This window comes from Malus domestica, chromosome 10 (genome assembly GCF_042453785.1).
Source record: "Malus domestica chromosome 10, GDT2T_hap1".
Lineage (NCBI taxonomy): Eukaryota > Viridiplantae > Streptophyta > Magnoliopsida > Rosales > Rosaceae > Malus > Malus domestica.
In genome coordinates this window covers 12,315,410-12,459,588 of record NC_091670.1, presented here as the reverse complement: position 1 = coordinate 12,459,588, position 144,179 = coordinate 12,315,410, and the positions used below count along the sequence as shown (strand labels likewise).

Here is a 144,179-nt window from a genome sequence, read left to right as displayed (position 1 = left end):
CACTTATTTCACATGCGACAGGTCTGGGTAAATTATGAGAAACCGTTTGATATTTTGATTCCGTTAAGTAGTCCAGAATCCTTGCTCTTGCTCATTTCATAAGGTTATCTTAGAATCCTAGATTCGTGTCAATGGGAATTACCCACGATGGATCTTGTGAATACAAATTAGAATTACCATGTTATTATCCATAACCCAAGTAGGAAATTATGTAGAGTTCTTTAATTAAATTCGTGAAATGATATGCTATCTCACCGATTGATTAATGTGATTAAATATTAATATTGTGCTTCATGATTCCTTGATATGTTACAAGCTATGGATTGAGATATAATGTTGGAAGCATAGTGATTGGTATGATGTAGTGAAATGTGATTTGACTTGTGTATTGGAAATGGTTGTGACATGTGATTGAAATGCATATTGAATTGCTTGGGAGATATGAGGTATAGTAATGGACCGATAACGCATTGTGATGGGGATTTGTTGCTTGATATTGTTTCGTTTCATTGAGTCTTTGTGAATTGAGTAACTTGAATCATGTCTTATTCTTTCGAGCCGTTGTTATGCTTCCTGGACTTTTGTTCATTTCTGTTAAGTAGTCCAGAACTAAGTTCTGATTGGATTCTGTTGAGTGATGGTCCGAAATCCCTTCTACTTCGCGATTCCGTTGAGTGATGGTCCGGAATCGTATCCTGATTGGATTTAGTTGAGTGATGGTCCGGAATCATATCCTGATTGGATTCCGTTGAGTGATGATTTGGAATTCCCTTTGGTGCCTTGGTTTCGTTGGGTGGTCCAAAATTCCCTTTTTCATAGATGTAGTCTTCGGCCGAGCTGTGGCGCTCTAGGCCGCATTTTGACGTGTTGTATGTGTTATTGATGATGTGATGGTTGGCATTATTGATGGATGTGATTATGGAATGATATTGGTTATGGTAATAATGATTAGACTCGTTGAACTTTATGATTAGTGAATATGATTGTGCTCCATCGTTTGTCCCTTGTAATGTTGCATGTTATGCATTGTGATTTATTTTTGAGACATAACGATTTAATTGATGAATATTCGAGTGTAGTGAAATGACGAACTGCGAATGGCTTGATCCCTAATTAGGGTACGTAGGCAGTCTAACAAGGAGGTTAGATGCATCCATAAAGTATATGAAAAACTACTATGTGATTCGATTCTCGAGTTGTGCTTTGTACATATCCTGGAGGCGGGGTATGTTAGATATACGGGTATTGGTGTCGTCGCGTGTCGATCCTAGACATATGTTGGGATCAGGATGTGACAGAAGATGTATGGGGTGGATTTGGAAAGAGGTTGGTATCGAATAATTTATAAATTTTGATGTGGTAGGAGGTGTAAGTTTGAATTAGGAATGAAGTTCCAAGTTGGGGAGTGGGTTTGGGGCAATGAGTTGGGAATGGGTTTGGGGTCTAGAATTGGGTGTAAGAGAGGTAAATTCCACGAAAGAGACTTTTCAGGAGATTGTCTTCTGCTCTAGGTGTCTAATTGCTTACCTCTGACCACAAAGCATCCAAATGAAGAAGCATGTGTCGTTGTGAAGCAATGAAATGGGACGCGACCAGAGCAAGGAATAGAATGAGGGCAGGATCGGCAATTACAAAAATTAGTTAAACATTATTGTTCACCCGTGTTTTTAGATGAAAAGCCGATTTTTGAAAGTAGCAAATAGATGCTTTTGCTTTTAAATTATTTCTTGTCGTGATTTGAAAATAAGCGATATTTGGCTCAATTACAAACACAATTTTGAGCCAAACCATTTTTCATCCCTACTTATAAAAAAATTTAAGCACTACCAAATTGGTACTTAACTAGTTTTTCTCTAAGATCACTAATTCCTTTCAGCCTCAAAAACACATTAGTCAACCACAGATCAAATATGTAAGTTTCAAGTTCATCTTCAAGTGCTAAGAGATCTTCAAACTACTAAGAGACAGTGTTTAAAATATCGGTATCGGTTGAAATATCGATAGGCAAATTTGTAGAAATATCGATGGGTATATCATATATCGATATCGATTGCTTTCGATGGAAATGATGGAAATTTGCTCACAAAAATGAAAATTAAAAAAAAAAAAAAAGGGAATGTCATATGAAGCCATAACACACGTATGAATCAAGAATTAATGATTAGATACTATGTAAACAATAAGTATGTGATATGTGAGAAGAAAAACTTCCTTATAATGACATTAATAAAATAAAGCTTTCACTAGAAAGAATAAATTATACATAACTTAATTGAAATTTTTGTCATAAAAACAACACAAGTTTTATTGAAAATAAATTAATACCATAAAGAAAGAAATTAAAAAAAATTAAAGAATGCATAGGCTCATGGATATTTCCTTCAAACGTTTTGCAAATTGTTTGCAAACACTGGATATTTCTTGAAAATATAAAAAATATCGAGGAAATTGACTGATATTCAGAAATATCATGGATATGAGGTGCCCCTCTTTCCATATCATTTCCTGAATTTTTGGATATTTCAATGGAAATATCGAGCATATCCAGAATATGTCAAAATTGCTAATAGATCACCTTCATAAAAACCCCTTGGATAAAATTGAGCTGGATGAATCAATTTTTGTTTGTTGAAAGTAGAAAATGAATCAAGTGAACTCAAACATACTAGACAAAGAAGCAATAAAATGATTATTCAGCTCTTCAATTGCAAATCTATTCAGCTCTTCAAGTTGCATATCTATAAATGCAACAAATAAATCAACTCGATAATAATGCAAATTTGTCATTTTCGGAGCTTTTCATTGCGATCGGCCTAATGGGAAATTTATCCGCCATGTTAGGAATGTCAATGCATATTTCTCATAAATAACTGGACTAAGTAAAGAATTTCATCCACCGACGCTCATATGTTGTAGTTGTTCTTAGAGTAACTAAGTTCATCGCATTCACAATATCTTGATCTCTTCTCTACAATGCATGTGATAATTGATTTGTGATTTCTAACAAAGTTTTCATCAATGCAGACCGAGTGCAAAATTAAATGATTCCATATAGTCTAATAGTTTGGTTGCTTCATGCTTCTAATCTATGGATGTCCCATCATCTCTAATCATTTCAAGCAATTCAACTATAGATAAAAACAAATAGATGATGCTTATTAATGTACCATAAAGTGATCCTCATCTTGTGTCACCTGGTCGTTTATGCGTGGTTTCTTGATTCAAACCCCTCCCACTTAAAATCTCTCCAGCATTAAGAGCCTCAATAATCTTGGATGCTTGTTTTTTTTTAAAGAAAATCATGATGTTTACATGAGCGACCAACAATAGTCACTAAATTTGAAACAAATATACAGAGTCAGCTTTGGGGTGTGTCACCTATTCCACGACATAGGTCCCCAAAATTTAAGGGCCCTAAAGTATTTTTCCTATATATATATATATATACATACACACTAGTCAGAGCAAAAAATATATATACAAATGCTATAAAAAAAAAAAAATATATATATATATATATAGATACACACTAGTCAGAGCAAAAAATATATAACAAATGCTAGTAGACCCACAAGCCACAAGGTTGCATGCTTACAAGTACAAGTTGGTTCTCAATTCTCACGCCAGAGTCAAACTCCAACGATTGTTTCTCTCTCATGTCAGACGCCTCTCTCTTTTATTTTCCTTTTTCCCTTTTCATGTATCTCACATACTGTTCTTCATGCCAATTGGAAAAATATTTCAAACCATTGAAACAATTCAAGTGGTTAGAGTTTGATTAAAGTAAGATATATATTAGTTCAAGTATATTAAGTTGGAATTTGAAGATTTAGGTATCCCTCATCTATAATGATTTCTTTTGTACTTTTCTGTGCAAAATTCATAGAAATTAATCAATTAATCATCATGGCAAGAGAGGAGTGGTCACAAAAAACCACTAGACGCACACATATTGAGGATTATCAGGTTTCACTATTTATACCAACTATAATTTAATTGTGATCTTGTTTGAGATATAAAAGATGGCACCAACTAGAAAATATCAATTTTTTACTCAGTCTAAAAAATGAGTTATTGATAGGTTCTTTGTTAAACAAAAAGAACCACAAAGTTCAATAGATGATTTCGTTAATGTAAATATAATGACAATGAGGAATTAGTTGATGATTTGGGCCATGATGAAGTTGATGACCTTGATGAGAATGAATCATGAGAATGCTCTAGTTCACTGAACAATTGAGTGAGTTAATTCCCTCAAAATTTATGATCCTCAAATTTGGGATAGTCTTGATCTCAAATAAATGAATTTGTTAGCAGAAAAAGGTCCTGCAAAAGAATTATTAATTAGAGAGTTCTTAAAGATCAGTTTAATAGGTGTTATAATGCAGCGTTGTACACTCGATATTTATCAAATGGATAGAAATGTGATCGCGATTACTAGTGTATTTAAAGGATGCTGATAAATTGTTCTGTTTTACTAATTGTTCAAGAAAGGGCCTCTCAAAGGTTAATTAGCAAATGAGGGCCATAAATATCAGACACATCTCAGTGTGAGGCTTAAAGAGCATGAAAACAATTCAAATCGCATCTCAAACATAACCACTCGGATAGATTTGCGTCTTAGATTTCAAACAAATAAAATGGAACAATTAACAAAGTTGTGCAAGACCAAAAAAAAAAAAAGAGCATTGGAGGGAGTTACTACGATGGTTGATTTGCATTGTGAAATCATGGATGAATCTTATACATTGATGAATCATCATCAACGTCTTCAAAACACTTAGATTCATTATTATTATTTTAGCCGTACCATCTAAAATGAGTTGATATTATTGATATCTTGTGAAATCAAAGGTGCAATCATTTAAAAAACAAAATAAGCTAAATATTTTATTGTGATACTTGATTATATTGTTGATTTTAGCCACCAAGAACATATGATTTTGATCTTAAGATGTGTGAATGTGAATAGTACTCCAGTAAAAATAGAAGAATATTTTTTGAAATATCTAAATGTGAATAGCACTTTAGGATAATAAATATTTGAAAAGTTGCAGAATGTGTTAAAAGCTCTTGATCTTGATACTAATGATGTGAGAGGGCAAATATATGATAATGGATCAAATAAAAGAGGGAGACACCAAGGTATACAAAAGAGACTTTTGAATATAAATCTTAGGGCAATGTACACTCCATGTGGTTGCCATATTCTTAACATAACACTTTTTGATATGATAAACTCTTGTGGCAAAGTCAAAGACTTTTTTGGAACAGTACAATGTATGTACAACCTGTTCACTAATTCTACAATCCAATGGCTTTCTAAAAGAAAACATAAAAGAATTGACACTCAAATCATTGTCAGCCACACTATGGAAAAGCCGTATTGTAAGTGTTAAAACAATTCAATCACAACCTTTGCAAATAAAAAAGGCTTTACTCCAATTAGTAGAAAGTGACAATTGACTTAGTAACAAGAAGTGTAGCTAAATCGTTGGCAATATATGAGATAGGGAATGTTGATTTTTTTACTTGGCATGACTATTTGTACGGAATCTTGGTTGTTAATGAGGTTAGCAATGATTTGCAATATAAAGACATGCATATTAATGTTGTTGTAGAACAAGTACAAGATTGATCGCTTATGATTTTTAGGTTAGCAATGACCGTTTTGTAAGTAGGCTCTATGCACCTGATCTTGAACATTAGAATTATAATTTGAAAATTGAATTCGTAACCTAGGGATTGTGGAAAGATCTTACAAATTAATTTATTGACAATTACGTTTTGGAGCACTATCATTTGATCCGCCTCTTGGTATTAAAGATGACAATTGGTGTATGGTCATTCTTTTAACTACCTCTCCAGCTCTATAGGTTACAATATTTTTAATTAGAGAAAATAATAATTCTCACTAATGAACAACATAATCACAAAGAAAATTGTAATTTAAGAGTCAATAATGACCTAATTGATTTGTTTATTCAAAAAAGAATTCGAAAGATGAAGCAGGGCTATACCTATCCCAAATATGCCTATCATGCATAGAAAGACCAATACTAGCAATAGCATCATCGATGAAATTAGTTTTCCAGTAGGTATGCTTCCACTTAAACCATATAGAAGAACGAAGTCATCCATTGAATATTACCAATGATTGGTTTTAAACTCTTAAAAATACCGCATTTGTTTGGGATCGCCTTTAACCAGCTTAGAATCTCTCTCTAAGTAAATATTTTGAAAGCTAATGCTTCACCATTAGGATAGTGACATCACCCAGGTTTCTAGCTCCCAAAATCCTAGGCTATCCATTTCTGTCTCTAATTTCAAAGCGAGCAATTCCAATGTTATCTACCACGACTTCATCAAAGTTGATCTTAATAAAAGGGGGCTTCAATACTGCCATTTAATGACACCATGCAATGAATCCTGACTTCTTCTTAGCATCCTTAGCATTATAATTAAATCCAAACCAATAATGACATACAAGGAGATTGTTTTAGACAGATATGGTTCACCTGTCTGAAAATAAGCATATTCCGATCATTCTAAATCTGCCATTGTGGGACTCTACGGGTCAACTAACAAGTAAGGCTTAGGTTGTTTAGTGGGAGACAAGTAGGCATAAGATAAATAATAATAATAATTATTATTATTATATAATATTATATTTTTAATGAGAAGCATGAAAACTTTACAAGGGTCAAAAGACCACTGTAAGCTTATGGTGGCTTCGCCCATGAACACTTGTATTAAAATTATGATATTTATTTTATACATGTTAATATATTATAGGTCATTTGGATATTTACCATTCACATATCATAAGTGTTCTCACGTACAAAGTTGTAAGGACTATAAACAATTAGAATATTTGTTTGTATTTTATGTTTATGTGAGATTATAACTAATAAATCGTCTGCTAGCATGTGTTTAATTGTAATTAGTCCTAGCTCTTGATGAAATTTTTATGTTCCAAAAAACTTTATCATTTGAACGTATTCAAACGTGTGAGATGCATGGATGCTTAGACAAATTAAAACTCTTGAGTCTTAAAATGTTGGACATTTGTTATTGGTATACTAAAATAGGTTTAAATGACTAAACCAAATCAATTAACAATGGTTTGGTTTCGAAGGTGGTATTAGTCAAAACTGAACCATTGAATGCTAGTTGGTTTAATATTTTATTTGTTTAACCGAATCATTGGATGAGAAATAAATAAAATGGGGCATTTTTTAAATGGGGAGATTTTTTTTCAAATGAGAAATGATAAACTCACACCATTTTGCTTCACCTATTATAGGTTAATACGTCACTAATCATTCGATTGGACTAACTCCACTACTTCGTTTTATTATTTGAACAGTTCATTTTTCTAATCATCTTTTGAATATTACTCTTGCAAATATTGGCTTAATTTTCTTCTTAACCAAAAAAATGGTGTTCATCTATTTGTTTGGTTATGGTTAGATAATTCAATGTTATCAGATTTGGCTATTTTTTTTGTAAGACTGATCTTTGAATAATGATCTAATATACTTAGAAAAATGGGGCCCCGAATTGACCTGTTTCTAATTATAATGAACGGTCGAGATTGAATGATAACCTATCATCCAATCTCAACCATTAGTTTCTACCCTAGTCATCCCAAGTCCAGGTTACCATAATCAGTCACTCCACCTCTCCACCATCTGTCCCTCCCTCGACTCCCTCGACTACAGCTCTCAATCATCTTCTTCTCCTTGACGATAGTGCTCACCAGCCTCACTTCACATAAATCACCTAGCCCATCACCGTCGTCGTGACCAACACAATGACACCACCCATCCAGCCATCCTCCTCGATGACATCCTAGAGAACCCAAGTTCCAGAACCACGACGGCTCGATTCTTTCCTCTTCGACAACACCACCACCGTCGCAACCACCATCACCCCATCACCGCCGTCGAGGACACTGCTACCAGCCATCATCCTTCTAAAATTTAGATAATTTTGAATGAGGGTTTTGTTATTAATGTGAATTTCTGGTGTAGGGATTTTAGGGTTTTTAAATTAAAATTTTTACATTGATGATTAATCTATTGCCACCATTTAGGGTTTTCTTAAAATTTGAATTGCATTTTTGACTTATTGCAGTATTGTTGGATATGTATATGTTGATGCACAAAATCAGTGAGGACTTTGGTACAACAGAAAGTGTCAGGTTTTGTGACATTCGCTTGGTTGCTTCGGTCACTAGTGAGGATAAGTATGTAAATGAATAGAGACAGAGAAGCAAACACAAGATATACGTGGTTCACCCAGATTGGCTACGTCCACGGAGTAAGGGAGTTCTCATTAATTGTGAAAGGTTTACACAAATACATAGGTTCAAGCTCTCCTTTTGTGAGTTCTAGTGAATAGTTTAGTACAAAATGACATTAGAGATTATTGTGGGAGAATGATCCCTATTTATAGAAGAGAGTTTCTAGTTTTGTTCTGACATTGACACGTGTCGTGTTGTGATTGGCTTCTGATGTTGACATGTGTCGCGCTATAATTGGCTTTTGATATCGACACGTGTCGCATTGTGATTGGCCTCCTGGTTGAAGGGAAGCTCTTCTGGGTCCTTGACGGTATAACGTTGACCGGTGCTCAGTAGTTTCGGGATTGGTCAAGTATGGTACAAACAGTGCTCCCCTAAGTTCCCAAGTGAGGGAAGCTCCTCGGTTGGGGACTTGCAAGATCCAAGCCGCTGAGTAATCATGAAACTTCTGAGTACCGAGGTGTGGTATCGTCTTCACTTGCCTTATCTTTCTCATAGGTAGATGTGGCATCTTCTCTGGAAGTACGCTTCCTCCATTCAGGGGTGGTGTCTTTAACCGGTGGAGATGCACAAGGTAATGTATCATTTTCACTTGAAGCTTACTTGTAGTTTTAGGCTTGGTCAAACGCGATACAAACCATGTAGTAGGAGTCCCCCAAGTCGCCGAGCTAGGAGATCTGCCGAAAGAGGTGACAGATAAGGTAAACAATTAGAGCTCCAAGCAATCAGTCCCAGATCAGATATGTGATTTCGAGTTCTGGCTGATTGTTCTCATTCTCCCTATCTTGCAGGCAGCATGAAGGATAAAGGGAAGAACAATGAGAAGAGATGATATGAGATACTTTTGCTTTTGAAGAAGTAACTTTCCACAGGTTTATTCTTGAATTGGATTTGATTCAGGGTGGTGAACACTTGATCTTGAATCGGGCTTGTGATATCTTCAAGGACCGTTGGTGGCTTGATCTTTAAGGATTTGATTCAAGAGTGGTGAATCGGCACGTGCAGTTCACGACGCCTTAGTGAGTCGACTCAAGAATTTGAGGGTCAAAACAAGTCCATCAAATCTAGAGTATGATCAACCCTGATGATATGGGATACTCTTGCTGTTGACAGAATAGTGAATGTGGTATGGAAAGGTGTCGGAGTCTGGAAGTCTTAGTGATGAGGGCTCATCTAGCTCTAGCTCTAGGTTTGAGCCTGCAATGTCAGGGTCTTCATGGCATTTGTTAGAGTCTTGTACGAAAGAAACGTTAGATAATCCTCACAATTGTCAAACCTTAGCCAATATTGGTTCTTACTCCATGCTAGTGGGTGAGGGGGTTGTTTATGACGCCATACCCATATTTCGCTCTGAGTTCACAGTGGACCATTTAGAAAATAACTTGTTAGATAGCGAAAAGCAGCTTGAGGCCCTAAGGCGATCATGTAGTATCCCCCGTAGTGTAGGAATACGTTTGGTGCGTTATGAAGAATTGCCTTCTGAGCCGCCCAAGGGTCATGTTATGTTCTATAACCAGACATTAGGGACCTTGGGGGTAAATTTACGTTTGCATCCGTGGTTGCAATGGATGCTGTCTTTTATTGGTTATGCACCTGGGCAACTCAACCCTGGTTTCTAGGATACCTTGATCGGGTTTTATATTATTTGGATGAAGTGTGGATTAGGTGAGCCTTCCTTCCATCAATGGCGCTACTGTTATAAGATGCGCCCGGTGAAAGCATGTACTGGTTATGCCGAATGTGCATGTCGGAGCGAGAGAGAGCGTGTTGTCTTTGATAAGAGAAAGGCGTACTGCACATGGAAGAAATATTGGTGCTTTCTTTATAATGATTGGGAGCATGCTAAGGGTGTCACACCTGAGCGACGTGTTCCTACTCACTTCCAAACTGTAGGTTGTAATGTATCCATTTTCTTATTATTTGCTATTGTTGTGATTTTCTCTTGCTTCTAAGATTTTTCTTCATGCAGTGACACGAGGCACCATCAAACTCTCCGGACAGAAGCTAGCTGATGTAGAGAAAGTGCTGAGGGTGCCCAAAGAAGATAGACACTTGGGTAAGCTACGACCCTTGTTTCGAAAGTAGGGTTTCCAGCCCTTAGTTTCCGAGTGCCAGAGACGAGCGAGTAAGTTGTATCCTTCACTTGATCCTTGTTCTTCCCTCCTTTTTTTTTTATATATATATAGATATATAATGTGGTATTCCTTACTTTGAGTTTCCTTGTTCAGTGGAGAAGGTGGGCAAGAAAGTGGAGACTAGCACCAAGAAAAGGAGAATGCCCATGTTAGTTCCTTCAGAAGACATCCTGTTTCACAAGGAAGCTTGCAAGCACCGAGTGAGACCAATCATTAAAACTAAGTCTCGAGAAGAAGTCCTCAAGGTTGCTGCCTTGAAGAAAGCTGAAGTTGAGGCCATTGGATGTGCTGCTGCCATAGTTGCCAGGGAAGATAGGTGATTGCTGCCTCCTCTTCCTACTATCAATCCTATCTTTCCTCCAGTTAGGGAGCACATTGGGCAAAAAGGTGATCCTAGTTCTAGCAGCGAGGGTAAAGATAAGGAATAGGTTGGCAGTGTCCCTTGGAAGGATTTGAAGGTTGCCATGCAGCCAAAGGACTTTGGGTATATCAACAATTGCCTGGCAAGGCGTCGATTCACTTTTGATGAGCTCGGAAAGCCCTTAGCTAAAGATGAATCGGATTGTGACCGGATGTTGAAGCTGTCTTCATATGTGAGTGTTACTTTGTCATTTCCTTGTTTTCTCTTCTTTATTAGCATTATTTTGGTAGAGATGATCGTCTTGTCATGCAGGTCATGGCTGAGTATCACGACAGACTACGAGAGGCTGAGCGGTGCAAGGTGAAATTGAAAGAGAATAAGCAGCTTGTGAATGATGCCAGGAAGACGAGCAAAGCTTTGGCTGAGGCCATCCAAGTCAAGGATCAACATTTTGAGAGTTTGAAGATGCGAAATGGTGAGAACTTGAGACTCAAGGTACAGTTGGAGGCAACTAAGAAAGAGTTGGAGACAACTATGCTCGAGGTTTCCAAGGTTAAAGGGGAGTTGGATAGTGCCTTGGTTGAGGTTTCTGAGCTGAAGAGTAGTATCCCGACTGAGAAGGAAGCTGCTGTGAAGGAGTTCTTGGGTTCCCAGGCCTTTCTCCATGTCCTTAGACCTCGATGTACCCGGGAAGTTCACTTTGAAAAAAGGAAGTGGATGGATGTCCTTGATCGTTATGATGATGGAAGTGTTCTTCGAAAATACCGTGAAGAAATAGATGAGCATCATCGAAAAGGTGAAACCTTCGACCTTGTAGTTTATTCTAGCAGTGTAGATGAGTCTGGCGATGAGGCTAGTGCTGATGAGCAGAGTCATCAGGGTGATGATGAGTTTGGAGATGCAGAAAATGGCGGTAGGACTCAGAGTGATATGATTAGGGGTTCAACCTCAGATGAGTTTGGAAATTTTAAATGAAGAGCGTATTCTATCGCCACTTTGTCAGGGGTAGTGAGGACTAATCCTGCTCCGTAGCCTTCTTGGTTGGATGAGCCATCAACATACAGACTCCATGCTGGGGTTGTTGATTCTATCTTCTGAGCTTCCGATGGTAATGAAGCTACTGCTTCAGGTGTAGAACCAATGTCAACAGGATATGTGAAGTCGGCGATGAAATCTGCTACTACTTGACCCTTTTCGGCTGGTTTTGGTTGGTAGGCAATGTCAAACTCACCCAATGCTATCGACCATTTGATCATTCACCCAGACGTGTCAGGACTCTAGAGTATCTGTCGAAGAGGGTGATTGGTAAGCACGATGATGGCGTGTGCTTGGAATTAAGGGCAAAGTTTTCGAGCATACATGACCAATGCTATAGCTAATTTCTCAATGTTGGAGTATCGTGTCTCGACATCTTGTAGGGCTTTGCTAGATTAGTAGACGGGCCGTTCGACACCACTGTCCTTTCGAATAAGAACAGAACTGACTGCTGAAGCCGAAATCGATAGATAGATAATGAGAGTGTCACCAACTTCTGGTTTGGAGAGCAGATGGGCTTTACTCATGTACTCTTTGAGGTTCCTGAATGCCTTGGCACATTCCTCCGTCCATGTAATGTACTTCTTATTTCCCTTGAGTGTTTTGAAGAAAGGAGCACATCTGTCTGTGGCCTTAGAGATGAATCTGGTTAAGGCTGCCACCTTGCCAGTAAGGCTTTGGATGTCTTTTGAAGTTACTGGCTCTTTCATGTCGAGGATTGCTTTGATCTTTTCGGGGTTAGCTTAAATGCCTCATTGGCTAATCATGAAGCCTAAGAATTTGCCAGAGCCCACGCCGAAGGCACATTTGTTGGGGTTCAACCTCATTCAATACCTCTTCAGAATGGTGAAGGTTTCATATAGGTTGGTGATATGCTGGTCGGCATGTTTGCTCTTGACTAACATATCGTCAACATAAACTTTCATGCTCTTCCCGATTTGTTCGGTAAACATTGAACTAACTAGCCTTTGATAAGTTGCCCCTGCATTCTTTAGACCGAAGGGCATGACTTTGTAGCAATATAGTCCCCTGTCAGTAGTGGAGGCTAAGTGTTCTTGGTCTGAGGGGTTCATGAGGATTTGGTTGTATCCTGAATAAGCGTCCATGAAGCTCAAGAGCTCACACCCTACCGTAGAGTTTATAAGTCTATCAATGAGAGGAAGGGGGAAACTATCCTTCGGGCATCCTTTGTTTAGGTCGGTGTAGTTGACACACATTCTCCACAAGACCTTTTGAAGCAGGAGACTTTCCTTGGTCGGATTTTTCTTAACAAGGACAACATTTGCTACCCATGTTGGGTAATTGACTTCACGGACGAAGCCTATGTCCTTAAGTTTTTCAATTTCTACTTTCATCGCCTCATATCGTTCAACATCATAAGATCTTCGCTTCTGTTTTACTGGTTTGGTCTTGGGATCAATACTTAAGTGGTGACAAATGATATCGGGAGAGATGCCCGACATATCTTTATATGACCAAGCGAAGACCTCGGCGTTCTCTTGCAAAAAGGAGATCATCGACAACCGAAGGGGTGGTGACAAAGTGGTACCAATCTTCACCATGTGATCTGGATGGTCTTTGGAGATAGAGACATTTTCTAACTCTTCAGCGGGTTGTGCTTGCTGGGTGAATGAGTCATCTCGAGGGTCGTCGGGTTGACTGTTGCCATCATGAAGATCCGAGTTGGCTTCATCTGGACTAGTCTTTACTACCTGGTTATGTATAGAGAGGGTCTCCTTGGGGACATGTAGGTGTTGTTGCTTAACTAAAGTGTTGTAACATGATCGAGCACTAAGTTGATCTCTCCTGATGTATCCATTGCTGAAAGGGGTTGGAAACTTCATCAATAACATATGTGTAGATACCATGGCCTTGAGATCATTGATGCCTGTGCGCCTAAAGATGACATTGTATGCCGTCGGGCAATTGACCACTAGGAAGGTAATAGTAGCTGTGTAGGGGCCTGTACCAATGGTGAGGGGTAAATGTATACTCCCTAAAGGTTGTACGATATCGCCAGAGAAGCTTATCAGAGGAGAAATCGAGCGATCGAGCAAGTGTTCAGCTATATTAAATGCCTTGAAAGCTTCAGCAAACATGATATTGACTGAAGCACCTGTGTCTATCAGGATTCGTTTCACATCAAAATTTGCTATGTGAGCCTCCACGATCAGCGGGTCGTTGTGAGGGTAGATGATACCTCTTTCTTCCTCAGGGTAGAAACATATTGGATCCCAGTTAGGCTTTTGATACTTGCCTCCCCTGATGTCTTCCACATGAAACACTTGATGGCCAGGTCTCAAAGTTCATTCACTGTTTTTCATGGCCCTATTGGAAGATTCAGACATGGGTGTGCCGCCGCTTATGGAATATATCACATTCACCTGGCATTAGTTACGGTTATCTTTTAGAGGGTGAAGGAGGAACTGATCAATTTTTCCTTCATGTGCTAAAGCTTTAATATGATCACGGAGGATGATGCATTTCTCGCCATCATGGCCATTATACTCGTGGTAGCAACAAAACATGCCCGTGTTCTTCGTGGACTTGTAATCTGGTTGTCTTGGCTTTGGCTTTGGTATCAGGTGAGCTATACTGGGGTAGATGGCCGCGCATGTAGCGTTCAAAGGTGTGTATGTCTCATACCTCGGGGTAGGGCCTGTCTTGACACGTGATTAGCCCACTGCGTTGACTGCCTGGGGACGGGCGTTATTGTGACGATATCCTGAGTTATCGCGATAATGCCCCTTATTCTTTTTATTAAAATAAGATTGGTGAGGATGGAAATCTTTCCTTTTGCCCTGGGATTGATATGTCTGTTGACTTGGCGAAGCATTAAATGAGGCAGGGGGTGTGCTGCTACCGTTTGGAAGGTTGAGGTCTTCTCATTCGGTTAGATCTGGCCTCCACTCCCTACTTGCTGATAAGGGGTGACTGTAGGGGGTTTCCCTTGATATGTCTTTGCTTCGGCAGATGCATGGTTGTAAGCTTATGTCATCACCTCAGAGTAAGTCTTCCAAGTGTTGGCATTGATCATGTACTTGAAGAAACAGTCACGTAAGCCTGCCGTTAAGGCCTTGAGGGCGGTCTTGTCATCTGCCTCAGCGCAGCGAGAATACTTATGGCTGAAGCGGCCAGCATACTTTCGTAATGACTCGTCCGGCTTCTGGTGAATAGTGTACAAGTCATCTGCAGAATACAAGCGATCGGTCTGGAAGATGTGTTGAGAGACAAACAGCTTCCTCAACTCTTCAAATGAGTCTACTGTCTTAGGTGGAAGACAGCAATATCAGTTTAAAGCTTCGCCAGAGAGGATGGAGGGGAAGAGAATGCACCGTTCTTCATCGGTGTGTCTCCGGTATACCATGGTGGACTTAAAGAGGTTAAGGTGTTCAATCGGGTCTTCCCTTCCAGTATAGAGTTGTAAGTCAAGCTTATGCTTTGTCTTTGCTTGGAGGGGGTCTTGAGGATCCTTCTTGTGAGGGTGCCAGGCCTGGGTTGGTTCCAGTCAGGTATCTCAGCTTGACGTTCAGCCTTCAACTTGTTTACTTCCTCCAGGAGCTGTAGGAGAAGGGGGTCCTGAGTGGAGTCGTGCACCATTGAAGTTTTCTTCCGTAAGTCCCCATCGCCTCTTGGAAGTAGGAAAGTTTGATCAAGATAGCGTGATTTTTCCTTGGACTCGCCACACTGACTCCTAGAGTGAGTATGTCGAAATATTTTCGAGTCCCCTGTACCTTCATGTTCTTCTGGGACCTGTTGCCCATTCCCTAGATTGGCTGCTGGCCTAGGTCGTGGAAGAGGACCCAGTCTTTCAGAAACTCTTGGGTCATTGATCTTCGAGCTTATGTGGATGAGATTCTATCGACGTTGCTTTAGGAAGTCTCGACAATCGCGATAGACGACTTTTGATCCTTTCACTCCCTCTGTGAGGAGGTGTTTTCCTCTACTTCTTCTGCTTCGGGTTGAAGCAGCTGGGTTGAGAGAAGTCTCATGTTGATTATCACATTGATGTGTAGCTCGATCCCTATCAGGGATGTCCATGTTGGATATCAGTGACCCTCCGTGTTGGGGGGCATTCAGATGATTGTTGACCTCAACAGGGGCGACGAGCTTGTGTGTTTGAGCACGCCTAGCCTCATGAAGCATCTCGAAAAGTTTTTCATATTGTTCCTGGAGGACCTCATTCTTCATTGTTATCTTGTTGTTCTGAACCTCTAGCTCATCGACTTTAGCTTGAAGAGTAACTCTATTTCCTTCCTGCTTTCGTTGCTTCATACTAGGTCCAAGGGGGGTGTCATTATGTGTGCTATGGCTTCTTTCGCTCCCCATGTCGGAGAGAGATGCTTGGCCAAAAGAGAGTGTACGAGCGGTGGAAACCAGCTTGACAAAGCTGAAGAGAGTGAGAATAAGTGTCATTCCCACAGATGGCCCCAAATGTTGATACACAAAATCAGTAAGGACTTTGGTACAACATAAAGTGTCAGGTTTTGTGACCTTCGCTTGGTTGCTTCGGTCACTAGTGAGGATAAGTATGTAAATGAATAGAGACAGAGAAGCAAACACAAGATATACGTGGTTCACCCAGATTGGCTACGTCCACGGAGTAGGGGAGTTCTCATTAATTGTGAAGGGTTTACACAAATACATAGGTTCAAGCTCTCATTTTGTGAGTTCTAGTGAATAGTTTAGTACAAAATGACATTAGAGATTATTGTGGGAGAATGATCCCTATTTATAGAAGAGAGTTTCTAGTTTTGTTCTAACATTGACACGTGTCGTGTTGTGATTGGCTTCTGATGTTGACACGTGTCGCGCTGTGATTGGCTTCTGATGTCGACACGTGTCGCATTATGATTAGCCTCCTGGTTGAAGGGAAGCTCTTCTGGGTCCTTGACGGTATAACGTTGACCGGTGCTCAGTTGTTTCGGGATTGGTCAAGTATGGTACAAATAGTAAATATAGGTGTTATTGCAGTGTTGCTATATTGGAACGTCAAAAGGTTGGATTGAAGGTTTGAGATTGGGGAAGAATTCCTAATCTTTGTGTAGGGATTGAAAGGGTTAAATGGGAACGAGATACTTGAAGAAGAATAAGAGAATTAGAAGGCTTGCATTCTTGTTGCCATGATCCGACATCTCCTCGAACGATCGAGATTCAAGAGAGCTAAAGAAGAAGAGAATAAAAACAAAAAAAATTACCCTTGGACCCGGCCCGAACCAGCATATTTCAAACAGGTCGGGTTAGGTTCGGTTCATGTATTAGAATTTATTGTACGCGCCCCAAACCGGCTCGTTTCTTTTAAACCCGAGTTTAGTCTGGTCCTTTCAAAATTGGGCCCAGCCCAGCCCTAGATCAAAACCCTTGATCCTCGAAATTATGTTTGCCTCATTAGTATTGATGACGCTGGTTACATATCAAACTTGCACAAGGTGCTCCCAAATGGTTATGTCTTTACTATTAGGAAGTATCGCAATCTATTGTAGGTCCACATAATTGACCTTAGTTGCGACATTTTCAAATCTTGTCAAGCTCACATCAACTCGCTATGCCACACGTTAGTAGACATGCGTGGGAGCTCTCGTTGGGCAATTCGAAGCACTATGCGACTTTAATAGATCAAACGATCCAAGAAGTTACCACCAAGAATATTGTGCCCCCGATTTTTTCTTAACTCATCAACAAAACATTAGACGATTGAAGTCAAGCTGATTCGATCCCAAGACATCCTCGTCGATCTATGCACGAAGTCGATGTCGATGTCTATTGGAATCAAATTCGTGCACCTCCGTGAGTGGTGGAGTCATAAATCCGGGTAACCTGTAAAATAGAAAACAATTGTGAACAAGCCTAAGACCGGGATGGGGTGTGTGACGGCCAAAGGCTCTCCGATAGTCAAGTTAGTATGCAAATATAAGACTCAAGTAGTAGGCAAGAGAATTAGTGGGTGAGGGTTGCGTTACTAGAGATGAACCCTTGAAATGTGTATTTATACCAACCGGGAGAGGGACAAACTTTTTTAGGGTAGAACCCTCGTACTAAGTCTGGACAATCCTAAGGGATATCTAGAAGTAGATGTCACGTCTTCTTTGGAGTGTGATTACTTGCAGCGCATGCTAATTTCTAGATTGTAGGAACCCTAAGATATGTAGAGGATCTAGCTAACTCCATGTTGGATCATATCATTTTATCTTGCGGAACAAGTATGGTCATTCTTGACGAAGTCGTTCTGACTTTGCCTATTGCCACGTAACAGAATGATGGTGGCACCATTACTCCGTTTGATCCAGCTCTGTGGATGCAAATTTCTTCCTCCTCGATCTTGGACGATTTTGCACCTACAAAACAATTAACACCTTAGGTTAAGGCCAAGAGCCTCATGCGCCCACGATGAATGGGGGGGGGGGCTTTGGCCGAAGAACCTCCGATGCCAAAGTTAGAATTTAGAGAGAAAGAGTGTTTAGAGAATTTTGGGATTTTTGCCAAAGTGTTGGAATTGATTTTTTGATGAGAATAGGTGTCTATTTATAGAGTTAGGAGGTGGCTAGGGTTTTTAGGTTTAATTTAGGTTTAATTAGCCAATTTATTTGGCTATTTAAACATAAAATGAATGTTTTGGTGGTTTTTGGAATTAATTGGCTAGTTAATTAGGGTAATTAAAAAGGGAAAATGGTGGAAAAGGTAGAGAATATGATAGGCTCTTTTTGGATGGGAATGGCCGGACCTTGGTGTGATTTTGGGGTGATTTGGTGATGTAAATAGCCTTTAATATATTGATTATATTAATTGGTTGAGGATGTTATGGAATGTTTGAAATAAATGGCTAATTGAATAAGGAAAAAATGAGGTAAAAACATATATGAAATAGGTTTTGAATTGTTACCCATTTTGGGTACTTCTGACTTGGTTGATGGATGATTCTCCACTGCTCGCGTGTAGGAGACCCGGTATGCCTCGAGGGTATTTTTGTCCTTTTTGTCCAAAAAACCCACGTGTCGCCTTGTGAATATTTTTGGCTCCACAAATGCCCCCACACCTGTTGGGCTGCTCGCAGAAAAGGGCGCCAGGTGTAGAGATTTTCTTGCTTTAGGAAACTTAGGACTGCTTCCTATTTTGATGTAGATTCTCTCTTTAATAGGAAATTAGATCCTTCTAGGAAAGGGAAATAAATTTCTCTCAAAGCCTATTTAAGTCCACCTTAAGTGGGTTATTAAATCAACTTTGGAGAGCGATTTATTCTACCCTACAAGAGAGAGATAGCTTAGAGGATATTTGTTCCCCCTCCTCTAGCAATCTTATACATCTTGCCCGTGCAAAGGACCGTCTTTCGTTGCTTTCTTCGTCTTCTTCGTGCCGCACCAATGTAAGAAAAATTTAATTTTTCTTGCCTTATTCTTGGATAGTGCTATTGCGAGGTAGCCGTCGGGGTGGTGCGGCACGTCGGCTGGCAGGGGCTAGGAGCTGGCTCGGCATGAACTAAGGAGATGTCGTGGTAGGGACCACTGCTTGGGCAGCTTGGCTTGGCTTGAGCCAAGGGCAGCTTGTGCAGCTGGGGTCGAGGATTGTGGCGCTAGGGCACAGTGTTAGGCGAGCCGCATGGCTCATGTCCTTTGGGCTCTTGGACCTGACTCGGGCCAGGCTGGCGATTGAGAGAAATAAGGAGATTGCGGGTCTCATGGGCTGCTGGAATGTTGGGCATGCATGCCTTCTGCCTGCTGGAATGCTGGGTTGAGCTCCCCTGCTGAGTACCATGAATGTCGTTGGCTGCTTAGTCTTCTTTGCTGAAAGAAAGGTGGGCTGCTCCAGAAAGATGAGGTAAAGAGGATCAAGGCGGATGTATTGGCTCGTCTGATCGCTATCGTGGAGCTTACTATGAATGAAGATGGAAAGAAGAGATCTTCCCCGCCTGCTCATGAGATGCCTAGTTAAGAAAAAACTGAAGACTTCTTCTGCTGCTCATGAGGGTCCCCTTGCTACCGAGAGGTATGTGATTGACATGACTTCTTCTAATGGGAAGAAAAATAAGGCTGCTAGATCTGAGCATGTGGCGTCTTCCTGTTGGAAATGTGCCCTAAAGCCAATCATATGATGATACTTTACGGACATTTCACATGTTAAACTAATCTAGTTTTACATATAAAGGGCAAAGATTATTGTTTGAGCCGTCTCATATAAATGTTATATGCTTAAACGATAAAGTCCAAGGAATATGTGATTGGGAGAATGTAATCTAATGAAGTTAGATTCATGAGACCATTCTTTCGTAGACACATCCTAAATGTTCCTGATCATAGGATTGTCAATTGGGCATTGACAGTCCGTAAAGATCGGTACGTACTATGTCTTCTCTCAGGGAGAGTGATTAGTCTCGAGTCATTGGTGTGTGTGACATCAAGACAAGTGCGTAGGTGCTCAATAGAGAATGAGTACACTGAACGTGATCAACGAAGAGTTCTCATATTCCATGTCACATAAGAACTCATGGTTGGGATAATGCAAAGTAGTCCTTTGACCTGAGGCATCACAGTTGTCTTGTGGTTAAGTCCTTGATCTTTGATTATGTCAAAGTCACCCCCTCGGGGTGTCCACGGCATCGTTGGGGTTAAGCCACTTAGCTATGGAGACAAGTGAATGCGCAACAAGGGATCTCTAACCTTCAAACAGTTGAGGGAGAATACTCTATGATATGATTTGGAATCTCTGGCCAGAGTATGAATGAGATTAGGGAATGCGTTCCAAATCACATTCAAGGAAATCATATAAGCACACGAATCACATTGGATAGTAGACATGAATAAATAAACTATCATACCAAACAATGTGGTCAAGAGTATTAGATTAGAGAAGGACCGTATTGCATTTGTAATCCCAAACTGAATAGGTTCTCTATCCTCTTCTGATTAGCTTGGGTAACCATGATATGCTGCTAGGTGTCACTCATGGTTTGTGGAAGCCCTAAACGTGTGTAATCACTAAAGGGAGAATTGAAAATAGTTTCAATTCACAATCGATGTAAAATGGTTTTAATCGCCCACTACCTTGCTAAAAGGAACCTAATGGATCGCACACCATAAAAGGTGGAGATTGAAGATTAAACGGAAATGAGTAAGAATGATTAAATAGGTTTAATCATTTAATTATGGCAAGGATTAATTAATATGTTAATTAATCAAACGAATAAGTTCGTTAAAGACTTCGGGATAGTTTTGGACCTTAAGGCCCAATGGGCTTCGAACGTCAAGCCCATTAACTTAAGTTGTATGACAATTTAATGAATGAAGATTCATTAAAGCCCAAAAGCCCAAAATCCCCTAAATGGCCGGCCATGATGAAATGAATTAGGGTTTTGGTTGTTTAGGTCACTTAAAGAAGTGACTATATAAATGATTTTATAGCCAAATATTCATTAAGTGATTAAGGGTTTATTTTGGGGGAAAATTGGTGAGAATTGTCTCTCCATTTTCTCTCTAAAGAGGCCAACACCTTGGAGGGTACATCTAGCAATCCTACTACTCCAAGGTCACTCATTTCTTCTACAATCTAACCTTGGTGAAGAGACTTAGAGGTTCTCAATTTTGGGAACTTAGAGAACCTATTCTTCCATCCAAATCCATGGATCTAAGAAGCAAGGAATGAAGACCCTATCTCTTTGGGTGATTAGCCTTTGCTTATGCAAAGAGGAATCTACAAAGGTATTAATTTCAACTCACTTTGTTTTGAGTTGATTAATTGGTTCACCAATCTACTAGGCTTTGAATTTCATGGTCATGTTTTGTTTTTGAGTGCATACAAGCATGATTCCGCCTTTAATTGTTAATTGCATGCTATATGATGTTGCTCAAATGAACATGTTTTTCAAAATAATTCCTTCACTTCCATGTTGAGAATGGCTAGTACAATTGTGGATAAGATTGCTCAGCGTAAAGGTTTTATCATGCCCCCAGTGCCGAAGTCTGTACCAGGACGTTCTTTAGGAGCCAAGTCCGGTTCACCTTTGTAGAGACTTGCTATTATGAAGAGTGGTAAGGTGGACTCTGCTGCTAAAGTGGCGCCAAAGCCTGCTCCCTTTGCTGCTGAGATTGATTCGCCTCAGATTCAAGATCGTAAGCTTGCAATTTCTGAGCTTCGTTTCGCTGCTTATGCTAAGAAGGGAGTGGATGAGCTGCAGCGCGTCTGTGTTAGTCTGCTTAAGAAGAATGAGCAGCTGAAGGGTGAGAATGATGGGCTTGAGGTTTTAAGACCTTCTCTATTTCTCCGAAAGACTTGCTTGCTTTTACTTTTAAGGCTTCCATTGGTGAAGTAGTTGGAGAAGTTAGTGCCCAGACTGGGGCAGTCGGGGGTGAAGCGCCGGATGATGCCGTTGCTAAGAGTGTTACGGCAGTTGAAGGTGTGGCGACCGAGTAGTCGTGGGATGTCCAAGCTGCTGTAGTGTAGTATTTTAGGTAGCCTTTAGGATTTTCTTTGTTTTTCCTTGTAGCTCTTGTTTTGCTTGAACTCCTTCGGCCTTTGCTAGTTGTTTATAAACATGTTTTCCTCCGTTTTTCTTCATCTTCACTTCTTTTGTTCATGCCCTAACCTTTAGACTTGATAGACCAGTGGCAGGCATGCTACTTTTTTATAAGCAGACAAGCTCGCGTAGCCTATGCAGCTGTAGGTGTTGGTGTAGAACTTTGCAAAGTTGTTAGCCATAGGGTTGGCAGCCGGATGCCTTACTTACAGAAGAAGACAAGTCCGTGTAACCACTAGGCTGTTAACCTTGACTTTCTTCAATTCCGTAGGTTGCGTAGCAAGTATCACAACACTTTAAGACTTGGTGTAGGTTGTTCCGCGCTTGGCAGAGGTGAAGCTTATCGACTACGTAGCATGTCGTCAGTGGATAAAACTTCGTATATGGGCGCTAGCTTGTTTAACCTTTCACAAGAATGTGCGGCTGTGTAAGTCTAGCGCGGCTTTACTGCTCGAAGGGCAAACCGTAAGCAGTCTTCCGGAATTCGTAGGCTACCTTAGTGCACTCGGTAGCAGCTTTAGGATTCCAGGGCAGCCGTCCATCGGATGTACTGCGTAATGTGCCCTCTCCGTCTCTAGGGCCCGGTTCCCCACGGATTAGGCCAAGAGACCCAAAATCCTTCAGTTAGCTAAGCCTTGAAAAAGACCATTGCGGCTACTTCTAGGAATCCCGGCGCAAGCTATCGTGTATCTAGTTATACTAGGGCAGCCAGGCTCATCCACGTCTAGATATTCGGAGTGTAAAGTTTATCCTCCCGTCTTGGAGAGCTGACCCATATGGGTGTCGGGGAATTGGTTTACCCTCTCGCACTGGAGAGCAATTAGTTTACCCTCTCGCACTGGAGAGCATGGTTGGTCCATCGGGGGGCGCAATTCCTGCGATGGGTCCCTAAGAAGGGCACAGTCTTCTTTTGAAGTGCTGGAGTGATCACTTGTTGTAAGCATGCAGCCGAGCCAAGTTGTGATTACTTCTGAATTCCTCATTGAAAAACGAGTGAAACAAACAAGAACTTAGCTGTAAGGTAGGAACTGCATAACAACTAGATAATCCTCGACTTGTGAGGTGGTGCCCGTCGAGCTTCTTAAGTCTTCGGGCTTTGATGTAGTCGGAGGTCACACATGGTACTTCTTCATATTGTAGGCGCTCCACTACTTTTCGATCTTTTTATCGTTTCATGGTAGCGGGGGTATAATTACTCTTACCGCCTATTCTGCTGAGCTTGTACGGACCTTCCCAGATGAGATCCATCTTTTTGGATGATTCGGCCTGTCTATTGCCTTGAGGATATCTCGGCATGGACATATGCTGCTTGATGCCATATTTTTTGAAGAACTTCGCCAAATCTTTGCCCACGAATTGCAGGCCGTTGTTGGTGACGATGGATTAAGGGATGCCAAATCGGTAAATGATGTTCCTCCATATGAAGCGCTCTATGTCCGTCTGAATCGTGGTCGCCATGGGCTCTGCTTCCACCTATTTGGTGAAGTAGTCGGTTGCCACGAACCACGGCTGCTCGCAAGCCTTTGTAGTTGGATGCGTCGTTGACATGCGAATGCCAGAAATCTCCATTAAGGGAATATGTGCAGCTAAAGTGTGCTCGACTGCCTTCGGGGCATCGTTGGGCCTAGTTGTTGCGTTCATCAGAAAACTTTGCATCTGCCAGGGTTTACGCCTTTATCGTCGCCGGTTTGGATTCGACGGAATAGTGCGTCATGATGATGATTGCAGGTAAACTGTAGAATACAGGTAGTCGGGCCCCCAGCTCTTCTCGCATGATGGTAGAGCTTATTGCTATTTTAGATACCGTCAAACATGCGAATAAGCCATCCGCTGCTTCTAGGGAGATGATGTCAGGTACTTCTTCAAGTCCTTGAATGTGCATTGGCGAGCCTCATCCCAAAGTGCATGCTTCTCTGCTAAAGCAAAAGAGTCTGCCAGAGTTAGATCTTCTTTCATGATCAATTTTCCGAATAGCGGATGGTCTGCTGGAAGTCCTTTTTGGAAGGCTGCTCTAGCTATCAAGTCGTTGCATCCGACTATTTTTGCCTTCTCTACTTTGAACCTCTTCACATAGTCGCGAAGCGACTCCTTTGGGTTCTTCTTGACGTCGAACAAATGGTCAGACTTCTTTTTGATCGAGCGATAGGATGAATATTCTTTGGTGAAAACCAAAGAAAGTTCGTAGAAATTCCGGATGGATTGTGGCGGCAGGGTGTAGAACCAATCTTACGCCTCGCCTTGTAGAGTGGTGGCGAATATCTTGCACATGAGATCATCGTTGTTTCGATAAAGGATCATTGCACTTTGGTAACGTTTTAAGTGTCTCTCCGGGTCTTCATCCCATTTGAAAGATGTGAAATGTGGCATGTTGAACTCGCGTGGAGGCTCTGCCTGCTCAATCTCCTCCGTGAAGGGTGACCTGCTTATGTTGGTTATGTTTCGTCGTAGTGCCTCGTCGGTGACCTCGTTGCGTTGGAAATCATGTAATCGCTTGGTCAAGAGTCTCTATACTTCTTCCTGAATTTGCCTTTGTTGGGGTAGTGGAGCTCTCGGCTGCCCCCAGTCATGACTTGCTGGTCTAGGCTGCTCTTCCATGTGTTTGGCTCGTCTATGCCGCGGATGCAGTGCATATGATGCGTTCCTAGTAGGTGAGCGAGTTCTTCGCATGCTGCTGGTTGAACTTGAGCTGGATTGAGTGACTGCTTCTCTCCGTCCGTCGTGCTGCCTACTCTGATGTGAGGTGGATGACGCTTCTTGTGGGCTTAGCTGCGAATAGACATTTTGCCCGAAAGGTTGTTCATGTTGACTATCGGAGTATAACCCCAATCGTGAATGTATGCTCCTCCGTGGGCCTAGTCGAGAGTGCATGCTCCTTCGCGCTCTAAGACGGGAATGTACACTGCCCAAACGTTCGGCTCGTGGCTGCTTGCCGGGATGCTGCTGGAAATGTCCGTCTGCCATTGTCCTACTTCGGGATACCTCGTCCGGGGCACGTTGGATCCCAATGTGTTGCAAAAGTTGATTCACCAAGGTTGTCTGTTGTGCAAGGGCGCTCGTCAACTCTATGACTTGTCGAGACAAGTGTTGTTCGCCATTTGGATTGGAAGAGCTTGGAAGGAATGCGCCTCCTTGGGCAGTGAAAGGGTGGTAGACTTCGGGCGCGAGATTTGAGTTGGGAAATGTCAAACCCGCGAAAAAATGTGGTGAGAATGCCCCCGGTTCGATGGTAGGTCCGGATGGTTGAGATAGTCTTGGGCCGACTTGGGCTGCTTGGAAAGCCACTAGAGCAGGATAGGCAGTGAGAGTGGGTTGCTCGTCAGGAGCAGGCTGGGTCATGAAAGCAGGCTGCTTGGCAGGAGCAGGCTGGGCCACGGGAATGGGCTGCTCGACGGAAGCAGGTTGGGCCATGGGAGTCGGCTGCTTGACGGAAGCAGGCTGGACCACGAGAGTGGGCTGCTCGTCGGGAGCAGGTTGGGTCACGAGAACAGGCTGCTTGGCAAGAGCAGGCTGGGCCATGGGAGTGGGCTGCTCGTCGGGAGCAGGCTAGGTCACGAGAGCAAGCTGCTTGGCAGGAGCAGGCTGGGCTACGAGAGCAAGTTGCTTGGCGGGAGCAGGCTGGGCCGCGAGAGCAAGTTGCTTGGCGGGAGCAGGCTGGGCCACGGGATTGGGCTGCTCGACGGAAGCAGGCTGGACCACGAGAGTGGGCTGCTTGTCGGGAGCAGGCTGGACCACGGGAGTGGGCTGCTCGTCGGGAGCAGGTTGGGTCACGAAAGCAGGCTGGGCCACGGGATTGGGCTGCTCAACGAAAGCAGGCTGCTCAATGCGCGGTGCATGTGAATGCGAGGCTTGGGCTTGGGTCCACGTAAACTTGGATGGCATGGCTTGGATTGTGGTCTTGGTACCGTGAGCCTTGGATGGCACGGCTCGGGCCGTGGTAAAGGCTCCATGGACCTCGCCACGAGTGGCTACCGAAGTAGCCACCGCAGTGGTTCCCATGGTGGCCGTGGTGAAGGCACCATGGACCTCGCCGTGGGTGGCTACCGAGGTAGCCACCGCGGTGGTTCCCATGGTGGAAACTCGTGGTGGTGATGCCGCTCCCCTTATTGTCGCATTTTGCCTCACGGATCTCCGGGCCGTGGTGAAGGCTCCATGGACCTCGCCACGAGTGGCTACCGAAGTAGCCAAATAGGTGTCTATTTATAGAGTTAGGAGGTGGCTAGGGTTTTTAGGTTTAATTTAGGTTTAATTAGCCAATTTATTTGGCTATTTAAACATAAAATGAATGTTTTGGTGGTTTTTGGAATTAATTGGCTAGTTAATTAGGGTAATTAAAAAGGGAAAATGGTGGAAAAGGTAGAGAATATGATAGGCTCTTTTTGGATGGGAATGGCCGGACCTTGGTGTGATTTTGGGGTGATTTGGTGATGTAAATAGCCTTTAATATATTGATTATATTAATTGGTTGAGGATGTTATGGAATGTTTGAAATAAATGGCTAATTGAATAAGGAAAAAATGAGGTAAAAACATATATGAAATAGGTTTTGAATTGTTACCCATTTTGGGTACTTCTGACTTGGTTGATGGATGATTCTCCACTGCTCGCGTGTAGGAGACCCGGTATGCCTCGAGGGTATTTTTGTCATTTTTGTCCAAAAAACCCACGTGTCGCCTTATGAATATTTTTGACTCCACAAGCTCCACTCGAAACTGACGAATCATAACCGAACTTCTAAGTTGTATTCTGATTCGCTTACCCTGGCCTTGAAAAATCATGGTCCCACAATGTCTATTTGCCAGAAGCTTAACAAGGTATTGGATCGTGTGACCAATCTCATTTACAACATCGTAAAATGTGAATTTATTTGGGAATGTGATTGTGTACTAATTAGCTGGAGCATTGCATTCACAAAAGAGGAAACAAGGAAGTTTACCAAAAAAAAAAGAAAAAGAAAGTTGACGAGTTAATGATATTTTTTTTTTTTGTCGAAACGAGTTTATGAGTTGGGTTAGACTCAATTTGCTGTGAGGAACCCGACCCGTACACAAATGGATTGAGGCAGGCGAAGGACATGGACCCAGCTTGGACTCGTTCAACTTTTTGGTCAAGTAGCAGAGCAGAGTAGATTAGATACGTATATTTGTTTTTATTTTTGTGTTTTTTTGTTGGTAAACGAGAGTTTGACTCGCAAGACCTGTTTTTGGAGAAGTGTTTTTGTGTAGGCCTGTAGGTTCTGTGGAGGGGTTAAAACTCAGATCTGAAAACAAAGGACACAGATTCACACAACAGCCTTCCCTCGCTCCTCAGTCAGTCGCTCTCACCCTGCAAAATCTACACAATTTCAATGCTTTTCTCCTGACCAAAACCTACAAAACCACCCCCAAAAAAAAAAAAATTAAATAAATAAAAATGAAAATGATGACCCCTTATTTTCACAAGCTGATTGTGTCCTCTACTCTCCAAGCCAAGCAGCTGGTACAATCTCTTACTCTCTTTATATTTAGCTTTTTAATTGTGGGTTTTTGTTCTTAATTCTGTGCTGAACTGCTGATTAGTGATTAATGTTTGGATTATTTTAATCTTGCTTTGTTTGGTGTACTGAGAAAACTGGGGGTGTGGAATCCAGATGCAAAATTGTGTATTTTTTCTTCTGTTTCTGGAGGATTTTGCAGACCCATTTAAGACAGGAAAAAACCCTTCAAATTCCCAGTCTTGTGTGTGTGTTTTTTTGGTGGGTGGGTAAAAACATAAAGGTTGAAACTTTGGTTTGGTTGTATGGTAATTCCAGGTTGTTAAGATATTTTCTTCAATTTTTCGTCAAAGGGTGTTCTAATAGAAATCCGATAGACTTGTTTGGTTACATTGTCAATGGTTAATTCGATTTTTCAAAACGAAATTTGACTTCTATGATTTTTATTTTTATTTTTTAATTTTTAAATTTCGTTCATGAGATTCCTAATGTTAGGAAGATAATCAAAAGCCAGCACAGTATGGCTGCTAACTTTATGTCTTACTGGAATGAAAACATGAGATTTGATATCGGTTTGGCTCCGTTTAGGGAGATGGAATGTTATTCAAAGTTTGAAAATCTTCTGGCACCAATGGATGATATATAATAGATTGTGTATTCCTGGTAGGAATTTTCGTCGAGGTAGAGGGAGTCTTGCACCGTTGCACGTATAATTGTTTAACTAGATAAAAGTTATTTGGACTATACTTTAGGTAGGACCAAAAATCGCTTGAGATTTCCGCTATTTTTTTTAATCTCTGCTGTTCGTTGAAGAAACAAAAATAGAGTTGTAGTGCTCTACTATCGGTAAAAGTTGCAACGGTGCATTAGCAACTTTAAATTTATGAATTCTCAGCAAATAAAGATGTTGTAATCGGATTTTACATTTATAATTCATTTCCCGAATGGTGGTAATAGCTTTGATCTTTCTCCATTTCTAGTCTCTCCAGTCTGATTGTTTAGGCTCATATCAAAAAGTGATCTGCTTCTTAATAGTCGCCTCTGCTTTTATTTTCTGGTCGCTTTTGTCTCCGAAAAAATATGTGGTTTACTTGCTTCATTCCTTTGGGAGGCCTCTGAAACAACATGAGATTTGTTTCATACAAATTAAGTAAGTTTTGTTCATATATCTGATTGGTTTAAGAATCACTTTCATGGACCTGAAACTTTGCATGGTGGGTGTTTTATTCTAGCTAAAACCCTTGCTTGATTTTGTAATTGTAGAGGATCCCGGAAAGTTTTGTCCAGAAATTCAGAAACGATCTTTCTACCATTGCTAAGCTCACTGTTCCTGATGGTCGTGTTTGGCATGTGGGAATAAAGAAGGTTGATAACAAGTTTTGGTTTCACGGTGGTTGGCTAGAGTTCATTGAACATTATTCAATCCGTGTTGGCTACTTTTTAACATTCAGATATGAAGGGCATTCGTCTTTCACCGTCCATATATTTAATTTGAAAACTGCTGAGATTAACTATCAACCTAATGCTCTCAGTAGTACTGGAGGTTCTATTTACCGGTATCAAGTTTTTGAAGAAATGGAAGATGATGACTCTGTTGAAATCTTGGGTTCCTCCCCTACATCCATTGTTACCGATTCTTTGAGAGACAAGCGCTTTGGTGACTCTGCAAATAAACTGATTCCTGGGAAAAATTGTACTCCATTGCTGCAGAATTTGTTTAATGGTTCCAAACCGAAGAATTGCATGAGCAGGAGTGATGCTGGGAACCTGCATCTGTCGAAGGGTGATGATCTACAAGCAGGTAATGAATCTACTCGAGATAATGGTCTTCAATTTAATGTAACAGAGCTTAAAAAGACAGTGGATGAAGTCAAATTGCGTAGTCCAGGTGAAGATACACAAAGCATAAAGAAGACTATGAGAAAAAAGCGGAAGGTTAATCCTGGTAAGATCTCTGAACTCATACTGTTTGTCATATCGTTAATGGGAATTGCAAACCTCATTATTAATTCTATAAGAGTGCAGATGTGCAGGAGTCTTCTTCTCAACAAGAAAAAGAAGTGGAAATCCGCTTTCGGTTCTATGAAAGTGCATCTGCAAGGAAGAGAACCGTGACAGCTGAAGAAAGAGAAAGGGCTATCAATGCAGCCAAAACATTTGAGCCAGATAATCCTTTCTGCAGGGTCGTCCTTCGACCATCCTACCTATATAGAGGTTGTATAATGGTGAGTCTTCAATAATGATGTGATACACTGCTTCTGCTTGTTGATTTCAGATTGTTACATCTTGGCTTAATGTTACTTTTTGCTCATGCAGTATTTGCCATCCTGCTTTGCCGAAAAGAATTTAAATGGGGTTTCAGGATTCATCAAACTTCAGTCCGCTGATGGTAGACAATGGTCAGTCCGATGCCTTTATAGAGGAGGTAGAGCAAAATTAAGCCAGGGATGGTATGAGTTTACGATGGATAACAATCTGGGAGAGGGGGATGTTTGTGTCTTTGAATTTCTCAAGATGAAGGACATTGTGCTGAAAGTTACTGTATTTCGCGTTCTTGAAGATGCAGGATTTGTGAACCAGCCTCAAAAGCAACATCTCACCCCCAGCTAAACCGGTTAGAAATTACTGGGCACCTTGCTGGTAAATTTGAATGTCGAAACTGTATCAAAGAATCTCTGTTCTCTTTGTGTAGTGATCTGATTTGTTCATGTGGAAGTATTTAGATCTATTTAGTACCCAACTTTCAGGATGACTTACCGGAACTTTTTTTCGTTATTTAGGAGTTTTAATACAAATTTTCGGGTCTTGACTAGCACTGTAAATAGATTGTTCAATGTTATGATGTCAATTGCCGTTATTGCTTCATGTTTCTATACATTTATTAATCATTGATACTTCGTTTGGCATTACGTTCTATGTAGTTACGTTTTACGGGTAAAATGCATTGAATTTGGGTGTCTAGCCAACTGGCTTAACACACGAGAAATTCTCTCGTGCAACCAATGCATACTTCCAATAACGTCTTCCATCTGCCTGATTTGTTTAGTATTCCTATTGAATTATTTTACAAGGTTGATGTGCAAGTGCTCATGGCATTGCCTTTATCCTCATTGAATTTTATATAACAATATTCTATTTGAACACCATCTTTTTGTCCTTCATTTTAGTTTTTTAATGGAAGCCAAGCCACATTGGGCTGTATTTGTGTATCACTTTACAGTCTCACTATTCTCTGAGTGACCCAAATACTTGAATGAAATAAGAAAAAGTCAAAAGAAGCCTCGTTAAAAGCCTCAACGTATTTTTGCTTTCGGCTCAGTTTTATCTGGTGGCAACTTTTTCCAACGTCTCAGTGGAGCAACGAGGATTCTCTCTGGATCCTCTTTGTGAGAATTCGAGAGATATTCATATTTTAATCGTTTATCAAACATTATGTGGTTAGTTTTTATCAGGTACTATTTGTATTTAATTTTAAATAAAAAATTTAAAATAATTTCTAACAGCACGATATATGATGAACAGTTAAGATGTGAAGATTTTTAAGATTCCCATAATTTGGATCCGGATGGGATCCAAATCCTCATTAGAGATGAAGGGAAGTAGTTGATGACTTTCCAAATTCATGGAATTTGGTAGTATTTGGGAAGTTGAGGACAATTGAAAATGATTTAAAAGAAAAAAGACGCACACCATCTTTGCCATTAAATGTGATTTTTTTTTTCTCTCAAGATGATCATTTTTTCTTTATACAAGCAAGGAAAATGTCAGGGAGATCCCATTTTTGTACTATTTTTATGCATACTGTGATAAGTGATGTGTGCATGTCATGTTATGTCAATTATAAACTAAACTAGTTCTATGTGGAGTGATCTGACTTTGGTGCAAAGTGAAAATATACTATATTGACTAATTGACCTAACACACATTTGTAGATGATATTTTAGACCAAATTGGTTTATCACATTTGGAAGTTTAAATGTTCACATTAACTATTTGAGTTGTGCAAGCGACTACTGCCCACCGACGCAAAGTGGACGGCAAAACTACCAAGATTTTTTGCTCAAGTAGGAAAATTTTTGTTTTTCTTGTGTTTGATAAGAATAGGGATTTGAAACAATACGAAGTCATCAGCATACTTTTTCATATACAAACTTCTTTATTCTTTTTGCGTGGAAGAACGAATATGTGACAAAAACCAGAATTTTGGTAGTAGGATGCACCTTATGTGAGTTTTGAGTAGGTGAAACCATTCAAAATTTATACGTTGATGGGCTGAGAGACCTACTTCCGTCAATGGCTGACAAAAGTCTTTCTCTAATTATTCTTATAATCAATTGTTATTTAGCCAACTAAAAAATATAATCGTCTGACAACTCTAAAAATATAATATTGGGAGAGGGAAGGGAACATAGGAAGTACGTATACAAATTGTTTCATACAAGCCAAAGGATCAACCCAATTCTCCACCCAAATATATCATGTCATGAACCAAGACAATTGGTTTAGTAGAAAAGTGCAAACAGCAGCTAAAGAAAAAACAGGAGATCTTCGGTTTGATACTTTGTAAGCTATGAATCTATTTAACCGTGGCTACTGATAAGGTGAAATTCCCAAATAGCCTCTTTCAAAGCCAAACAAGCTAAATAACTATAGCTCGCCACTAATTGTCTCCCTTTAATAAAGAAACAAATAATATCATGTCATGTGGTAGTTTATCTTTTAGTTAAATTTATTTTATATTTTTGCGTATTTTATTATTTATATCAAGGGCGGTCCACATTTCAGAAAGGACTGGCGGAGTAAAAAACAAAATTGGGACAACTTGTTTGGACGGTGGGAAATATAGTTTTACAAAAACTTGAACGAATTATTCTTTCAATCTGACAATCTATCAATATAATACATCATGCAATCGAATAAGAAATGCAAGATTATGGTCGTTTACTATAGTATAAACTATGTCAATTTTATTAACATTTTTACATTCTTTAATTGAATAGGACATACAACAGTCCGCTTTGGAAAGTTGAGAAATAGAAAACTTCAGGCCTGGACATAAGATATTTCAGATGCAGCTCTCTTTTAAACAAGCGACGTAGTTTTAAAAATGGGTGTGGTTTCATTCTACTAGTGTTCTTAGATGTTAAATTTGGTTTCTACAATTTGTAGATTTTTCATAATCAATCTTTCTTTTTTTTTTTCTTTCCAAATTTCATTATCAATCTCGGTAATTCATTTTTTTATATCTTTCAATGCTACATGGTATTAAAGAAATTTCCTTCAAAAAGTGGTATTCATTCCAAGAAAAACTTTGGAAGGTGATATTTAGGATTTAGGGTTTAGGGCAAGAGGTGATCTAGATTTGAAGGGAATATTTTTGTGTGTTTTAAACTGATAGTAATTGAGGATACAAACATAGACATATTAATTGTTCTGCAAGTTAATTACAGTATGTCAAGTTGTTGGAATTTATCAACCTATAAACCAACCTTTAAAAGATTTTTTTTTTAAAAAAAAATTAAAATTGACAGTAGTTAGGGTCTGCAGGGGCTGGTAGCGGAGCCACACTAGGGTCATTGAGTTCACATGACCCTTGTTTGTACCATACTTAAGGCCTCCGTATTTAGACCTCGTATAAATACTCGAGGGACTCAAGTGTAATTATGTAATAAATAAATGGGCAAATATGTAATAAGTGAGAAGCACTTGTTCTATAAAAGGACTCCTCACTCTCCTCATTAGAGGAGGTCAAGGTTTAGGCCATGGGAAGATAGCACACAGAAAATAGTATAACACATTGCCTCTAGCCTTCTTGTATATTCATCATTCAGAGTGAAACAATATCAATATCTATGTGGACGTAGCCCAAACATTGGGGTGAACCACGATACATCTTGTGTTCTTTACTTTCTTGCATGATTCACGGTCGGATTTACGTTGTTCCAAGACCCTTCCAGTTTTGTGCATAAACATTTGGCACCGTCTGTGGGAATCGACACAAAAAGCTATGTCAATTCTTTCTCAATTTTTCATCTCATCCACCGTGAATCTACAAAAAAAAAAAAAAACCCAGGAAACCAAATACTATATCTCTCACTCTGCTATCCTCGTACAAAAAAATCACAAAAACCAAGAACACCACTCTCTATCTAAAAATCCTAAGATTCTCTCTCTAAATACCCAGAAAAGTCCATCTCTCTGTTTTGAAGAAAAAGAAAACGACAGAGACAAAAGCAACATCCAAATTGCAATTACCGAATCGAGTTCTTCGCTCTGTCTCGTTGATCGGCAAAGCTGATAAAATCACAACTGATCTGATTCCAACACCTGTGCTCTTCCGTCCCTCTCTATTCTTATCACTTTCTTAGTTACCTCGAATGGCGACCTCGATGTTCAAATCAACGACGAAGCGGACGTCGATCGGAGCGTCCAAGACTCCGTCGGAAGACTCGGCTATGTTTAATTGGAAGTCGTCTCACCAGCGCTCTCACAACCTGAGTTGTTTCTCTCGCGCGTCACCGAAGCGGACGTCGGCGGCTGACGATTACAATGATAATCCGATTCCCAACAGAGGGAGGTTCGTCAACAAGGTCAGAGGCTCGGGATTCCAGAAGATTAGCCTCGACGACCTCGCCGTTTAGCTATTCGACTCCTCTACTGACCGGAGCTGCTCGGTTGCGCGAAGCTCCAAAGCTACTCCTACTGGCAGTGCCTCGCAGAGGCATGGGAAGTCGGTGTAGAAGCACGACTCGAGAGTTAATGACGGTACTGGTAATAATTCAGCTGGAGGAAGGGTCGTTTGGGAAAGTAAGGGTAATTCCAGCTACCCTAAACCCTCACAAGTCCAACCGCCTCAAGCTGCTATTCAGCTGGAGGAAGGGTAGTTTCGAAAAAAGCTGCAGTGGATGAGATCGAGGCACAACTTACTCAGAAAGGTTTTAAAGTCACAGCTTTGCATGGTGACAAGAACCAGGCATCTCAGATGGATATTTTGCAAAAATTTAAATATGGCATTTACCATGTTCTTGGTGCAACTGATGTTGCTGCCCGTGGTCGTGACATTAAGTCAATTAAGTCAGTTGTGAACTTTGATATTGCAAAAGACATGGACATGCATGTCCATCGAATTGGTAGAACAGGTCGTGGTGGTGATAAAGATGACACTGCATACACTCTTATTACACAGAAAGAGGTACGTTTTGCTGGTGAGTTAGTTAATAGCTTGGTTGTTGTTGGTCAGATTGTTTCCATGGAGCTCATGGACCTTGCGATGAAGCTCATGCTGTCGTCCAACCACTTGAAGCTACTTTTGCTTTTGTCAACCACCAAAGAAGATGCCCACACTTTCATCATACATGTTCCTATTTTTTGAGAAAGCTACGAGAAAAGCAAATGGGTGGTGTCGGAAAGGTTGTCCAAGCAGCTATCACTTTAGAGAAAGGAATATTGACCTTTTACAACTGGATTATACTGACCTTTACAACCAACAAGCGGAAGAGGAAAAGCAACAAAGAAGAAGATAAGCTTTCTCAATAATAAGTCTATTATTATTCCTTTTGTCTGCCATCTACCAAAAGAAAAAGAAAAACAGAAGAGAGGGATCCACTAGTCCAAACCTGCCTCTACTTGAAGGTTTCCTCTACAGATGGACTGGTGAGGTTGATGTGAAGGGAGAAGTCTCGGTGTTGCCAGGTCCCAACAGTTTCTTTTTTTTTAATGATGTGATTTATTTTTCTTATCTTTTGGAGACATTTGTATAACCCCACCAGAGGGTAATCATAAATAAAGAAAGAAGATAGCATGCCAAAAAAAAAAAAACGGCAAGCCCAATATAATGGGCTGGAATGTTATGTGGAGGGCGAAGGCCCATATGCCCAAAAGAGCGAGGCCCTATGGCTTCAAACTCCAACCTTCATCCCTTCACTTAAAGTTCACCCTCTATTATTACCAACCAGGTAATCAAAAGTACGTCCAGTACTCAAAAAATTATTCGGCAGCATTGATGCGAAAATTATCTTAACACACAAATTTAACCCTCTTTTGACAATTGTAGTACAAGTATAAGTAGGGATCGCTCTGGACCGGGGATTAGGAGGGCTTGCTAATAACCTCTAAACTGACTCAAAAACATAAAACTAAACTTAAAAACACTTAACAATACTCACAAGACTCAAAGCAAACTTACAATACTCAAAACAGCTTAAAACAACCAAATAAACTTAAACTAGACACTAGGAATGACTTTGGACGAAAATTGACTATTACTTGAATCAAAACTCTTAAAAACACAAATTAAAACAGATTCTAACTAATTAGACACACTAAAGTAAAGGGGGATTGAGTTTTGGACGAAGTTGAAACAAACAAACAAGTATGAAAAACCAGACAGATTGTAAAACAAATTTGAGAAATAAGATGATGGATGGGATAGCTAGAGGTTTTTTCTCCACACATGACATGTATGCAAATAACTTGATTTCCAGTTACTACTTCATTGAATTATGAATGACAATGCTCCAAATTAACCGTGACATCACTAGTTAACTCTCAGATTTTCCTTGTTTTATTGGATTGGATGACATCATTCGACAACCTAAAACATTCTTCAAAAGTTCCCTACATGACATCATAATAGAGATACAATCAAAGATCATTACGTTTAATGAAAATCATAAGCATTGACAAAGCACTTGCAACTATGACATCATGTCACTTATGCTAGGAATTGAACTTAACGCGATCGTTTATAAGCGACCTCCACTACTTATGAATATAAGTTTGTAACGATTATATGAAACTTTCTTATATTCTAGCAACAGATTTATGCATGCCAATTAAGTGTCGACCCTTAATTAACAAATACAAATAAGTTATCAATCAAATAGTTAAGCCAATTGTATTCACGATTCAAGAGTTCATAACTGGAATTTATCAAATTATATTGCACACATAATCATAGCTTTGAAATCACCCCTAGCCAAGAGGGGTTTAGCCACTCATATTCACAACAAAACAAAACAAAATGAATTTAAACATTGGAAACAAAAGAAAGAAAACACCTAAACGCTCCAACGATCCAAGTTGGACAGCAAGCACGTCCAAGCACTTTCCTTCCCTTCCTTTGCTATGGCACAAGGTGTTGGTAAGTGTTTGAAGGTTTGTTTGTATGAAGGAATGGATGTGAAGATGAATGGATGTGTTTGGATGAAGGTTGTATTGAATGCGGCAAAGAGTGGAGAATTGTGTAGATGATGTGTGTGTGTTTTGGATGGATTTTTTCTCCCTTGTTATGGTGAAGGGTGGATGTATTTATAGGCTAGGGAGAGGACCACCATCTAATTAAGGTGGTAGTGGTGTATGTTATGGTAATGAGTGGATGTAATGGGTGTAGTGGGTGAATGTTTGGTAATGAATGGATGTAATGGGTGTAGTGGGTGAATGTTTGTTAATGAGTGGATGTAATGGGTGTAGTGGGTGAGTGTTTGGTAATGAGTGGATGTAATAGGTGTAGTGGGTGAGTGTTTGGTAATGAGTGGATGTAATGAGTGTAGTGGATGGCTGTTTAGTAATGAGTGGATGTAATGGGTGTAGTGGGTGAGTGTTATGGTAATGAGTGGATGTAATGGGTGTAGTGGGTGAGTGTTTGGTAATGAGTGGATGTAATGGGTGTAGTGGATGCATGTTTGGTAATGAGTGGATGTAATGGGTGTAGTGGATGGATGTTTGTAGTTGTAGGTCAACACACTTGCACACATACATGCTGATTTCTAGCCTTCAAATCTTCAAAAACATCCATCCTCATGTCTCCATGCTTGCACTATCCAATCTTGGCCCAAAAATGCTCCAAAATGCTCCAAATAGCACTTTGTTGCTAACTTTGTTATTTGAACCTACAAACACACGAAAATAGCTTAAAGTACTAAAATAACTAGAATTAAACTAAGTAAATGCCAAGAAACAAGCTAACTAAGTTGCATAAATGTGTTCGTATCAAGCATGCCGCTATTATCACCAACTAGGTGATCAAAAGTACGTCATGTACTCCAAAATTATTTGGCAGTCTGCCGCTATTATCACCAACCAGGTGATCAAAAGTACTTGCCGCTATTATCACCAACCAGGTGATCAAAAGTACGTCCAGTACTCCAAAATTATTCGGCAGCCTGCCGCTATTATCACCAACCAGGTGATCAAAAGTATGTCCAGTACTTCAAAAAATCATACATGAGCATCACTCATGTCAATCATACATAAACATTCATGAGCATCCCTCTTCACAACATTCATGAGCATCACTCATGTCAACATCCATGAGCATCACTCATGTCAGTCAACATAAACATTCATGAGCATCACTCATGTCAATCAGCTTCGAAAGCTTCATTTACAGAGCTCTAGCTTCGAAAGCTTCATTTACAGAGTTCTAGCTTCGAAAGCTTCATTTATAGAGCTTCAGCTTCGAAAGCTTCATTTACAGAGCTCTAGCTTCGAAAGCTTCATTTACAAAAGCTCCAGCTTCGAAAGCTTCATTTACAGAGCTCTAGCTTCAAAAGCTTCATTTACAGAGTTCTAGCTTCGAAAGCTTCATTTACAGAGCTCCAGCTTCGAAAGCTTCATTTACAGAGCTCTAGCTTCAAAAGCTTCATTTACAAAAGCTCAAGCTTCGAAAGTTTCATTTACAAAGCTCCGATTTCAAAGCTTCACCTACAAAGCTTCAGTGCATGGTATACGAAGACAACCTCCGAACAACTGCCACTTCGGCCCATACATGGATTGAATTTGAAGTCTCCAGCCAACAGACCCTATTGACTGAAGACTTGGGGGACTACACTATGTAACATATATTGGGCTTCCGCAACTGGGCCTCATGAAAAATACTTGGGGGACTTAGCCCATTATTTATGTACTGAGGAGCGAGCCCTTATTCTATAAAAGAGACTCCCTCACTTTCATTAAAGAGCACCCATTATTCATGTATTGATGAGCGTACCCTTATTTTATAAAAGGGACTCCCTCACCTTCATTATAGATAGACTTTTAGCCCATCATTTATGTATTGACGAGGGAACCCTTATTCTATAAAAGGGACTCCCTCACCTTCATTAAAGAGCATCGCCGCCAGCTGAGCAACCGCCTTGCCGCAAGCATCACTCCTAACCCATCACTTATGTATTAAGGAGCGAGCCCTTATTCTATAAAAATGACTCCCTCACCATCATTAGAGAGCATCGCCGCCTGTTGAGCAACCGCCTCGCCGCGAGCATCACTCCTAACCCATCACTTATGTATTGAGGAGTGAGCCCTTATTCTATAAAAGGGACTCTTTCATCATTATTAGAGAGCATCGCCGCCCGCTAAGCAACCGCCTCGCCGCAAGCATCAACTGTAGCCCATCATTTATGTATTGATGAGTGAGCCCTTATTCTATAAAAGGGACTCCCTCACCTTTAATACCACAAGCCGAGCCAACCAAGGCAACATAAGCCACAAGCCAAGCAGCCTCGCAACATGTGCTACTTCTAGTTGAGCATCATTTCACATTAAGCACCGCCTTATATCGGGTATCAGTTCTAGACGACATTTAGTTACTTCGGCCCACACATGGACTGAATTTCAAGTTTCCAGCCAAAAGACTCTCTTGACTCAAGACTTGAGGGACTACTGTTTGTACCATACTTAAGGCCTCCGTATTTAGACCTCGTATAAATACTCGGGGGACTTAAGTGTAATTATGTAATAAATGAAAAGGCAAATATGTAATAAGTGAGGAGCCCTTATTCTATAAAATGACTCCTCACTCTCCTCATTATAGGAGGTCAAGGTTTAGGCCATGGGAAGAAATCACACATAAAATAGGCTAGAGAGCACACTGCCTCTAGCCTTCTTGTATATTCACCATTCATAGTGAAACAATATCAACATCAGTGTGGACGTAGCCCAAACATTGGGGTGAACCACGATACATCTTGTGTTCTTTACTTTCTTGCATGATGCACGGTCAGATTTACGTTGTTCCAAGACCCTTCCGATTTTGTGCATCAACAACCCCAAACCCAATGTTTTTATTTTGTCTTAACCCTTACTATTTTGGAAAATAAATGGTTTGTAGGTATTTTAGCTTTTTTTATTAGTTTGGGAAATAGGTAATTGAGTAGGTATTTGGAGAAAATGCATATTTAGACGAGGTTGGTAAAAGTTTCTATCCGCTATTACCCTCTTAATAACATAAATAAACTTTCAAAACTCAAGTTTCAATTGGTTGTATTCTGATTTTCGTCGCCTACCAAAAATTGCAAAAAACTTTGTTAGGAAATCTTCCAGCAGCCGATATTTCTCGAAGATTGTGCGAATTCTACCTTTTGCTCTTTAAAAATAAGGTAAATTACACTTTCTTACCTCAGGTTTGGGCTCTATTTCAATTCCTTACAACATCTTTAAAACATTTCACTTTCATACCTTAAGTACTATTTTATTTCAAAATAACACATCCGTTACATTTTCTATCCACTGATCTGTTAAATACCGATGCGGCTGCCACATATATGTCACGTGGCAAATAAAATATTTTTTTAATTTTTTTAAAAAAAACCTGAATTTTCTCAACCAAAAAAAAAACAAAAAAAACCAACATTTGCAAGAAGAAGAAGAAGAAGAAGAAGAAGAAGAAGAAGAAGAAGAAGAAGAAGGGGAAGAAAAGAAGAAAAAAAAAAGAAGAAGAAGAAGAAAGGGAAGAAAAGAAAAAAAAAAAAAAGAAGAAGAAGAAGGAGAAGGGGAAGAAAAGAAAAGAAAAAAAAAAAAAACCCAATCTGCAAGAAGAAGATGGAGGAAGGGAGTTGAGTTCGGGGTGGGGGAAGGGTCGCCAGGCGGGGGGGGGGGAATGGAGGAGAGTCGCCGGGCAGGGGGGACGGGGGGGATCGAAGGAGGGTAGCCCCGGGGGGGGATCTTCTTCTTCTTCTTCTGGGTCGTTTTTGGGGGGGGGGGGGGGGGGGAAGGACAATTTTTTCTTTCTTTCTTTTTCTTCTTCTTCTTCTGCGTAGCTGGGGGGGGGGGGGACAAATATTTTTTTTTCTTTTCTTCCTCCCTCTTCTTCTTCTTCTTCTTCTTCTTCTTCCTCTTCTTCTTCCTCTTCTTTTTCTTTTTCTTTTTCTTTTTCTTCTTCTTCTTCTTCTGGGTCGTTAGGGGGGACAATTTTTTTTTCTTTTTCTTTCTTCCTCCCTCTTCTTCTTCTTCTTCTTCTTCTTGCAGATGTGGGTTTTTTTTTTGGGTTGAGAAAATTCAAGTTTTTAAAAAAAAAAATTTATTTTATTTGCCACGTGGCAGACATTTGGCAGCCATATGGCATATATGTGGCAGCCACGTCAGTATTTAACATATCAGTAGATGGAAAATATAACGGATGTATTATTTTGAAATAAAATAGTACTTAAGGTATGAAAGTGAAATGTTTTAAAGATGTTGTAAGGAATTGAAATAGAGCTCAAACCTGAGGTATGAAAGTGTAATTTACCCTTAAAAATAACTAGTAAAGTTCCATGCACTTCTCCGGGGGATTCATTAGCATTTTATGATTCGTTTGCTGAGAAATATAAAAAGAGAAAAACTGGAAAGCCATAGAGTTACAACAAAACTCCATTATGTTGTAATTTAATATGTAGATGGGCCACATGAATAGTTCGTCACCAGTCATCCAAAGAAAAATCAATTGGGTTATTATTTATGTGAAGAAAGTTTGTAAAGCAAATAGTGTCGCTATAATAATCTTTTGCCTATAAAATGAAAGCATAAGGAGGAAGGAAAGTATTCTCGTGCTTGAGCCTTCTGATCTCTTATCTAAGACTTGTCACCTTATCCATTAATGTTTCGACTTGGCAAGTTCGAGCTAGTAGACATTGGCCCATGTTGGATACAGAACTAGCACATTGAACACTAAAAGCCAAAGAGTCTTGAACAACCAATTCATCAAACCTCTTTGAAAATATTCTTTTATCTCTAGAAGTGAGAAGGTTCCTAGCTATTACTGTAGCCATTATATCATCTTTCATCACAGAGTCTCCAATCATAAGAAGGCCATTAAAAGATAAGAATGATGGGCGCCATATATTATCCTAAAGCGGGACGTGTGCATCTCCCCCAAGACTTAAATCTAAACAAAGTTTAGATGGGCAAGCCATTTTCAAAAATGATGAAAGAAAAGGGTTTGATGGAGTGAAATCTCAAAAATACAACAGAGACAATTTTCACAGGCAGGCAATCTTCAAAGCGTGCATTTTACATACAATTGATACCTCTATAAAAGGAGAGGCAACACAGCCACTTGTTCAAAAATAAAAAAGGCATTGTTCTCTGAATTTCAAAAGCCGAATTTTCCTGCATAAAGTTTTTCAACATTTTCTCAGACGCAATCTCAGCTTTCTAGATATCAAGGACAACTCTATCAAAATGTCTCTAGCAAAGTTAAAACGCGTAAAATTCACTATTCCAACTACACCACTATTGCCGACAAGCGTGGGTGACAAAGTCACAACCGCACCACTACCTGCTATTAGGAAATCCCTATATATGTCAACATTCGTCCTCCATGGCAAGACACACCTCTAAAATGCCTAACTTATCTTTCTTGCCGAGAATGCATCTACAACTAAACCTTTCAACAAATTCAGTCTTCTTTCTCTTTGAGAATACCTCTTCAACTAAGTTCCTCAAAATGCCAAATTCATTCTCTTAGCAAGAAAATATTTTTGATCAAGAAGTTCTACATCAGTATCCAAGTCTCTACTGTTTTTCTTCAAGAGCAAAAGTATCTCATATCATCAGGGTCGAGGGTACGAGTATCTCATATGATGCTTTTTCCCTGTCTTTTTCTTTACCCTTGCTCTTACCTGCAAGACAAGGAAAAAGAAAGCAATCAGTCAGAACCTGAAATCAAACTTTCAGTCTAAAACTGATTGCCTTGAACCTTTGCATGGTTGTTTACCTTGCATTGCTCTCAAGTAGTCATCTTCAACTATTGTTGGAGCCGAGTTTCAAGTCACCAATGTTGTAGAACAATTGATACGATGTTGGCTCTTTACACTAGAGTTGCCAAGCATGGACGAGTCACCAAGAAGTGATGGACTATCCAAGGGCAAAGGTTGCACACCACTTCTACTAGGCAAGAGACTGAAGCAAAATTATCAACGATGAGCCCATAGAAATCCAAAGAGAGAAAATTAGTGGTTGACTGAGTGAATGGAAGACCAAAGTTCAATGATGGGAATCCTGCTCATAACCCCAACAAACACTACCAGTTTATATAATTCACGTGATGTACAAAAAGGTAATGAAATTTACTGAATGGTAACAAGTTACAATGATGTCGTACGGATTGAAGTCTCAATTAGACTATCCATATACTTGGCACTACTGGACTGTTGCATGCCCGAAGCATAACGGTCGTTGCATGGATTCAAGTTCCACAATGGAAAATCCATGGACACGGTAATCTTAATATATCTTATGCCTGAAGCATGATAGACGTATAGGTTCCAATGATTCAACTCCGCAAAAGTGGAGATTAAAAATCCAAGCTCTATAACACTCTAGAGGAGGTTATGATCCAAATTCTCAAACAATTCATCTAATAAGATACGACTGTCCTATAAAAGACAATGTAAAGTCCCTAAAAAGGCAAGGATATCAAAAGTAATGAAATGCTTATAAATATGCATGCACATGAGACTTATGGGATCACGAATTGATGATTACCAATGTTAATTTTGGTTTTACAGTAGCTACTAAATTCATCAATGAGTTGTGTTGATATTGAGCCACATTTTTTTGTTCGTCGACAAAATGCAAAATTATTGGCCAAAATGGAGAAAGGCAATTCCATTACAATTTATTAAGAACGTGAGAAAATGGACCTATTGTACAAATTGTCAAATGATGTTAAACCCAGAAAGTTACATCTGGGCATTTGTAATACAATGAACTACACTCACATGATATGACACAAGGTTCCTAGTTGAAACCTGAAATTGTGATGTACTCCTATAAACATGTTTTCTCATTGTGAAACTTGTTCATTTAAATGGAAAATTATATATTACACGAAACTTTATGAGATGCCTAAAGCATATTTCCATAAATAAATCCCTCAAGTATACATGGAATGAAGTTGCTATGTATAAATTCCAAAAGAGAATGTGTCATGAAGTGTAGAAAACCCATGAAGGATTCAAATTGCTTGAAATAAACCCTAGAAGGGTAAAGCATAAATAAGGTACTCAATACCAATAGATAGTATAAATTGCCTTAGTGAGTACTATCATTATGATGATGTTATTGAAACATACTAAATCTTTTGCAAGAGTTGATAATATTAGAATGGGACTCCTAAAGAGTTTAGAAAGATTATAAAGTGTTGAAATGAATATTGTCTCAAGCTGCTGATCGAACAATATGCCAACACAAATCTTATCCACAGTGTTTATTGTATTAAAGAACCATATGGATTGAAGATCAAGATTTGAACACTCAAGTGGTTAATTAATATTTAGACACTAAGAAAAATCATTCACCCTCATAAGGGAAATGATGAATTGATATTTGGTCTAGGAGCTCCATATCTTAGTGAAGTATGTGCCTTACTGTATTCAGACAATACTTTGAATAAGATGTTACACTTCCTGTGGAGCATAATACCAACAAATAAGTATTGCAATGAAATAAATTTTATTTATTGATATCTTCAGGAAATTATAGACATGTGCTTGTTCTATTCCAAAGAACTCACTAATAGCCATGGTCTTATTGGGCAAGCAAAATTTGAATACCTCTCTAGCCTGCATACAAATCGCTCTAAGAAAGGATTTGTATTTACATATGGAAATAGATTGACTCTACAACGATCAAGGACGTAAGGATTCATTGCTGCATCTTCATATCTCTCATAAATGCATATCTCCATAAAGCTAGTCATGAATGTATTTGGCTAATACTTGCGGCCCATTTAAATTTGGAGCACATGTGAATCACCTTCAGAACCAAACACTCCAACTATCATGCATGGTATCAGATTACATCAATTTAGTAATCAGCCAGATTGAAGAATTCGAAATTAGAGGGAGATACTCATCAGATGGAGTATCCAAAATAGATCAAGGTTTTAATAAGGCAACCGAAATTAACATATGGTCATTCAAGGGGGAGTGTTGTAATGTAATATGTGGATGGGCCACATGAATAGTTCGTTACTATTCATCCAAAGAAAAATCAAATGGGTTATTATTCATATGAAGAAAGTTTGTAAAGCAAATAGTGTTGTTACATTAATCTTTTACCTATAAAATGAGAGCATATGGAGGAAGGAAAATAGAGAGAAAAGAAAAGAAGAGAGAGGAAAGGAAGAAGAGAAAGAAGAGAGATACAAAAGAAAATACTAGTGAGTTGGGCTAGAGAGAAGAGAGAAAATAGTGAAAGTTATCTTTGTACTCTTACTATTTCTCATAATGAAAGAAAGTACTACTGTTACCCCGAGAACGTAGGCACACTTACCGAACCTCGTATATATTGTGTCTTATTTACTTTATGTTCCACTGCACACATACCGTCAATTTTACAACACATTCAATTCTAAAAACGTCGTCGTTGCCTGTGATCAAACCCGGGTCACCCACGTGACAGGCGGGAGTACTTACCACTATACTACAATGACTAGGTTGTGCATTTTGAACGTTTTATATATAAATTTTGTTGTTTGCTTTCATGGCATGGTTAAATGAGTTTCTCATACAAGGCGTCCAATTTTGTAATTTCAATAGTAGCTTCATTTACTTGAATGTCTCTGGTCTAAAAACTACAGTCTAGTAATATTCCTCTTCACTTGTAAGTGAGAGATCTTAGGTTCGATTATCGTCAAAAGCAAAATGAATCACATTATTGTTCGTCCATTGTGAGGCTTAGCCCAATCCTCCACCCCTTAGCCTAGGGAATTTCAACAGTTCAGTAGTAGCTTCTTTTACTTGAATATTCATGGTCTAGAAATTACGTATATTTTTTTTTTAAATGATTTTCACAATCTTTTTCTCCTTTCGTACTCCTTTTATATTCTTTGTTAGAGTGTATAAACTAAAGAATAATTAACTGTAAAAACAAAAAAGGGAGAAGTGCAAACGAGGAAAGTAAAGTGCATAGTATTTTCCCATTTTTGTTATGTGCCAAAATGATGTCAAATAGCAATAGACTTATACTCAAATAATTAAAAATATTCACCACTTATAATGGAATTGTGTTCGGTTCACTTCTCAATATCACTTGTATTGTGTCACTTAGTACTACGGTCTAGTAATATTTCTCTTCACTTGTAAGTGAGAGGTCATAGATTTGATTCTCGCCAAAGGTGAATTTGAACCACATTATTGCTAGCCTATTGTGAGGTTTAATCTATTCTTTTTTTCCTATAGTGTAGATAATATCGTTTGTTTAAAAAAAAATATATATCTCTTGTTTTGTAAAATAGGATATTTGTCTTTAAAACTAGTTACTTTTCCAATTTAATTTTGGTTTATTGAGGTTCGGTTGGGTTGACAAGGGAAGTTAGTCTTTTTTATTGTAGTGTTTATTGTGAATTTCATGGGAGATGGCCCATTAAGTAAAATGCTCTGCTTTGCATGTTATAGTTTTGGCCCATATTGCTCCAACATGGTGAGAAGACCCACACACTTTGCTCCACCTCCACCACATCAAGGGAAATAATAGACTAAATTTTTTTCTTGATCCCCGTGGTGAGACACTACTTTTAAGTCAACCCCTGTGGTGAAAAAAGTGTTAATCTTAACCCTGTGGTGAAGTTCGTTATCAATCGTTGTCCAAATTGAAATTTCTGTCAAAATCTCATCCACATGCAGGGGTAAAAAGGTCATTCGATTAATTTATTTCTTTTCTTTTTAGTAATTCAACTTTTTTATAATCAACAAAAAAAGAAGGAAAAAAAATAAATAAATCCCTCCCCAATCCTTACCCTTGTCAGCCACAACCACAAAGACCACCCACCAGCTTCCCCCTCTCTCTCTCACATAACCCTAGCCATCTCGTCCACCACTATTCTCCTTAAAATGAAACTAAATTCAATGTTTGCATAATAACTTATATTCTAACATAAACACGTTGAGGTACTCTGTGATTTTTTAAATCTTGAATTTGGACTCTTGGCTCTCCTGAAATGAGAAAGTCTGATAATATATACATTGTAATTTTATTGTTTATTTATTCTTTTATTGTAGTTCTACAAGTTTGAAAAAAAAAATTATGTCCAATGGCACTTTATGATTGGTTGATGGAATCAATAAAAACAAAAATAACAATTTTGCCCCTACAAATGACATAAGAATGAGGAAAAATCCAATTTGGACTATGAGTGATAACGAATTTCACCACAGGATTACAATTAATAGTTTTTTCACCACAGAGGTCTATTTAAAAGTAGGGTATCACCACAAGGATCACGAAAAAAAATTTGGCAAAATAATATCATAACTATACACCATTTCTTTTCACCCTACATACTCTATTTATTTCTTGTCGTCAAATTAAATAAAGATGATTAAATAAGAGTCTGTAAGACATCAAGTTATTGTTGAAGAAATCAAGAGTTTGGCAACCTCTTTTGATTCCATCTCCTGGTCTCACGTTTTTAGAGAAGCAAATTTTCTTGCAATGCAATTACTAGTGCCAAGATTCATTTTAATGATCTTCACGTTTAGGATAAATCGTTACCCATTGTAGCTCACAAGGCCTATTTATTTGACTGTATGAGAACTGGTTGTAACCGTGATCATTCTCTTTAATATATGCCTTTCTTTCATAACAAAAAAATAGTGTAAGAGAAAAAATAGTGTGTACTGCTTGATTATCATTTTCGAAATATATTGTAGGTGAGTATAATACAACAAACCCCTTATAAAATTATAACTACTTATTCAACATATGCAACAAACACTACTTGATTCGTTATATGTTAAAAATAATTCTTTTTCACAGTCATACAACATATACAACGTAATTTTGAAATTATTAAAACAAGTATTTTTGCAAGACATGTCAAACTATAGTTTCACTCGAGTGACTTATCATAAATAAAGAATCGAGAAATGATTCGCACACTTTTTTCCTTTACACACGTGTGCCAAGTATTTTCCATACCCAACTCCAATAAACCTTCCCACATCTATTTATTTAGATGTCGTTTAGAAATGTTTTTAAAATGATTAAAAACGTTTTTTGGTGAAAATATTTTTGAAACTAATCATTGGCAAAAATTCAAGTAGATCCTAAAAAACATTTTAAGTACTTCTTACAAGAAGCACATATATGGTGCTTCTTAAAAAAAAATACTTAAAAGTGTTTGGAAATCCAAAATATTATGTCACAAAAAGTACTTTTAGTCATTTTTAAAGCTACCTGATTAAACAAGACTGCTCATACACAGAGAGTCAATCTTTCCAATGAAATTTTTTTTATTATGACGGAAACATGAATGGTACATCACGTGTTTTTATGTACGTTGTGGGAATTTTATTTTTTAAGTTATAAATTTTTTAACATACATATCCCACCATTTATATAATGACACATGATGTATCATCTCGTGTGACAATCACACTGAAAAATCTCTTCTTTCCATGGTCAGCATTTAAAGTTGCACAATCTTTCTCTCTAGAAACTAAAAGGTCATCCAATCTGCTTGTCCACCAACCATCCCCCTTCTGACCTTATCCATTCATCATCTTTCATCCCCTTGCATACAAACCTCCCCATTTGAGTTCCCTTCATCTTTCCACCTGCACAAACCACTAACCCCATCAGAAAATAAGGTAACAACGTATTCCTCATAGGGTTCTTATATTTTTCTCTTAATTTTGTCTAAATATTTGTGAAATTGCAGCAATGGCAGCAGCCTCCTCCACTGTCTCCCCAGCAATGGTTGCTGCCACCACAGTGGCCAAATCAAGGAGGAGGATGTCATCAGCAAACAACGTGACTTACCTAACAGGACTCAATGCCTTTTCTGGACTCAAAGCTCAGAGCAGTGTGGCCTCCCTTGGCCTCCCACGGACTACTGAGCAGTCCTTTGCTAGGGTTGTGAGCTCCTTGAGATCCCCATCAAAGGGCAACGGAAGTGGTGGTGGTGGTGGTGCACTGTCGTCCACCTGCAATGCTGTTGGTGAGATTTTCAAGATTGCTGCCATCCTCAATGGACTCACTCTCGTCGGAGTTGCGGTTGGATTCGTGCTTCTTCGCATCGAAGCCGCGGTTGAGGAGGCAGCTGAGGCTGAGTAACAAGAGTTTTCAGATGCCTTCTTAATTAGGTTGTTCTCTGTTTGCATTACATCGTCTCTCTTTCAAAAATACTTCCATTTTATATAGCAATCGTTAATAATTTCATTTTCTTGTGCATTAAGCCAAACTAGGAATAGCCATCCTATCTATTTTTTGGTTTGCTCAACAACCACATCGTAATTTGAAGTGTCAATAACGTATTCCTTTGTTTAGTGTTTCGACTTCCCCTTTCGGTGTCTATATTTTTCTCTTTCAACCTCTAAGGTTAGGATAACCGGCTTCTCCATGTCCAATTCTCTTACAAGAATCACATTTATTTCCATATCTACAAATTTTACAATTTTTCTAGATTAAAGATAAAGGGTGATTAAGGGCCAGCCCTAAAAATTTTAGACGAAAAAGCGAAAACAAGAAGCAAAGCTAAGGTTCTTTAAGGAAGAAAGAAAAAGAAATTGGCTAATCTCCACACAAGAAAGAAGAAGGACAAAGCATTAAGCAACACATATATGTGATTGGCGCATGCACTCCAGTGGAATTAGTTTGGCAGAATTAGGACAAACGTACTAATTGTTTAAGAATTAGGACAAACTTACTGATTGTTTAAAAATGTTACCTTTTTGGTTTTCTCTATCACCAACGAAAAATTATTTTTGCACACTATTCTTCTTATTTTGCAAACCTTTGTTTACTTTTGTGTCTTGATCCTACTTTTATTTATTCAATCTAAACGGCGAAAAACACATGGGAGAAAATGAGTGCACGGAAATTGATTCCCTAGAGAATTAAGAAAACGTTAGATAAGCATTTGCTACAGTAAAAGAAATTATTGATCACAAAAACTAAACATCGTCAGGGATCGAACCCATGACTTATCATGTTCCTCGAAAGAAAGGCTTGCCCCTAATAACTAGTAAGTTCACTAAGGATATGCTTCCTTGAAATCATTCATGGCTACAGGGATATCTGCTCCTCTACTCTGGAGTTGCTCATACTCTATTGACAGCTCCCTTGGAATGCATTTGCCTGCAAACTTCAGGCATGTGCATCCTGTGAATATCAAAATTCCAGAAAGTATCCAACTAAATTGCAAGTTCGCCAATGCTCGTGCCCTAAAATCAGCCTCACTTGTCTCACAAGTTACCGCTCCAAGCATGCTATCACCGGTACCCTCAACAAAGTGGACAACGCAACCCTTCGGAACAAACCTAGGAACCCAGAGCATGAATCCCATGTTCATAAACCAGCAACCCTGAAAAACAACTGAAATCGAAAGAACAAGTGCTGCAGGAAGACTGGTTCGGAAACAAGTTGCTGCCAGAGCTGCCATGACGGAAGCAAACACTATGAGCTGCAGCAACCAGTGGTAATGTCCTTCAAGCCCAACATGGTCGGCAGAGTGGAAATGGAGTAGGAAAAGCTCTTGGCAGAAAACAGAGGCTACTAGTATTCCAACGACCCCGGATAGGATGTCAAGTGAATGAATCAACTCAGCACAAAGCGTAAAGGCTGCAAATATGACGAGGTGGAGGAACATGGTTGCATGCTCCAAGTTGTGGAGCTTGAAAGAGAATTGAAGTAAAGGGAAGTCTATAACTTGCATGAGAATTGCCCATACAGAGAAAGATAAGATGAAAATGAGCTCCAAGTGTTTGAGTTTCGAAACTGGGGAATTGAATGGGTACCAAAACCTTATTGTAAAGTTACTAGGGCCTTTGAGAAAATAGGATATGATAGTGTTGACGGTGTGCCATAAACCAAGGAGGGTAAGAGCAAGGCCAGGTACTATGTGTCCGACAAAGGTCCCCATTGAAAGCTAATCTTCACGGATCAGAGTTTTTGGTGCATAATCAGCAGCAGATAGAGCTTAATTCACAATAGTCTCCAAACAGACCTTAAATACATGAAGTCACAGCAGTGGCAGATGACACTAAAAGCATTTGGTGAATGATGCATGTGTGTCCACAAACAAAATAATTCACAAAACGACACTCAGCTTAGTGTGACACCAAAATGGATATCTGAAAAACGGAAGTGTCAACCCATGAGAAGATTACGGTGTTACTTCAAGCCCACGAAAATCACAATATACTGAGATTCCAAGCTGATTAATTTAAGTTGGTGCTTATTAGTCGATGTGCAAGTAGTGGAGAGTGAAGTGGTTTCAATTATAGCGAGTGTGGAAAATAAGATGTTCCCACTTAAAGATATATCTTTATTCATGTGGTCCTTATGCAACTAAGGAACTGTTGAGTGATGGTAAAATTTGTAAGATTCCTGGAATATTACCTTGCCACTAAACGAGTGCATGGAAGATGGTCGTCTTCTGAGTTCCACTCGTACAACGGACAGTTGAACTTCTCAGAACCTGGAAAAAAACAACGGTTTGAAGTAAACTTATCCGTTATGTTGCAGGTCTTCTTTTGTTTACCTTTTTATATTTAAACTTTCACCGTGATCAAATTTTCAGATTTGATTAACTAAGGCATAGAACGCATCTATATCAAGCAGCAGTACCTCAAACCGTTGATCATGTGAAATCTAAGCAAATACCAGCAAGAACCAAGAAGTTGGCTTCGGTTAGGACTAAGATATAGCAGTGACCTTGCATTTCAATTTTCAATTTATCCCAGTAAACTGAAGAAAGCGAACAATTCACAATCTAACTAAACTAACATAGTGATTGCAATTTTATGCTGTTTTTAACCTACTGTTCCAGGTAGAATTGAAAAGGAAACAGGAATCAAGGATGTGGCTGCTCCAAAATATGTATAAAGATCATCAATGAAGACTATCTAAATACAATAAAATTCTAAAACACATTAATTAACCAAATATGACAGACGTAGCTATAAATTAACTTGATGACAGTGCTCTCTTTATGGAGACGCATGACATCGTATACAATCAAACGAAATTCAAGTCTAATGTATGTACATGGTATAGCTCACTAGTCATGACCAACAAGTAAATAAAGAACCACAAAGGAAAGGAACCTTACAGCAGTGCGTCCTTTGTGAACCCATTCAGTTTATTTTGAATCAACTACAACATAACTATTGAATAAGATAGATATCTGAGCTGAGTATCTGACGGGTAGAATTTTGGTTTGAGACCACCCTTTTCTCCTTGAAAGTAGAAAATGTGGACAGAAAATTCATGAATCACCCTTCCTCAAAAATTCGTCAACATTCCCAATGCCCTCAATCAGAGAGTAATATGTGCTGTCATTAGGTCTGATGCCTCTGCTCACCATTTCTTTCAGGAGCTCTTCCGCAAGATCGCCTTCTTGGTTTTTGCATAGGCCTTGTATGAGGGCATTGTAAGTTAGAACAGTAGGATTGAAACCTATACTCAACATCTCATCCCGAACTTTAAAGGCATCCTTCAAATCACCTCTTTTACTGTAACCACTAATGAGGGTATTGAAACTAATGTGATCGGGTTTAATTCCCCTTCTCTTCATCTCCTCCATAAGTTGACGGGCTTCCTCAACTTTCCCCTCCCTGCAACGCCCTTGCATTAGGGTATTGTAAGTCACTTCATCTGGATGAACCTTCATCTTATCCATCTCCTCCAAAAGTGCAACTGCACGCTCCATGTTACCGTTAGCACAGTGACCATCAATCAAGGCATTGAACATCACAAGATCCGGCAAAACACCCTTTTGCAGCAATTTCTTAAACAAGTCATCTGCCTCGTGCATTCTTTTCCTTCTACTCAAAACGTAAATAAGTGATGTATAAGTTACCTTGGTAGGCTCTACCCTTTTAATCAACATCTCATCACGGAGGCTAAAGGCTTTCTTTGCATCCCCACTTCTGCAATAGCCATTAATAAGGATATTATATGTAATTGCATCAAGATCCAAGCCCTTATCCTTCATTTCTTTGACCATATCATCAGCTTCAGCCATCTTTCCTTCCATTAACAATGCATGAATCAACATATTGTAGGTTGACACAGTTGGCAATATACCCTTCTTCACCATCTCGTCTCTATAACCGAAAGCCTTGTCCAGGTCACCTTTGTTGCAATAACCATCAATCAAGGTGTTATATGTCACAGCAGTTGGAACCAGCCCAAGTTCCAGCATTTTATCGAAAATCCCAGATGCTTCCTCGAGTCTTCTTTCCTTGCACATGCCACTAATAAGCGAACCATAAGTATAAGAATCCGGCTCAACGCCTTTACCTTTCATTGCACAAAACATCATCTGAGCCCCTCCAACTCTCCCAATCGAACAATATCCGTGAATTATAGTATTATAAGTGACAACATTAGGCTGAATGCCTAAAGTCTCCATAAACCCAACAAACTCCTTTGCCTTTTTCAGCTTCCCTTCTTTACACAACACATTGATCATTATGTTAAAGGTAGAAACGCTGGACTTGATCTTCAACCTAAACATCTCGGCATACAAAACCCACGCCCTATCCGTTCGATTCATCTTCAAGAACATATTCAACATGTCATTGCACGTCAAATTATTAGGCAAAACACCTTTGCCTTTCATCAAGTAAAAGCACTCAAGAGCATCATCAGCCCTATTCATTTCACAGCAAGTCTGCGCCAGCAAATCAAACCCGAGGCTACTTTTCACACCCAAACGCTCTCTCGAAAGCACCAATGCCTCAAAAATCTCCCTAACACTAGCATTGCCACTACCAACCACTTGCTTCAGGAGCTCCAAAGTGCGTTTTGGGGAAGGTTGGGCGACAATGGCGATGGCGAGGCAGCGGGTGTCGACATCGAGGCGGTGAAACTCGACGTGGGAGATGAACTCGAGGACAAGTTCGGGGCTTTTGCGGAGGTCGAAGAGGGCGTCGGAGATTAGAGACGGGGGAATGTTGGGCAGAAGGTGTTCGATGAAATGCCACTGAGAAGAATGGATGGAGGTGAGGAGAGTGTGGTGGGTGATTGGTGGAAGAGGGGTTGTGGGGGCGGTTGGATGAACGACGGAAGAAAGAGGTGCGGCGGAGGGAGGGTGGTTTGCGGGGAAAGTGGGTCGGAGCTTGTAGGGTTTTAGGGTCTGAGGGTTTAGGAGTTTGTGGGGCTTCATTGTTGAGAAGAGAGTGGAGAGGAGAGGAGCGAGCGAGGACTCTCGATTCTTAAACGAACGAAGGCCGAGGCCCCACGAGGGTTAAAATACCCGCCGGTTAATATTACAGTTTAGTTTAGGAATCATTGACAGTCCAAAATTCTCATTCTATATTTCTAACTTTCTATATTTAGAAATAAAAATATACTTACGAGGGATAACAATACACGTTCCCCTACAATTCTGCAAACACATATCTTTCACTTTCTCTTCCCTTGCCGACGGCTCCCTTTAATATTGTCAGATAAAATAGGATACAACACGTTATCAGCACGCTCCTACCACTGCGCTTAGGAATCTGACGTTGGAGAATTTTTCTGCATCAAACCAGTTCATCCATATCATCACCCAATCAAGTTCTTTCAAAACAACGGTTTTTAACTCGATATTTTTGCAACCCTAATAGCATGAACATTCAACATGATGCATGACCCAACATTACGTTTTACGAATTTTAGATTCTACATAAATTGTGTATGCCTCATAATCATAATTGTTGAATTATGTGAATTTGGCATTGGTTATGAATTGAATCAAATATATATACATGTATTAAATTATTTGAATTGCATATGCATCAATTGAATTGTACATGAATTACATTAAATTATTTATATGCATATAATTGGATTAGGAAAAAAAAAAAACTGGAATAAGGAAACCTAAGGTTCTTCGAACCCGTGCACTTGCACCATGCAAGGTCGCAAGTCACCAGGCCAGCAGCCTGCGATGCCCCAACCCATTCCCTCGCCAGGCCTGCAGCCTACAGCCCATCCTCACACCTCGGGTCACCATGTTCGACGACCTAAAGTTCGTCGCCGACACCAATTGACTGAGATTCAATTGAATATCATCGAGTTTTATTTTGAAAAACCCGATTCGAATTTCTAGGGTTTCACAATGAATGTCGAGATTTTTTCTAATCTCCATTCTTATTTTGAGGTCTTTGGCGACTTGTGGACTCGTACTAAGCAACATTGCCCCAACGCCGTTGACAAAAACCCAGCGTTCTTCTCCGACAATACACACCCAACACAACTGGGTTTGTGACCCATATTTTTTGGGTTTGAACCCCCCACGGCCTGCTCCCAATTTCCCTTACTGGGCTTTCCCTTATTGGGTTTTTTTTTAAGTTCCCCCAGCCCGTGAAAAGAAAAAAGAAAAAAAAAAGACAATTTTTTTTTGGGTCTGCCTGCAGCAGCCCAGCCCTCTCCCCGTGGGCCTGCAGTTCCACCCTAAGACCTTCCCCCGCCCAATCTTTGGGCCTAGGTCTCGTGGACCATTTTTTTTAGCCACCCGTGGCTTCATTCATTTTTTTTTTCCCCAAATTTTATTCGCCTAATTATTTTAGGCCCAATGGGTTTTATATTTTTTTCACCCACACTTTAATTTGGCCCGAAGTCCAAATAATTAAAATTCAATTATAATTATAAACTTAAAATTATTTCTTTGCATATTCTTGTTGCATATTTGTTTGTATATATTTGTGTTTGCATGCGGGAATATATGAACCTGAAGTTCATAATTATTTTGAAACTCGAAGTTTCTTATAAACATGCTTTGTTTGAAAACCTGAAGTTTTCACTTAAATACATCACCCATGAAAACCTAAAGTTTTTCATGCAAAATTAAACCAAATCATGTCTATTAGAACCTGTATGTTATACTCCTACGTGATGGATTGATTTTTCTCCATTACACTAACCACATCTTGTCCATCTATTTTGTGATAGGAACATGTCGAATTAGAATAAACTCGAATTCGCCGCTTTAGAGGTCTCTGGAAGGAACTACCTCAAGTGGGTCTAAGATGTGAAGCTCCACCTCACTGCAAAGAACTTGCGTCCTGCCATTGAAGAAGCAACGGACGAACCTGTTGGCGAAGCTGAAAAAGCCACTACTATGATCTTCATCTGAAGACATATTCATGACGCTCTGCAAACTAAATATCTTGCTGAGGAGGATCTATGTGCATTATGGGTCGCTTTGGCTAATCGTTTTAATCACCAAAAGGATATATTCTTGCCTAAAGCAAGACACAACTAGCAACATTTACGCTTCTAAGACTTTAAGTCTGTGAATGAATATAATTATGAAGTTTGTCGAATCCGATCACTTCTTAAGTTTTGCAATGAAACTTTGACTGAAAAGGATCTCCTGGAGAAGACCTATTCGACCTTCTCTGCTTCTAATATTTCATGTTACAACAATAGAGCTCAGAAGTTCACCAAGTTCTCGAATTTGATCTATGTTTTACTTCTCACTGAAAAGCAGAACCAGCTATTAATGAAGAATCATCAAGCTCGACCTACTGGAGCGACTGATGTGCCTGAAGCACATTATAGTGATCACCAATGCCCAAAACGCCAAAGAAGGCGTGGTAGGGGCGGCCAGAAGCCATCCCACCAAGGTCAGTAGAGTCACGGCCCATCCAAAGGAGGAAACAAAGCCTAGAAGTTCCCAAACATCGCTCTCAATGCCCCGAACTTCAAGAATAAGGGCAAAGCACCTGAAACCATGGATGTGGACATGTACTATCGTTGTGGTTCAAAGAACCATTAGTCCCGTGTTTACCGAGCTCCCAAGAAGGTTGTAGATGAATATCATTCTTGTCGTAAGAAGTTTGAATCAAACTTCATGCAAGTGGACAAACCGGAGACTACAAAGATGGAGGTTTCTAATTTTCAGGCGGATACCACCCCTATGGAAGATTAGAATCTTAGATATAGACTTATTTTTAGTTGAAATAAGACAATTGGGGCTGAATTCCACCTAGTGGTCAAACCCCTCCCTTGTTTTTGGTTGATTTTTAAACAATTTTCCTTTATGTTTGGATTATAAGTTGGTGATTTTTTTAATAGTTTTGAATCCTTGAATAAATGAAATTATTTTGAATTGATAATTGTTTTTATAAACCTTTATGCATGTGACCGATTCAATTTAATTTTTCATTCTCGGTATGACTAGTGAGAAAGTTAGTTGCCTGGCAGATAGTGTAACCACACACACAGTTTTGCGTGAATGCATCTATTTCACTAACTTCATACCTAAGAATGCACCTCTGACAACCCTCTCAGGCCCATCCAACCTGATAGAAGGATATGGTAAAACACGTATAATGTTGTCTAATGGTACAATCTTGACCATTTATGAGGCACTATATTCTTCACGTTCCGAAAGAACATTGTTAAGTTTCAAGGACATTAGAGATAACAATTACCACACTGAAATCCACGTAGAAAACAGAGTTAAATTTATGTGCACAACTTCATACGGATATGGCCAGAAGTGTATTCTAGAGAAGTTAGAGCATATCCCGAGTGGTCTGTATACTACGACCATATGCCCCATTGAATGCCACTATGTGGCCGACCCTACTACTGGGACCGCGCACGAAATTACACTTTGGCATGATCGTTTGGGACATCCTGGACGAATAGCGATGCGCCGTATCCTTAAATCTTCCCACGGACATCCACTAACCCGAAGTTTAGGTTCGATCGAAGGAATCGCATGTCAAACATGCTCGATAGGAAAGCTTATTACTAAGCCTTCTTATGACAAGATTCGTTCGAATCATTTCTACAACAGATTCAGGGGGACATTTGTGGACCAATTCACCCTTCCTGCGGACCATTTAGATACTTTATGGTTTTGGTTGACGCTTCCACACGTGTGTTTATTGTCCACAAGGAACGCTGCATTCTCCAAACTGTTAGCTCAAGTTATCAAGCTCGGGGCTCACCATCCTGATTATCCGATCAAATCTATTCAATTGGATAATGCTGGAGAATTCACATCTAAAACTTTTGATGACTATTGCATATCGGTTGGGGTTGAAGTTGAACATCATGTACCCCATGTTCACACCCAGAACGGTATAGGCTTTCATTAAGCTCTTACAAATGATGACTCGATCATCGATCATATGTACCAAGCTCCCAATCACTGCTTGGGGCCATGCAATATTGCACGCAGCCCTAGAACGGCAGAGGCTTTCATTAAGCTCTTACAAATGATGACTCGATCATCGGTCATATGTAGTAAGCTCCCGATTGCTGCTTAGGGCCATGTAATATTGCATGCAGCAAAGTTGGTCTGCTTGAGGCCTGTTGCGACACAACAATTTAATGCCCTTCAGTTGGTTACCGGATACGAACTTGACATATCGCATCTGCGCGTTTTTGGTTGTGCGGTATATGTGCCGATCTCGCCGCCCTTACGTACAAAAATGGATCCTCAGCAAAGAATGGGAATCTATGTCGGATATGATTCTCCTTCGATTATTCGTTACTTAGAACCTTTGACAGGCGATCTGTTTACCGCCCATTTCGCAGATTGTCACTTCTATGAGACAGTTTTCCCATCGTTAGGTTAGGAGATAAGAACGTCAACGTTCCTAAAGAACAACGCGAATTATCGTGGACGACTCCCACTTTGTCTCATTTAAATCCCCTCACCGCTCAGTCTGAAACTGAAATGCAGCGCATATTAGATCTCCAGAGCATAGCTCAGAGCATGCCAGATACTTTCACTGATCTAGCGCACGTGACAAGATTACATATTCTAGCTGCGAATACGCTTGCAAAGATGGATGTACCAAATGTACGACGGACTGCCCTCCTGGAAGCCCAGGAGGCCAATCTTATTGATCCACGTACATTAGCAGCTAGTTAATCATTTGTCCCTATACAAAAGCATGGCAGACCCCTTGGTTCAAAGGATTCACACCCCTGGAAGAGGAAAACCACAGCATAAGGTCCTGAAGAACCTACTGTGAATTCGACTATCACTTACTCATTTTACCCAACTCATGAGGAAATTCTAGATTATGGAAATGTCCTTGAATAGGCGAATCCTCCACTCAAGAATCATGAAATTTCGGTCTATTATGCTAGTTTAGATGATGTGTGGCATAGAAATGAGATGATTATCGACGATGCATTAGCATTTGTAGTAGTTACTGAGATCATGTTAAGCGATGACATTGAACCGCGTTCCATTGATGAATGTCGACGTAGAACTGATTGGTCAAACTGGAAACAAGCAATCCAAGTCGAACTCGATTTGCTTGTGAAACTTAAGGTATTTAGACATGTAACTCCTACTCCTCCACATGTGAAGCCCGTTGGCTATAAGTAGGTTTTTGTTCAAAAGCGTAATGAGAAGAACGAAATTGTGCATTACAAAGCTCGTCTTGTTACACAAAGTTTTTCACAACGCCCCAGGATTGACTATGACGAAACTTATTCATCCGTTATGGATGTGATTGCTTTTTGCTACCTTATCAGTTTAGTAGTGTCCGAAAAACTGGATATGCAACTGATAGACGTAGTAACCGCGTATCTCTATGGGGATCTTGATACATAAATCTATATGAAAGTTCCTAAAGGACTTACATTGACTGGTTTAAATATTTCCAAACCCTAGAACACGCTCTCAATTCGGTTGAGGCATTCACTCTACGGTTTGAAACAATCCGGAAGAATGTGGTATAATTGTCTGAGTGAATATTTAACTAGTCAAGGATATGTGAACAACGAACTATGCCCTTATGTGTTCATTAAGAGGTCACATTCCGGATTTACGATTGTTGCAGTATATATCGATGACATGAATCTCATTGGAACTCCTGAAGAGCTCGCGAGAACTGTTGCGCACCTGAAGTGGGAATTTGAGATGAAAGATCTAGGTAAGACTCGATACTGTCTCGATCTCGAGATAGAGCATTGTTCGGATAGAATCCTAGAACATCAATCGAACTACACCCAGAAGGTGTTGCGCCGTTTTAATGAGGATAAAGCGAAGTCTTCGAGTACTCATATGGTCATTCGTTCGCTAAATGCAAAACGAGATCCCTCCGTCCGAAGAAGGATGATGAAGAGATTTTGGAGCCTGAAGTTCCTTATCTAAGTGTGATAGGCACTTTATTGTACTTAGCTCAATGCACTAGACCCAACATCTCCTTCCCTGTTAATCTTTTGGCAAGATACAATAATGCACCTACACATAGACACTGGATTGGCATGAAAGACATCTTCCGTTACCTTAAGGATATTACGGATTTGGGCTTGTTCTATCCCTACGAATCCTCGAATGGTGCCGCACCATATATTTCTCGAGTTGATTCTCGCCTTGTTGGTTATGCCGACGCAAGATACTTATCTGATCCGCACAATGTGCGCTCTCAAACGGGTTATGTCTTTACCGTTGAAGGCACCGTAATATCTTGGAGGTCAACTAAACAGACCTTAGTTGCCAGTTCGTCTAACCATGCTGAAATACTTGCCTTACATGAAGCAACTTGGGAATGCTTTTGGTTGAGAGTAGTAGTGGGTCATATTCAAAGCTTCTGTGTTCTTCATCCCCGACGACGATCTTTGAAGACAACGCAGCTTGCATCGAACAGCTTAAGAAGGGTTACATCAAAGGAGACAACACCAAGCACATTGTGTCGAAGTTCTTCTTTTCACATCAACAACAAGAGCATCAGAAGATTGAAGTCATGCAAATCCGTTCACAAGACAATCTGGCCGATCTCTTCACCAAATCACTGCTGAAGACGACGTTTCATAAGCTTGTTCATGGAATTGGTATGCATAAACTTTCTGAGTTGTAACTTTGCTATTTCTCTTTAGAATTATGTCAAAGTCAAGGGGAGTATCCTGTAGATACTTGCTTGATCTTAATGTACTCTTTTTCCCTACGATTAGGAGCAATTTTCCCACTGGGTTTTTGCTACCTAACTAGGTTTTAACGAGGCACCCACCTTGGGCCGGTCATATCCCTGATGACGTCCCATAGACGTTTCTTTGACTTTTGCATTTCTCAAGCATTTTTCCTTAGACTATGGATTTTGTCCCTCCTTGGGTTTTTTCCTTAGCCTTAGGGTTTTTTAGTGAGACTTACTACTTATGCAAGTTCCTACCTTATTGAGAATAAGCGTTGTTCCTTGGAAACAGTGTCGACGAGTCGACTTCCTCAACTTCTGCATGATGCTAAATCTACCTTAAGTATTTACACACTCAAGGGGGAGTGTTGTAAACATTCCTAGTTTAAGTGTGATTGTGTATATCCTAGACTAGATTTGATTCTAGTTATCCTTTCCTATTGTATCTTGTATTCCTTGGGGATGAAGGAATATCCTATCTCCTTCTATTACTATAAATAAAGGCACAATGTAAGAGGGATAACAACACACATTCCCCTACAATTCTACAAACACATCTCTTTCACTCTCTCTTCCCTTGCCGCTGGCTCCCTTTAATATTGTCAGATAAAATAGGCTACAACAAAGCAAACCACCCAACACTAATTTTGTGGCGGATGTGGTCACTTCTTGTGGGCATAATTTCAATAATTTTCATGTTTGGGATGACTGTGTACCTTTCGCAGATGTTAATGCATTGTTGTTTGACTCCAGGGGCCTTGGGTGTTCCTGGAGTTTTCCCCTCTCCTAATTATTTCTTCTCTCAAAAGGAAAAATTAGTGACAAAAGAATAAGCCGTAATATCGAGTAGAGTACTCACTCAAAGCCCTTAAAAGAAAAAAAAAAGGAAATAATATGTACATGAGTGAATCCGTTATAAGCATACATAATCTGGGCCATTACCATAAATTTAAGTCATTTTTTCACATCGTTAACACAATTTTTACCACTATATGTGAAACTCATTGGTGCAAGCATAAGTAAAACGTAAAGTTATAAAATAACTATAAAAAAAATGTCCATGCATAATGCATCTCCTCTTTCATCATTTTGGTTTTGGTTCTGGTTAGAAATTGTCATTTTTGTGTGCCTAAATAGCTTTATTGCATGAATGTAATGCTATTTGTTTCATTTTAGGTGAACATTATGGTCTACTGAATTGAAACAAATTAATAGCTTATACTGTCAAACACAGGTATTATACAATCCAAAGGTTTTTAACCATCAAATTTTTAGTCAAAGATGCAATGACTAAGATTTAATGATTTTTCAACAGTGAAGTGTACGATAATCCCAAACGCCCATAGATATTTCGGAAAACCCTTGCCCGTTGTTTCCCATTGCAACAGGCGCATCTTCTCCTAAATTAAATGGAATCACATTAGAGACGCTCTTAAGAGTTTTTTTCTTTTGCTCCCTCATGCAAATTTGCCCCGGAGAAAATCTAATAGTCGGAAGATCATCTTTGAAGTGAGCTGCAATGGCAACACATTCCTGAATCCTGATACACTTGCTGAGTAACATGGACTCGAGAAAGGTACTTGCCATGGATGGTTGCATTTTGGGTGCTACTGCTACTACAAACGCTGGAGCAATGGGAGAGCAGCATTAGCGTTGTTTTGACATGGCGTGTTTTGAGTATCGTTTTGGGCTGCTCCGTGTAGAAGATGAAAATGGTAGCGATGAACCGAGGGAGGAGTAAAATCCAGGGTCTGCGCGAACATGGCCGACAGGCATTCCTGTACCATAGTAACCATACATTCCATACGCTGTTTGATTGCATGAAACTCGCAGTTTGGAGTTTCGTATCAGTGGGTAACGAATTGATATCAAATTGTTTTTTTCTTTATGACACGTCACATGATGAGAGAGATACTGATAGGATAATACATACACGCTTACATGTTACAATCTCTCCCAAACCAGCCACGACGGGGTATCTGACTCCCCATCAGAAGAGTAATAATACATTGAGATCCAAACACACATTCAGATTCTTTTAAATGACTAAGATGATTTCTCTTTTTATGTTTACTAGTGTTAGAATATCACATTCTACTTTTTCCTTTGCAGGTTGAATACAAAAATATTACTCACTCTCAATTGGACACTTCATATCTAATTCAATATCTAACAAAACTCGGGAAGAATCCTTCCGCCCACTTTGCTATCTCCATATAAGGTCATCTGCAAAACAGAAGCATTCGCAGAAGGGCATTATAAGGAATACAGACTAGACCAAACTGAAATAATTTCAAGTAACCGCGTTAAAAAACCATGAGCAGCGCACAATGCAGCAATTCTACTTGAAAGTGAAGATTTCCAACTTAATTTTCATCCTGTCAAACTAAATGCTGCAACACAACCTATAAAAGGAAACTGAAGTAATGGCTAGTTGCAGTGCCGCTGCAATTTGTGCTCCAAATGCATTACAAATTATAACAGCCCTTATTTAGAATGGTACAAAACTACCAAATACATTAGGTTTTACTCTTCATTGCTATAAACGGAACTATGATAACCACCTCTTTACTTTCGGACAATCAACTTACAGAATTGGAATAGTACAATGAAAGGAATCCCCTAAGTCCACTAACCAGCTCATTTGGGAAAAATCTTTGAAATGAGTGAAACTGCTCGAAAGTCATAGTTTTCTCAACAGAAGTGAAAGACCATAGATGAAACAAACTGCAAGCAAATCAATTAAAGCCTACTGACCCAAATCAGGTTAGAAAAACCTTGACTTAAATGGGCAGAAAACAAAGTCCAGACTCTTTCCAGTGAGAGCCTAAGGCCACACTATTAACTACTGTTTTACTTTCCTACACGCATGAGAAAGATGAGAGGACACTTTCCCATTAGAGTGTTACAACAAGTAACAAGGCTTTCCAAAGGGCGATGATCTCCAATACTATGCCGCAGCAACACTGACTTTAGCAATGTAGTCCGCCCTGACATACTGACTACAGAACCATCCACTTTTGCGCTAAGTTTTCACAGTTGAAAGTGCCAACAACTCAGGCATCATGCTCTCTGAACAAATATACTGTCAATTTCCTTGTAAGCACTCATCCCAAATCATATTTTTTAAAGAAGAGAAGAAACAAACAGAGAGCTTCTTGTGGAGGTTTTACAAGGGCATAGTTTGAGCCCCCATTTAACATGCATCCTAAAACTAACGGAAACAAACGTCTGCAAACCCATCCATCCCAGCTTCAACATCATAATGGGTATTCCCAGAAAATGGGAAACAATCTCGAAACTGAACTGACTAATTGATAATAAACATTATGCCCCCCAAAAAACAAAACCCACTTTTTATCCCTAAAAATAGGCATCACCCACCTAATTTGATAAACGGAATAAACAGTAATTCACAATAATTATTAAAAATAAATAAAAAATCTCTGGAAAGGAACATTCAATTGCTGAGTGTGATAAACAAGTATGATAATTCAAATTAGAGAACAATTTAGGGCAAAATTAACCTGAAATTTTACGCGACAGTGATTGGTTGCTGCTTGGAGGGCTCGAGGGGCTTGTTGCTCTTCTTATCCAAGAAATCTTCGATGTTGTAAATGACGGTGATGTAGAGAGAGCAGCTAGGGCACCGAGCGATCTCTTCCCCCAATTTCAGGTCGTCCTTTGTGATCTGAAATAAGTCCCCGCACGGGCACGGGTACGTGTACGCCTGCAGCTCCTCGTTCCACTCCATGTCTTCGATCTCTACGTCGTCGTAAGACATAGTTTCAGCTTCTGATTCAGCCAAGGCTCCCCTGAATTTTGGATTTAGGGTTTGGGCAAGTTTGGTACCTTGCAAAAGCTTAATTGAAGAATGCCGAAACCCTAATTGGAAATTTGATGAAGTCGCCTGGAAGATCAGCCGTTGATATGCCTTCACACAATTTAATGTCGTATTTATATCCGACGAAAGGAAAAGAAGGAATAATGAAATATGCGGTAATTAATTTCAGCCCTATGTGCATTTTCGTTACTTCATGTTTTTAGTATGTACAAATATTATAATACTTTAGGTTAAAAATATGAGGAGGTAAAAAGTGCATGAACAGTTTTATTTTGAGAAAGACTCCTTAGCATTTCTCAAGATTTTTATTAGGACTGTAATTTAGGATGGTATTTTCGATTTCGACATTAAAATTTTAAATCTAAACCAAAAATTTCAAATTTGATATTTTCTAAAAATTTGAAATGAAAACGATATTTTCAATAGGCTCTAGTACTTTTAATTTTTATGTAATTTTATTTTGCCATTTATGTTCCAATACAATTACGTATTCTTTTTAAGTATAAGTAGACAATTATTTATTTATTATATAATAAGTTTAATTAAAATAAGTAAATAAAGGGTCTAGGCCCCTACCTCGACCCCCGCCTATACCCTAAACGTCTAAGTGTTAGATCCCTACCCGCTACCCGATTAAAAAAGGGTCTAAACCCCCACCTATACCCTAGGGGCGTGTTTGTTTGCCCTCGTTAAAGTTCACTGGATTAGACTACTTTGCTAAGACTACTAATCCCGTGTTTGGTGCAAGCTGGACTAAACTTTAATGGGATTAAGTCGGACTCGTTCCGACTAAGAGCTTCGCTAAGTCGTCCTAGTGAGACCCCCAAAACCATGGGATTGCTAATCCCATCGCCAACATCGTTTGCACACCTTTGTTGTCTGCAACTCCTACTCACTTACCCCTGTCCAGATCTGAAACCCACCACCACCCACTACCTAAATCTCAAAATTCAACATCTAAAATTCCTCCAAAAGCACATGCAGATAAATCTCCAGAACAAATTCAAAACAAAAACCTCAAAATCCAACATCTAAAATTCCCCCAAAAGCACATGCAGACGAATCTCCCGAACAAATTCAAAACAAAAATGCAAAATCACTAGAAAATCCCGAGATTTTTCGAGAAAATCAGAGGAGGCGTTGGGTGGTGAACTCTGGTGAATCCTCTGCATAAGGAAAAAAGGGAGAGGTTGGGGAGAGAGTGGATGGTGGAAAAGAGGGGATGGAAGGGAGATAGGCAGAGGAAAATAGAGAGATGTATACGAAGAGTGGAAGAGAAGTCTAAAAAATGGTGAACCAGATAAAAAGAGGGAGAGGGGAAGGAAAGAGTAGCGGAGGAAAATGGAATGGGTAACAGTGATATGCTTGGAAAAATAAAAACTAGCCATTAGATAGGTGTTTCTAGAAACAAGTAAAATGATAGATTAATAATAAAATATTAATAAATAGAGATTAAATAATATAGTATCTAAATTTAATAGTTATTCTGTTTTTAGTCCGACACTGCATCAAACGCTTCACTAAGTCAGTCCAGCTTAGTCTAGTCTAAGCAAGTTCAGCTTAGTTCCTGAAGCTAGTCCAGTCCGAGATAGTCCGGTGCAACAAACACACCCTAGACAAAATAACAGATTACTGGTAGAGCTCATAAAAAAATAGTTTTTATAAAAAAACCAAACATGAAACAAATTTGTATTAAACAATTAGGACACATCATTTGACATAAGAAACTGAAAAACACATGTAACAAAATTTCAATGAAGATGATCATGCTTCCAAATTCATAGCGTTTTTATGGCTGAACTTCCAGTCTTTTTTTTTTCTTTCTTAAATTTTAATTTGTTAGTGTTGAGGATAAAATATCTCCAACGCTAAATGGGAAAGACCATATGCCGTCACTAAAATCTTTACAAAACGTACATTAAATTTTAATTTGTTAATGCTTTTTATTGTTTGTTTCGCACTTTTTAGTGTTCCTCATATTTTCAATATGTTCTAGTACTTTATAATTTTTTTGTCGTTCTATTTTGCCATTTATGTATCCCAATACAATTATGTATTTTTTTAAGTATAAGTAGACATTTATTTATATGTTATATAATAAGTTTAATTAAAATAAATCAAACACTTAGGCCCTTACCTAGACCCCCGCCTATAGCCTAGATGCCTAAGTGCTAGATCCCTACTGTGACAGCCCGCCCTAAATGTATATATTATTTTATCCTCGATAGCGTGGAAATTCCTTTTATACCCTTGGGCGTTAAGTTATATTGTGGTGGTGTGGTTTAAGCTTAGGTTTTGGAACGATTTAATTTATTCCTAAGTTTGTGGAAATTAAGTTTTAGTTATTTTTGGTTTGGTTGGCCAAACATGGACCACACACACATACCAACCAATCCCGTTGACCTTCTTCTTTCTCTCTCTCTCAGATTTCTTTCCATTTCTGTACAATTGTACGAACAAATTTCAAACCAACCTTTGCAGGCACGGATCGATGTCGAAGAAGTGATTTTCGTGTTCCTTGTGAGCTCAGGACTCGATCTATACCTTTGGTTGGTCGTGAAAGCTTCGAAAACCCCCAATGAGGTGCACTGTTCACTCGCAGTGATCGCGAGTGTTTCTTAAAGTTTTGAGCTTTTGGAAAGTCTTAGATTGTCTTCACGAAGCTTTTAGAAGAATTTTGGAAGGTTTTGAACGTCGGGAAACTCGGGTCCGTTGAGTTGCAGAGGTGGCCAGACTATCATGGGTTTTTCCCGTAAGTTTCCAGTGGATTTAATACTTGAGAGTGGTAAGGTTTTGTTCCTCTCATCTCAAGCTTCATTTTGGTATATAATTCATGAATTTTAGTTGAGAAATGAAGAAAAAATGAAGTTTTAAAGATTTTTCCAGTTTTCGGCGATCATAGCGACACCGGCACCGGACTCCGGCGAACCAAGGAAGAAGGAGGAGAATATTCCGTCAAAGTTGATGGAATATGCTAACGGTGTCAAGTATATTTAACAATATATCCAGATTTTTAATGAAATATTCCCTAACGCCGTTAGGGAATTCGTCAGTGTGCCAGGCACGTGCCTACGCGTGAGCCGCGCGTCTGATCGTGCCTTGGCCAGCGCGTGAGGGTGCGCGGGTGTTTGGAAAAAATTTCTAAAAATATGGGGGTGTTCCCGAGGTTGAGTAGGTCATGGTGGTATATTCAAATACCCCAATTGAGCTATGTACGAGAAGTTATTACCTTGTTTTGTTTATGTGCTTTAAAATAACGTTTATATAGTTGTTTCGCATATAGATGAGACTTATCCTGAGGACGAGCGCAGTCAAGCAAGGCTCGGGGGTTACGACCCTTCCACATATAGTGAGTGGGCTTTTGGTTTTCAATACATAATTATATATTTGGTATTTTTCCTAGAAAATGCGTTTAAATAAAATTATGTTTTGAAATACCATGCATATTGATTTATACTTAGAGTATGAATTAGTATAGTATGCATAAATATGATTTGACGTTGTGGACGCTTTCAGGTAAGTACCAGGTAAGTTGTAGACTGTTTATATGTGAATTGATGATTATGTGATATGTGTTGAGAATTTATAAACCTGCACCCCGGTGTTTGTGCTCCCGCCCATGGCCAGGGCACAAGCCTTCATGTGATGTTCACTTCTCGCACTATACGCTCACCTTGGATCTAAGTTAGGTGCACAGTTCTGTCATACATACCACTATAGGTGGTTCCGACTCGTAGGTGACCCGCGATTATTCGCACAGTCTTCACGTGATCGTAGCACTAGAGCATATTTATTTACACCCAGTCCTGTCGTACATACCACATTAGGTGGTTCCGACTTATGTGCATGCATACTTGTTGAGCTATAGATTCAGCCGTACATGCCACTTAAGGTGGATCCGGCTGATATGTTATTTCACCTGAGTTACTTATTTTGTTATTTTGAGATATTTGACATGGCATATTTATGAATATCGTTTTCTATGCATGGTTTTGAGATATGTATATATTCTATTTTCTGAGAAATTATATAGGTTTTACGACGAGGGGTTAAAACTTTTGATAAATGAAATGGTTTTGAAAAGCTTTGTTTTTGCCCACTCACACTTTCTGTTTTGCGCCTCTCCAGGTTCTAGTTATGAGTGCTTGTCGGTGGCTTACGAGGAATTCACGGCAACTCTGACAGATTATCACCAATGTAGGATTATCTTTGGTGTTGTATAATTAGTATTTATCCTGTTGGACTGCACTTAGGTTACTTATGCTTTGATACCAAACTGACACACCCCAACTTGGATTGAAGCATGATGGGCGTCACGTGAGGGTGACGTAGCTACATGCACAATGCGGAAGCAATATTAATATAGGAAACTTTTCTTCCTCCTCACTACCACTAGGCATATTCTTTGAATCTTCAATTCGTAGCAGAACCTCATAAAACTCTTGATAAGTGGCACAGGAAGCTGTGGTCGCCATAAAACGCCACTTTTTTTAGTACACAATCTAAAGCGACGAAGCATCTCAATCGGATTAGCAGCAACCTCCGGGTGATAGCGAGATAAATCAAAAGAAAGATGATAAAGGTAAAGGTCCATCATCTTTGGGACCTTACAAGATTCAGAGCTTTAAGAGAGGTGGAACTAGTTCTAGTTCTTTTGGCGGAGGTATGAGCTCCACTGGTCAAATTAGAGGTGGTAGATTTTCTGGAGGTCCTCGTTTTTAGAGGCAATGAGATTCTTGTGGCTAAGGTGCACCATTATGTCGTAGGTGCAATAATCGGCACTTTGGAGAGTGTAGGCGAGGTAGTAGCGGATGCTATACTTGTGGTCAAATGGGGCATAGAGCTATGCATTGTCCCTAGAATCAGTAGAGGCCCTAGTAACCTTCTTTACCACCAGTTGATAGGAGCATATTTATGCAACTTAGTGAGCTTGTTTCTTGGCATTTACTTAGTTTAATTCTAGTTATTTTAGTGCTTTAAGCTATTTTCATGTGTTTGTAGGTTCAAATAACAAAGTTGGCAACAAAGTGCTATTTGAAGCACTTTGGAGCATTTTTGGGCCAAGATTGGATAGTGCAAGCATGGAGACATAAGGATGGACGTTTTTGAAGATTAGAAGGCTAGAAATCAGCATGTGTGTGTGCAAGTGTGTTGACCTACAACTCCAAACATCCATCCACTACACCCATTACATCCACTCATTACCAAACATCCACCCACTACACCCATTACATCCACTCATTACCAAACACTCATCCATTACACCCATTACATCCACTCATTACCAAACATTCATCCACTACACCCATTACATCCACTCATCCATCCACTACACCCATTACATCCACTCATTACCAAACATCCACCCACTACACCCATTACATCCACTCATTACCAAACACTCACCCACTACACCCATTACATCCACTCATTACCACAACATTCACCACTACCACCTTAATTAGATGGTGGTCCTCTCCCTAGCCTATAAATATATCCACCCTTCACCATAACCAGGGGGAAGAGAAAAGATCCATAAAAAAACACTACATTCACGTCTCACAACTCCATACACTTACACTTTCATTCCTTGGCCGGGAGAACACAATCCACCCATCCACCCTTCACCATAACTCACCTATATCCATCCACCACCATAATTTACCACTCATCCATCAAACCACACCTTGTGCCGCAACAAAGAGAAGAAGGAGGACCCTTGGACATGTTTTCCATTCAAGTTGGATTGTTGGAGCGTTTTTAGGTGTTTTCATTCTTTTGTTTTCAATGTCTAAATTTGTTTATCTTTGCTTTATGAGTATGAGGAACTAAACCCCCCTTAGCTAGGGGGAATTCGAAACCATGTGCATGCTTGCAATATGATTTGATTACCTTCAGTTGTGATTTCATAAGTTGTGAATTCAATTTGTTTAACTGCTTGATTGATAACTTATTCATGTATGTTTATTAAGAGTGCACACTTAGTTTGCATGCATGAATATGATGCTAGAGTATAAGGGAGTTTCACCTAATAGTTACAAACTTATATTCATAAGTAGTGGAGGTCGCTTATAAACGATCGCGTTAAATAAATTCTTGGCAGGAGTTTCATGCTCATCATAGTAACGAATGCCTCGTTAATACTTATAGTTTTCATAATGCTTAATGATCTTTGATTGTATCTTTATTGTGCTGTTCACGTAAAGAACTTTTGAAGAATGCTTGAATTGTTGTATGCGCTTTCCCATCCAATTCAATAACTTAAGGAGAACTTGAAGGTTAATTTAAGCGGACTTAATTAACCTGGGGTGTTGAGTTTCATGATTGATTGAAAGAACAACTGAAAATTGGTTTATGTGCAAGTATGTCATGTGTGGAGAAGAACCTCCTAGCTAGCCTTCCATCAATTCAATTTACTCAAATTCGTGCAGATTTCATTAGTTCTTTAATTTACTTGTTTTGTTTTCAAATTCATCAAAACCAAAACCCCCTTTACTTTAAAGTGTTTTATTAGTCAAAATCTGTTTTGATTTGTGTTTTTAGGTGTCCCAAAAGTGTGTTAGAGTCCAAATCTGCCCAGTTTGTGTTTTTAGGCAGATTTGAGCATTTTTAGCTTGTTTTGAGTCCTTTGAGTTTGTTTTAAGTTCTTTGAGTCTAGTTTAGTGTTTTTAATTTTGTTTATATGTTTTTAAGTCAGTTTAGAGGTTTTAGCAAGCCCTCCTAATCTCCGGTTTAGAACGATCCCTACTTGCATTTATACTACAATTTGACAACAAGAGGGTTTAATTTGTGTGTTAAGTTAATTTGCGCATCAAATTTTTGGCGCCGTTGCCGGGGATTAGCAACTTTGCTAATCCCCTGTTGTTTCTTTTTCATGTCTTTTGTTTTAGTTACTGACTTTGTTTCTATTTGTTTCTTTTATTTTTACTTATGATATTTGATTTAGTTTTGTTTCCTTGATTTCAGGTACTAGAGAAGTAAGACATGGATTTTGCTACCATTCAAGCTCAATTGGCGAAACTTACTTCTCAATTGTCACAATATGCCGAAGGGACCATAATGCAAAGTGTCCCTACATATGGTGTGTCCTATGGGCAAGGATATCCAACTCATCAATGTTCTCAATTCGCTGCGAATAAAGATGCTTGGGGTTATCAAGGCCATAGCCAATCATGGGACAACATGTTTTCCAACACTTACAATTCGGATTGGAGAGATTATTCAGATTACATGTGGGGAGAACCTCAACAATTCCAACAAGATGGGTATTGGCAGCAAGAAGAGGAGTTATATTCAAGACCTATGCAGCCACCACAACAATCTACCCAATTCAATTCAGGTACGTCTTTGGACAATGATATGTTTAATAAGTTACTCACCTCTTTGAATAAGGAAGTAGAAAATGGAAACAAAGAGATGCAAAATCAAGCCAAGAAGACGGGTGAATTGGAGAAGCAAATTGGGCAGATTATGGAGTTCATGGCATAAATTGAAGAGCAAAGTGAACTCTCCAACTCAACTATTGAAAATTTGAAGGAAGATTTTGAAATCCATGATGCTATCACTTTGGAAAGTGCTATGGAGGTTGGAGGTGAACCCAAGACATCTAAACCAAGCCAAAACATGGATGAACAACTGCTGCTCGAAGAAGAGGAGAATAACAAGGCCACGACAAGGGAAGAACCACTTTTACTGCAGCCCCATATGCCCTCTATGCCTTCCATTACAACCAAGGTAAGCCTAAATTCAATTTGTCTTGACCCTGTTTCACCAAATGTCCTTATTCCTTGCAGAATCATGCAATCCAAGGAAGAAGAGGGTGAGAAAGTCATCTTCAAAACCTTTCCAAATAATCAAAAGCAAGAAGTGGATGGGGAATGTCTAGAATTCATCAAAGAAGATATACTTGAGATGAAAATTCCTAAAGAAGTTGGATTTTATGACACGGGACAAGTCATAACACTCAAAACACCAAATCTGGCCAAGTCCCATATCCCTGCAACCTTCAAAAATATGGTGTTCGTAATTGAGTTTGTGTTGGAGCAAGCAATTAAGCCATCTTCTCCAACTTCAATTTTATTATATACTAACTTGCTGATTTTGATGATTCAGACACCTACACTAGAATTTAAACCATTGCCGGATCACGTCAAGTATCACCGTCCATTCAAGGATCAATTCCATGTTATGGGCCCTATCCAAGTTTAGAAGGAAGTTTCGTCCGGCTGGAAGACGTTAAAGCAAGCGCTTCTTGGGAGGCAACCCATGTATTCAATTAAGGAAGATTTTTGAATCGCTCCATAATCAGTTTTGTGTTTCTAAAAACCTTCCCTTTTCTGCAGTTTTATTTTTCCATGATTATCATTTTTATTTGTTGCTTGTTTAATTGTTTTTTGTGTGAGTTTATTTTTAAAACACTGACAATTATGCAAGGTATTTTTACATTCATTTTCATAAAAAAAAGGAACATTAAGCAGAAAAAAGCTACAAGAGGGAGCCTTCACAAAGGCTGCTTAGGAGAAGTCTCAGTAGTCGGCGGAGCCTCAGCAGTCGGCGGAGCCCCAGAAGGAGGAAGCATCAGAGGTTGATCATTTGGAGCTTCATTAAGCGGTACAGCCCCAGAAGACGAAGGCAAATGCTGTTGGAACAAACCTACAAACCTCTGATGATCAAGTAAAATCTGACCATCAGATTCCTGCATCTAGTCAATCTTCCTCTTCATGTTTGTAGCATAGTTATGTGCAAGCCTGTGCAACTGTTTGTGCAAGCCTGTGCAACTGTTTATTCTCATGCTTGAGCCCTCTAATCTCCTGTTTGAGACTCATCACTTCAGCCGCCAATGATTCAACTTGACGGGTTCGAGCAAAGAGGCGTTGGGCCATATTAGACACAAAACCTGCACACTGTACACTGAGAGCCAGAGAATCCTTAACAACCAACTCATTAGACCGTTTGACAAGTAGTCTGTTATCTTTAGGAGTGACAAGGTTCTTGGCCACCACCGCAGCTGTCATATCATTCTTCATCACCGAATCCCCAACAGTAAGGGGACCAGTAGAATATATGAAAGATGGGCACCATATGTTGTCTGGAGAAGGCGGGACTGCCTCTTCACCAAGGTTCAAGTCAAAACGATGGTCGGATGGGCCAGACATTTTCAGAGGTGTTAAAGAAAGATAAGGTCGGACAAGTCAAGATCGTAGAAGTGCAAGAAGGGAGTTTCTACAAGCAGAAATTCAAGTGTGCTTTGAACGTCCTGCGTACCTCTATAAAAATCAGCACTCGACAGGATTTCAGAGATCGAAGAGGCGAGCTCAGAAATCGAAGAGGCCAACTCAAAAATCGAAGAGGCGCTAGCTTTCTCAAAAGCTGGGCTTGCTCAGAAACCACGGCCAATCTTCTTTTCCAGATTTGTCCGCACTTGTCACATGCAACCTCTGCACTCGACGGGATTTCAGAGATCGAAGAGGCAAGCTCAGAAATCGAAGAGGCATCTGCTTTTCTAGACGTGTTAGCATCTGTCACATGCAGAGTCAGCTTTGCGGAAATCACGGGCAGTTTGTCGAAGCGCCGATTCCAGATATCGGAGAGGCATTTGCTTTTCCAGACGTGTCAGCATCTGTCACATGCAAAGTCAACTTTGCAGAAATCACGGGCAGTTTATCTAAGCGTCGATTCCAAATATCGGAGAGGCACTTGCTTTTCCAGACGTGTCAGCGCCTATCACATGCACACTCAGCCTTGCGAAAATTACGGGCAATCTGTCGAAGATCTCTTGTGAAGTAGAAAACACGTAAAGTTTACTATTAAATCATTCAACGGTTGCTGACAAGAGTGAAAGAATAGTACTAGTTATTAATTCCTATAAATGTCACCCTTCACCCTCCATTGCAAGGCAAACATACATAATCCTTTTTCTTCTCCAAGAATGCCTTTCCAACAAACCCTCTCAAGTCACTCAGTGTTCCTTATTCCTTAGGGTACCTCTGCAAACAACTCATCCAAAGTAAAAGTATTTCATATCATGAAGGTTGAAAGCAAAAGTATCTCATATCATGTTTTCTCCCTGTCATTCTCCTTATCGTTGTTTTGGGACAAGGAGAAAGAGAGCAATCAGCCAACACTTGGTATCAATCTTTCGATCTGGAACCGACTGCCTGGAACCCCTTCCTGATTGCTTACCTAGCCTTGCTCTCGAGTACTCATCTTCATCATTTTATGCTTCCTCTTCGTCTACCACATCTGCCTGAGGAACAGATAAGGGAAGTGAAAATGATACCTCGAAGCATGTGGAGATAATTTGCCAATTCATCTTCAGCTAGGGACAAGGAGAAAGAAAGCAAGAGGTGGGCACTTGGAAAGATTGAAGAAAGAAACAGACCAACACCTCTACCTCGTGCCTGCCTACCATGCAGAAGAAACAAGCAGAGAAGAATGCAGACTGCACAATCAAATCAACCCAGCAGAAGGAGTCTGATTTGAAACCAAGGAACTCTCATATTCCTCGCTCAGAATTCCAAACCAGTTCGAAATCAAAGCTGTGGAAAGACAACAAGATCATCTATTTCCAAAACCAGATTTGCGTTCTTAAACTCTACTGTCTGGTTTTTACTTTGCCATAATTGTCATGTTTATTCGTTGTTTGTTTGTTTGCTTGTTTTTTGTGTGAGTTTATGCTTGAAACATTGAGGACAATGTTTGATTTAAGTGTGGGGGGTAACCATTGTTTTGCATGAAATTCGTAGGAGTTTATCACCCATTACTTCTAGTGTTGTTCCTTGCTGTTTTAAGTGTTTTTAAGCTGTTTTGGAGTGTTTCCAAAAATCTCATAAAAATTTGAAAAATTGTTTTGAAAAACCCAAAAAGAGTTGTTTTTGTATGTTTATTTGTGTCTTAGGGTACCTTCCAACACAATGATGTGGATTTGGTTTTTAATTACATGATTGTTAAAGAGAGTTATAAACATGGATGAAAATTTGATTTACTCTTTGGTGTATGCTTGGTTGTGGTTATAATTTATGAATTCACATGCAATCATAAAGGAAAAATCTGTTTTGTAACATGCTTGAAAGAAGGAACTCAAATGTATGCTATAACCTTGTGAGACTTGAGCCTAAACGTTTATTTGGAGAGTTAATAATCTGTGCATCATTGTTTTCTAAAGTCGTTGCATGATCTCATTATTCTTTGCTTGGTTGCTACTTAGAAGGCGTTTCATCATTTAGTTCCAAATGCTAGAACTTATGCCTATTTCATTCAAAACATGCTATTGATTTGCATAACACATTCTCAAGATAAAGTTGTGTAGTGACCACCAAAGCCAAATTGCCGTGCCCCTATTTCATTATGTGTTTAAGTTTAACCCCGTTGAGCCTTGTTAAGCCTATGTTCTTTGTTAATCCACACTATCCTTACCTAACCTAGTTTTAGGACCATCCATACCCTTGTTCTTGAAGCATAGTAAAGCATGACTTAAAATGAACTCATTTTTTATCAATGTATTGCAGAAAGCAAGTGTGGGGGAAGTGATTCTTGTGTGTGTGTGTGCCAAAGTCCTTAATAAGGCACGGGTAGAAAAGAAAAAAAAAAGAGTGAAAAGAAAAAAGTTTGTTAAAAAAAGGGTCCAAAACATTGAATTCGGCCCTAAGTGTTGCATGAATCTTCCCTTTGTATTTAAAAGTTGATTCTGTATTCTAAAGTGAATTCCAAGTGTCTATTTCATTGCTTTGCTTGCTATCGCTTTAAGAACGTTTGTTATTCCTATCCTTTCTTTATTAGCCATTACCCCTAAGCCCTGTTACAACCCTTGACTTCAATCTTGAGTGTTGTGTGTTTCAATTTGTGGAGTTCGAAATTGGTATGAGCATATGGTGTCACTGGTTCTCGCATCTAAGTAGTAGCATTCCATTCATGATATCATATCTAAACATGCTTAATAACTCCAGAAAATTGCTTTCTTTGTTATAACATATGTGAGTCCTAGTCTTTCGTGTTTACATTAATCTTCTCACATATACTAGTGTAGGGTGTGTAGTCAGAAAATGTGTGTGAAAATAGGGAGTATCTTGTAAGGAATTGAGCAAATTCTCTAAGGCATGTTACTACATTCAAAACATTGTTTTAATTGGTTAATTATGAACTAGTAAGTAGTGATTGTGATTAAGTTTGTGCTCAAGTGTGAAGATAACCAAACTCAATGGAAATGATGATTTTTAACATGTCATGTGCATTGGAAATCCCTGAGGCAAATGTTGGAAGGTTAGGTTGTGTTTTGTTTGTTTTGTTTCGTTTTGTTTCTTTTGTTTTGCTCGAGAATTAGCAAAAGCTAAGTGTGGGGGAATTTGATAGGAGCATGTTTATGCAACTTAGTGAGCTTGTTTCTTGGCATTTACTTAGTTTAATTCTAGTTATTTTAGTACTTTAAGCTATTTTGCGTGTGTTTGTAGGTTCAAATAACAAAGTTGGCAACAAAGTGCTATTTGGAGCACTTTGGAGCATTTTTGGGCCAAGATTGGATAGTGCAAGCATGGAGACATGAGGATGGACGTTTTTGAAGATTAGAAGGCTAGAAATCAGCATGTGTGTGTGCAAGTGTGTTGACCTACAACTCCAAACATCCATCCACTACACCTATTACATCCACTCATTACTAAACATCCATCCACTACACCTATTACATCCACTCATTACTAAACATCCATCCACTACACCATTTACATCCACTCATTACCAAACATCCATCCACTACACCCATTACATCCACTCATTACCAAACACTCATCCACTACACCCATTACATCCACTCATTACCAAACATCCATCCACTACACCGTTTACATCCACTCATTACCAAACACTCACCCACTACACCTATTACATCCACTCATTACCACAACATTCACCACTACCACCTTAATTAGATGGTGGTCCTCTCCCTAGCCTATAAATACATCCACCTTTCACCATAACAAGGGGGAGGAGAAAAGATCCATCAAAAGACACTACATTCACATCTCACAACTCCATACACTTACACTTTCATTCCTTGCCCGGGAGAACACAATCCACCCATCCACCCTTCACCATAACTCACCTATATCCATCCACCACCATAATTTACCACTCATCCATCAAACCACACCTTGTGCCGTAACAAAGAAAAGAATGAGGACCCTTGGACATGCTTGCCATTCAAGTTGGATTGTTGGAGCGTTTTTAGGTGTTTTCATTCTTTTGTTTTCAATGTCTAAATTTGTTTATCTTTGTTTTGTGAGTATGAGGAACTAAACCCCCCTTAGCTAGGGGGAATTCGAAACCATGTTCATGCTTGCAATATGATTTGATTACCTTCAGTTGTGATTTCATAAGTTGTGAATTCAATTTGTTTAACTGCTTAATTGATAACTTATTCGTGTATGTTTATTAAGAGTGCACACTTAGTTTGCATGCATGAATATGATGCTAGAGTATAAGGGAGTTTCACCTAATAGTTACAAACTTATATTCACAAGTAGTGGAGGTCGCTTATAAACGATCGCGTTAAATAAATTCTTGGCAGGAGTTTCATGCTTATCATAGTAACGAATGCCTCGTCAATACTTATAGTTTTCATAATGCTTAATGATCTTTGATTCTATCTTTATTGTGTTGTTCACGTAAAAAAATTTTGAAGAATGCTTGAATTGTAGTATGCTCTTTCCCATCCAATTCAATAACTTAAGGAGAATTTAAAGGTTAATTTAAACGGACTTAATTAACCTGGGGTGTTGAGTTTCATGATTGATCGAAAGAACAACTGAAAATTGGTTTATGTGCAAGTATGTCATGTGTGGAGAAGAACCTCCTAGCTAGCCTTCCATCCATTTAATTTACTTAAATTCGTGCAGATTTCATTAGTTATTTAATTTACTTGTTTTGTTTTCAAATTCGTCAAAACCAAAACCCCCTTTACTTTAAAGTGTTTTATTAGTCAAAATCTGTTTTGATTTGTGTTTTTAGGTGTCCCAAAAGTATGTTAGAGTCCAAATCTGCCCAGCTTGTGTTTTTAGGCAGATTTGAGCGTTTTTAGCTTGTTTTGAGTCATTTGAGTTTGTTTTAAGTTCTTTGAGTCTAGTTTAGTGTTTTTAACTTTGTTTATATGTTTTTAAGTCAGTTTAGAGGTTTTAGCAAGTCCTCCTAATCTCCGGTTTAAAACGATCCCTACTTGCATTTATACTACAATTTGACAACAAGAGGGTTTAATTTGTGTGTTAAGTTAATTTTCGCATCACCAGTGCCGATTCAACATATTTCAGGGTCTAGCAGTTATGGTCAGGCGGGCCGTGGATGTGCTTATCATTACCAGGGTGATGTAGCTCCTTATTCTATAGGGCAGTATCAGTACTCTCAGGACTCGTATCAGCAGAGCGGTTATCCTCAATATTCTGGAGGTAATATGCCATATCCGCCGTATTCAACTGGTGGATCTCAATGGTATCCTGGAGGACAGTCCCAGCACATAGAGGTCACTTCCAGTAGTGTGGGATCTTTGAGACAGCCTGGTTAGTCGAGTCAGGGGCGAGGTGTGCAAGGACAAAGTAATCAAGCTAGCAGAGGTCGTGGAGGTCGACAGCAGGCCTATGGACGTATTCACCACATGACATTGCAGGATGCTCAGAATAATCCTGATTTGATCATGGGTATGTTAAATATTCTTGGTCATTTTGCTAGAATATTAATTGATTGTGGTGCTACGTATTCTGTTATTTCTCATACGTTTGCTCAGTTGACACAACCTCATTCTACACCTCTTGGGTATGATTTATAGTTTGCTATGCCTAGAGAGGAGAGATGTTATGTTAGTTGTGTATATCCAGGGTGTCCCGTGTTAGTGGAGGATGTAGTTATGTCACCTAATCTCGTCCTGTTAGATATTGTGGATTTTGATGTGATTTTAGGCACAGATTGGTTGCATTATAATCGTGTCAATATAGATTGCTACGGGAAATCAGTTACTTTCCATCGTCCTGGATTAACTGAGGTTACTTTTGTGAGAGAGCGTAGTGGGGTGAGGCATGGTGTTATTACTGCCATAAGAGCTAAAAAGTTGTTAGAGAAAGGTTGTAAGAGATATTTAGCTCATGTAGTGTTGAATGGTAATGTCCCTAGCAGTGTGGAGGATGTGCGAGTAGTCAGGCATTTTCCTGATGTGTTCCTTAATGATTTACCTAGATTGCCGCCAGACCCAGATGTGGAGTTCACTATTGATTTGCTTCCAGGTACAGATCATATATCTTTAACTCCTTATCGAATGGCTCCTGCAGAATTGAGGGAATTGAAGATTCAATTGCAGGAATTAGTAGATAAGGGTTTTATTCAGCCTAATACTTCACCCTGGGGAGCTCCGGTGTTATGACGGGACTTTGAGGCTTTGCATTGATTATAGGCAATTAAATCGGGTAACGATTAAAAATCGTTATCCATTGCTGCGTATAGACGATTTATTTGATCAGCTTAGAGGTGCCTGTGTGTTTTCTAAGATTGATTTGAGGTCTGGTTACTATAAATTGAAGATTAAAAGTGAAGATGTTCCTAAGACAGCTTTTAGGACTCGATACGGTCATTATGAGTTTCTTGTGATGCCATTCAGGTTAACTAATGCACTTGCAGCTTTTATGGATTTGATGAATCGAGTATTCCAGCAATATCTAGACAGGTTTGTTATTGTTTTCATTGACGATATTCTGGTATACTCTAAGTCCAAGTCAGAGCATGTTCGACATCTTACTTTGGTGCTAAAGAAATTAAGGGAACATCAGTTGTATGCTAAATTTAGCAAATGCCAATTTTGGCTGGATCAAGTGGCATTTTTGGGACATATTATATATGCTCAAGGTATTCAGGTGGATTCTCATAAAGTGGCAGTTGTTGAGAATTGAGAGCAACCACGAATCGTCACTGAGGTACGAAGTTTTCTTGGTTTAGCATGTTATTATAGACGGTTTATTAAAGATTTTTTAGTTATTGCATTACCACTAACGAGGTTAACCAGGAAAGATGTTAAATTTGAGTGGGATGATAATTGTGAGCAGAGTTTTCAGCAATTGAAGTATTGTCTCACTTATGCACCTGTTTTGGCGCTTTCCAGATAATAATGGTAATTTTGAGATCTACAATGATGTTTCCTTGAATGGTCTGGGTTATGTGTTGATGCAGCATAGTAGGGTGATTGCTTATGCGTCGTGACAGTTGAAACCTCATGAAATGAATTATCATACTCATGATCTTGAGTTAGTAGCTATCGTCTTTGCTTTGAAGACTTGGAGACATTATCTTTATGGTGAAAAATGTAAGATCTTTATATATCATAAAAGTCTTCAATATCTTTTCACTCAGAGGGATCTTAATCTTCGTCAACAATTGTGGATTGAATTGCTCAGTGATTATGATTGCACGATTGAGTATCACCCTGGTTGTGCAAATGTGGTGGCGGATGCACTTAGTAGGAAGCCTCAAGGGAGAATTAATGCTTTGTACGCTTGTCATGTTCATCTTCTTGCGAATTTGAGGTCCACTGAAGTGAAGTTAGGAGTGGAAGATTAAGAGGAAGCCTTACTTGCTAATTTTCAAGTCAGGCCAATATTAATTGATCGAGTGCTCGAAGCTCAGATGAATGATGAGGAAACCCAGGAATTAATTGAGGCAAGAAATGATGGGAAAAAGAAAGATCTCAAAATTCGGGAGACTGACGGCATGCTTATGTAGGAGAACAGAATGTACATGCCGAATAATGTGGAATTAAAGAAAGAAATTTGGATGAAGCGCACTATCGGCTTATGCAATGCATCCTAGAGGTACTAAAATGTATCATACCATTCGACCATTTTATTATTGGCCGGGTATGAAAGGAGAAATTACTGAGTATGTGAATAGGTGTGCTATTTGTCAGCAGGTCAAAGCTGAAAGGAAGAAGCCATTTGGGTTGATGCAGCCACTTTCCATTCCACAGTGGAAATGGGAAAACATTACCATGGACTTTGTGTACAAGCTTACTCGTACATGAAATGGTTATGATGGAATTTGCGTGATAGTTGATCGGCTTACTAAGTCAACGCATTTTATTCTAGTGAGGGAGAAATATTCCTTAAGTCGATTAGCTGAATTATTCGTATTGAAGATTGTTAAGTATCATGGGATTCCAGTTAGTATTATATCGGATTAGGATCCTAGATTCACTTCTAAGTTCTGGGTGGCATTTCAGGAGGCTCTTGGTTCGAGGTTACTTTATAGTATGACATATCATCCCTAGACAGACGGACAATCTGAGAGAACTATTCAGACACTGGAGGATATGCTAAGATCTTCGGTATTCCAGTTTGGCGACACCAGGCATCAGCGGTTAGATCTGATGGAGTTTGCATATAATAATAGCTACCATTTGAGTATTGGTATGTCACCTTTTGAGGCACTTTATGGTAAATCTTGTCGTACACCCTTATGTTGGTTAGAGGTTGGTTAGAGGTTGGTGAAAGAGTTTTGGTGGGCCCTGAGATTGTGGATGAGACTACTCAGAATGTTCAGGTAATTAAGTCTAACTTGAAAGCGGCCCAGGATCGACATAAGAGTCTAGCAGACAAGCATGCCATTGACCGGGTGTATAAAATAGGTGATTGGGTGTTTTTGAAGCTATCACCGTGGAGAGGTGTTGTACGGTTCGGTAAGAAAGGTAAGCTAAGTCCTAGGTACATTGGACCATATCGGATCACCGAGAGAGTCGGTGAAGTGGCTTACAAGCTTGAGGTGCTTCTAGAATTGTCTAAAGTGCACGATGTGTTCCATGTTTCCATGCTTCGTCATTATGTTTCTAATCCATCACATGTGATACCTCCTCAACCATTGGACATTAATTTAGATTTGACTTATGATGAGAAGCCAGTAACGATTTTGGATTGGAAAGATAAAATTCTGAGGAATAAGACCATGCGCTTAGTGAAAGTTTTGTGGAGGAATCACTCAGTGGAGGAAGCCAACTGGGAGACTAAGGAGCGGATGAAGGAAATGTATCCACGATTATTTTATGGTTATTAGTGGTTGTTCATTGTTGTATGGAAATTTTGAGGACGAAATTTTCTTAAGGGGGTAGGTTGTGATAGCCCGTCCTGAATGTATATATTATTTTATCCTCGATAGCATGAAAATTCCTTTTATACCCTTGGGCGTTGAGTTATATTATGGTGGTGTGGTTTAAGCTTAGGTTTTGGAACAATTTAATTTATTCCTAAGTTTGTGGAACTTAAGTTTTAGTTATTTTTGGTTTCGTTGGCCAAACCTGCACCACACACACATACCAACCAATCCCGTTGACCCTCTTCCTTCTCTCCCTCTTGGATTTCATTCCATTTCCGTACAATTGTACGGAAAAATTTCAAACCACCCTTTGCAGGCACAGATCGATGTCGAAGAAGTGATTTTTGTGTTCCTTGTGAGCTCAGGACTCGATCTATACCTTTGGTTGGTTATGAAAGCTTCGAAAACCCGAGAACCGAAAACCCCCGATGAGGTGCATTGTTCACTCGACGTGATCACGAGTGTTTCTTGAAGTTTTGAGCTTTTTAGAAGTCTTAGATCGTCTTCACAAAGCTTTTAGAAGAATTTTGGAAGGTTTTGAACGTTGGGAAACTCGGGTTTGTTGAGTTGCAGAGGTGGCCGGACTATCGTGGGTTTTTCCGGCGAGTTTCTGGTGGATTTAAGACTTGAGAGTGGTAAGGTTTTGTTCATCTCATCTCAAGCTTCATTTTGGTATATAATTCATGAATTTTAGTTAAGAAATGAAGAAGATATGAAGTTTTAAAGATTTTTCCAGTTTCTGCGATCGCAGCGGCAGCGGCGAACCAAGGAAGAAGGAGGAGAATATTCCGTCAAAGTTAACGGAATATGCTAACGGCGTCAGGTATCTTTAACGGTATATGCTGATTTTTAACGGAATATTTCATAACGCCGTTAGGGAATCCGTCAGTGTGCCAGGCACGTGCCTGCGAGTGGGTGTTCGAAAATTTTTTCTAAAAATATAGGGGTGTTCCTGAGGTTGAGTAGGTCATGGTGGTATATTCAAATACCCCAATTGAGCTATGTACGAGAAGTTATTACTTTGTTTTGTTTATGTGCTTTAAAATAACGTTTATATAGTTGTTTCGCATATAGGTGAGACCTATGCTGAGGACGAGCGCAGTTAAGCAAGACTCGGGAGTTACGACCCTTCCACATATCAGTTTGTGGGCTTTTGGTTTTCAGTATATACTTATATATTTGGTATTTTTTCTAGAAAATGCGTTTAAATGAAATTATGTTTTGAAATGCCATGCATATTGATTTATACTTAGAGTATGAATTAGTATAATATGCATAAATATGATTTGATGTTGTGGACGCTCTCAGGTAAGTACCAGGTAAGTTGTAGACTGTTTATATGTGAATTGATGATTATGTGATATGTGTTGAGAATTTATAAACCTACACCCCAGTGTTAGTGCTCCCGCCTGTGGCCATGGCACATGCCTTCACGTGATGTTCACCTCCCGCACCATACGCTCACCTTGGATCTAAGTTAGGTGCACAGTCCTGTCATACAAACCACTATAGGTGGTTCCGACTCGTAGGTGACCCGTGGTTATTCGCACAATCTTCACATGATCGTAGCACTAGAGCGTATTTATTTACACCCAGTCCTGTCGTACAGACCACATTAGGTGGTTCCGACTTGTGTGCAGGCATACTTGTTGAGTTATAGATTCAGCCGTACATGCCACTTTAGGTGGATCCAGCTAATATGTTATTTCACCTGAGTTACTTATTTTGTTATTTTGAGATATTTGGCATGACATATTTATGAATATCATTTTCTATGCATGGTTTTGATATATGTATATATTATATTTTCTGAGAAATTATACAGGTTTTACGGCGATGGGTTATAACTTTTGATAAATGAAATGGTTTTGAAAAGCTTTGTTTTTGCTCACTCACACTTTCTGTTTTGCATCCCTCCAGTTCAAGTTAGGAGTGCTTGTCAGTGGCTTACGAGGAATTCACGACAACTCTGACAGATTATCACCAATGTAGGATTATCTTTGGTGTTGTATAATTAGTATTTGTCCTGCTGGACTGCACTTATGTTACTTATGCTCTGATTGTGAACTCACACTTATTATCGCACTTGCACCTTATCTTATGTAGTACTTTAGTTGATTTGGTTTATTCACATTTCCTATATTAATATTGCTTCCGCACTGTGCACGTGGTTACGTCACCCTCACGCGACGGCTAACATGCCTCGATCCAAGTCGGGGTGTGTCACCTACCCGCTACCCGATTAACACCTAACTGTTTTTTAGAACCTTATATAAAATAATAGATTACTGGTAGAGCTCAAAAAAAAAAAAAAAAACCATTTTTATATACAAACCAAACACGAAACAGATTTGTATTTAAACATTTAGGACACATAAGTTGACATAAGAGTGCTTCATCGGCATCTACAGGATGGGTGCCTTGTTTGGCACTCTCTTCGGTACCATGCTAGGACCACATCCAAGTTCAACACCGCATAGTGACCCTTGCTAGGCAGAGGGGTATTTTGGGCCAGCAACGTGTATGCTTTAGCGTTTGGACGCACATTGATCCAATTAAAGCCTGTTGGGTTAGTAATTCTATATGCAACTCATTGATCCAATTAAAGCTTTTTATTTTATATAATGCTTAATTTTGTTTGCTTCATACTTTTAGTGACTTAGGGGATGAGGATGTGTATTGGTTAATGGTTGATTCCAGGACGACTTTATGATCCATGGTGATTTCATGAGGTAAATACCATCTTGACTGTTAGATGATAATTGTATTAAACACACATATTTACACAACAGTCACATAATGATTGTATTAAATATATGTAAGTATTGTCCCCAATTCTACAAATACCATTGATTTGCCAAGTCCTATTTAAAAGAAGGTTTTTATGTAGGGATTACAAAACCAAATTTGCAAGATAGATGACGTAGTTATTGATAATTGAATTATTACTTAAACGTTGATTAACGTGTTTATTTCTACCAGATATTTAGGGGTGTATTCAATTAGGAATTTGAGAGATTTTAATGGATTTATAAATCTATGAATTTTTTACAGAGTTTAACTGATTTGTAGAGATTTTATGTAAAATTTTGATTCAATTCCCTTGAAATCTCATGAAAAAAATGTGAGATTTGTGGATGCTTAAAATACACTATAAAATATCTCCAATACCCTCTAATTCCTCAACTTTTCCAAATTCTCTAAATTCTAATTCTAATTGAACACACCTGAAATGTTATAAAATTCTTTAAAATTCTAATTGAATATACCCAGATTTCTAAATTTTTTAATAAATTATCTTAAAATCCTAATTGAATACATATTGAATTTCAGAGAATCACTTAAAATCATGATTGAATACGCTAGATTCATTAAAAAAAAAAAATTAAATATCTCAAAATCCCAATTGAATACCCCCTTACACTATGTTTGGATAAGGGAAATAAACTTGGAATTTGGATAAAAGTCAGAATTTGTAAATTGACATGCACGAATTCTTTTGTTTTGATTCATAAACATAGAAATTTAGAATTTTCGCATGAAAAAAAACTTGGAATTTGGAACCTTCAATTTCCAACTTTAAATTCCATATCCATAGGTGTTAGTCATTTCTCAATTTCTATGATTAAGAGCTTAAAAATAACAAATTTCGTATTCAATTATATTGTTCTTTTAGGCTAATCAAACAAAAAAATTCATAAATTATAGAAAATAAAATCTCATCAATTTAATTTCTGTCATTTTAAAATTTCTTGGAAATCTTAAATTCTTGGTAGTTTGCAAAATTGAATAAAAGAAAGACTTGCGAAAACAGAAAAAGCAGAAGACGGATCACGTTGAGTCCAGAGACACAGAGACAGCGCAGAGCAACAGCAGCTGCGGATAAACCAATCAGAAAACCCGAGTCAGAGTTCCAGAGCCGACTCAGTTGAGTGAGAGAATGAGAGATGCTTCTAGTGCAGAAGCAGCATCAGCAGCAAGATAACGATGCAAGGACTCCATCACCAACAGCAGCAACTCGCGGCGCTTCTCTCCGTCGCCATCCCCAAGGACGATTCCGCCTCCGCCTCCGCCCCATCCTCTAACTCCGACGACGATGACTCCGCTCGACTCACCGCCATCAATTCGCTCCACCGCGCCGTCCTCTACCCGCCCAACTCCGTCCTCGTTTCTCACTCCGCCAATTTCCTCGCCCAGGGCTTCTCTCAGCTACTCTCCGATAAGTAAATTCCTCTTCCACTTCACTTTCGTTTTCTTTCTTTAAAATTACAACTTGGGTTTTTGTTTCCTTACTAATTTTTTTTGTTTAATTATATATTAAATTGGAATTTGCGTAGCAGAGACGACGTCCTACTGGTTTTGTTTGGCAGTAAAATTAAGGAGTTAGACAACTAAAGCCTCTGGAATTATAGTTTCGATTTTGTGTTGCTGCTTTGTTTTGGTTTAAATTTTAATTATCTACTAAACTGATTTTCGTGGTACTTCTCTTGTGAATGGTTTTAGTTTAGACAAGTTGCTGGTTGTGTTTGTTTGCTGAAAAAAGTGTAAAATAATTAAGGGATTCGAAGTATGAAGCTTGCGTTATTCAATTTCGGGATGAATATATCACACTAGATGTTCTAACTCACAATGCCGAAACCCAAAATATTTACTATTCCTGATTAAGATTTATTGGATCACCACTTAAAGTGGCAATATTTTCGACTCAAAACATGAAAAAAAGCTATTTTGGGTAAAAGGGTTTTGAATGGTAAAAATTTGGGAAATTATCTATTGTGGTTTAAACCATATATGTTTATGTCATCTCTCTGGATTTTGCATTGTAGATCGTATGTAGTGAGGCAAGGGGCGGCTGTAGCATACGGGGCTCTTTGTGCTGTGGTTTGTTCGATCCCTATAACATCAAATGGAAGACAAAACCATGTTATGCTCGGAAGCTTGGTTGACCAGTTCATTGGTTGGGCATTGCCGTTGCTTAGTAATGGTGGTGCTGGAGATGGGACCATGGAACTATCATTGGATAGCCTACGGGAGTTTCTCAATGTTGGGGATGTTGGTGGGATCGAGAGATATGTTTTATCAATTCTCAAAGCATGCCAAGTACTTCTGGAGGATGAGAGAACCTCCTTGAGTTTGTTACATCGGCTTTTGGGTGTTTTGACTTTGATTTCGTTAAAATTTTCTAGATGCTTCCAGCCTCATTTTCTTGACATAGTTGATCTGCTTCTTGGCTGGGCATTGGTACCAGACCTTGCTGAATCGGATAGACGAATTATAATGGATAGTTTCTTGCAGTTTCAGAGTCATTGGGTGGGTAATTTGCAGTTTTCTCTTGGACTGCTGTCAAAATTTCTAGGTGACATGGATGTTTTGCTTCAGGATGTAAGTCATGGGACCCCACAACAATTCCGAAGGTTGCTTGCATTGCTTTCTTGCTTTTCAACAATTTTGCAGTCCACTGCTTCTGGGTTGCTGGAAATGAATTTACTTGAACAAATCACTGAACCCCTTAACAGAATTGTTCCTAGGTTATTGGGATGTTTATCTATGGTCGGAAGGAAGTTTGGGTGGTTCGAATGGATTGGGAATTTATGGAAGTGTTTGACTCTTTTGGCAGAAATACTTTGTGAAAGGTTTTCCACCTTTTATGCTCTTGCAGTTGATATTTTATTTCAAAGTTTGGAATTGGACAATACTAGCCAACCAATGGGAACTGGAAGAATTACCTCTGTTCAAGTTCATGGAGTTTTGAAAACTAATCTCCAATTACTATCTTTGCAAAAGTTTGGCCTTTTGCGGTTATCTGTGCAGAAAATACTGCAATTTGATGCTCCAATATCACAGCTGCGTTTGCATCCTAATCACCTTGTAACTGGCAGTTCTGCTGCCACTTATATTTTCTTGCTTCAACATGCGAATAATGAAGTTGTTGAACAGGCAGTTACGTCGTTAACAGAGGAGCTAGAGTTGTTGAAGGGCATGCTAAAGAAAGCCATGGGCAATGGAGATGGGTTTGTTGCATGCTCTAAATTCTTTTCAAAACTTGAATTGTTTGCATTGATTAAATTTGATTTGAAAGTTTTGTTGACATCTGTTTTCTTGGGCGGGGATAATAGTTTGAATAGTCAACCAGACATTGCAAGCCTGTATCTTATGCGGTCAGAAAAGTTATTGAATTTTATTATGGAGAAATTTAATCCTTTTGACTTACCAATTCTGGCATATGTGGATTTGCAAGTCAATGTTATTAAGACATTGGACAGGCTAACAACAGTTAAGTTCTTAAGCAAGTGTGCAGTTACATACCATAGCAGTGGGAAATCATCTACATTTGCTACTGCTGATAAATTTCTTAATAGTAAGTACTTGACTAATGAACAGTCAGTTGTGGTTGTTGAGAATCTGAGGAAGTATGGTGCGTTTTTTGTGAAAGCTCTCCATGTTTCTTCTCCTCTTGCAGTTAAAACAGTTGCGCTAGATTGGGTTCAAAGAATCTGTGAGAATGTTATTGCTTATAATGAGAAATCAAACATAGAAACTCATTTCTATGAAGTGTATGGCAATATTAAGATTATTGGGAGTATGCTTTTCTCAATTTTGGATGCCGCATCTGACAGGGAACCAAAAGTGAGGTCACATGTTGCATTAGTATTGGAGTTATTAATGCAGGCAAGGATTGTACATCCTCTTTACTTTTCTTGCATGGCTGAAGTGGTCTTAGGAAAACTTGGTGATCCAGATGGTGAAATAAAAAATGCATTCGTTAGGCTGCTTTCTATTGTTGTGCCTACAACACTGTATGCATGTGGGATTCATGATTATGGGACATCTACTTCATCTAGGGCTGTTGTTCTTTGGTTAGGCAACAGTTCTAACTTGCACTGGAAGCAAGTATTTTCCTTGAAGCAGCTCCCCCAGCAACTTCACTCGCAACAACTTGTTACCATATTGAGTTACATATCCCAAAGGTGGAAGGTGCCTCTTTCTTCTTGGATTCAACGACTTATTCATAGTTGTCGAATTTCAAAAGATTTTGTTTCAAGTCAACTTGAGGAAACTGGAAAATCTGGTGCCACTGGTGTATGGCTGGACTTTAAAATGGATGAAGATTTTCTTGAAAAGCATTGCTCAATTAATAATCTGGCTGGTGTTTGGTGGGCTGTACATGAAGCTGCCAGGTATTGTATTACCACGCGCCTTCGGACTAACCTTGGTGGGCCTACCCAGACCTTTGCAGCCTTAGAGCGAATGCTTTTGGATGTTGCACACCTGCTGCAGCTTGACAGTGAGCAAAATGATGGGAACTTAAGTATGATAGGGTCTTCTGGTGCTCATTTGTTACCAATGAGGTTACTATTTGATTTCGTTGAGGCACTGAAGAAAAATGTATACAATGCATATGAGGGGTCTGCTGTTCTGCCGTCTGCTAGTCGCTCGAGTTCCTTATTCTTTCGAGCCAACAAGAAAGTTTGTGAAGAGTGGTTTTCTCGTATATGTGAGCCAATGATGAATGCTGGATTAGCTCTACAATGCCATGATGCCACATTTCAGTATTGTGCTCTGCGTTTACAGGAGCTCAGGAATCTTGTGGCTTCTGCTTTGAATGAAAAGTCTAGGGCACAGGTAACTGAGAACCTCCAGAATATCAGGGGCAGGTTTTCTGCAGACATCTTGAGGGTTTTACGGAACATGGCATTGGCTTTGTGTAAGACTCACGAATCAGAGGCTTTAATTGGCCTTGAAAAATGGGTTTCAATGACATTCTCTCCCTTTCTTGTGGAGGAAAACCAGTCCCTCAGTAACAGTGGGATGCTGGGACCCTCTACGTGGATCACTGGGCTTGTATATCAGGCAGAAGGTAAATATGAAAAGGCTGCTGCACACTTTATTCACTTGCTACAAAATGAGGAGTTGTTGAGTTCCTTGGGTTCGGATGGTGTACAGTTTGTCATTGCACGCATCATTGAGTGTTATAATTCTGTTTGTGATTGGAAATCTTTAGAGTCCTGGTTATTAGAGTTGCAAACACTTCGTGCTAAGCATGCTGGTAAGAGTTATTGTGGTGCTCTGACGACAACTGGGAATGAAATCAATGCAATTCATGCCTTGGCACGGTATGATGAGGGTGAATTTCAGGCAGCATGGACATGCCTTGGTTTGACACCTAAAAGTAGCAGTGAGCTCACACTTGATCCAAAACTGGCCTTGCAAAGAAGTGAGCAGATGCTTTTACAGGCAATGCTTCTTCAGAATGAGGGAAAGGAAGATAATATCCCCCATGAATTACAGAAGGCCAGGTCAATGCTGGAGGAAACGGTGTCTATTTTGCCGCTTGAAGGGTTAGAAGAGGCAGCACCACATGCTACCCAGTTGCACTGCATCTTTGCATTTGAGGAATTTTTCAAGATTAAAGGCAACCAAGACAAACCCAGGCAACTTCAGTCAATATTAAGTTCATATGTCCAACTTATGCAGCCACAAATAGGCAGGGTCCATCTGGACTGTAACCCTTGGTTAAAAGTTCTTCGAGTTTATCAAACCATTTCCCCAGTTTCTCTAGCTACTTTAAAGCTCTCTATGAATTTGTTGAGCTTGGCCCGCAAACAAAAAAACCTACTGTTGGCTAACCGTCTGAACAACTTTCTTAAAGATCATATATCGCGTTGCTCCGGGGAAAGCAACCATGACTTTCTCATCTCATATTTGCAGTATGAGGGGATCCTGCTAATGCATGCTGAAAACAAGTTTGAAGATTCTTTAACGAACCTTTGGTCTTTTGTGCGTCCTTGCATGATTTCTTCACCATCTATAGGTTCTGATGCTGACAATGGTATTCTGAAGGCTAAGGCATGCTTGAAACTCTCAAATTGGCTTAAACAGAACTATTCAGATTCAAGGGTAGATGACATTGTTCTTAATATGCGGTCAGACTTTGATATGACTGATTCCTCTTCTCCTGGCAGAGTTAGTGCCTCACTTGGCAATGAGATTCTAAGCTCTAAAACACGTTTAGGTCCTATTATTGAGGAGATTGTGGGCACAGCTACAAAACTGTCTACTCAACTCTGCCCCACTATGGGCAAATCCTGGATTTCTTATGCGTCGTGGTGTTTTAGTCAGGCCAGAGACTCTCTCTTAACGCCAGATGAAAATACCCTTCACTCATGCTCATTTTCTCCCATCCTTGCTCATGAAGTTCTCCCTGAGAGATTCAAGCTAACTGAAAATGAGATCGTAAAAGTAGAATCTTTGATTTTACAGCTCTTCCAGAATAAGGATGACAGGTTTAGAGCTGAGGGAGAGTGGAACTCTTCTCTTGATTCTTCTGAACTGAGAAACGACAACCCTGTGATGGCTTTGGTGCAGCAAGTAGTGAATATTATTGAAGCTGTTTCTGGGGCACCTGGTGCAGAAATTTCTAGTGATGATTGCCTTTCTGCTACTCTAGCTTCTCAATTGAAGATCTTTCTTCGTGGAAACTTTGGCCTAAATGAAACTGCTTTAATTTCTGTAGTTGATGAGTTAGTTGTTGTTTGGTGGTCCTTAAGGAGGAGAAGAGTGTCACTATTTGGGCATGCAGCTCATGGCTTTATAAAGTATCTTTCAAATTCATCTGCAAAAATTTGCAATAGTGGCTTGTTTGAATCTGATTCTGAGTCTCTGAAGCAAAAAACAGGCAGCTATACTTTGAGGGCTACATTGTATGTCTTACATATTCTCCTCAAATATGGAGCTGAGTTGAGAGATGTACTTGAACCTGCTCTTTCAACTGTTCCTTTGTCCCCATGGCAGGTAAGCCGCTCTTCCTTGGTTTATTTTGTTCATACTAATTTTTGGTGCAGGAAGATTTGATTGCAATCTCATTATGATCTCATTTCTAGGAAGTAACACCCCAATTGTTTGCACGGTTAAGTTCTCATCCCGAGCAAGTGGTTCGGAAGCAGTTGGAGGGCTTACTGATGATGCTGGCCAAGCAATCTCCCTGGTCCATTGTCTACCCAACACTAGTCGATGTGGATGCTTATGAGGAGAAGCCTTCAGAGGAGCTTCAGCACATACTTGGTTGTCTGGTAAGGAAATTTCTTTCACTAATGTGCATTAGACTCAGACTTCGGGAATAACAACGAAGGGAACAATTCCAGGATAACTTCGCAGTTTTTAATAATAACAAATTAGTAATTAGTTTATACTAATGCTTCTTTATATTTCAAATGACATTATTTTTTTTATAAAGAAATTGCATTGGTTATATCATGCAAATGGTGTTAACCATCCCAAATTTTGATCATTCAAGATTCTGTTTTTTTTACTTACTCGTTTAACATGGAATATAATACGCTTTACGCATACTCATTTTACATGCAGAGTGAAATATACCCAAGATTGATTCAGGATGTTCAGCTTGTGATAAATGAGCTGGGAAACGTTACTGTTCTTTGGGAGGAGCTATGGCTCAGCACCCTTCAAGATCTTCACACAGGTATGTTTGACCTCGCTTAAATGAGGCTTTTGCTGCTTTTGATGCCATTTATTTGAACATCTTTTGGGTTTTAGCTGCCAAAAATTATTTGGGAAGTAAATCTTCTCTTGTCAGTTTTATGCAACTTGGATATGAAATTATATTCTAGTGACTAATGTGCAGGCATTACTCACAAATGAGGTGCTGCATGCTGGGACCTGAATATGCGTGCACCAGACATAAGCATTGGTGTACTGTTTTTCAATCTGACCCATTTGTTTTTATTGATTTTTCTTTCAGATGTGATGAGGCGCATAAACGTGTTAAAGGAGGAAGCTGCACGAATTGCAGAAAATGTTACTCTTAGCCAGAGTGAGAAAAACAAGATAAATGCTGCTAAATATTCAGCTATGATGGCTCCTATTGTTGTGTCCTTGGAACGTCGTCTGGCTTCTACATCTCGGAAACCTGAAACTCCTCATGAAGTATGGTTCCACGAGGAGTATAAAGATCGGTTGAAATCAGCCATCACAGCCTTCAAGACTCCTCCAGCATCCGCTGCAGCACTTGGAGATGCATGGCGTCCATTTGATAACATTGCTTCATCCTTAGCATCTTATCAGAGGAAGTTATCAATTCCTTTAAGTGAAGTTGCACCACAATTGGCTCTACTGTCATCGTCTGATGTTCCAATGCCTGGTCTTGAGAAGCAAGACACAGTCTCTGAATCTGACAGAGCTCTCAGTGCTAATCTCCAAGGAATTATCACCATTGCATCTTTCTCTGAGGAAGTGACTATCATATCAACCAAGACTAAACCTAAGAAACTCGTTATTCTTGGTTCAGATGGTCAAAAGTACATGTATCTTTTGAAAGGCAGGGAAGATCTCCGCCTTGACGCTAGAATAATGCAGCTCTTGCAAGCTATAAATGGTTTCCTGCATACATCTCTTGCAACTCACAGCCACTTTCTTGGTATTCGCTATTATTCTGTGACTCCAATTAGTGGCCGTGCTGGTCTCATCCAGTGGGTAGATAATGTAATTAGCATATACAGCGTCTTTAAGTCTTGGCAAAGCCGCATCCAACTAGCTCAGCTCTCAGCAGTGGGTGGTGGCAGTTCAAAAAGTCCTGTTCCTCCAGCTGTTCCCCGACCCAGTGACATGTTCTATGGTAAAATCATACCAGCACTCAAAGAGAAAGGTATAAGGAGAGTAATTTCACGAAGAGACTGGCCTCATGAGGTGAAGCGTAAAGTTCTTTTAGAACTTATGAAGGAGACTCCTAGACAGCTTCTTCATCAAGAACTTTGGTGTGCTAGTGAAGGATTCAAAGCCTTCAGTTCAAAACAGAAGAGGTAACTAAGACCCTGGAAAAGCTCTTCGTTCCTGTACTAATAATCTTCGTTGCATTAATTTATATAATTTACCAAGCTTAATAACCTGTTTCGGTTCTATTAATTGTATTGTTGGTGGAGCTTCCTGTTCTTCAAACTAGTCATCATACATTAAAGCATTTTTATTGTAGCATATATACTATTATTCAAAGGCGATTGCTCACGTGGTATCCACTTCTCTCAAATCGCATATACCGTTAGCAGGTATACAGCTCATGGAGTTACGTGAAGAGGGTAATACACACACACATATATATATATATATATATATATGTATATCTATGATTCTATATATAAACATTGGAGTACAAATTAGTGATATGCTGGGCTTAATGATCAGTTTATCTTCCTTTTTTTCAGTATAGTATAGCATTTTTTTCATTCTAATATATAGTGGTATTCGACTATTAAATTTTTTGCGATCAGACACTCTTGTTTCATAAATAAAATATAATGTATAGATTTAGCTTTTAATGTGTACTTCATTTTGTAGGTTTTCTGGAAGTGTTGCTGCCATGAGCATGGTGGGCCACATTCTTGGCCTTGGGGATAGACACTTGGATAATATTCTAATGGATTTTTGTAGTGGTGATGTAGTCCATATTGATTACAATGTCTGTTTTGATAAAGGGCAAAGACTAAAAATTCCAGAAATTGTTCCCTTCCGCCTTACACAGACCATTGAAGCAGCATTAGGGATGACGGGGATAGAAGGTACCTTTAGGTCAAACTGTGAAGCAGTTATTGGTGTTTTGAGGAAGAACAAAGACATACTCTTGATGTTACTGGAAGTGTTTGTTTGGGACCCGCTTGTGGAATGGACACGGGGAGATTTTCATGATGCTGCTGCAATTGGTGGTGAAGAGAGGAAGGGCATGGAGTTGGCTGTCAGTCTCAGTTTATTTGCATCTCGTGTACAGGAAATTCGTGTTCCCTTACAGGTAATCATTCTGAAACATAAGCTTCTGTGCATTTGCACTGCAGCGATTCTTTGGCACTCCCTTAAATTAGTAATTTATATCTGGATGACTAGAAAGCATCTCGATGTACCGAGAATTTATACCTAGCACATTATGTGTGATTCTCACAATTATTATCATGTGTCTGTAAATATCCTGAAGTTGCAGTCACTGTCCCTATACCTTTGTATCTGACAATTAAAGTTCTGTTTTCAGGTTATCTCTAATTTGCTTGTACCTCCTAACTTTGGTTATGTGTGTCCAACTGTCCATATATATATATATGTTTTAAGTATTTATATGCAGTGGAAGTTTGATTATTTGAATGACACTTTGATACCATTTAACTGGGAGCAGGAACATCACGATCTTTTATTGGCTACACTACCAGCTGTTGAATCTGCTCTTGAGGTGGGTACATGCTTTTCACTTTAGTTTGTTTCTCATTTTTGTTCTGCCGACATTTGTTAATGACATTTGGGAAATGTTGACCAGAGGTTTGCTGATGTTCTAAACCAATATGAACTTTCATCTGCACTCTTTTATCGAGCTGATCAAGAGAGGTCTAGCCTAATTCTGCATGAAACATCTGCGAGGTCAATGGTTGCTGAAGCTACTAGTAATTCAGAGAAAATTCGTGCATTGTTTGAAATCCAGGCTCGAGAATTTGCTCAGGCAAAGGCCCTGGTTGCTGAGAAATCTCAAGAGGCAGCAACCTGGATGGAACAACATGGGAGCATCCTTGATGCTTTACGAGGCAATTTACTTCAAGAAATAAATGCTTTTGTTAAGCTGAGTGGTATGCAAGAAACATTGTCTCTTACATCTGCCGTTCTGGTGGCTGGGGTTCCGCTGACTATTGTTCCTGAGCCTACACAAACACAATGCTATGATATAGATAGGGAAGTCTCTCAACTAGTATCTGAACTGGATGATGGTCTGTCTTCTGCGATAAATGCACTTCAAGTATATTCTTTGGCTTTGCAAAGAATTTTACCATTAAATTACATTACAACGAGTGCAATTCATGGCTGGGCACAGGTTCTGCAACTATCTGCCAGTGCTCTTTCCTCTGATACCCTATCTCTTGCTAGAAGACAGGGTGCTGAACTTATTGCCAAACAACATGGGGAGAATTTTGATTCTGTCACACAGAGTCATGATGATCTGTGTCGTAAAGTGAAGAAGTATACCCTAGAGATAGAGAAGCTTGAAGAGGAGTATGCTGAGCTAGCGAACTCTGTTGGCTCAGAGACCGAATCAAAGGCTAAGGATCGGCTTCTGTCTTCTTTCATGAAATTCATGCAATCAGCTGGTCTTGCAAAGAAAGAAGATGCCATTGTTTCCATTCAATTTGGGCAATCTAAGAATGATGGAAATGGGACAAAGGATTCTAGATTGCGTGGGGATCTGAATGAAAAAAGGGAGAAGGTTTTGTTTGTTCTGAACACAGCATCCAGTTATATGTACAATGAGGTCAAACATAAGGTGCTCAACATAATTAATGATTCAAATAAACGTAGAAAGGCAAATAACCAGTTACAGATGGAATTTGAAACTATTTTCTGTGGGATTGAGGAGCAAGTAGAGAAGTGTATACTTCTAGCAGGCCTTGTTAATGAACTGCAGCAACTGATTGGTAGAGATTTACCTAGTGGTGACACAGATAAAGGCCGTCCAGGATATTATTCTGATGGAAATTGGGCTTCCATTTTTAAAACCATTTTACATTCCTTTAAGAGCTTGATTGGGCAAATGACTGAAGCTGTTCTTCCGGATGTAATAAGATCTGCAGTTTCTCTGAATTCAGAAGTCATGGATGCGTTTGGACTAATCTCACAAATTCGCGGTTCTATTGATACGGTACTTGAGCAACTCATAGAAGTAGAGATGGAGAGGGCATCTTTAGTTGAACTAGAACAGAACTACTTCATTAAAGTTGGTCTCATTACTGAGCAGCAGTTGGCTCTTGAAGAAGCTGCTATGAAAGGTAGGGATCATCTCTCATGGGAAGAGGCAGAGGAGCTTGCTTCCCAAGAAGAAGCTTGTAGGGCACAGCTGGACCAACTCCATCAAACTTGGAACCAAAGGGACTTGCGAACTTCCTCTCTTATAAAGAGAGAATCTAATATAAAGAATGCCCTCGCTGCTTCTGCACATCATTTTCAGTCTCTAGTTAGTGTCAAAGAGGAAAGAGAGCTGCATGTCTCGAAAAGCAAGCTGCTACTGGACATGCTTGTTAAGCCCTTTTCTGATTTGGAATTGATTGATAAAGTGCTGTCTTCATTTGGAGGTTCTTTTACTTCTTACTCAACTGAGATTCCTAATTTAGCAGATTTGATGAGTGCCGGGTACCCAATGTCTGAATATGTTTGGAAGTTTGGCAGCTTATTGAGTCAACATTCTTTCTTTGTTTGGAAAATTGGTGTTATTGATTCTTTTCTGGACTCATGCCTAAATGATGTAGCTTCATCTGTTGATCAAACTTTAGGGTTTGACCAGCTCTTCAATGTTGTTAAGAGAAAGCTTGAAATACAACTTCAAGAACATCTTGGTCGATACCTGAAGGATCGAGTTGTTCCTAGTTTATTGGCTAGCATTGATAAAGAAATTGAGCATCTGAAGCAATTGACAGAGTTTATGAAGGAAGCTGCTCTTGATGAAGTAAAAAGAGATGTTGGGGCTTTAAAAAGGGTTCATCTTATGCTTGAGGAATTCTGCAATGCACATGAAACTGCCAGAGCAGCAAGTTCCGCTGCATCTCTAATGAAAAGGCAGGTGAAAGAGCTGAGAGAGGCTCTTTGGAAGACTGGCCTGGAGATTGTTCAGATTGAATGGATGCATGATGTTACTTTGACCCCTTCACACAGTAGCAGGGTCATGTTTCAGACATTTCTTGCTGGGGATGATAGTTTATATCCTATTGTCTTAACACTTAGCAGACCTAACATGCGGGAAAGTTTGCAATCTGCTGTCTCAAAGATAGCCAGGTCTATGGAGTCACTGCAAGCTTGTGAACGAACTTCTCTGGCGGCTGAAGGGCAGCTTGAGAGAGCAATGGGGTGGGCTTGTGGTGGCCCAAACTCCAGTGCAGCTGGAAATAGTTCAAGTAAGAATTCTGGAATTCCTCCCGAATTTCATGACCATCTAATCAGGCGAAGGCAACTACTATGGCAAGCTAGGGAAAAGGCATCAGATATTATTAGAATTTGCATGTCTATATTGGAGTTTGAAGCATCAAGAGATGGTATTTTCCGATCTCCCGAAGAGATGTACCCATTCAGGACTGGCACTGATGGCAGAACATGGCAGCAGGCTTACTTGAATGCACTTAAAAGATTGGATATTACTTACCATTCTTTTGCTTGTGAGTTTGTAATGTTGTTTGATAATCAACTTGTTTCTGATACCAACTTCTCATCCATACGAGTCCTTAATGTGTGCTTTGGTGTTTCCTGTATTAGGCACTGAACAAGAATGGAAGCTTGCACAAAGCACCGTGGAAACTGCTTCCAGTGGATTGTCTTCTGCAACCAAAGAACTTAGTATTGCCACTCTCAAAGCAAAGTCCGCTTCAGGTCATACCTTCTTTTCCACATATACCAATGGATATGTCCTTCACTCTTATATGCTAGGAGCCTAGGACACACACACACACCTGTGCTATACATACTATATATCTGTAAATCATGTGAGACTTGCTGGTTTTTGTCATTTACAGGTGATTTACAAAGCACTGTTCTTGCAATGAGTGACTCTGCATGCGAAGCTAGTGTTGCACTTGGGGCATATGCCCGTGTTTCAAATCGTCATTCTACTTTGACTTCTGAATGTGGTTCCATGCTTGAAGAGGTATGAGTTAGAATTTTGATGCTAATTGATTTTGCCATTGGAGCAGTATTACTAATTTTACGGTGGTTGGTCTGTTTATATACTGTGATGCACGTTACGCTGGAATTTATATTTCATGTTTGAGATATGGTAATGCGAGTGGTGGTTTGATTGGGTACATTAATGTATTGGATCAATATAAATCAGTGTATAGCTACTAAGCAGAGACTATATACGCTACATTGGTGGGTAATCACTGTTTAGTTTGCTAGTTTACTGCTATTTCTATTAGCAGGCCAGCACCGGATATGAAGATCTACTAAACAATATCCACTTGTACTCCCTTCATGTGTAACAACTAACAAGTAACAACCACACATTGGATTTTGGATGTGTTAAATAGAAATTACCAAAATGTGGGTCACCAATGTTCAAATTCTACTAAACAATATACACTATTAGTCCTTACAATTATTCAAAAGACTCAATTGTAATAGTTAGTTTCAATTGTAATAATTAGTTTCATTAAGACAGTAAAAATACACAAGTGGACAGAAGTCCACAGAAAACTAGCAAAGCAAAAATGAACCCCTAAAATGAAAACAAGTAAGAAAACTCAAGAAGCTAACTGATGGCAGCTTTCCAATGAAGGCAACTACATGAAAATAACAAATATTTAAAATCTGACGACACCGAAGCTCATAATGAAGACCAGAAACAAACTTTCTCCCATCACTCCCTCTGCTGCCACCTACAGATTCCTCAAAACCATCCTATTATTCATAGGACCTGCTTCCCTTTGTGGTACCCAAATCTTTTGATTTCTTATCTTTATTTGAGGTACCCAAATTGTATAGAGGGCCTGCTTCCCTCTTTTAGTTTGGCTATTCTAATAAGTTGGCAATGCCTTACATTCTGGCATTGTTCTAATTGTTAGTCATCCACAGAGTTTATGATCTTATAGTGAGCAGGACTTATAATGATCATTTCCTCTTTACTTTTTGTAAATGTTATTGCTCTGATTTATCATACCTATTCTAGAAAGTGGGATTATGTCGAGGGAAATAATGGTCATCCATCTTGCTTATTTTTGCTCCATTTGCACTTACTTTTCTGACAACCTATTTAACCAAAAACAATTAGTAATGTGTAGATAGTAACATACCGATGTATTATGACATTGGTTCTGTATGAATGTTGTTTCTTTCAGCAATCTAATTATGCATATGAAATAAAGTTGATGGATAGATTGCCTATGATCTTTATGATAGATTATTGAAATACCTTGCATCTTCCTGTTATCAGGCCTTCTATCAACTGAATTTGCCTTTCCTTTCCTTTCCTTCTGCAATTACAGTTTCACAAGGATTCTATCAACTGGGACTCAATTACTCTTGTCGTTTTCAACTTTTTGTTTGGTTGGGGATAGCTTCGTTATATGGCTAATGCTTCTCCTTTGGATAGGTGCTTGCAATAACTGAAGACCTACATGATGTTCACAGTCTAGGAAAGGAGGCTGCTGCAGTACATCGTTCTCTTGTGGAGGAACTTTTGAAGGTTTTCCCCATCTCACAATTAAAGTTTTATATTCCTTTTTACATTTATGAATTGCAGTTTTACTTATTCTGCGAGTTTTATTTATTTATTTATGAAAATACAACTAGATCTGATTATTTACTGAGTATGTACATAACCATACATGCTGTTTGCGACATCTTGGACAGGCAAATGCAATTCTTCTTCCACTGGAAACAGTTTTGTCCAAGGATGTTGCTGCTATGACTGATGCTATGGCTAGGGAAACAGAGACCAAGATGGAAATATCTCCCATTCATGGACAAGCCATATACCAGTCGTATTCCTTAAGAATTAGGGAGGCTCGTCAGGCCTTAGAGCCTTTGGTGCCCTCCCTCACATCATCTGTCAAGGGGCTCTATTCTATGTTGACCAGGCTTGCACGAACTGCTAGTCTTCATGCTGGAAATCTTCATAAAGTATGTCAACAGTATTGACATAAATCATCTTTCTTTTTTTGTTTTTTTTTTTTACAACAGTATGTTGACTAAATGTAAACCCTTTCTCTCTCATCTTTGATAGGCTCTTGAAGGACTAGGAGAAAGCCAGGAAGTGGAATCACCACTAATTGATGTATCGAGGCCTGATCTTACTTCTGATGCTACTGGATTTGATGAAAAGGAAGAGAGAGAGGACCTCTCTATGTCAAACAGTGAAAGCAACAATGATTTTCTCGGCATTACTGGACTTCCTTTGGAATCTAAAGGATGGTTATCTCCACCCGATAGTATCTGCAGTAGTAGTACCGAGTCTGGCATTACCTTAGCTGAAGAGAGTTTACCAGGTAGCTTCAATGATCCAGAAGATATAGGACAACAGCTTTTGCATGGTCGTAGTAGCAGAGAGGGTACAGATTATCAAAACACTGCTCCTGACTCTATAAATGATAGCCCAGAAATCTTAGGTTCTGTACTAGGTTCTGTACAGTTGGAATCAAAGTACACAGAGGTTGATAACACTCATATTGGCTTTTTTAAGTCGATACCTAGTGTCCCAAAGTCAACTCCTAGTGACCCAAAGTCAACACCAGGTGATGAATCTGCAGCTGTCTGTCCTGATATTTCACATCCTTTGAATGAGAACACAGAGATGTTTGGGAGTAAAGATGAAATATCCTCACTAAACAAGGCCAAAATTAAAGATGAAAGTCGTTCTACCCGAGTTGGGAGGGGTAAGTATCGTGCCTATCCTATAAAATTTTCTACTTGTGTTGTCTTTTTTTTTTCTCTCTTCTGCATGAATATCTACTGTTTCATTTCTTGCCTTTTGTTTATCTACTTGTTATTTCTTTTATTTCTTCTTTATGAACAAAGAAGTAATTGGATATAATATATATATATATATATATATATATATGTATGTATGTATGTATGTATGTATTATATAGGAAATAATTCTATAATTATAGCATGGACACAATTGCTGAAACTAATAAGCTTATTAAACACTAAAAATGTTTCTGAACAAGTCGAGCCGAAAGGAGAAGAAAAATGGGATTGGGCAGAAGCGTTAAGCTTTTGTCCAGCTGAACACAGCTGAAAATGTGTACTCAATGGGAAAAGACAAAAATATGGAGAGATTAAGTGATTCGAATTGAAGTTGGAATGAAGATATTTGTGTTCTAGGGCAAATAAACTGAAGGGATTCTTTAATTTGATATGTAGGATAAATGGATGATACATTCTGAGTACTCATAATAAATTCTGGTTCTACTAGGATTATTTAATAACTCTAGCCCTATTTTGATTTTTCAAATAACATAAATGAAACATGGCAAATAAGAAAAGAAGCGGTGTGAGAGAACATGCTATGAATTGATGAGAACTCTTGAGATCAGTAAAGATTTTGGTTGAGAAATCGTAATGCAACTTTATTTTGTGGAAGAATCTTTGCATGTGGTCCAAAAGAATTTTGTAATTTTTATAATATGATGATGCATCTTCAATTGTTCTTGCCTTTTAGTTGAAACTACTGTAATTCCTTTTCCATTCACTGTCTGAATACATACTACCTTTGTTCTGGTGATTTTCAGGTTCTTAATACATGAAATTAATAATTGTCATTGTTGCACTTACCTTTGTTACTTTTGGTTCTTTTTATAGGTAAAAACCCTTATGCAATGTCGGTCTTAAGACGAGTTGAGATGAAACTAGTTGGTCGAGACATTGCTGACAATAGGTAACTGCTGCTTCTGGGGATCTGTATGGGTTCTTGGTCATAATTGGTATTGACATTGAATCTTTTGTTTATTCTCAGAGAGATTACTATCGGGGAGCAAGTTGACTATCTACTTAAGCAAGCCACGAGTGTTGACAGTCTTTGCAACATGTATGAAGGTTGGACACCATGGATTTGAACTTGTGAAGATGGTCTGTTTAAACTACATCAAGTCTTATGTTTACAGAGCAATTGACAGGGTCAGGAATGTTTCGTGAACTCATTCACTTTTGCCATGAATAATCACACACTTCAGGATGGAACTTTTTACCTCCTGGGCAAGCTTCAGCAATCCGACTGTCTTTTGGCTTCAAAATTTGAGGTTCCTGATCATTAAATTCACCATGAGGATTGTTTTTGTGAGCAATTGGCCATGAAAGTCTAATGGCCTCATTAATTGGCAATATTGAAACCTGCTCAGGCCTTTGCGCACCCTATGATGGTCAGCAGTTTATTAGGCGGAGGACATGGGGAGCCTTGGTAAAATTACTGCTGCATGCGAACCACTCTTCTGTTGTGAAGCTGAACTCGGTTTCCGAAAAGTAAAAGGGCATGCTTAGCCGCCTTTACTGCTTTAATTCCATCATAAAGTTTGGAGTCTGGGACGGACAACCTCACAGAGTATTATGCAACTAGAATACTGCGGGAGGTTTGAGAAAGGTCATTCCACATCCACAGTACACCATTGACAGTGCAAGGATAATTCAATTCAAAGTAGTATCAAGAGGATATTGAGTTCTTGGCAGCTTGCTGTCATGGTGCATCATGTTCGTGGGTGCATCTCTGTTCAATTATCAGTATCTACGCACAAGGCCAACATGGGTTCTGTATCACCAATTTTCTTACCGATGTGAGTAACATAAATCTTTCCCTTTGCCGTAATTTATGCTCAGACAGGTCGACCAGTTCTTTCTCACTTACCGATTTAGGTTGTCTATCTCATTGGGTAGGCAATCAGTTTACTTTTCCGCAGGTTGTGTTTCAGGAGGTGCAGGATCCTACCTCTGCCGGAATACCAAATGAACAAGACTGACATGAAACGTTTAATTCAGATACAGTTAAATGGGCTCCGTTGTCGACCGGATTTTATTTTTTATTTGGAGTTTTGGCCCGCTGTGAAACCGACTTTTCTTTTGCGTATTACCTTCCAAATTTGTGTGTATCCTTCTATTTGCTGGTAAGCAGGAGATATGAAACTAAATGACGCAGCAGTATTTTCTTCCCATTTACTTGAGTTTTTCCACACATGATACGATGTATATCTCACCTTTTGAAAACGATGCCATATCTATGAAATATTGATTCTATAGTGTTTTGAAAAGTAATCGTTTAGCAATTGAGGTTTTGTATTTTCATCATTACTGGTCAATTTCTGAATATATCCTTACAATAAGCTACACCATAATTGACTACCCACGTATAAGTATCGTACTCATCACAAATACAATAATATCTTTACATTTGTTAAATGGAGGCCTTTTGTCACTCCTCTCAAATCCCCTAGAGGATTCTGGATTAAATATCTGCCTCTCCCCAAAACTCCACCCTATTCCAAGCTCAGTTGCTCACCCGGGCTAAAATCGACTAGCCTAGCCCTTAGGCCATGTGATGCAATGATGATGTCAGATTAATTAAAGTACAAAATAAATACAAAAATGATCAAAATCAATCAAAATACAAAAAATATTATTTTTCTTTCTATAAATACCTAATCACGTTCTTTCACCTTACCCCACATTTCAATATTTTCAAATACTTTCAACCAATCTTTTACATTCATCCGAAATTAAAAATAAAATTATCTTACATTATTTTATAATTTTTTAATAATATTTTAATACAAATTGGGCTATTTAGTTTAATTAGGAATAAAAATGCACTCGAACTGTTATATGGACCGGAGAGCTTTTTAGGGGTGGAAAAACTCTCATAACAAATTTGAGTGACTCGAGATGAGACCTTTTCGAAGGCAATTACCACTCGAGAAAAAAAAGATGGTAGTTGGTGAGGTTGATACTCAGCTGAACTCCTAAAAATCACCTCACTATTTTTTTTTTAATTTTTATTTATTTTTTAACAAACGATAGTATTTTACAATAAAGAAAGATGTGAACTTAACTTCACAATGAGCTAGTGATCATTTTCCAAACAAATTGCCCGATGTTTTGATTCCCATAACTCCACTTAAAACAATGGTAATACTAATACCACTAGCTTGCAGTGGTTTTGGAATTAACATGCAGACTGAAACCGACCATCGTGGGTACTTGTTTCCTATCAAAATTTAAAGCCCACAGACATACATATTTGCACTTTTTTTAATATATAATATAAAAAGACCACCTGAGTTTCCTACCTTCCAAAATATCCAACCTTCAAAATATTCCCCATTCGAATTTCACAAGAAGCATTTCAAGTTGAGGAATTTTCTTCAACACTCTAGCCATTTTGGCTGGTGAGGAAGGTATCGAGTGATCATGTCTGTGCAGGTGTACATGTGGAGTAATGAGATGAAGAAAAGGGATAAGACCCTTTCCTCTAATGGCTCGGCCTCATCTCAGTCTGCTACTGTTGCTGTTGGGTTTGAGCAGGATGTAGTGGTAAAAGAAGGGATGAACTCGGCCGTGTTAGCTCCTGTTTTCGGCCGAGTTGCGCGTGTCAACTCGCTCTTGTCACACTGTTCTGAGGATTCAGTTTCCATGCTAGTAGAGTGGTTTAGCCCTTGATTAACTGTCATCTTTTTTCTCTGTTTTTCTCTTCGCTTTGCAATGTAATTATTTCAGTATGGTTTTTTCATTTTTCTGTGGCTGTGTTGGAATAATAAAATATAAAATATAAAAAATGACACTGTATTTGACGTTTTACTAATAAAAAATAAACACGTTAATCAATATTTAAATAATAATTTAATCATTAATTTTCATATTATTTAGTCATTCTCCAAGCATGAATTTTTTTCTTCCAAAAACAAAGAAAGACTCTTTGTAACTATTCGAGCAGATGATATTAGTAATATGATCCTCGAGCATATTGAGCAATATAATAGACATATGGAGTAACGAGATGAACAAGCGGACCCAAAAGGATCAAACCCTTTCCTCAAATGCCTCAGCCACTAATGTTGGTTCTGGTCAATCACAAGGAGGGTAGAACTCGACTGTTGAATGTTGTAGCCCTTGAAGAATGTAACTTTGTCACGCTTTCCTTTTCTTTATCGCTGGCTCTTGAAGCTTTTTCTCTGCTGTAAAAACGTCGTAAGGTTTGAAGTTTTAACACTGAAATTATGGTTTAAGGCCTACAATGTTTGTCTCTATCAGTTTCCCCTACAGTACTAGCCGTCTGATGGTTCCACAAGAAACAATACTAGCCGTCTGATGGTTCCACAAGAAACAATATTTAGCAAGTGTGCAACCAAGGATTTCGACTAAAATATCGCATATGTCAAGTGTGATTATGGCACGCACAACACTAACCCCACAGCCATGTGCACATGACACTGGTGTCACATGAAAAACCAAGAAAACTATTTCTTAGTGGTCAAATGTGACTGCAAAATTACTATAAGAAAGCTTTGATGAAGATATATTGGGACCCAAAAGACAAATTGATTTGATGTTTGCATTGGATTGTACTTAAAAATATCAATGAAAATATCCTCTTCGTTAAAAAGTAGATGTATTATGCACAAGGTTCTAAAAAACGTTATGTGCTAACTGGGCGGTAGGCTAGCGTCTAGCGCCTAGGCGGCTAGGCGACAACTAGGCAGATTTAAGTAAATTTCTTGTATATCTTGTAAATAAGTGCATATTGACACCTAAAAAAAACTATATTTGCATGGATAATAAAATAATGATAAAATGCAAATTAGGTACACTATTTCCATAAGTATTGGATGAACTTGTAGTAAATCCATCATTTGCAAATTAGATACACCATTTCCATAAGTATACCACCATGAAACCAAAAAAGAAAAAAGAACGCAATTAATAAAAAATAAATAAATAAACCTCCTAGGATCGCCTAGCCCGCCTAGCCGCCCAGCCCGCCTAGCCAACCTAGGTGCCGCCTAGGCCCAACTCGATTTTTCCACGCGATTTGCCCAAAAACGTCTCGGTTGCTAGGCGCCCAGCGCCTAGGGTGTTTTTTAGAACACTGATTATGCATATGGAAGACTTTCATTGTAACATATCTAGTAACTTTCAACATGCTATGCTGATGAAAAGTGTTAAAAAGGATAAAAGATGGGGTGGGTAAGAAGGTAGGTTAGTTTAAAAAGAAAACTAATGAAAAATGCTTGAAAACTTTGAGTTTTAACGATAAGGACAAAATAAAAGGTAAAATGAATAATATCATGTTTTAGTTTTTAGTGTAAAAATGTGGTTTTTCATTAAAGTGAATAGTACCGCATGTTTTTCGTTAAAACTCTCTAGTTTAAATTACTATACAACCTTTAGTTATATATATATATATATATATATATATATATATATATATATATTTTTTTTTTTTTTTTTATGCTGAAGGGCTCCAACTCCAAGTAAGGAAAAAAGAATTTAAAAAAAAAAAGTCATATGAACTTTTACATAGTTTTTAATTTGTCATATGAATTTTCTAAAATCATTAATTTGTCATCTCAACCTAATTCCGTTAGGTTTTGGGGTGTGCTATTAACACATATTTTTTTATTTCTCACACACCCCTTATGATTTTTCTATCTTTTGATATTCTTCAATTCATCCGATCCGACAATTGAAAATTAATAAGTTGTGTGAGAAGTAAACAATCGTGTGTGGATAGCACACCCCTAAGTTTTACATCCAAAAGCAAGTTATTTTGGACTTTTGACCTTATTTTTCACAAGTTTATTCATTTATTCATTCATTATATTTATACAACTATATATGTGCATTAGGGGTGAGTGATAAATTGGTTTTCAGCTTGACTTCCCTTTTACAAGTTCTCTACTTATCTTTTGATACGAAAAAACATGTCACGTTCGTTTCATAAACTTATGGTGAATGTGGGACCATGATTTTCCAAAGTCAGAGTATGATGGATCGGAATATGAATACCTTAGAAGTTCGATCATGGACTCAACAACTCTTATCAAAGTGAGTTGCACCGACGGACTAGTGATGCCACCGCATTCTATGTACCGAAAAGGTAGGTGAAGTACTCTGACTTCAATGAAACTAACCATTCTTGTTTCCCAAGATATGAAAACTTGATCTGATCAGGGATCTAATTACTTTCCTATATTCTTGGAGATTCTTACAATTTAGGGATTGGCGTGTGCTATAAGTAATTACACTTATAAGAGGATGCAATATCAACTCCTAGTTATCCTCTGACATTCTTCTAATTTAAAACGGATTGTATAACCTAAAAGGACTATCTCTCTATTAGTATAAATACATCATTTTAGAGTTCATCTCTGGTAACACAATTATCGCATACTCAATTCTCTTACCTACTACTTGAGTCTTATAAATTGCTTACTAACTTGACCATCGAAGAGCCTTTGGCCGGTACCCTACCGGTGCAATGGTGATCTTATGATAGTTTGTTTTTCTATAGGTATTTGAGTTTGTTTGTGTATCTCCTCCACACATGGTGGAGTGGAAATTTGGTTTTCTTTTTTTTTTTTTTTTTTTTTAACAACTTAAGAGATAACATCTATGACTCAAACTTCAAAGTTGGTTTACTTTGGAAATATGGTCGGACTAAACTATATTCTGTGTAAGGAAGTAAGGGATGAAAAGTTCTAAGTATTATACTCTAACAGGCTTAAAGATTTGAGTAGAATTACTTGACTAAAAGATATGCAAGGAGATTCGGTCCATAAACTTAAACAGCCAAAGTCCATGACTAAGGCAAAAAGTCGATTGTTCAATTTTGGAAAGGACATGCCCTCTTTATAGCAACAAAAATTGTCTAAAAACACTTCAAACTAAAAACTACGATTAACCCTCATTATAAAAAATAGCTGCAGCATCAATAACCTTACCTTTTTCAGCAGCAGACGGAAAGTCGGGAGCAACTTTGAAGTTGGCAGGTGGAGTGACTTCGGGATCCATCATCAAAGTCATCACTCAATCTGGTTCGCTCAAACGCCTCTAGCTCTACAATTTCGTTTCACATGTTGGGAGGAATGAGAAAGTTGGCTTTCTTTATCTTTGACATCTTGTTGTAGGCATCCCAACCATCTTGGTGGTCCCATCCAACAAAACCAATGATGTAGCCTAAGTCATAGCTTTCGACGTACTTCAACTCAAAGGTATCTTGGAAAATTGCTTGGATATCTGTCAACTCTGCATCATTTTCATCTCTTGCTTGTTGAAAAGCCTCAGTATGGGCATCATTCTTCAACCCCGCTGCATGTTGAAGTCTTTCTAAGTTCTATTAGAGGATGACGCGATTTGTGTTTCAATTACTCCGCTCTAAAGCCAGTGTGTACTCCACCTCATCATTTAGCCTTCAAAGTTTGCTCCAACTCCTCTATGAACCTAGTTAGTATTGTTCTTTTCATAGACCATATGTTTAACCAAGCCGTCCTACTCAACCTCATAGGAATGCTCTGTTGTCTGTTTGTCCGCTAGCACCTTCTTTAGCTTCGTAGATCTTTTCTGTAGCTCATTCTCCAACTAAAATTTGCATCCAAGTTTGCTTTGGTTGGTTGCATCTAGCTTGCGAATCTTCTCAGTTTAATTAAGGAGTGTTGCCTTTGTCCCCACATGAGCCTGTTTTCACAAGTTTATGGGAATGAGGAAAAAGTACAAGAAATCAATAAAAATATAATAAAAGGCGAATAGGGACTTACTACATATTATGTGAGCGATGACTGCACAGATTATCGCTTAGATATGCTCTACGTTATGTAGACCACTGTATTAATGGAATAGCGTGCCGATTCCAAGCATGTCTGAGGCTCATAGGAAGTTAAACTTAGTTTGCTACTGCAACAGAAGAACCTACTTCTCTGGCAAGCATCAAAATGGGTTATATAGGATTACCTACCGACGTATCTATTGGAACGGCTGTCAGAGTTGGGGCAGAATCAAAGTTGAGAACCCATTATCTCACTTAGATTTAGAGTTGAAGTTGGAGCATGTCACTACTTGTTGTTGTTGTCGATGTTCTTCTTGGTGTTTTTGTTGTTAGTCTTGTTGTTGTTAGTCTTGCTGTTGTTGTTGTTTTGATTGGTATTGTTAATGTGGTAACTCTCTATGTTTTCTTGCTGTTATTGTTCTGCTACCTCGAAGATTATGCTCTCATGGGCATCGAAGAAACCTCGATCTTCACTTAGAGATAACTTTCTCTCTTCTTCCTCTCTAATCGCTGGGAACAATGAGGTCTACCGCTGCTCTGCCTCAATGAGCCTAAACTCAAACGGAGTGGATGGTTGAGTTTTGAAAGCCTAATTAATGTTCGCTTGCAGAACTGCAGAGCTCCCCTCCTCAACGGATTTCCTCTTTAGCAGCCTACCCTTGCTGGACTTCTTTATGGCATAAATGAACCTTTTCCTCTTCTTCTTCTCAATCCTAAGCACTCTGGAGTTTCGTTTGAACATATCTCATTTTTAGCGTCTTCCACGCTAATCTAGAGTGGCTAGGAGATGGGATATTCAAAGCATCGCTTGATGATGGCGTCCCTGTTGTGCTCTATACTGTAGGAATGAACTTGAAGCCTTGGTTGACATAATCCGATGTTTTTCACATCATTGTCTCATTGTAAGTTAACAGACGTAGAATTCCAGACTTGAACCCAGAGATGTCGCATTCTCAATGTACGCTCCCCATTGAAGACTTGGCCATGATTGGAAGAATGAATATATCTCTGAACTCTTCTGTATGGTGTACATCAGGCAAAATTCCTGAAGCCCAAGGTCTACTTTATACCATTTATTCAGTAGCTCAAAGCATGTGATAATGTGAAAGGTGGCAGGAGTAAGATTGCAGAACGCGACATTGTAGCATACCAAAATCTCTTTTAGAAGGGTTGACAAAGGGAATTTCAAGTCTAAGTCTAAATATCACATGCATATCTTATGCGGACGATCAAGATTTGAAGATTTAGGCAAGGTTGCCTAGGTATTATGTCCAGCTTCCCACCAAACCTTACAGTCGTTTAGGAAATCCCTGCGAGGTTAAACGGAAACTTAGCCCTCTTCCTTGCGTTGCACTCTGAGAGTCATAATTGGCAGCATAAGTAGGAAGAACATTGGAAGAAGATATTTCTCGATTTGAAAGGTTTGGGAAAAGAACTTAAAGGTGAGGATTTCTCGCAAGAAGTTTATGTTGAAATTTCAGAATAAAAGTGGAGGCTTCAGCGCTTGGAAATGTGAAGGAAACAAAGAAGAAATCTGAAGAAATCTATAAGAGATATTTTGGAGTCATCTTACCGTTGAATCCAAATCGTCATGCCTCAAGATCTACGAATTCGACAGCCATAATCGAATGGAAACATAAAAAGCAGTACCTCGTTTCTCGAACACACGCAACTAAGACATCCTCATCATTGCAACATATATGGCACGATTCTCAAGAGCATACGCTTGAATTGAGAACGTCTCAATTACCTTGCAACGATTATGAAGTAAGGCTGCCACGTGTTAGGATAACTTTAAATAGTATATATTCTGATTTACTTTGAAAGAAATGGCTTTTAGATAACTATCCATCCTCAAGCAGAACAACCCTTTCAGATACATAGTTATGGAAAATTGCAGGACCATGATTTTCTAAGGCTGTAGTAAGATGGGTCGGAATATGAATACCTCAGAGTTTTGATTATGGACTCAACAACTTCTATCAAACTAAGCTGTATTGCTAGAGCAGCGATGCCACCACATCCTGTGTTCCGGAATGATAGGCGAAGTCCGTCGATTTCGCTGAGATTAACCATTCTTGTTCTGCAAGATATGGAAACCTAATTCGACCATGGATTAAATAAGTTTTCTATATTCATAGAAATTCCTAAAATCTAGAAATTGACGTGCGCCACAAATAATCACTCTTAAAAGTATGCAATATCTATTCCTAGATATCCTATGGGATTTTCCAGTTTACATGGATTCTATATCCTAAAAGGACTTTCTCTCAACTATTATAAATACACCCTTCTAGGGTTCATCTCTGGTAGCGCAACTATCACATACTGTATTCTCTTGTCTACTGCTTGAATCTCATAAATTGCTTACTAACTTGATCGTTAGAGAAACCTTGTCTGGTACCCCACTGGTGAAAAAGTGGTCTTACGATCGTTTGTTCTTTTACAGGTATTCGAGTTAGTGCATCTCCTCTACACACGATGGTGCGTAAATTTGGTTCCAATAGTGAACTAGTAAAAAAGTACATTAGGCTCACTAACATAGAGTTTAACTAATTACAAACGTTGAAAATTCATCATGACCAATCATGTTCATTAAAAAAAAGAGGGCGTTGAGATGTCCAAAATAACCTTGAAATGTAAAGAATAATCTTAAAGGGGGAGCGGAGTAGGGAGTTGAAGTGTCCAAAATAACTTTGAAAATAAGTCGTGTGCAAGGGACATGACTTATTTTAGATGAAAAACTGATAGGAGCATATTTATGTGACTTAGTTAGATTGTTCTTGTGCATTTATGTTGTTATTTCATAGTTAATTATATATTTTAAGCTATTTTCGTGTGTTTATAGGTCCTAATAACAAAGTTGGCAAGAAAGTGCAATTTGGAGCATTTTGAAGCATTTTTGGGCCAAGATTGGATAGTGCAAGAATGGAGACATGAGGATGGACGTTTTTAAAGATTAGAAGGCTGGAAATTAGCATGTGTATGTGCAAGTATGTTGACCTACAACTACAAACATAATAGCTGCCATGTGATGGCAGAAAATGGGTGGATTGCTAGCTGAAATGATGAAGAACATGTGTGTGCAAGTGTAACAGCTGGTACATGTGGAAATAAAGACAGAAAACAGCACACACACATGCAAAGACAGAGAGACAACATTCATACATGGCATATGGGAAAGAAAAAAGAGGACAACACACACACAAGCAAAGGAAAGACACAGCATGGGCAGAAAATGTTTGATTGCTAGCTGAAATGATGTTATGCGGAGATGATGATTACATGACAGCACACACACATGAGAAGTGAGCTGGAACACATGGCAAAGAGTGCAGAAAATCAAGTTTGAAGGCACATGGACAGCTGCAAAGGGATGTTATCCTTCACTTTCCTTGCCCATGCCGTGCACACTATTCTTGTCTACTTCATGCACTCATTTGCTGCACCATACCATTTCCTTTCCTTTGTCTACCATGTGCACAATATTCTTGTCCACTCCTTGCACTCATTGATGCACCACTCTTTCACTTTCCTTGCCTATGCCGTGCACATTCATTGTCTCCTCCACCATATCAGATTTCATATACCATATTTCATCACTTTAACCTCCACTCCATTCACTCATTGCAGCACCATTCCTTGTACCCTCCATTATATCTGATTTTATGCACCATTACATTGAATAATTGCACTCATTTCTACACCATTCCACCTCCCTTTCCTTTCTATACCATGTGCACAATCATTCATGTTCCCTAGCTGCAACACCACTCCATTTTACCCCCCATGCTTTGCATCATCACTTCCCTTTCACCTTTGAATCATTTCAACACCACTCCTTGCACTCATTGCTGCAACACCACTCCATTTTACCCCCATGCTTTGCATCATTACTTCATTTTCACCTTTGAATCATTGCACACACCACCAATTCACCTTCCTTGCCGTGCACTTCCTCTATAAAAGGAAGTGTGTGTGGCAGCCATAGAGCTTAGTTTTTTGCTTGATCATTCATCCCCATTTCAATACAACCTTTATCCAAACACATCTATTCCTCCATACAAACAAACCTTCAAACACTCACCAACACCTTGTGCCGTAGCAAAGGAAGGGAAGGAAAGTGCTTGGATGTGCTTGCTGTCCAACTTGGATCGTTGGAGTGTTTAGATGTTTTCTTTCTTTTGTTTCTAATGTTTAAATTCATTTCCTTTCGTTTTGTTGTAAATATGAGTGGCTAAACCCCTCTTGGCTAGGGGTGATTTCAAAGCCATGATTATATGTGCAATATAATTTGATAAATTCCAGTTATGAACTCTTGAATCGTGAATGCAATTGGCTTAACTATTTGATTGATAACTTATTTGTATTTGTTAATTAAGGGTCGACACTTAATTGGCATGCATAAATCCGTTGCTAGAATATAAGGAAGTTTCACATAATCGTTACAAACTTATATTCACATGTAGTGAAGGTCGCTTATAAACGATCGCGTTAAGTTCGATTCCTAGCATGAGTGACATGATGTCATAGTTGCAAGTGTTTTGTCAATGCTTATGATTTTCATTGAACGTAATGATCTTTGATTGTATCTCTATTATGATGTCATGTAGGGAACTTTAGAAGAATGTTTTAGGTTGTCGAATGATGTCGTCCAATCCAATAAAACAAGGAAAATCTGAGGGTTAACTAGTGATGTCACAGTTAATTTGGAGCATTGTCATTCATAATTCAATGAAGTAGTAACTGGAAATCGAGTTATTTGCATACATATCATGTGTGGAGAAAAAGCCTCTAGCTATCCCATCCATCATCTTATTTCTCAAATTTGTTTTACAATCTGTCTAGTTTTTCATACTTGTTTGTTTGTTTCAACTTCGTCCAAAACTCAATCCCCCTTTACTTTAGTGTGTCTAATTAGTTAGAATCTGTTTTAATTTGTGTTTTTAATTGTTGTGATTCAAGTAAAAGTCAATTTTCGTCCAAGGTCATTCCTAGTGTCTAAGTTTATTTAGTTGTTTTAAGCTGTTTTGAGTATTTTAAGTTTGCTTTGAGTCTTGTGAGTCTTGTTAAGTATTTTTAAGTTTAGTTTTATGTTTTTGAGTTAGTTTAGAGGTTATTAGCAAGCCCTCATAATCCCCGGTCCAGAACGATCCCTACTTATACTTATATTACAGTTGTCAAAAAAGGGTTAAATTCGTGTGTTAAGTTGATTTTCGCATCAAAAACCTAATGGAGTTATGGTCAATGGGGGAGCCAGGATTTAGGTGAGGAAGGGTCTCACATAAATGTTAAAAGATTAAATAAAGGAAATTGTAATTGACACTTCGAAATTCTTGTTTTGTAGTCCAAACTTTCTTTATTTAGAAAGAAAAATACGCTTGTGGGAATTAAAATGAGATTTGTGGAGTGCCCATAACAATTCCCTATATATTTAGTATTTACAAGAGAGTATAATATATGCTTGCAATTGTGAGATAATTAAATTTTTTGAGGCTCTAAATGTTTTTTCTATGTTGAAGTTAACCTTCCATTCTCAAGTCAATATAGAAAGTAATTAATATAAAATTAAAGAGGATTAAAAGAAATTAACCTTTCAATATCAAGTCACTAAAAAATGTTAGGTATACTATGTTTGTAGACCATATAATGTGACCTCGTTGATGATTGAATTCCTTCTTTAGTGATTTAAAGAAGTAATCCAACCATTAACTGTTATATAATGTGGTCTCAAAATATGGCTCAAGTAGACGCTATCTCTAGCATAACTTCAAGTCAATACATGATAGATTGGGAATTTTCAAACAAAAATGAGAAGAATGGATTGGGAATTTGGTGAACAAAATATATGAAACTTTAAAAATTTAGTAAAAAGTTAAAGAGAACAAAGAGAAAATATATAAAATTTCAAAAAGCGGAGTAGGAAAAACTCAATGTTTATTATTCCTCAGTTGGCAACGTAAAAGAATATTATTTTTTTGATAAAATTAAATTAGACTTTAGATTTTAATTTTAAGAGTTATTGATTTGTTTTTAAAAAAAGATTGTAAATTTATTTTTAGGATGAGTGTTATTGGGCTTAAAAAGAAAAAAAGACCTCGTATTTTAACTATTAGTGAATAGAAACTAAGGGTTTGTTTGGTATCCTATTTGAAATTTTTTATCATTTCTCAAAACATTTCTTAAGAACTTTTCTTGAAAACAATTTTATTTAAGACTTAAAAACTAGTTTGATATACGATTTAAAATTTTTAGAGCCTGTTTGATATTCTACTTGAATCCAAATTTTTAAACTCAAAAACAATTTTTAAGTTTTAGGCCTTAAAAATTTGTTTGGTAAGACTATTTTCAAAAACTGAACTCAAGACTAACTAAAAAAATATAGTTTATTATCTAAAAACACAAAAAGTGAGCTTTTAGAGTTTTTAAATTTAAACTCACTCCTTTCTTTTATCTCCTTCCTCCCCTCTCACTCCAAATCTATCTCTCTTTTCTTCTTTCTCTCTCCCCCCCCTTTTTTTTAACGTTTTTCGTTTCTCCTCCAATCCGCTCTCTTCATTCTCTCGATTCTTTCTCTTACTCATTTTCCTCTCTATCTCCTCCGATCTTCTCACTTATTTCTCTTTCCTCCAATCATCTCTTACTTTCTTTCCTCCTCTCTCCTCTTTCTCTCTCGACCCCCTTTTTATGGATCTTTTGTCCAATTTTAGTTGTAAGATTTAAAAATTTTAAATCACATACCAACCAAGTTTTTGAGTCTTAAAGAAAATTGTTTTCAAGAAAAATTTTTAAGAAATGTTTTGAGAAATTATAAAAATTTTCAAATAGGATACCAAACAAGCCTTTAAATTTTACAATATAAACTGGACAAAGAGATCCAAAAAGAGGGGGTCGAGGGAGAAAGAGGAGAGAGGAGAGAGGAGACAGTAAGACATGATTGGAGGAAAGAGAAAGAAGAGAGAGGATCAGAGGAGATAGAGAGGAAGATGAGTGAGAGAAAGAACCGAGAGAATGAAGGGATTGGATGAGAGACGAAAAAGGTAAAAAAAAAAAAAAAAAGAGAGAAGGGGAGATAGAAAGAAGAAAAGAGAGAGATAGATTTTAAGTAAGAGGGGAGGAGGGAGAGAAAAGAAATGAGTGAATTTAAATTTTAAAAACTCAATTTTTATGTTTTTAGAGAATAGACTATATTTTTGAGTTAGTCTTGAGTTCAGTTTTCAAAAATGGTCATACCAAACAAGTTTTTAAGGCCTAAAACTTAAAATTTGTTTTTGAGTTTAAAAAGTTGGGTTCAAGTAGAGTACCAAGCAGATCCTAAGAGTTTTGTATAAACTAAAAGAAGTATAATATTAAATTTATCCAAAAAAAGTATAATACATAATTATTTAGAAAGTTAGTTAGGGAGATCCGTAGTGAGGGTAGGCCTTTGCCTATGGTGGTCTTAGAGTGCGTCCGTCCTTAGTTACGGTGAAATGACAAATAAATAATTTTTAAAAGTTAATATGACAAATCGCTTAAACTTTTAATTATATGACAAATTAAAAAAAAAAGTACTCATATGATATTACAAATTTTTTTATTTTGCATATACACTAATTTTTTTAAGAGAATCATTATTTTGGTAGTTATGGACCACAAAATACCCTTAACATAAAAGGCTATAATAGTCATTTCAGATACAGTAATTTTATTAAGAGAAGTATTATTTCGTTAGTTACGGACCACAGAATACACTGTGTGTAAAGGGGAAAGAATATTTTGTTTGTTCCAGCAAAAATACAAAAAGAAGCATGTTTTGTCCGTGTGGATAAAAATAGTAAGGACACTGATTAGCAGGCAATCCAAATTTTGTTCACCACACTTGTGGTACACATATCATTACACGCAGAGCGCATATTGTCCGTTGGTTTCACATATGGAATAACTCGGAAGTTTCACTAGAGAACCGGTTGACAATAGACATAGAAGCTTAACTTCTTATTAGCCTAGAATGTTAACTTTCTGCCGTGTGATTACCCCCCTATTTCAGGTTTAATAAACTATTTTTAGAAAGACTTTATTGCCACCATGAAATATTCATCATTTACTCTAAATTTATAAAAACGAACAAATATTTATATAAAGAGAAGTGTAGAGTAACGTTTAGAGTGCCAATAACAGTACCATTGTAAAATCCACATAAAACCAAATATGAAATATGTAAAGGAATCTTATTGGTGAATAGTAAGGTTCCAAAAAGCGTTAGATGCAAGTCAGGCGGCTGGCTGTGGCCTAGCGCCTAAGCGGCTAGGCAAGACGGACTAGACGAAATTCAGTAAATTTATCATATTTCGTATAAATAAATGTCTGCTTATACTTAAAATATATATAATTTCATCATAAACTATAAAATAGAATGACATATATATTATGAAGTTTTGGAACATAATGAAAACATGGGGAACAATGATATAATGAGTGTTCATTTAAGTATGCAACAAGTTTTTTACAATTTATTAAAAAAATCAAATGTAAAATGAAAGTTATCTATTTTCCGTCTAAGTAAGTTGGATCTAGGTGGGTGTCTAGACAGGTCTGGGAGGGCTAGGCGTGCACCTCAATAAGTCTAGATTTCATTTCTTAATTTTTAAATACCTAAGTATTAATTAGGGCGATGACCAACCTCTTAGGCGGTGTTAAGTGGAAATATTTAGAACAAAGATGAATACTAATATACCAATTGCCTAGTCGCCCACAATCTAAACAAGCAAGTTGCGTGCGCCACGGGGACGCTTTACATTCACTGGAATCCCTATACCCCACGTCTCCTCTCTCTCTCTCTCTCTCTCTCTCTCTCCTAGAATATCTCTAATTTTATATCCTGTGTGCTCTCTCTCTCTTTCTCTCTCTCCCCTCGAATATCCCTAAATTTATATCCTGTGTGCGACCGTGTATCCAACGGCCGTGGCGGTACACACTGATTTTTCTTCCGAACCACAGGAAGGCCACGGCTTTTTCTTCTTCTATATAAACCCTTGAGGCATGGTAACCAGCTCTCCTCATTAGCTTTGATAAACCAAAAAACCAATAGAGAAAACTACACACCATATTTCAGGCATTCAAGTAGTTTCAAAATTATGGCTGCAGTGGTAGAGGTCTGGATGAGCGAGCTGGGTAAGCTGAAAGAAAGGGTAGGGGCTAAGAAGCGATTGTTGTTGTCATCGAAAGCCAAACAAGGAGACGGGGATGAAGTCGAACAACAACAACAAGAACAAAAAGAGTTTAAGGAAGCAAGAAAGGAGAGCAGCAGGATGGTTCAGATACAGAGGGACTTGGACTCTTCGTCGCTTTCAGAAGACACTGTGCGTTTGCTTATGGATCGCTTTGTGCCTTGGTGACACCTAATGATATGCATATATAAACATGTTTTTGGTCGTACTCTTGCATATAAATAATGTACCTTTACTTTGTTTAGTTTAATTTTAACGCCTCTCATCTGGCCATGAAGAATGAGTCCTATGTTTTTCTTCAAATTAATTTTGTTTTTGTAAACTGTAGCATGTATCGATTTAATGTCTTTTTTTTTTTGTTTGCACCGATTAATGGTTCTTGTTCTGACAATTGAAATTGAGGGAATAAGTTCTTCATAAACTAAAAAATTTAATTAATGTACTCAGACTTTTAACAGTTTTTAATGACAATGATAGCCCCTTTAGGATTTATTTGTTTCCTTAAATTTTAAAGTATAAGAAAATAAAAATTAACTGACGGAACTATTCTGTTAAGCCTCAATATTTAATTAAGATAGTACTAACCATTTATGAGACACAAAAATAAATTGAGGTACTAAATTGGTACAAATAAAATTTTGGATACTAAAGTGAAATGAGAGTCAAAGTTTATCAGGTCTCATTTGAAGAAAAATGAAAAATAAAAAACATAATTTTTTTTATTACAAACAATAGTGTTAGTGTGTGTGTTAAATTCTTAATGGTAAAAGGGAGGGTCATCGGTGAAGATTGAATCTGCACTAGAGTGCATAGACATAATTGTTTTCTACCATTGGAAAAGTGTCATCCACATAAAAAAACATCCTCTTCAATAGCATCCTCTGAAATAAGCAAAACTGACAAGTAGAAAAGAGATACCACAAACCTTATGTGATGGATATGACGAGGGATAAAATCGATTGAAACCAACCATTGTGGCTACTTGTTTCTATCAAAAGCGCACGCATAGAAAATACGTATATGTTCGGGATGGTAATTTTCCCCAAAAGTTTTGGGTGTCTGTGGGGCTTTGCTCTGCTAAGTTAGGCATCCAGGATAAAAACCGGAGATAGAGACTGGTATGGTGTTTGGAATACATATTAATCTTGTATATAAATGATATTCAGAATTATATATGTTATAAAAAAATAATAAATGTGGCTTGCTTGCAACTTTTTCATATTAAAAAAATGTTTTGTGGACTTGATTAAGCTCTTTTTGGTGATCAAATTTGCTATTATGATTATTCTTATAGTTATTAATTTTTCTTAATAGTCTAAGTTTATGTCATAAAAAATATTTTAATTATAATTTTTGGTAATGGGGCAGGGTGGGGAACTTGTTCCTCGATGGGGATGGGGATGGAGAATGGTCAAAGTTTTAAATTTGATTTGAGGGTTTTTCCTAAAACATGTCAATGCTTTGTGAGTTCATATCTAATTTTCTATTATAAAAAAAGGTCTATATTGAAAATAAAGTATCACTTAATTACAATTGTTGTAACTGGTGGTTAGGATTTCCCTCTTCAACTCTCCTCCTCTCCAACCCTTGTGTAAATTAAAAGTAGTAATATCACTTGTATTAAAAAATTATAATCCTTCATTAAAGACACCAAATAGGTTATGATCAAAATCAAATTGCACTAAGCCACACAATTGAATGTAATAATGTTATATCAAACTCACTATCTACGGAAATCAAACTTGAGACTTTTTACTTACAAGTGAAAAGAAATACCATTAGCTATATCGTAATACTACGTATTAGGCCTACATCAAAGTTTGTCTTTATGTAAAACCACCCAAAATAAAAAGTGAATTAGCCACCTAATTATAATTGTTCATTAACATGTAGTTGAATATTCTAGTGAAAAGGATGTTGAGTTTCCACCCATGCATCTTTAGTTATTGTAATAATTTCGAATCCTTCCACCTCCCCTTAATAATAATAATAATAATAAATTTAAAAAAAAATTGGTCTAAATAGTGAAGTGGTTATGATATATAAAAACCAAATGGCTTTCACAATTTTTTTCCTTCTTCAAGATCTTTTAAAATGGATCTTCAAAAATGTATTGTTGAAATCATGAAATCACGTTGAGCAGGCCCCGTCCTGAGTTTTCAAAGGGTGAAATTTCAAATGGTGCCCTTTATAGATTGATGAACAGAAATTCTTTTTACAAACTAATTAATTTTATTGATGATGATAAAATATATGTGGACTAAAAAAGGATTACAGCCAAAGGGGAGGAAACTTATGGGATCTGGAGAGCACAATTGAATACATAAACGATCCCAAGATTAAATTCAAAATAAAATAAATTGAAGAGCTATAGATTGAGAGATCACCTTCTAACACTCAAAACCCTAGATTTGGACAAAAGATATAAGCATTTGTGCATATTACACTCAATTTAAATGTTGAATTTATGGATTTATTTGTTCTTATGTTATTGTTTGTGATGACCCAGCTAAGACTAGAACTAGCTCATAGGCTATATAAATTACAGCTGTTATAGTATATGTGTGTCTTAAGTTGTGCACGTGAGTTGAGTCATGTTGTAAGTGTGAGTGGGTTTGCAACGGTTATCTTGCTCATTCCTATTTGCTAAGTACTCAAATCTAAAAGGAGCAACGTATCTCATCTTAATTGATCAACTAATTTCATTTTTCATCGATTTTCAGTTTTCAATTTATAAAATCAAAGCCTAATTCGAATACAAAACACACTAACACCTTTTGGCAGCAGCGCAGTTCCAAAAATCAAGATGACAAGGTTTTGAGCTTAAATGTTAATTTGATGCTTCATGAAAAAAATTTGGTGTTGAATCACTAATGAGATAGAGAAAGAAAGTTTGAATTTAAAACTTTTTAGAAATGAGGCACTGTTTATTTACTATTTTTTTTTCTTTCTGTTTTTAATATATATAATAGTTTGGTGCCCTTAGAACAAAAAATGCTTATGTGTCTGTTAAATAATTTAGAAAAAAAAATATAAAAGAAGAGACATTACTAGCTAGGAATCAAACCCACAATCTCATAAATAATCATAAATAATAAATGTAGCAAATACCAATGCTACTAAAGAAATAATTTGATAATTAATCAAACTGTTTACTGTAAACATAAACTCATATAAAAGTATGCTAATATTTTTTATGCCCTTGATTTTCTGAGGCCAGGACGGTCGTCCTGCTCGCACCGGACCTGGGCCGGCCCTGAAGTTGAGTCATCTTTATAATCAGCCCCCAACTTTGTCTTATTTTTGATATTTCAAACTCCCGAACTTCCAAACTACCAAGTTTAATAGTTTATTACTCATCGGTCACCCCCTTGAAATTGCAATTTGCAAGGAAAGTGCTTTTCGTAATTTTATTCCTTTTTTGTCCTCTTTCTTTCGTCATCTTATATTTCCTTGACTTCACATCAACATGGAAGATGGCAAGGAAACTGCTTCGTGTTAGAATTTAGGATTATTTTGTTATTTGAATTTGGGCTTAGCCCATTAGTATTAGGATTTTATTTTCTTGCTTATTAGGGTTAGGTTAGTTCTCTATGTATATGGTGCTTTGTAGTTCGTAGAATAATAAGTTAGTCACAATGTAGCCTTTTAGGGTTTTGTTGTTGTTTCAGCATTCTCGCTTATTAATAATATTCTTATTATTCTTGTTCGTCTTGTTCGTTGCGCACTCTAATATTCAACTTGGTATCAGAGCACGTTTTATTATTCGGGATTTAATCTGCTTCTGTTCACTATCAATTTGTTTGTCTTGTCCGTTTGTTTGTTGTTCTGTTCTCAGTTGTCATTGGCTTAGGTTGCAGAAAAAGTAAAGAAAAGAGTGTAGAAAAAGAATTTGTTTGAAGACGGTTTTGATGAAGCTCTGACTCGAGAATCACAAACTCGGATCAAGTTCGTCTCTACCTTAGGCCTTCCTGTTGAACCCAGCTTGCATGAACCCACCATACCAGTACTCGCCGCCACATCTAACTGAATCCGAATCGCCTGATCCATCGACCATTGCTGAGAAACCCATCTGTGCACTACCGTTGCTCGTGCACCCAGTCACCAAGCCTGCCGCTGTTGTCCACCGCGCCCATAGTCATCGTATCGTACCAGATCCAGATTGTCCACCAACATGCACCCATCTCCATCTCCACGGATTACACCGCTGCTGCTTCTATATTAGGGGAAAAAAGGAAAAAAAAAAGAAATGAAAAAAAAAATATAAAAAAATTGTTAGAAGTTTTGGCCCACATGAGCAGAGAGGAAAAATGGGTTCTAGGCTGTTTACTGCCCATTTTTTGGTTTGATGTCTTTGAGGCCCACACGGATATCATGGAAATAACCTGCTGTTGAAGCTTGTTGTTGCAACGATTACTCGAGTACTTGAATTGGTGACCACTCAAGTGACGTTGTGTGCTGGTGAACTGAAGTTTGTTTGATTGAAAGTTCGCACTGGCATTGGAATTGGAATCTTGCACTTGCACCACTTGGAATACTTTCGCTCGCTTGATTACTCACCCGCTTGCCTTGTCATGTCCGCCTAACGGAGCTTGTCTTGTCATGTCTGCCTAATGGAGCTTGCCTTGTCATGTTCGCCTAACGGAGCTTCCCATGTCGTGTTCGCCTAACGGAACTTGCCTTGTCTTGTCTGCGTAACGGAGCTTGCATCCGCATCTGGTTGTTGGCAAACTCATGACGTATACCGCTATGAGTTTGACGGGGGTTGTTGGAATTTAGGATTATTTTGTTATTTGAATTTGGGCTTAGCCCATTAGTATTAGGGTTTCGTTTTCTTGCTTATTAGGGTTAGGTTAGTTCTCTATATATATGGTGCTTTGTAGCTCGTAGAATAATAAGTTAGTCACAATGTAGCCTCTTAGGGTTTTGTAGCTGTTTCGGCATTCTCATTTATTAATAATATTCTTATTATTCTTATTCGTCTTATTCATTACGCACTCTGATATTCAACTCTTCACATATGTGATGCCAAGAAAAGAGGCCTTAATATAACACAAGAGATAGATCAGTCTTTGACATGTTCATTAGCATTTAATCTCTCAGCATCTCATCCTTTTTAGTAATCAAATATCATAGATTCAAGTTCAACAACCAATGAAGGAGCCTCGTCCTCTTCTTCTTACACCCATTCATAGAAATATGATGTCTTCCTCAGTTTTAGAGGTGAGGATACCCGCAACAATTTTATAGGTCATTTGTACAATAATTTGGTTCAAAGGGGAATCAAAACTTTCATAGATGATGAGGCGCTTAAAAGAGGAGAGGAAACATCGTCAGCGCTTCTCAAAGCAATTGAGGAATCGAGGATTTCAATTATTGTCTTCTCAGAAAACTACGCTTCCTCAAAATGGTGCTTAGATGAACTCGTTCACATCCTTCACTGTAAAGAACAACAGCAGCAGATGGTTTTTCCAATTTTTTACAAGGTGAATCCATCAGATGTGAGAAACCAAAGAGAGAGTTTCGGTAAGGCACTTGCTGACCATGAACTCAAATTCAAAGATAACATGGACAAGGTGTTGAGATTGAGAAAAGCTCTTACAAAAGCAGCAAATTTGTCCGGGTGGTCATTCACGGTCGACGGGTATTTTTCTGACCTCTATATACTTGCAAACCTAACATTCAAATGTAAGATAAGCTCAATATTTGCTTCAATTCACAAGCATAACATGAATATATAATATTTTGGTATTATTCACTCACAATTATTATAGGAAAACTTGTTGTGCTGTATTCGTTATTATTATGTGAAGCATTTATAAAAAAAATTTTAATAAAAAAACCTAGTCTCTGGTAGCTAGCTTGCTCACAAAATTATTATTGTATTAGTACAAGTAGTATTGGGCTATAATTTAGGTATTAGTCGAGCTATAATGTTAAAGACAACTAGAGTAAGACAGAATGAGATGGTTTCTTTTTAGTCTAGCAAAATTCAAGTAATCTTCTGCTTCTGTATGTTTTTGTTTATATATATCTAACTTTTTCTATCAAACACATGTTGGAGAATAAAATCTCACATCTGTCATATGATAAAATAATATACAATTACTATATGACAGTTTTCACCCTCAGTATCATCAAGACATTTTGTGATAAAGCTCAACACCTAGTAATTGTTGAGAGTTGTCTCACATCGGTGAGATACAAGGTTTGCTATGAGCTTATTTGATCTTGGGCTACTCCCCATATTGCCAATTGATTTTATGGTGGAACCTTAATTTTATCATGGTATCAAAGCAAGGTTGTCCACGTGTAAAACCCAACGGCCACACGCGCTCCACATCACCCAGTTGTTGTCCACGTGTATGCTTGAAAATCCGCCACACGTGCGGGGGTGTGTTGAAAGTTGTCCCACATCGGTGAGGGGCAATGTTTGCTATGTACTTATATGATGGGCTACTCTCTATATTGCCAATTGGTTTTATGGTGGAACCTTAATTTCATCAGTAATAGGAGGTTAAGTTGGAACAATATCGGCGATGTTGGTGCTGGATTATGTTGAGCCTATAAAGTTTATCAACACACAGCTAAATGCCATTCATTTATATTATTCGTGTTCCCTTTTATGCTTTTGAACTTGTAGGCATGAATCTAAATTTATTCAAAACTTTGTTGAAGAGATTTCGGTCCAAGTTTTAGATAGTACCTATCTGAATGTGGCGAAATACCCAGTTGGAATAGAGTTATGTGTTCGTGATACATATAAACTTTTGAATGTTGGAGCAAATGATGTTCGCATGATAAGAATATGGGGGATCGGAGGGATAGGAAAGACTACAATTGCTAAAGCTGTTTATAATTTAACTGCCCATGAGTTCGAAGGAAGTTGTTTCTTGGAAAGTGTTAGAGAAAAATCAATGCAATATGGAGGCCTAGTCAAACTCCAAAATTACCTTCTTTATGAAATTCTAGGGGTGACGGAATTAAAGTTGACCAATGTCGATAAAGGAATCAATGTGATCAAGAAAAAGTTGAGTCATAAGAGGTTCTCCTAATTCTTGACGATGCCAATCAATTGGACCAACTAAACAAGGTAGTTGGAGGGTGTGATTGGTTTGGTTCTGGAAGTAGAATTATCATAACAACAAGAGATAAATATTTGCTAAATGCTCATCAAATTAAGCTAATATACAAGGTCAAAGAGTTAGATTGTCATGAAGCTCTTGACCTCTTCATGAGTTGGAATGACTTCACACGGACTAGACATTTAAATGATGATTATGTAAATTTAGCAAAATCGGTAGTATGCTATGCTAAAGGCCTTCCATTAGTTTTGATTGTTTTAGACTCACATCTTTGTGGTAGAATAGAAGTACAGATCAAATGAAAGCTGCATTAGATGGTTACAAAAGAATTCCTAACCAAGACATTCAAGAAATTCTCAAAATAAGTTACAATGCACTAGAAGATTCGGTGAAAGAGGTTTTCCTTCACATTGCATGTTTCTTTAAAGGGAAAAATCAGAATAATGTCATACCCATACTTGAGGGTTGTGACCTAAACCCGAAGTACAGCATTGAAGTACTCACAGACAAGGCTATGATAAATATTAAAGGAAATAATATTTGGATGCATGACTTGTTAGAAGAGATGGGTAAAGAAATCATTAGTCAAGAGTTGCCAACTGAGCTTGGTGAACGTAGCAGATTATGGTTTCACGAGGATGTTTACTGCGTTTTAACAGAAAAAACGGTAAGCAATATGCTATAGATATTTACCTAGTATTATTTTATTCAACTTCACGCGCATCACTTTATGTTACTATTTCTACATCGTACAAAACTTGTTTGTTAATAACACTATTGCGTTTACATACTATAGGGAACAAACAAAATCAAAGGGATCATGGTAAATTTGGTTGAACCAGATGATGAGATATGCTTGAGTGCTAAAAGCTTTTCAGAGATGAAAAATCTCCAACTTCTTTTCATACGTAATGCACGCTTTTCTGGAGACCATGTTGCTTATCTCTCTAATGAGTTGAGGTTACTTGATTGGCCTGAATGTCCGTTACAAGCTTTGCCATCCACCTTCAATCCAAGAAAACTTGTTGAACTCAATATGCCTCGTAGTCGCTTGTTGCAACTTGGAGAGGGGTTGAAGGTACTTTAAATTATTTTCATCTGATGGTATCTTATTTTTTTTTTTTAAATTATGGGTTATGTTTCTTAAATAGATTATCATTTGATCGTACTTTTTCCTCTCTTTTTTTGGCTGACAGAGGTTACAAAATCTAAAATCCATAAATCTGTAGAGCTGCATGTTCCTAACAAAAACCCCAAACTTCTCTGGGATTCCGAACTTAGAAATCTTGAATCTTGAAGGCTGTACAAGTTTGGTTGAGGTTGATCATTCGGTTGGATTCCTTCAAAAGCTCAGTCGCTTGAATCTTAAAGGATGTCGTAACCTTACATTATTTCCAAGAAGTATTAGCTTGAAATGTCTCGAGTCTATCTACCTTAGTGATTGTGGAAAGCTTGAGCATTTCCCTGAAATTGCTGGAAAGATGGGATCTTTAACATGGATGGATGTATCTCGCACTGCCATCAAAGAATTGCCTTCATCAATTGGATATCTCACTGGTCTTCAAACTTTACTTTTACTCGGATGTGAAAACCTTACTACTCTGCCATTCAGTATTTATGAGTTGCAGCATCTAAAGGTTGTTTATCTTCATGGATGCCCAAATCTAGTCACATTTCCAAGTAAGGCGACATTTGAATAATCATCGACTGCAGAACCTGATCCTTTGCTGCTTCCAACGAACGCAAACAGTTTACTTAGCAACTGTGGCTCTTTATTGCTTTCAAAACTGGAGGAGTTTGATATGAAAGGAGGCAATTTATCAGAAATTAATTTCCTTGGTACTCTTGACGGTGTGTCTACCTTATTCAGACTTGATCTATCAGGAAGTAATTTTGTTATTTTTCCGGTAAGCATTACCAGATATATTAGCTTGAGGATACTTTACTTGCATGGCTGCAAAAGGCTTGAGGAAATTCCAGAACTTCCACCAAAAGTAGGGTGGCTAGATGCGAGTGGTTGCGTATCATTAGAAGGGTTTTCGAAATTGTCAAACATAATGGAACCTAAAGAGTTACAGATGATTTCTTGGATGGACTTGTCCAATTGCCGGAGACTGTTTGACAATTTGGCTCGTGACGGGGAAAAGATGAAAAATAAATCAGTGAATGATCAGGCTTCCCCCCTTCTCTGATTTCCTTCTGATGTCTTCTCAACAATCTAAATTCCAGGTCGTATTTCCAGGAAATGAAATTCCAAAGTGATTCAGCTGTCATAAGGATTTGGAGGAGCTTGGAAGATATTATGAATTTTATTTTGAAATTCCTGAAAATTTCAAATGGGAGAACAAAGGATTGGCTCTCTTTGCTGCTGTTGAAAAAACACAAGATGAACCTTATCCTTAGTGCAGCAACTTTAAAAGTTTTCCTTACTTCATAGCTGAATTCCACGCCAATGAGAAATGCATTCACACAATTAAGTCTGATTTAGGTTTAACAATATTTAAGTCAGATCATGTTTGGTTGTACTACATTCCATTCTGTGAAATGATGAAGGAGCTTGACGAGTCTACGTGTCCACAGCCACCTTCACAGTGTCGAGTTAGTTTTCAACTTCCTTTCAACAGTTCTTTGTGTGTTAAAAGCTTCGGTGCACACCTTGTAATGCCAAAGAATATCTCAATATCTATGGAGGTATTGGTCCATGAAGTTACTGTTGTGTTTGGCTCATACATTTGTGAGTAATTATGAGTCATGTGTTGACAACAATTGAAAACATGGTGACTACCACAATCCAAATGCCTTTCGGCTTGTAAACTAAACTAAGAAGTGGACATCATCATGTAAAGACATAATCATGAGTAAAGACATCATCATTGTAAGAAAAGAGAAAAGGTGGTGCTTTTTCTTTAATGATTATTCAAGACATCATGATGTTGGGAATAAAATATGAGTGTGAGTGACCTTATATTGAGAGTGCATTCGGATGAGAACGGGTGGTAGAAAAATATAGAGTGAGAGTGAGAAACTCTTGGGGAGAGTGAGTCTCTTAGTAAAATTATGTGAGGGTACAAAGGGATTGGGGTTTGGGTTATGTCGATTTAACTCAAGTGTATCTTGTACTAGTTATTCTCATAGTGAAGAGCAACATCTCTCGGAGGACGTAGGCAGGTTTTTGCCGAACCTCGTAAATTTCTCGGTGTCTTTATTTCTTGTATTTTATTCTGTTCAACTGAGTGTGATTTGGTGAGGTTGTAATCTGAATCTCGTTTCCGCACTGATAAACGGGCCAAGGCACAACAATTGGTATCAGAGCTTTGTTGGAAGCTTTGGTTCATTGACGGTTCAGATTTGTTATTCACCATGATGACTACAAACATGTCATTTTCAGTTGAGAAGTTTAATGGGAAAGGTAGTTTTACTCTCTGGTAGATGAGAGTAAAGGATGTCTTGACTCAACAAGGCTTGGCTAGAGCTTTGAAGGGAAAAGATGGGAAGCCTAAAGAAATGACAGATGACCAGTGGGAGGAGCTGGAGTCGCGTTGTGTTAGCACAATTCGACACTGTATAGCTGACAACATTATCAATAATGCTATGGATGAAGATTCTGCGCCTGCACTCTGGGAGAAGTTGGAAAAACTCTATATTGCTAAGAGTTTGACCAACAAGTTACATCTGAAGCGGAAGCTGTACAAGCTAAAGATGGATGAAGGCGGGAATCTCATGGACCACATGAATGAGTTCAACGGATACTTGGATCAATTGCGGAAAGTTGATGTTAAGGTTGAGGAAGAAGACAAAAGCCCTCTTACTTCTTACCTCACTTCCAGATTCGTGTGAAAATCTTGTGACAACCTTACTGCATGGAAAAGATACAGTAAGTTTGGAGCAGGTGCAGGCTTCTTTGGTGTCTTATGATACACAAAAGAAGAAGACCATTGTTGATGGTGGGCACGAGACTACTTTAGCTGTTCAAGGTTGGAATCGTGGAAGAAAATTGGGAGAAGGATCTGAGAGAGACAACAGGTTCAAATCCGGTTCCGGAGGCAAGGGTCTACAATGCTACAACTGCAAATAATTCGGGCATAAAAGGAAAAATTGTCCTTTGAGAAAAAGAAAGGATGATCTTGGTCCGGGTTGTAGCAATTTTGTGGTGGAAGACTTCGAGTATGCCCTCTAGGTACTCGAAGCAACACTTCTCCTGGTGATGTATAGTCTAAAGTGTTGCAGGGGTTTTGCAGTAGGTGGAGCTATAGGATTCACAGGTGATCAGATGGTCCTGAGGAAAGGAAGTGTGGTAATTTTGTCTGGCTCGACGGGTGTTGCTGGAAACGGGCACGCTGACGAGTTTCCAAGTTGCAGACAATGAAGAGGAGAAAAACCTGCTGGAGGAGACGAGGATGTGTTGAGATCCTGTCTGAAGCTAAATTGTGATTTTTAGCTTACAGCAGCTACACATGCATTGGCAGTAACTGAATCTGAACAGGACCAACGAGGTTGATTCAGGGTGTGTATGCTGATACGTAAGGCCAATGAGCCTTGGTGATGGGTGCAAGGATTTTTGCATGGTGTATTCGCCAAGGTGGAGATTGTTGTGTTTGGCTCATACATTTGTGAGTAATTATAAGTCATGTGTTGACAACAATTGAAGACATGGTGACTACCACAATCCAAATGCCTTTCGGCTTGTAAACTAAATAAAGAAGTGGACATCATCATGTAAAGACATAATCATGAGTAAAGACATCATCATTGTAAGAAAAGAGAAAAGGTGGTGTTTTTTCTTTAATGATTATTCAAGACATCATGATGTTGGGAATAAAATATGAGTATGAGTGACCTTATATTGAGAGTGCATTCGGATGAGAACGGGTGGTAGAAAAATATAGAGTGAGAGTGAGAAACTCTTAGGGAGAGTGAGTCTCTTAGTAAAATTCTATGAGGGTACAAAGGGATTGGGGTTTGGGTTATGTCGATTTAACTCAAGTGTATCTTGTACTAGTTATTCTCATAGTGAAGAGCAACATCTCTCGGAGGACGTAGGCAGGTTTTTATCGAACCTCGTAAATTTCTCGGTGTCTTTATTTCTTGTATTTTATTCTGTTCAACTGAGTGTGATTTGGTGAGGTTGTAATCTGAATCTCGTTTCCGCATTGATAAACGGGCCAAGGCACAACAGTTACTGCTAAAAGAGAAATGATTGGTGAAGAGATTGGTTCTCCGGTGGTGGTGATGAAAGAGTCAGATGATGATGATGATAATGTAGGCAGTGAAGAGTTGGAAGATAACTACTTCAGCTGTGGACATGAGGAGGAAGACTTGGAAGCCATTTTTGAAAATTCTCTTGTGACTTTTTGATTGCAAGTCGACATCAGGTATACTAAACTTTATTAGTCATCCCGTGTGCCTTAGGAAAAGATAAAGTTATAATATATATATATATATATATATATATATATATATATATATATATATATATATATATATATATATATATATATGTTTCATTTACAAACTTCTATAGTTTGATTTAAGTGGTTCTTGTATATGATTCACAGTAGGCAGCATAAAGTTATATTTCCCAACTAATTATATTGCATCATTTACAGCTTCAAGCTGTCTCATCTTGCTAATCTTTGAACATTTGTTCGGAGTGGAATCTCCTTCTATTTGTGATCACATGGTATTCTGGTGTGTGCTATTCCTGGTATTCTGGTGTGTGATATTCCTGGTGGCTTCCCAGTGTCTTTCTTGTTGTTCAGGCTCCTGCTTTTGTTGGTTTAGTGGGTGATTCTTTTTTGGTGATTCGACTCGGCTAGGCATACGTCCTTGATTTGGTTGGGAAGCCCTATTGATTCATGATTGTTCTTCCTTTGTGCATTGCTGTCGTTGTTTATGTTTGGTTATCTTTCATGGTCCCAAGAGACATTCTTTGGAGGATTTTAGAGAAGAAAGGAGTACGAGTAGCATATATCCAAGCTATAAAGGATATGTATGAAGGAGCAAAGACTGCCGTAAGAACTCATGAAGGACAAACCGAAAGCTTCCCCATAACTGTAGGATTACATCAAGGCTCATCCTTAAGTCCTTACCTTTTTGCGTTGGTAATGGATGAGTTAACAGGACATATTCAAGATGATATTTCTTGGTGTATGCTTTTCGCAGACGATATAGTGTTGATAGATGAAACTCAGGAAGGTGTAATTGCGAAGCTTAACCTTTGGAGAGAAGTGTTGGAATCTAAAGGTCTTCGCCTAAGCTGATCAAAGACAGAATATATGGAGTGCAAGTTCAGTGCAAATGGAGGCCAAAATGAGTTAGGGGTGAGGATCGGAGATCAGGAAATACCAAAGAGCGATCATTTTCGCTACCTAGGATCTATCTTGCAAAAGAACGGAGAATTAGATGGAGATCTCAACCATAGAATACAAGCTGGATGGATGAAGTGGAAGAGTGCATCCAGCGTGTTGTGTGATCGTCGTATGCCACTGAAGCTTAAGGGAAAATTTTATAGGATGGCAATAAGGCCGGCGATGTTGTATGGCACAGAATGTTGGGCGGTGAAGCACCAACACGTACACAAAATGGGTGTAGCGGAGATGATGATGCTTCGTTGGATGTGTGGGCACACGAGAAAGGATAAGATTAGGAATGAGGATATCCGAGGTAAAGTAGGAGTAGCCGAAATTGAAGGAAAACTGAGAGAAAATCGGTTACGGTGGTTTGGACATGTGCAAAGAAGGCCTACTGACGCTCCGGTTAGAAGATGCGACTACGGGACAGAGGTTCAGGGCCGAAGGGGTAGAGGAAGACCTAGAAAAACTTTGGAAGAGACTCTAAGAAAAGACTTAGAGTACTTGGATCTAACGGAGGACATGACACAGGATCAAGCACAATGGCGTTCTAAGATTCATATAACCGACCTGACTCAGTGACTTGGATTTTTCAAGTCTCAAATCGAGAAGTTTTCCCCACCCGGGAAATTAAAGGAACACTACCTCAACCTACATGCTCCACTCACAAAGCTTCAACATATAAGCTTCAACATATAAGCTTCAACAAAAGAAAAATTCAAAGAACTTAGTGAAGAAGGCTTTGGTGTATTTAACACAATACGTTGAAATGAAACAAAGCTTATTTATTGATATCTCTAAGAAGTTACAAATATGTACATATACACGAGTCAAAATAAACAAACAAGAGGGAGCCTTCACAAAGGTTGCTTAGGAGAAGTCTCAGCAGTCGGCAGAGCCCCAGAAAGAGAAGGCACCGGAAGGGGATCATTCGGAGCCTCAGTACTGGACAACACCCTAGAAGGAGGAGGCATCGGAGGTTGATCATTTGGAGCTTCATTACGCGGTACAGCCCCAAAAGACAAAGGCAATAAATGCCTTTGGAACAAACCCACAAACCTCTGATGATCATGTAAAATCTGACCATCAGATTCCTTCATCTGGTCAAGCTTCCCCTTCATGTTTGTAGCATAGTCATGAGCGAGCCGGTGCAACTGTTTATTCTCATGCTTGAGCCCTCTAATCTCCTGTTTGAGACTCATCACTTCAGCCGCCAATGATTCAACTTGGCGGGTTTGAGCAAATAAGCGTTGGGCCATATTAGACACAGAACCTGCACATTGAACACTGAGAGCCAGAGAATCCTTAACAGCCAACTCATCAGACCGTTTGGAAATTAGTCTGTTATCTTTGGGAGTGAGAAGGTTTCTGGCCACCACCGCAGCGGTCATATCATTCTTCATCACGGAATCCCTAACGGTAAGAGGACCAGTAGGGGATACGAAGGATAGGCGCTATATGTTGTCTGGAGAAGGCGTGGTTGCCTCTTCAACAAGGTTCAAGTCAAAACGACGGTCGGAGGGGCCAAACATTTTCAAAGGTGTTGAAGAGAAAAGAAGTCGGACAAATCAAGATCTTAGAAATGCAAGAAGGGAGCTTCTACTGGTGAATATTCAAGTGTGCTTTGGAACTTAATACCAACCTCTATAAAAATCCGCACTCGATGGAGCTTCAGAAATCGAAGAGGCGCCTGCTTAGAAATCGAAAAGGCGTTTGCTTTCTCAAAAGCTGGGCTGCTCAGAGACCACGAGGGCCGATCCCAGGAATCGAAGAGGCGTTTGCTTTCTCAAAAGCTGGGCTGCTTAAAGACCACGAAGGTCGATCGTAGAAATCGAAAAGACGCTTGCTTTCTCAAAAGCTAGGCTGCTCAGAGACCACGAGGGTCGATCTCAAAAATCGAAGAGGCACCTGCTTTTTCAACCTTGTCAGCACCTGTCACATGCACACTCAACTTTGCGGAAATTACGGGCATTCTGTCGAAGATTTCTAGTGAAGTAGAAAGCACGTGAATGTTACTGTTCAATCATTCACTTTCCACACGCAAAATCAGCTCACGGGTACCACAGATAACTTTGCCAAAAATCTCTGACAAAGTTTAGACACGTGAAGCTTGTAGCTCCCATTACATCGCTATGACCAAGAAGGGTAAAAGAATAGCAAAGAAACAGCACTAACAAAGTTTAGACACATAAATTTTGAAGGTATAGCTACCATATTATTACCCACAAGGGTAAAGGAACAGGACCATTGCTGGATAATTGGAAAGTCCCTGTGGGTCAACCTCTGTGCTCCGTGGCAAGGTAGACTAGCAAACAGACCTAACCTTTACTCACATTCGAGAAAACACTCCCAACAAGATTGCTTGCTTCAAGATCGAAGAGGCACCGTCCTTCGAATCTCGAGAGCCAAACTCCCAACACGATTACTTTCTCAAAAAACGACGAGACACCGCTCTCCGAATCTCGAGAGCCAGACTCCTAGCAGGATTGCTTTCTCAAAAATCGAAGAGGCACCGTTCTCCGAATCTCGAGAGACAGATCCCCGACAGGATTGCTTGTTCGAAAACCGAAGAGGCACCGCTTTCTCAACTTCGAGAGCCCCTTAGATAAAGCTTGTCTGTAATCCTCACACCGCTTTCTCAACTTCGAGAGCCAGATCTCCTTGGATAAAGCTTGTCTGTAATCTTCACACGTAACATCAGCTTTCCAGATACCACAAACCACTTTTTCAAAGTGCTATGACAGAGTTAAAACACGTGAAGCTGGCAGCTCCCACTACTGTGCTATGACCAAGCAGGGTAAAAGAATAGTATTACTCCTTGTTAATGAGACTCTTATATATGTCGACCTCCATCCTCAACGGACAGGCAGACCTGCAAAAATGCTCAACCCTTCCTCATATCTGAGAGGGCATTCCCAACGAAGCCTCTCGAAATACTCAGCTTTCTTTCCCCCCGAGAATACCTCTGCAAACAAGCTACACTAGAGCAAGAATATCTCATATCATCAGGGTTAAAAGCAAGAGTATCCCATATCATGCTTTTTTTCCTGTCTTTTCCTTTGGCCTTGTTCTTACCTGCAAGACAAGGAGAAAGAGAGCAATCAATCAGCACTTGGAGTCAAGCTTCCAGTCCGGAACTGACTGCCTGGAACCCCATTGCTCTCGAGTACTCATCTTCAACATCTTATGCTTCCCGAGAAGATACCACATCTGCCTGAGGAACAAATAGGGCAAGTGAGAAGGATACAAGGAAGCATGTGGAGACAAGCGCAACAGAACACATGCCGATACATCCACTACTTTGTCAACAGCAAAAGTATCCCATATCAGCAGGGTCGAACGTACTCTAGATTTGATGGACTTGTTTTGACCCTCAAATTCTTCAGTCGGCCTTATACTCTGGTGGAAACAAGAAAACCCTCCAGCCCAGTTCAAGAATAAGCCTGTGGAAAGTTACTTCTTCAAAAGCAAAAGTATCTCATATCACCTTTTCTTCTCTTTATCCTTCATTCTACCTGCAAGATAAGGAGAAGGATAACAATCAGCCGGAACTCGAAATCAAAACTTCTGATCTGGGACTGATTGCTTGGAGCTCTGATTGCTTACCTTGTCTGTCACCTCTTTCAGCAGATCCCCTAGCTCGGCGACTTGGGGGACTCCTACTACATGGTTTGTATCGCGTTTGACCAAGCCTGAAACTACAAGTAAGCGTCAAGTGAAATTGATACATTACCTTGTGCATCTCCACCAGTTAAAGATACCACCCCTGGAGGGAGGAAGAGTACTTCCAAAGAAGATGCCACATCTACCTATGAGACAGATAAGGCAAGTGAAGATGATACCATACTTCGGTACTTAAAAGTTTCGTGATTACGAGATCATTCTTCCACAATATTTCCTAATGTCATTTGTACTAAATCATTCACTTGTACTCACTAAAGGAGAGCTTGAACCTATATACTGTGTAAACCCTTCACAATTAATGAGAACTCCTTTACTCCGTGGACGTAGCCAATCTGGGTGAACCACGTACATCTTGTGTTTGCTTCCTGTCTCTATCCATTTACATACTTATCCACACTAATGACCGGAGCAATCTAGCGAAGATCACAAACTTAATATTTAAGATGATATTCTTTGGTGTATGCTTTTCGCAAACGATATAGTGTTGATAGATGAAACGCAGGAAGGGGTAAACACGAAGCTTAACCTTTAGAGAGAAGTGTTGGAATCTAAAGGTCCTCGCCTAAGCCGATCAAAGACAGAATATATGGAGTGCAAGTTCAGTGCAAACGGAGGCCAAAATGAGTTAGGGGTGAGGATCGGAGATCAGGAAATACCAAAGAGCGAACGTTTTCGCTACCTAGGATCTATCTTGCAAAAGAACGGAGAATTTGATGGAGATCTCACCCATAGAATACAAGCTGGATGGATGAAGTGGAAGAGTGCATCCGGCGTGTTGTGTGACCGTCGTAGGCCACTGAAGCTCAACGGAAAATTTTATAAGACGGTAATAAGGCCAGCAATGCTGTATGGCATAGAATGTTGGGCGGTGAAGCATCAACACGTAGCTGTAGTGGAGATGAGGATGCTTCGTTGGATGTGTGGGCACACGAGAAAGGATAAGATTAGGAATGAGGATATCCGAGATAAAGTAGGAGTAGCCGAAATTGAAGGAAAGAAGAGAGAAAATCGGTTACGGTGGTTTGGACATGTGCAAAGAAGGCCTACTGACGCTCCAGTTCGAAGATGTGACCACGGGACAGAGGTTCAGGGCCGAAAGGGTAGAGGAAGACCTAGGAAAACTTTGGAAGAGACCCTAAGAAAAGACTTAGAGTACTTGGATCTAACGGATGACATGACACAAAACCGAGCGCAATGGCGTTCTAGGATTCATATAGCCGACCCCACTTAGTGGGAAAAGGCTTTGTTGTTGTTGTTGTTGTTGTCTTTCATAGTTGCTCTCTTTCGGTGGTGCAACCCGATGGGCAGCAGATTTTTACTTTACTGATTTGCGCTGTCCTCAACAGCATTGCCGCTTGTTTTTGTTTTGTTTGTTTGTCTTTTTATTTTATTTATTTTATTTTATTGAACAAACGATATTATCTACCCTAAGAGCATTTTCAGTGTAGTAAGGCCCCTTGGGCTATAGGCAACACAATCCCCTTAGTGAACAATAATTGCCTGTAATGAACGGTAACTGCTCAAGTGCATTTTCACCACTGAATAACCTAGACAATTTGTATTAATATATATATATATATATATATATATATATATATATATATATAATTTTTTATTATTTATAAATGGTAAAAATAATTTTATTTTTAATTTTGGATAATAATAAAAGATTGGTTGAAAGTATTTGAAAATATTGAAATGTGGTGTAAAGTGGAATAACATGGTTATGTATTAATATTTTTATTGTATTTTTAATTAACTTTTTTTTATTTATAATTTTTGTATTTTTAATTTCTGCTGACGTCACTATGACATCAGCATTGTATAACATAAGCACAGTGACGTCAGCATTGTATAACATAAGCCAGGTGCTAGGCCTATCGATTTATGCCTAGGAGAGAAATTGGGATCCCCTGGAGCCTAGTGAACTTGATACGCTGAAGCCCTTTTTTGGGCGGCCGCTTGGGAGGGGGGGAGGTGAGGAGATTAACCCACAGTGGAACTACTCTAAGGGTGAAGTGGTGAGCTTAGCTTTGCAATGAGTTAGCAATAATGTGGCTCAAATTCGTTTTTGCTAATAATCAAATCTAAGACCTCTCATTTACAAGTGAAGAAGAATACCACCAGACCATAATACTAAATGGTGCATTACTGCTTTGAGTACATTTATGTGTTTGAAATCAACTATGGCTAGAATGTTAGTGGTAATCGCTAATCACTCAACTGCATGTTCACTATTGTGTATTGCAATCAGTAGCTTGTTAAAAGCTAGGTAGATGGATGTCATTTAGTCTCAACAAACTTACGAGGCTTATGGGCTGTTTGATATAATCATTTCGTTTTCAATTTTTAATTCTTGTTTTTACTTTATTTTTTCAAACTAAAAACATATTTGGTAACTGTTTTGAAAAATATGAAAACGAAAAACAAAAAATTTGAAAGCTACGTTATGAGTTTTTAAAATATTGCTTGATTTTGGGGCCATTTGATAACAATTTTTTTTTCTTTTAGAATTTCAAAAACTAAAAACTTGCTTGGTAACTGTTTTATGTTTTCAGGAAAGAACAACAAAAAAATTGTTAACCAAAAGCTAAAAGTGTTGTAGGCCTAAATTTAACTGAAAAGGAGAGAGAGTGGTGTGGTCGAAAAGAGAGAAAAGAGAGGTGGAAAATTCTATGTGTGTTATTTACTCCTACTTTGTGTTTTCATTTATTGTAGACATAATGGGCTTACTTGCCCTACAAGTAAGAAAGCCTAAGATCTTCTAGATTACATTATTACATAGGATTCCTAAACACAATCTATTAGGATTTACACAATCACTTGTGTGCTATAATTTTAACAACAACACTCCCCCTTATGCATGTAAAATACTCAAGTAAATGACACATCAAATCTTCATGGATGATATAGAAGTGGTTGATGTTATCTCGTCTAGTCGGCACAAAGTGAATGCGAGCCTTAAATATGGAAAATGCATATAAGATTTAACCTCACAAAACCTTGCTTTGGTAAAATCCAAGGTGTGACCAAGGTCTAAATTATCGGAAATATCGGTAATCCAAAAACACGGAAATTTTGATGGAAATATCGGGATATTATCGATATTGATAAAAATTGAATAAAAACCACGGAAATTGTAAGAAAAACTTGGAAATTTTTATTGAAACTTTGCAGGATGTTTATTTAGTCAATTATCTATTAGTTTATCACAAAAAATTGGAAGGAAATACATTGCATAATGGATTTAACTGGTTTAAGTTGATTATATAGCGAGCTGGCAAACATTGTGAGTGTAGAAAATATGTAGTAATTAATGAAAGAAGTTTAAACACACCATAATCATTCATTTATAATGAATTAGTATAATATTTTACACTTTATACATTGCATGATAAGATACATGAGTGACTTAGTACCACATAGAGTTCCTATGAGGTTCAAAATTTTCACTATCTTCATCATCTCTATATGTAGAGTAAGTGTATTGTGAAGAGTAGTTCAAAAGTAGATACTTGAAAAGAAATTGTCAAAGATTCATTGTCATGTGCAAATTTGTTTCTTGCAAAAAGAATTCAAAAGAAAACCATATATATAAATATTTTAGCATATTTTCACAAAGACATAAGTGATATGGTGGTCAAGGTGTTGAAGGAGTAAAATGGGAGGGGTTTGAATCCCCTTGATGTTTTTTTTTAAATATAGAAATTTATCCTAGATAATAAATATTAGCTTGCAAGCCTTGCAGACATCTTAACGACCATATAAATATTACAGACTGAATATGTAATCACAAACACATCTGTAGCGAGTTGGATAAGGCCCAGGTGGTGTTTTTTTAGATATAGAAATTTATCATAGATAATAAATATTAGCTTGCAAGCCTTGCAGACATCTTAACAACCATATAAATATTACAGGCTGAATATGTAATCACAAACACATCTGTAGCGAGTTGGATAAGGCCCAGGTGTGTGGTTGACAAAGGGAGGGGTTCGAATCCCTCTATGCCAAGGTTCTAAAAAACGTTAGGCGTTAGTCGGGCGGCGGGCTGGCGCCTAGGCGGCTAGACGGTGTCTAGGCGGATTTAGGTAAATTTCTTATATATCTTATAAATAAATGCATATTGATACTTACAAAAAATTATACTTGTATGAAATTCATGGATAAGATAATAAAATAATGATAAAATGCAAAAAGAGTATCCAACAAGTCCAAAATTTAAAAATAAATCGCGAGAAAAATATAATCTGGAAAAAGAATGAAAAAGAAACACAAAACAACCGCCATGGAGTATCGAACTCGTGACATGAAAACTAATGAAGACACACTGACCAACACGCACAAGGCCACACTTGCATCAATTCATTGCAACAGCTATAATATAAGCTAGTGTAATAGCTTCATTTGACATTTGAAACCTTAGCAGCTACCCCCACTCTCACTTCAGCTTTATGACCTCGAGCCCAGAGCTCCCCTTATCTCTAATTCAGACGTTGCTCCTCGGGTAGCACGAAGGCTTAGGATGCCCACACGTGTCATGCATCAGGAATAGGAGCTCCTAGGATTCCAATTGAAAGGCCACTTATTTCTGAAACCCTTCTTCATTTCTGATGTCTCCCAAGAAAATCAAAACTCTCTCTCTCTCTCTCTCTTTATAGAAACCGAAATAAGTCTCATTTATCTCCACCCTCTCTCACATCTATTTCAAACCTTAAACTTAAACACAACCATCAGACCTAAGCCCAGCTCATCTATTTTAGCCATCACGGTTTGCTGACGCACAAGGGTAAAGCGCATCGATCTCTTCTTTGCTCATTAATTTCTTATTTCCAATGTACTACAAGTTCATCTCGCAATATTATCGATATTATCGATAATATCGCAATATATTACCTAAATAATGTATTAAAATGCTGATAATATCGACAAAAAATCGATATATTGACGATAATTAAGTGAATAAGTGTGAAAATATCGTCCTCTAAAAAAACGATATTATCGGCGAAATATCACCGATAATATCGATATTTAATTCCTTGGGTGTGACAAAAAACCCATAGTCTAAAGAGAAAAGTGAGTCAATGAAACAAGTCAAAACTAACATTGTTGGGATGTAAGAAAACGCACACAAGGATATGACAAACCCAGGGTAAGTGCCTTATGAAAACCTTGACAGGCAACAAAAACCCAAACCTTGATTGTTGGTAAAAGAGAACATTAAGGTAAAATGAGTATACTTTAGGATATTCTCCTAAGTTTGACAAATCCCAAATGAGAACTACAAACATTGCAAATCAGACAATTTATGCATACAAATTCCTTGAACAAGCTTTTGAAAAGTAGACTTTGGTAGTGATTGCGTGAATAGGTCAACAAGGTTGCATTGGGATTGGATTTGCTTCACTTCAATCATCTGATGCTCTTGCTACTGATGTAAGATAAATAATTTCGGCGCAATATGTTTTTTGTCATCTCCTTTGATGTATCATTTATTTATATGGTCATTACAAGCAATGTTATCTTCATAAATCGTTGTTAGAATATCAAAGATGGAAAAAAGTCACAAATGCTTTGAATATGCTCAATAACTACTCTCATCCAAAAGAATTCACTTGTAACTTCCTGAAAGGCAATAACTTTAGCTTGGTTCAAAAAAGTCTTAACTAAGTTTTGTTTGGTTGAACTACACGTTATTGCGGTGTCTCTAACGGTAAAGACATAACCTTTGACAATGTGCCTTGTGTGGGTCAGATAAATAACCTGCGTTAGTATAACCAACAAGTAAAATATCATTTTAAAGACCAAGGGATATGATCTATTCTGAGATTCAGAAGGATAGAATAAGCCCAAATCTAATAATATCTTTAAGGTAACAAAGGATTTCTTAACACCATTCCAGTGCTGGCCTATTGATGCATTGCTATATCTTACCAAAGGATTAACGGTGAATTGCGTTAAGTTTTGTACAAGAAAGCCTCAGTCATATATGGAGTTTCAGACTCCAAACCCTCTTCCTTATTATATTTATGATGGAAAATGTCTCGTTTTGCATCCAACATTCAAACGACCATAGAAGTGCTTGAAGGCTTTGCATATCCTGATTAAAGTGACCCAACACCTTCTAGGTGTAGTTCGACTAGTGTACCAAATTACCGTCAAAATGATGCTCGATCTCAAGGCCGAAATGCTCAATTATTTCCAAGATCTTTCATCTCAAATTTGGACTTCAGGTGATAGGACTGCTTCTGCAATACAAGTTTATCCTTGACTTTTTTATAGCATATCCCTTTATGCCTCTACAAATGCTCCTATCAGGGTGATTCTCCTTGAGAAGAGAAGGCAGAAGCACCCTATCTTGTTTTTGAAGGTTCAATGGTTGGCTTCGATCGAATAGATGTGTTGGGGTGAGAAGCATAATAGTTTACTGAACAACTACTTAGATCTTGATTTATTTGGATGAAATGAAAAATTTTCATTACTAAAAAAAAATGTCATCCCATGAGTACACATGACTCCACTACCTATATAAAGCATACATCTCTACTCAGGGTGTAGGTCAAAACTTATTATAAGAAAAGTAAAAAGATGGAATATGAGGACCAATTATTCGATCTGGAGCTCCCAGTAAGGCTGTCGGATAAATCACTAAACCCAGCGATGTTTTTCTCAAGCTTTTCGTTAATCCCAATAAGATTCATGTCATTAACATAAATTGCTACTATCACGGGTCTGGAATGTGACTTCTTTATAAACACGCAAAGACATATTTTTTAATTCATATCTCCTTGACCAATCAGGTACCTACTCAAACAGTTATACCACATCCGTCCGGATTGTTTCAATTCGCAAAGTGAATGCCTCAATCTAATCCCGAGGGTGTTATGTGGTTTGGAACTATTTCTCAAGGTTGCCTCTACTATAATGTAGCAGATCCACACTACTACAAAATTATCTATTGCTGGCGGTCCAAAAACCGACAAGAAACATAAATTACTGTTGGATATTATGCAAAATCTGATAGAAAATGGATGCAGTGGCGGATATAATAACCGACAGATTTGCCAGCGTCAGAAAATGAATTTTCCGACAAAAAATACTCTAAAATCGACAGAACTTGTGTCGAATATAACCGACAGAGAATATATTAATAATGAATAAATAAGAGTATTTTTTGTCGGATAAAACCAACATAAAATACTCTAAAACTGACAGAAAATACAAATAACCGACAGAACTTGTGTCGGCTATAATCGACAGGAAATATTAATAATGAATAAGTAAAGCATTCTTTGTTGGATAAAATCGACAGCAAATATATTAATAATAAAAAAAATAAAAAAAGACATGAGAGCATTCTCCCTTCTTCTCGTTGAGCATTCTTTTCCCCTTCTGCTTGAAATAATGATTAGAATGTGAGAGTGCTTAGCTGTCATTAAAGTAAATATATACCTGAAAAACGCTTCCAAATGATCCAGTACCTACAACACGTTTTGCCATATAACTGATCATCTGTAATTAAAAACAAAAGGAACACTTAAGAATACAAAAATAAATGGAAACTGAAAAATTATAATGTTCACAAAGAGCCTCAACTGTTAGAACTTCTTTTTGATGAACATGAAATAAAAAATTGACCAAAAATAGTGTTCACATGGAATTTATCCTCTCTCATGTCATGTAATCCTTGATTATGAATGAGAAAACTGCACAGCTTTTTTGTGTTATAAAAGGAATT

The 144,179-nt window shown here is 38.6% G+C and overlaps 7 protein-coding genes and 1 pseudogene across 11 annotated transcripts; 5 read left to right on the top strand and 3 right to left on the bottom strand.

Annotated features, from left to right (window-relative positions):
• The first annotated feature begins 27,475 nt into the window (after window positions 1-27,475).
• On the top strand, window positions 27,476-30,670 carry LOC103416337 (B3 domain-containing transcription factor VRN1-like). Of its 2 annotated transcripts, XM_008354595.4 has the most exons (5): window positions 27,476-27,818; window positions 29,077-29,614; window positions 29,702-29,758; window positions 29,839-30,038; window positions 30,130-30,670. In XM_008354595.4, exons 1-5 carry the CDS (start codon window positions 27,753-27,755, stop codon window positions 30,421-30,423), a joined length of 1,155 nt encoding a protein of 384 aa, XP_008352817.1. In that variant the 5' UTR covers window positions 27,476-27,752; the 3' UTR covers window positions 30,424-30,670. The 2 variants fall into 2 exon arrangements, with proteins under 2 accessions (XP_008352817.1, XP_008352816.1); XM_008354594.4 differs by having other exon boundaries at window positions 29,077-29,758.
• Window positions 30,671-48,486: 17,816 nt separating this feature from the next.
• Window positions 48,487-49,236, top strand: LOC139188807 (uncharacterized). Its single transcript, XM_070806648.1, has 2 exons — window positions 48,487-48,665; window positions 48,737-49,236. The coding sequence occupies exon 2, from the start codon at window positions 48,739-48,741 to the stop codon at window positions 49,129-49,131; it is 393 nt and encodes a 130-aa protein (XP_070662749.1). The 5' UTR covers window positions 48,487-48,665; window positions 48,737-48,738; the 3' UTR covers window positions 49,132-49,236.
• A 651-nt stretch (window positions 49,237-49,887) lies between these two features.
• LOC139188806 (uncharacterized) lies at window positions 49,888-50,938 on the bottom strand. Its single transcript, XM_070806647.1, has one exon. It carries the CDS (start codon window positions 50,936-50,938, stop codon window positions 50,051-50,053), a length of 888 nt encoding a protein of 295 aa, XP_070662748.1. The 3' UTR covers window positions 49,888-50,050.
• LOC139188805 (pentatricopeptide repeat-containing protein At2g15630, mitochondrial) lies at window positions 49,888-54,254 on the bottom strand. 2 transcript variants are annotated; one of them, XM_070806646.1, is made up of 3 exons: window positions 52,130-54,254; window positions 51,418-51,496; window positions 49,888-51,149 (listed from the first exon to the last, which is right to left on the bottom strand). In XM_070806646.1, the coding sequence occupies exon 1, from the start codon at window positions 54,188-54,190 to the stop codon at window positions 52,286-52,288; it is 1,905 nt and encodes a 634-aa protein (XP_070662747.1). In that variant the 5' UTR covers window positions 54,191-54,254; the 3' UTR covers window positions 49,888-51,149; window positions 51,418-51,496; window positions 52,130-52,285. The 2 variants fall into 2 exon arrangements, with proteins under 2 accessions (XP_070662747.1, XP_070662746.1); XM_070806645.1 differs by having other exon boundaries at window positions 49,888-51,496.
• An 8,678-nt stretch (window positions 54,255-62,932) lies between these two features.
• On the bottom strand, window positions 62,933-64,889 carry LOC139188788 (diphthamide biosynthesis protein 3-like). Its single transcript, XM_070806600.1, has 2 exons — window positions 64,427-64,889; window positions 62,933-63,125 (listed from the first exon to the last, which is right to left on the bottom strand). The coding sequence occupies exon 1, from the start codon at window positions 64,681-64,683 to the stop codon at window positions 64,435-64,437; it is 249 nt and encodes an 82-aa protein (XP_070662701.1). The 5' UTR covers window positions 64,684-64,889; the 3' UTR covers window positions 62,933-63,125; window positions 64,427-64,434.
• Window positions 64,890-86,669: 21,780 nt separating this feature from the next.
• LOC103402261 (uncharacterized) lies at window positions 86,670-104,606 on the top strand. 3 transcript variants are annotated; one of them, XM_008340998.4, is made up of 16 exons: window positions 86,670-87,071; window positions 87,675-92,640; window positions 92,730-92,918; window positions 93,214-93,328; window positions 93,608-94,664; window positions 95,197-95,644; window positions 96,020-96,073; window positions 96,158-99,029; window positions 99,127-99,240; window positions 99,384-99,514; window positions 100,958-101,050; window positions 101,218-101,487; window positions 101,591-102,239; window positions 103,171-103,246; window positions 103,325-104,135; window positions 104,236-104,606. In XM_008340998.4, exons 1-15 carry the CDS (start codon window positions 86,836-86,838, stop codon window positions 103,422-103,424), a joined length of 11,370 nt encoding a protein of 3,789 aa, XP_008339220.1. In that variant the 5' UTR covers window positions 86,670-86,835; the 3' UTR covers window positions 103,425-104,135; window positions 104,236-104,606. The 3 variants fall into 3 exon arrangements, with proteins under 3 accessions (XP_008339220.1, XP_008339221.1, XP_028965435.1); XM_008340999.4 differs by having other exon boundaries at window positions 104,215-104,606; XM_029109602.2 differs by lacking the exons at window positions 101,218-101,487; window positions 101,591-102,239; window positions 103,171-103,246; window positions 103,325-104,135; window positions 104,236-104,606 and having other exon boundaries at window positions 100,851-101,051.
• Window positions 104,607-119,229: 14,623 nt separating this feature from the next.
• Window positions 119,230-126,079, top strand: LOC103402296 (toll/interleukin-1 receptor-like protein; annotated as a pseudogene).
• Window positions 126,080-126,705: 626 nt separating this feature from the next.
• On the top strand, window positions 126,706-128,599 carry LOC103402297 (disease resistance protein RPV1-like). Its single transcript, XM_070806161.1, has 4 exons — window positions 126,706-127,074; window positions 127,204-127,485; window positions 127,637-128,018; window positions 128,121-128,599. Exons 1-4 carry the CDS (start codon window positions 126,706-126,708, stop codon window positions 128,597-128,599), a joined length of 1,512 nt encoding a protein of 503 aa, XP_070662262.1.
• The last annotated feature ends 15,580 nt before the right edge of the window (window positions 128,600-144,179 follow it).

Coding starts and splice junctions, on each gene's coding strand:
- LOC103402297 (XM_070806161.1), top strand. CDS start 126,706: ATGAAAGCTGCATTAGATGGTTACAAAAGAATTCCTAACCAAGACATT. Junction 127,075..127,203: donor GCGTTTTAACAGAAAAAACG/GTAAGCAATATG, acceptor TACATACTATAG/GGAACAAACAAAATCAAAGG. Junction 128,019..128,120: donor CCTTACTACTCTGCCATTCA/GTATTTATGAGT, acceptor CATCGACTGCAG/AACCTGATCCTTTGCTGCTT.
- LOC103402261 (XM_008340998.4), top strand. CDS start 86,836: ATGCAAGGACTCCATCACCAACAGCAGCAACTCGCGGCGCTTCTCTCC. Junction 96,074..96,157: donor CTGTTGAATCTGCTCTTGAG/GTGGGTACATGC, acceptor AATGTTGACCAG/AGGTTTGCTGATGTTCTAAA. Junction 99,515..100,957: donor GTGGTTCCATGCTTGAAGAG/GTATGAGTTAGA, acceptor TCCTTTGGATAG/GTGCTTGCAATAACTGAAGA.
- LOC103416337 (XM_008354594.4), top strand. CDS start 27,753: ATGAAAATGATGACCCCTTATTTTCACAAGCTGATTGTGTCCTCTACT. Junction 27,819..29,076: donor CTCTCCAAGCCAAGCAGCTG/GTACAATCTCTT, acceptor TTGTAATTGTAG/AGGATCCCGGAAAGTTTTGT. Junction 30,039..30,129: donor TATATAGAGGTTGTATAATG/GTGAGTCTTCAA, acceptor TTGCTCATGCAG/TATTTGCCATCCTGCTTTGC.
- LOC139188805 (XM_070806645.1), bottom strand. CDS start 54,190: ATGAAGCCCCACAAACTCCTAAACCCTCAGACCCTAAAACCCTACAAG.
- LOC139188788 (XM_070806600.1), bottom strand. CDS start 64,683: ATGTCTTACGACGACGTAGAGATCGAAGACATGGAGTGGAACGAGGAG.
- LOC139188806 (XM_070806647.1), bottom strand. CDS start 50,938: ATGGGGACCTTTGTCGGACACATAGTACCTGGCCTTGCTCTTACCCTC.
- LOC139188807 (XM_070806648.1), top strand. CDS start 48,739: ATGGCAGCAGCCTCCTCCACTGTCTCCCCAGCAATGGTTGCTGCCACC.